This window comes from Camelus dromedarius, chromosome 33, assembly GCF_036321535.1.
Source record: "Camelus dromedarius isolate mCamDro1 chromosome 33, mCamDro1.pat, whole genome shotgun sequence".
NCBI lineage: Eukaryota > Metazoa > Chordata > Mammalia > Artiodactyla > Camelidae > Camelus > Camelus dromedarius.
The window spans coordinates 15,016,835-15,154,278 of NC_087468.1; the positions used below are offsets into that span (position 1 = coordinate 15,016,835).

At 49.2% G+C, this 137,444-nt stretch overlaps 10 protein-coding genes and 2 long non-coding RNA genes across 18 annotated transcripts; 6 read left to right on the forward strand and 6 right to left on the reverse strand.

The window, feature by feature from the left end:
• Positions 1-23,511: 23,511 nt before the first annotated feature.
• GNLY (granulysin) lies at positions 23,512-27,630 on the reverse strand. Its single transcript, XM_010997841.3, has 5 exons — positions 27,472-27,630; positions 26,435-26,538; positions 25,935-26,036; positions 25,445-25,613; positions 23,512-23,682 (listed from the first exon to the last, which is right to left on the reverse strand). The coding sequence occupies exons 1-5, from the start codon at positions 27,521-27,523 to the stop codon at positions 23,672-23,674; spliced, it is 438 nt and encodes a 145-aa protein (XP_010996143.1). The 5' UTR covers positions 27,524-27,630; the 3' UTR covers positions 23,512-23,671.
• Positions 27,631-30,852: 3,222 nt separating this feature from the next.
• Positions 30,853-39,253, forward strand: SFTPB (surfactant protein B). 4 transcript variants are annotated; one of them, XM_031441325.2, is made up of 11 exons: positions 30,853-30,938; positions 31,284-31,414; positions 31,717-31,788; positions 32,111-32,236; positions 32,794-32,934; positions 33,104-33,193; positions 35,635-35,818; positions 35,967-36,127; positions 36,966-37,046; positions 37,547-37,631; positions 38,820-39,253. In XM_031441325.2, exons 1-10 carry the CDS (start codon positions 30,872-30,874, stop codon positions 37,607-37,609), a joined length of 1,116 nt encoding a protein of 371 aa, XP_031297185.1. In that variant the 5' UTR covers positions 30,853-30,871; the 3' UTR covers positions 37,610-37,631; positions 38,820-39,253. The 4 variants fall into 4 exon arrangements, with proteins under 4 accessions (XP_031297185.1, XP_031297183.1, XP_031297186.1 ...); XM_031441323.2 differs by lacking the exon at positions 38,820-39,253 and adding an exon at positions 37,931-38,267; XM_031441326.2 differs by lacking the exon at positions 38,820-39,253 and adding an exon at positions 37,931-38,267 and having other exon boundaries at positions 35,704-35,818.
• Positions 39,254-43,265: 4,012 nt separating this feature from the next.
• USP39 (ubiquitin specific peptidase 39) lies at positions 43,266-67,820 on the reverse strand. Its single transcript, XM_010997839.3, has 13 exons — positions 67,495-67,820; positions 65,920-65,989; positions 64,559-64,653; positions 63,235-63,371; positions 61,520-61,672; positions 58,454-58,679; positions 57,110-57,187; positions 55,951-56,018; positions 55,044-55,232; positions 50,511-50,653; positions 46,408-46,543; positions 44,594-44,680; positions 43,266-43,756 (listed from the first exon to the last, which is right to left on the reverse strand). Exons 1-13 carry the CDS (start codon positions 67,760-67,762, stop codon positions 43,709-43,711), a joined length of 1,698 nt encoding a protein of 565 aa, XP_010996141.2. The 5' UTR covers positions 67,763-67,820; the 3' UTR covers positions 43,266-43,708.
• A 1,593-nt stretch (positions 67,821-69,413) lies between these two features.
• C33H2orf68 (chromosome 33 C2orf68 homolog) lies at positions 69,414-74,796 on the forward strand. Of its 2 annotated transcripts, XR_010378835.1 has the most exons (5): positions 69,414-69,576; positions 69,665-69,783; positions 70,645-70,796; positions 71,161-71,638; positions 72,427-74,796. XR_010378835.1 is itself a non-coding variant. In XM_064481948.1 (4 exons), exons 1-4 carry the CDS (start codon positions 69,470-69,472, stop codon positions 71,281-71,283), a joined length of 501 nt encoding a protein of 166 aa, XP_064338018.1. In that variant the 5' UTR covers positions 69,414-69,469; the 3' UTR covers positions 71,284-74,796. The 2 variants fall into 2 exon arrangements, 1 of the variants encoding a protein (XP_064338018.1); XM_064481948.1 differs by having other exon boundaries at positions 71,161-74,796.
• Positions 74,797-77,098: 2,302 nt separating this feature from the next.
• On the forward strand, positions 77,099-81,362 carry TMEM150A (transmembrane protein 150A). Its single transcript, XM_031441332.2, has 8 exons — positions 77,099-77,177; positions 77,704-77,884; positions 78,338-78,385; positions 78,727-78,813; positions 79,436-79,503; positions 79,835-79,962; positions 80,186-80,363; positions 80,594-81,362. Exons 2-8 carry the CDS (start codon positions 77,820-77,822, stop codon positions 80,833-80,835), a joined length of 816 nt encoding a protein of 271 aa, XP_031297192.1. The 5' UTR covers positions 77,099-77,177; positions 77,704-77,819; the 3' UTR covers positions 80,836-81,362.
• A 654-nt stretch (positions 81,363-82,016) lies between these two features.
• RNF181 (ring finger protein 181) lies at positions 82,017-83,915 on the reverse strand. Of its 2 annotated transcripts, XM_010997837.3 has the most exons (5): positions 83,763-83,915; positions 82,979-83,109; positions 82,688-82,797; positions 82,426-82,500; positions 82,017-82,154 (listed from the first exon to the last, which is right to left on the reverse strand). In XM_010997837.3, the coding sequence occupies exons 1-5, from the start codon at positions 83,846-83,848 to the stop codon at positions 82,095-82,097; spliced, it is 462 nt and encodes a 153-aa protein (XP_010996139.1). In that variant the 5' UTR covers positions 83,849-83,915; the 3' UTR covers positions 82,017-82,094. The 2 variants fall into 2 exon arrangements, with proteins under 2 accessions (XP_010996139.1, XP_031297195.1); XM_031441335.2 differs by lacking the exon at positions 82,426-82,500.
• A 2,009-nt stretch (positions 83,916-85,924) lies between these two features.
• VAMP5 (vesicle associated membrane protein 5) lies at positions 85,925-92,628 on the reverse strand. Of its 2 annotated transcripts, XM_031441339.2 has the most exons (4): positions 92,557-92,598; positions 88,597-88,726; positions 86,854-86,991; positions 85,925-86,371 (listed from the first exon to the last, which is right to left on the reverse strand). In XM_031441339.2, the coding sequence occupies exons 3-4, from the start codon at positions 86,935-86,937 to the stop codon at positions 86,162-86,164; spliced, it is 294 nt and encodes a 97-aa protein (XP_031297199.1). In that variant the 5' UTR covers positions 86,938-86,991; positions 88,597-88,726; positions 92,557-92,598; the 3' UTR covers positions 85,925-86,161. The 2 variants fall into 2 exon arrangements, with proteins under 2 accessions (XP_031297199.1, XP_031297198.1); XM_031441338.2 differs by lacking the exon at positions 88,597-88,726 and having other exon boundaries at positions 92,557-92,628.
• A 53-nt stretch (positions 92,629-92,681) lies between these two features.
• Positions 92,682-94,862, forward strand: LOC135319863 (uncharacterized). The gene is made up of 2 exons (XR_010378836.1): positions 92,682-92,932; positions 93,389-94,862. It is a non-coding gene; the product is annotated as an uncharacterized LOC135319863 (long non-coding RNA).
• VAMP8 (vesicle associated membrane protein 8) lies at positions 94,590-98,185 on the reverse strand. The gene is made up of 3 exons (XM_010997833.3): positions 98,084-98,185; positions 96,587-96,745; positions 94,590-95,049 (listed from the first exon to the last, which is right to left on the reverse strand). Exons 1-3 carry the CDS (start codon positions 98,084-98,086, stop codon positions 94,909-94,911), a joined length of 303 nt encoding a protein of 100 aa, XP_010996135.1. The 5' UTR covers positions 98,087-98,185; the 3' UTR covers positions 94,590-94,908.
• Positions 98,186-106,601: 8,416 nt separating this feature from the next.
• Positions 106,602-118,488, forward strand: GGCX (gamma-glutamyl carboxylase). The gene is made up of 15 exons (XM_010997832.3): positions 106,602-106,755; positions 107,149-107,319; positions 108,412-108,570; positions 108,892-109,057; positions 110,891-110,969; positions 111,410-111,516; positions 112,385-112,548; positions 112,864-113,129; positions 113,258-113,389; positions 113,784-113,935; positions 114,351-114,520; positions 114,711-114,841; positions 115,144-115,291; positions 115,456-115,651; positions 116,085-118,488. The coding sequence occupies exons 1-15, from the start codon at positions 106,713-106,715 to the stop codon at positions 116,275-116,277; spliced, it is 2,277 nt and encodes a 758-aa protein (XP_010996134.2). The 5' UTR covers positions 106,602-106,712; the 3' UTR covers positions 116,278-118,488.
• A 1,169-nt stretch (positions 118,489-119,657) lies between these two features.
• Positions 119,658-126,149, reverse strand: MAT2A (methionine adenosyltransferase 2A). The gene is made up of 9 exons (XM_031441330.2): positions 125,930-126,149; positions 123,855-123,932; positions 123,638-123,760; positions 123,237-123,349; positions 123,006-123,149; positions 122,641-122,859; positions 122,235-122,417; positions 121,952-122,085; positions 119,658-121,277 (listed from the first exon to the last, which is right to left on the reverse strand). Exons 1-9 carry the CDS (start codon positions 126,018-126,020, stop codon positions 121,175-121,177), a joined length of 1,188 nt encoding a protein of 395 aa, XP_031297190.1. The 5' UTR covers positions 126,021-126,149; the 3' UTR covers positions 119,658-121,174.
• A 1,841-nt stretch (positions 126,150-127,990) lies between these two features.
• LOC135319864 (uncharacterized) lies at positions 127,991-130,193 on the forward strand. The gene is made up of 2 exons (XR_010378837.1): positions 127,991-128,941; positions 129,836-130,193. It is a non-coding gene; the product is annotated as an uncharacterized LOC135319864 (long non-coding RNA).
• Positions 130,194-137,444: the final 7,251 nt, after the last annotated feature.

Genomic DNA, 137,444 nt, shown 5'->3' on the forward strand with positions numbered 1-137,444 from the left:
GGCCTGAACCCCGGAGAGCCTAACGGAAGGCCGGTTCAGACACTCCCTGCCCGCTCGGTGCTAAGCTAGGAGCTTCACCAGTCAGGGCCTGCTTCTTCCTTGGTCCAATGACAATATCTGTGGTGGTAACTTTCCCAGTGTTGTTGTGAGAAAGAGATGAGCTAACGTGTGACAATGTGCTTGACCCAAAAAAAGGTAACACAGGAATGTCATGATTTTTCATTCGGCCCCATCTCCCACTTGTTTAATTTCTAGTTCTAGAAAACTCATGGAGTGGGAATCCAGTAACGTTCTGGAGAAGACAATATAAAGGCAGAGAGACAGACCTATATTAGGTAACTCATCAAATGCTTAGGGATGAGATTATATTCTAGAACAATTCCTAACCCCAAAAGTCTACAATTTTAAATGTGTTGAGAATGGCTCTTGTCTAACCAGAATGGCTTGAGTAACTGGATTCCAGCCACTGAGCATCCTGGGTGACTAGTGCGGCCACGGCTGGCTGAGCCCCCGAGCCCTGGTGCCCTGCCCTCACCCTTGCCCTTGGCTGTGCTGAGGATGGCTGCCTGAAAGCACACCATCTGGGATTAGCCTTCCCAGGAAGAAGTCTCCTGGGAATAAAATTAAAGACTGGCAAAGCAGGGGTCCCATGTGGTTCAGGCATTCTCATGGCCACGGGCAGTACACCTGCGTCCACGGTGCCACGGGGTGGGCACGACTGAAGTCTGCTGGGCTGCAGGGGGCAGGCAGAGCTGAGACAGCATCCCCAGTGTCCCAGCCAACCCCATTCCCTGCTGGGATCATCTCAGGGGAGGACAGATCTTCAGGGACCACCCAGGTTATCAGCCAAGAATGAGTCCAGGTTGTCAAAGAGTTACTCACTCAGCCAGACCCATTTCAAACTTTTTTTGGAGGGGAGGAGGTTGGCTGCGTGGAGACTTGGAATCCCACAAGGACAGTCCCCACTGGGATAACCCTGAGAGCCTGAGTCCCTGGCTTCGGGAAGGGAGCATCTGGGCTGGCCCAAGCTCTCCTGCTGCCATCCCTGGGGATAAAGGACCGTGGCTGCCGTGGTAAACAAAGGGCAGTAGGCAAGGCTGGGTCTCTTCCCCACTCGCTTTGCTGGGTCCTGGAGCCCACTGACCTTGACAATGGACCCTGTAAAAATCTCCCACCCACCCTCTTCCACCCTCCCTCACCATCTTCCTGAGCCCTGGTTAGGTCTGCTTGTATTATCCCAACCCACACCCTGACGCAGGACTTAAGAGATGCCAGCTTCATTAGCTCTGGAACACTTGACATTCTCATAGCGTCTAATATTTTTCAACCTTTACCCTTCTAGACCAGAATTCTCAGCCTCTTTCTCTGCTTCCGCTCACAGGAAAGATAACTCCTGCAGACAGACACACTCCCTTGGGTCGCTTCTGAGCTAAACCCTTAAGATACAATTCCACCCCTCTTTCTCACTTTGTGCGGCCACCAGATCTGACACATACATGTGTTATCGCTGTTTGCACAGTGTTCCTTGGTTATTTCTGTGACAGTCTCCCCTGGGGGTAAGACCTGTTTTATGGGCTTTTTAAAAAATTTATTTAAATCCCAGTGCCCGGCTCAGCATCTAACACGCTGTCTGCAGGAAGCGTGTGTCCCCGGAGCCCTTCTCACCGGCCAAGATAGGACCTGTTTTAGAGGAAGATGGAAAAAGTGCTCTGTGAGCAGGATTGTGAAATGGTAGGGATGACGTGAGGGGCTTTCGAAACCCCAAGAAGGAGCACCCACGTGAATTACAGCCCCGGCTATTCTTGGCCACCAGTGGTTCAGGTTTTGAATCAGGACAGCTGCCCGGAGCCTGCAGTCAACCGGGGACATAGCCGCCCAGCCAGTGCGGGCCTCTGCTGCCCCCTGGTGGCCCCTCCAGGCCTCGGCTGAACAGGGTCTCCAAGGCCCTCAGCTTCTGCTCTCCGGGAAACTTCTCAACCCCAGTCCTGAAGACAGGGGTTTTTCACTGGAGCCCCCACTTCAAAGCCATCCACGCAATGCCCCTTTGCAACATGGGGCCAGGAACAGCTAGGAACAAGGCCTTGGGTGTTTCTTAATTCATGGTGTGAACTTCAGTTGCCTCCTTCACCTGTCAAAGGCTGCTTTCTCATCTGTAAAATGGGAACGATAATATGGATCCTACCTCAAGTGGGTTTTGTGCAGATTAAAGGGAATAATGCAGGAAAATCGCTCAGCGCACAGCCTGGCGCTTAGCAACGACCCAAAGCAGTAACTATTGCTATTATTATGACGAAGAGAATCTTGGTGATCCTCCTCCTCTCTCTGCCACCCTCTTTCTCCATGAGACCCTGTCTCCAGCAGTCTGTCTCCCCCAGCCCACCCCCTGGCTGCCACCACCTCCCAGTGCTGGCAAAGAATCTGCACCCAAGGGAAGAATTATGATGCCCGTGGTGACCTGAGCAGCTGCAAGACCAAGGCCTGATGACAAGTGAAATGCACCAGGCCTGGCCAGGGGCTCCTGGCTCAGCTCTGAAGTTGAACGGAACCGTCACACTCCCCTCTCCCTGGCCCACCCAGGTCTGCCTATTCAGGGAAACCAGGCCAGGTGCCAGTGTTTTGTGCCTTGGGTGGTCTGGAAGCCCCAGATTTGGCCAGTTTGGGGAGGGGGGCATGAGGTGTTCAGAAGGAGGAGTCATTGTCACCACCACCCTGGGAAGCAGAAGGGAGTCAATTGAGGAAAAGGTCCATTTTTCTGCACCACCCACCTCCCCCACTGTTTTCCTTTTTCTTTACACTTTTCCTCATTAAAGTGTCTTACTTATTGTGATGAGACAAGTAAACATGTTATGGTAGAAATTTTGGAATATACAGGAAAGTATACAGAAGAAAACCCAAAACACCCATAATGTGTTCACTCACTCAGCAGACAGTCGGCAATTCAGCAGCCACCAGATCCAGGAATGGTGTATAAGAGACCCCATCTGAACCCTCCCAGAAATCACGCCCCGGTAACGGAAGCCCATCACCCCGGGACAATCAACCACTTGTAATAGTCTGGTGTGCCTCCTTCAAGTCTTTTTCCGAAATATATCTAAATCTATGTCTAGTTATTTTAAACAACACTGAGATCATACTGTCTATCTATACTAGTACCTATCAAAAAATTCCTGCTTGAATTAACAGCTGAGTATTCCAACATGTACATATAATACAATCTAACCAGTCTCAGATTGTTATGAGCTTGTTTCCAATCCTTTTTGCAATTCTAAATAACACTATGCAAAAAATTCTTTTAGATAATTTTTCTGATCTGCTCTGTTTATCTCTTTAGGGTATTTTCCTAGGAAAGGAATCACTGGATGAAATGGAATAAACATAGAAACAAAGCAAAATCAAAGAACACTGAATTCTGATTCTAAAGTAATATATGCATTTTGAAAAATAATTGGCAAAATACAGAAGAGCGCAAAGAAGAATATAATGTTCACCTGTAATTCCATTGCCTCCAGGTAATCACTGCTAATATTCTTGAGCCATATTTTTCCAGATTTGTATCTGCTCATAAAGGTTTTTAAATCCAGTCTGATAGAATTCTTTTCTTTTTTTTTAACCTTTTTTTTGAGTTATAGTCATTTTACAATGTTGTGTCAAATTCCAGTGTAGAGCACAATTTTTCAGTTATATGTGAACATACATATATTCATTGTCACATTTTTTTTTTCGCTGTGAGACACCACAAGATCTTGTATATATTTCCCTGTGCTGTACAGTATAATCTTGTTTATCTATTCTACATATGCCTGACAAAATTCATTTTGTGGCCAGGGTAGTACGTTTTTCTGCGCACATATACATAATATATTTTCCAAAATAGGATTTTACTGTAAAGATTTTGATTCTGTATTCTAATCTTTTGATGGTTTACTGTGAGTTCCTTTCCATTTGTATAAACACACTTCTATCACATCATTTTTAATGGCTGCATGATATTCCACTATAGTTGTATACTATGATTTATTAAACTACTCCTCTATTTTTAGACATCTAGGTTACATAGATTTTGTTCTATTAGAAACCATGTTGAGATAAAAACTCTTATATGTTCCCTTTCATGCGTTTTTAAGACTTGTCCCTAAAGGCCTCTAGTTATCTGTTTCAAGGGGGATAAAAAAGCATATATACTGACTATACCATGAATACATTGTGGATATTTTATTTTTTGAAGTTTTCCTCTATTTCCTGCATTGGCTTTATTTCCCTGTGTAAGCTTGTTCATCTGCTTTTGTTTGGCTTGGTTTCCTCTCTTATTCACACAGAGCCTTTCCTCAATCATTAGCTGATCTCTGGCTATTCAGGTATAAGAGAGGGCGATATGAAAAAGTTGATTGGAAGCTTCCAGGGTACGATGCCAGGCTGAGCACACACATGCAATGTCTCTCCCTTCTGAAACCCCATCAACATTACAGCAAGGAGATTAAGGGGAGGAGGGAGGAAGAGAGAGAGAAACCAAAGGGCAGAGAAAACAGGAGAGAGGGGACCACAGTAGCCAAACTTTGGAAGCCGGACAGCAGATGGGTGAGGAGGGAGTGATTAACAGAGCACAGGAAGCGCTGATGCCCGAGATGGAGGAAAAACTACCAACCACCCCCACCCCTCTCTACCATGAAATTCTCAAGAGATCAGGAAGTGGCGGCCCCTCCAAAGAAACTCTCGGATGGAGGGCTCAGGTGTCTGAACTGAGGAGGATGAGGGGTGGCAGCTCCCTCCCCAGTCCCCCTGCAACACAGGACAGCTCCTTCCCTGGCTCCCCCGAGCCTGAAAGTGTCTTCTCTGGAAAGCGGGGAACTGAGGGTCTCCAGACTAGACCCTCAGGCCAGGGTGAGAGCTTCAGGGCGGGAACAGGTGGTTTTGCTGTGTTCTGACCGCTGCGGCTCCAGCTCTTCTTCCCTACCTCCTCAAGATCGACTTACCGAGAACTTTACCTTCAGCGGGAGATTTGAGAAGACTTCCCCAGGGAATCTGAGATGCCCACCAGGAAAGTCCTAAAGCCCTTGACACAAAGGCAAACAAACAGAACAACAACAACAACAACAATAAAAACAGCCCAGAAACAGACAATATATGTGTGTGAGGGGAGGACCATTACTAATATTAACATACTAACATCTTCAGGGACATGAGGAAAGCTACTGTCTCCATCAAAGAGGAAGAGGGTGCTTTTTTGTTTAAGAGCATTGAGAGAATTTTTTTTTTTAAGATTTTAAAGGTGAAAAAAAGATAGCAGCACTGAAAAACTCAACAGAAAGAAAAAAACAGGAAATTTCCCAGAAGTAGAACAAAAAGACAAAAAGAAAAAAAAATCAGAGAAACCAGAATGGGAAGCCCAACATCCGAATCACTCTGAGTTCCAGGAAGAGCGATCCGGAAAAAACAAAAGGAAAGGACCAATAAGAAAAGGTACCCATACATTTTATGCCCTCCTCTGTATATACGACACGTCACAATTTTAACAATTTAAAGCGAACTCAAAGTTCTGCATAGGGGAGCAGAGCTTGTCAACGCCACACTCCCCCTAAGGGTTATTCAGCGGGACTCAGCCATTTTCTCCATCAGTTTAATCATCCCGTTTGCAGGTTCTTGCCTTATCCCTGCGTCTGCTGTGCCTGGTGTCCTCTGTCCCTCTGGTTCAGTTTCTCCGGAGAAGAAACGCCTTGCTTTCTGCTGGGGGCGGGGCAGGGCTCTGCAGGATTGAATACTGACTTCTAGCCAGTCCTCTCGTGTTTAGCCTTATCCCTGCCTCTACCCACCTCTCCACGTTTACAAAACCTGGGGTGTCTGATCCCTGATCCGGTCAGAGGTTCTGTGGAGTGAATCAGCTTGCTTCTTTTAAATTGAAATATAATTGACATATAACATGGTGTAAGTTCAAGGTGAATGAAAGTTAAGGTGATGTATTTGTATATTGTAATATGATTATCTCCTGTCATCACTTCACATATCTATTATTTCTTGTTTGTGGTGGGAACCATTAGATCTAGTGTCGTAGCAACTTTGAAGTTTATAGCCCACTGTTGTTGGCTATAATCACTATTCTGTGCAGTGGAATTAATCTGGTTCTTCCTCTGAAGGCCATTGGGCTTTGCATTCCCCCATCACTGAGTTTTGTTTCGTCCGTCAACATCCCAGGTTCTGCGTTTGCTGGCATCTCTCACCTGGGTTGTCTTGGCCTGTCTTCTCTTCCGCCAGCTGCTCATCCTCCCCCAACCCCATGGCGACAGAATTCCCAGGCTCATCTCCGTACCCTCTTATTTGTCTCTCACTGTTCCCGAGGTGAGCCCATCCATTCCCGAGGTGTTAATCTGTCCCCAGTGACATCTGGCACAGGCTGAGTCAATCAGACTCACCTTCCAAGAATCTGGACAGGGGCCAGGACACCTGCCCCCTGGGTCATCCCAGGGCTCTCGGGCGCCCCAGGATCTGAAAGGGCCACAAGCTATCTGGACGCGCATGGCTCTGCATGGGAGTGCAGAGTGGCCTGAAACAAAATGCTTTTAGCAATTTTTTCCCACGGCAGAGCCCGGTTTTTAGATAAATGGCACAGCAAACATCGACTTAGACGTGTGACATTCGGGTATAACTTGGCTTAGGGAGCATCTATCATTTTTGCCACCCAGTATCAGCTCATCCTTCTGGAATTTGTACATTAATTTCCCTCTGAGATCAACCTCCTCTCCCGGGGAATTTCTGGGGTCATTGGCCCTACCCTTAGTTGGGGTGGAGGGCCGTGGGCAGCACAATCCAGGCTGGGACAATCCGAGCCCTGAATTCCCTGGTTCTGCGATCGGTTCAGGAAAAGAAAGAAGCATGACCCAATGCAAGCATCGATGCCTCTGCTGAGATTCCCAGGAAAGAAGCACACGCCCCTCCTTGCTTGCACAAAGGAAGGGGGCTGAAGCTGAGGCCACCGTCTCGCCTCCCAGGGAAAGGCCGCTTCAATGAGAGGAAGAGAATGAAGAGCAAAACTAGCTCCTGGGACATCATTCAGACCCGGGTCAGGCTGCGCTTCTCGGCTGCATTGTCTACACACGCCGTATCCACTTCCCGGCCTCCTGTTCCTAATGTCAGCCCACACGAAAGAGGCTTTTCCTTCCACCACTCGAGCAAAAGCAGCTTGTGTCAAACCCAGGGTGGCGTAAGCGCCTCTTCAGAACGCACCTCTTAGCAGCCTCTCCCTCTTTTGAAATCCCCGCCTTTTCTTGGGGCACACTCTTCTGGCTTCTCCTCTTCTGCTTCGCTGGCTGCTCATCCTCCCCCGAACCTCACAGTGATGGGCTCCCCAGGGCTCAGCCCTGCGCCCTCTTATTTGTCTGCCCCTTTTCCTGAAGTCAGCCCATCACTTCCCGAGGTGTTCTTCACTCCTTGTTTGATGACCCCCAAATTTGTATCCAGCCCAGACCTCTTTTCTGAGCTCCAGAAAATGTGCACAATTGCCACTCTTGGCACGTCCAACTCCAAATCTTTCATTCCAGCCCCCACTCAAAACTTGTTTCCCTCCTAGTGTACTCCTTAGCAAACAGGATCGCTGACCACACAGACACGTAAACCACAAACCTGGGAATTATCTAGACTCTTCCTTCTGCTCCCCGGCTCTCTGCACAGAACTCCTCGGGAAGACCTGCCACTTTTACTTCCGAAACGAGTCTTGAGTTCATTCGTCTTCGCCATCTTCACTCCCACAACCTGTGGTCATCATCCACCTGGGGACATGTAGGCTGGCGCTTTCCCACCCCGCCTGAAGTTAGCCATGCCTGTGTGACTTACTTGGCCGGGAACAAGTGAAGAGATGAGACATCTGTCACTTCTGATAGGGAATTTTGAGAGCCAGTACACTTCCCTTCCTCCTGCCATGGGGATTATGGAAATCGTGTTGAGATGGGGACCCTGTCAGCCTGAGTCCCTGAGTGACAGATACAAGCAGAGCCCCTCTGCAGACTCCCAGAAAAACTGAGAATAAATATTTGTTCTGTTAAGCCACTGAGGACAGGGCCTGTTTGTTACTGCAGCACAACCTAGCCCATCCTTTCTGATACACTAACTAATCCAAGTCACCAAACTCCTGCCTTAACCTCCTACGTCCACTCTTCTCTCCCTCCACACAGCAGTCAGAGTAACTTCTTTACAACCTGAGTCCCCATTACACACTCCTTAAAACTTTCTGGCAGCTTCCCATTGTACTTGGAAGAATATCCACACTGCTTCCTACAGCCACAGGCTCTGACCCCTGCCTGTCTCTCTGACCAGATTCTTGGTCCCCCTCGACTCCTTGCTGTCTCCAAGGCACAGAGCCCTTTCCTGCCTCAGAGCTATCGCAGACGCTGTTCCCTCTGCCTGGAACCCTTCCCCACACTGTTCACAGTTGGAGCCTTCTCATCCTTCAAGCCGCAGCCTAAATGACACCCCTTCAGGGAGGCCCCCACCGCTACACCCTGTCAGTTCATGTGCTTGTTAGCTTGCACCAAAAGTTGGAACTGCATTTGTTTTTCATAATTCTTTACTTCTTTATTCACTACGTGGTAAGCCCGATGGGGCCCTGTTGGCCCTCAATACATGTTTGTCGGCTGGAGGAATGACTGAGCAAGAAGGCATTGGGAAGGGTAATGCACAAAGCAGATGGAAAGCTGCGGTGGTGATGGGGCTAGTAAATATGACTGACCAGTTCAGCCTGCCCTGGGGGGTGGCTCCTTTCAGGCCACGGGGGCCCCAGTTCCTCTAAAGACCTGTATTCCCCTCAGGAGCTAAAGTGCCTCTGAGACACTGAGGCTTCTCCAGAGGGCCCAGCCTGGACTCTGTCCTCCTTCTCAGCTATGACAGGTCCCCCGGTGACAGCCCAGCTTGGAGCAGGTCCAGCCGGGGCCGAGGACGGGCAGCCAGTCCCCGTGGGGAGGCAGCCAGCTGCTGTCGTCACAGAGAGAGCAGCCTGGCCAGCTCCCTAGAAATAGCCCAAGGTCAAGGTGGGGTGCTTCCGTCCCCTGCAGATGGAGAAATCTGGGGAGATGCCAGTCCCGGGTTTCCTTCCATCCACTGCTGGGATCCCTGACCCTGGTCTGGAGCCCCCCAGTTTCCAGCCACCCCTCCATAGACCCCTCTGTTCATCACTGCTTTCAAAGAACCCTCAGGCCTCCAACCCACTCTCCTCCCAACACACTTCTGAGACGGAGAGGATGGGCCTTATCCCATGTCACAGACAAGGACACTGTGGCTCAGGAGGTGAAGGGTCTCTTGCATCTCACTGGGTGATCTGACTGATGCGCTGGAATGCAGATTCAGAGCCGCACCCCAGACTCAGCGTCTCATCCCAGCAGAACCTTCCTCATGCGGGATGTGCTGAACAGAGTCCACCGCCCCCGCCCTGGGGCTGACTGCATCTACGTGTCACTTGCCCTTGGGGGCCCTCTGCCTTGTGGGGAGACTCTGACCACACTCCCGGTGTTTGGAGAGCAGTGTAGCTTCTTCAGTCACCTGCTGGTCTCGCTCACTCACCAGACCTCACGGCTGTCCTGACCATGCAAACCACCGCCCTCACACCCACAAAACGCCCTTCCTCTAACAAGGAAGGCCGAGGACTTTGGTGGGGGGGGGGGTGTCCAGCCACAAGCGTCATCAGCCACTTGTATCAGAGCAGGGCTCCTGGACTCCCTTCTCTTGGAGGTTCCCGCAGGCCTGGAAGGAGTAGAGAGGCACCTCAGAGAGACCAGAAGGACAGTCTGGAGCAGATGTGGGAAGGGGAATCCCCTGAGGACCCCGGGCAGGGCCAGCAGTAGGGGACAGGGGATATTTTTTTTTTTTAAATGCAATGTTTGTTTCTAAAAAACATTCAATAGGTCCAAGTAAAAGCTGGTAGAATGTCCTGGAGGAGACAACTTTCGGAGCCTGAACGACCCACACATGTGAACACGCCAGGGTTCCATGCACAGAGGCACGGCAAGTGCACTGCACAACTCTAGGGCCCCCTTCGCACTGCGGTGATCGTGACCTTGCACACTTATTACAGTTCTCTAGCAGGTGGTGGCCAGGCCTCTGAAGGAAGGAAGGGTATCTCTTCTGATCCTCTTGGGCTAGTAGTGGGCCTTCAAACACGCACTTCTAGGAAGCTTGAAATTAACTTCCCTTCAGAAGTTAAAGTCTCTCTAGTGTAAACTTGCCTACTCTGCTCCCTTGCATGGCAGCCCTCTCTCCCTGCAGTCTGCAAAGGTGCAAATTAATTAGCATCCTTTCCTAATCACAGAGGCCCAAACTCAGGAAGACAGATTTTTTTCTCACATGCTTTGAGGGTGGTAGAGGGATGGGGGCGTGTATTCAACAGCTCTGTGCTGCCAACAGCTCCCAGAAGCCCTAGGCCAGGGGCTGGTCGAGAGCCAGAGGATCTGCTTCCAAGACGGTGCCCCGCAAAGCTGTCGGCAGGAGACCTCAGATGTCACCACTCGGCCTCTCCCTGAGCCCCCTGAGTGTCCTCAGGGACATGTCGGCTAACTTCCCCCAGAGTGAGGGACCCAAGAGATAAAGCATTTATGGTCTGGTCTCCGAAGTCACAAACCACTGGCAACTCTATACTCTATTCTCTAGAAATGAGTCACTAAGTCAGCCCACACTCAAGGGGAAGGGAATTAAGCTTCACTTTTTAAAGAGAGGAATAGAAAGGAATTCATGGACATATTTTAAAACCACCAGAATGTGAGAACAGTACAAGGATAAGTTGTCAAAGCACCTATGTTCCAATTTTACTGCTAAATGCTGAGGGACTTGGACAAATCCCTTCATCTCTCTAAATCTCTTCACCTGTAAAGTCAGAAAACTGACTTCAAAACCCACCAAGGGCTTTGTTTCTAATTAGTATGTGTCTCAATGTTCCAGCACTCCAGACCCTAGGCCTTGACCCCAGACCTCAAGCAGCTTCCCGTGGCAAGCCCGTGGCCCCAGGGTGGCCACCCCCCATTAGCACCCAAGCCAAGTTTATCAGCATCTCTGGGGTGGTACCCAGGCGTCAGGAGGCCCTGCCACTCCCCAGGGGTCCCAGTGTGCAGCCGTGGTTGCGGACGACCTCTCTCACTGCTCTGTGGGAATCCTCACAGAGGGATCTTTACAATAAATAACACTGCATATGACAAATTACTGATTTTGCCTTTTTCCTTTGATGTATGTGCACTTTGAGAGAACTTACACCGCCTAAAATGCAGGTGTTCAATGTCCAACTAATTTCTCTTGGGGTCTGATTTCGCTAAGAGACCATTTTGCTCAGAGGAACCTGGAAGACATACTTAGAGAACTTTAGAAAATGAGAGAAGTTGAGGGAAGCTTTTCAGGGCCAGGACAGAGCTTTGTATACATGCTTCCCTTGCTCAGGGCTTCGCAGGTATTGTTTCTGTGGGAAAACAGATCCAGCTTTTATCTTTTTGACTTACACCACCTTTTCCTAGAATATAACCTGCTATAAGTTTAAACAATGCCTGCCTTTCTGCATATTCGCTTGTGTATGTGCATGTGTGGGTGTGAGAAAAGTCAACATTCTCCAAGACAGGGCAGAGCCCAGCTCTGAGAACCACGCAGGGCTTGGAACCCTCTTGTGAGAGACGCTTCTGGAAGGCCGTGGGTGTGGGGCTTGGGTAGGTGCTGGGAACAGTCAGCTGGGCTCTTCAGACCCTGGACTTGGCGCCTTTCCCCACACGTGCTGCACCTCACAGCCCCTGGCCGTGTGACCAACTACCCCAAGAGCCCAGGCCTGAGGGGTTTCCTCCCCCCACCCCCACCACGGCTCTGCCTTGTAGACCCCCCTCCCCTGGAAGCCCCCTGGATGGGGGGTGAATCCTGGCCAGCCCGGGCCAATCACTTCTTTTTTTTTTTTTTTTTTTTAATATACTTTTATTGAAGTATAGTCAGTTTACACCAATCACTCTTTCTTTCTCTAAAATCCAGGGCTCAGCCCCAGGGGCCTCTGGTGGGCCGGCTTCATGTGTTGTGTCTGGAAGGTCTCGGGCCTCAGGGCTGTGGTTGCCACGGGGGATAAGGTCATTTGAGGCCGCAAGCACCAGTGGTCCAACTGGGAGACCAGGTCTGCAGATGTACAACGAAGGTGGCCAGGCAGCCCGGCTGGGGAGGGCCGAGACGGTGACCCCAAGCCCACTTCGTCCCGCAAGATGCCCAGTATGCGACCCTCAGGTCCTGTGGGACCCTTGCCTTAACTTCCTCTTTAGCTGGGCCTGCTTCACAGATCTCTGTCGTTTGCCACCAATCCATCCTGGGAGATGGGACAGTGGACAGAGTCCATTTCCCCCACAGGCCCCCTCTTGGAACTAAATCTGGGCTTCTGCTCCGACAAGATTCCTGGAGCCCTGCTTTTCCGGCTCCCTTTCAACTTCAAAGGTAAACCCCCACCCCCCAACTCCATGGGTCTGCTCCCCAAGAGTTAGAGGACAGACGGCTTCTTCCTGGGCCCAGCCATCTCGCCGTGGCCTCTGCAGCGCCCAGGGGCCTGGCCCACACCTCCAGTCCCCATAGTTCGGGCCTTGCCCCTATCGTCATCCTCCTCCCAGAAACATTTTAGAACACACTTGGGTAGAACACTCGAAAACAGAGTAAACACTGGTTTCCTCGCAAGCCCATCAGCCTTTGTTTTTCAAGACTGAAGAGTCTGCAAGGGGAGCTCCCCGCTCCCCAGGCTGCCAGCCCTGAGCCTTTGGGTGGCGTGGGGGCCGCTCAGGTCGCCTGCTGTTAGGCTTTCAGAGTGCACTTCCCTTGTTCCCTCTCAAGCCCTCCTCTGGAGGGAGAATCCAAGCCCAGTGACAGGGCAGGGCCCTCAGCACACCGAGTGGCTGAGTGGCCTTGACTCCAGCTGACTCCAAACCACCGCCCCGCCCTGCCTCCTCCTGACCGCAGCCCCAGACGGCCCCCACCCCAGGCCACATCCTCCTCGGCCAGGCCTCAACTTTGTCCCAACCCCGTTAGGGCCCAGGGACCTGCCTCTCCTCCTCTAGGATGTGGTGTGGGCCCCAGGGGAGAGCCGGAACAATGCCGGGACCCTTATCAACGGCTGATCCCATCCTGGCCGGCTCCTGGACTTCCCTTCTCAGAAATGCCAACTCTTATTTTAACACATGGCGTGTTCTCTTCTGAGTCACCTCAGCCCTAATTGTATGCGGCCAGAGCAGCGGCCATCCCTCCCTCACACCTCAGCTGAGCTCTTCCGCCAGAGCGCAGAGCAAACACCTTCCAGCCCATCCGGAACGGGCCTGGCTTCCTTCTGCCCGGTCACGAGCTCCTGGCGCCACAAAATGCAGGAGCCTGAAGAGACCCTAGAAATCACCAGATCCCACCGCTTCGTCCAGAGCTGAGTTCACCCAAGCCCGGAGAGGGCCAGGCCCGGCTCAGGGTCACACAGGAAGGTCAGGAGTCCTGGTCTAGATCTTTGCTTTCTCTGTGTATTATCTCTCAGACAACACAAGGAGGTGGGAAAAAACTGGGGGTAATTTGCAACTTTTCAGATTTGTTCTTTTTTAGGTTTGCCTCCTACACTTGCCCAAAAGGGATGCATGTCCCAGCTCAGGGGTCAGCACTAGGGCTTCACTCAGCAGGAACGTTCTCAGACACCCCAAGCATTGGGAGTGACTTTGCCCGGAAGGGGGTAGTATCAGGAACCCCCGTGAATCAGAACCTCCAAGTGTCCCGACTGTGGCAGCGAAACGGACAAAGTGCTAAGTGGCCGGATGAAGAGTTAATAATGAAAGAGTTGGTGTCACGGGGAAGCCCACATTTGCACCTGCATCTACAGCCCTGGCAACTGACAGCGGGTCCAGGACGGCCTCCCAAAGGCCCCGCCAGATCTTTAACGTCACTGAGCCCGCTCTGCTCTGAGACTCAGTGAGAAGGAGTTATGTCAAACCCAAAAGGGGTTGCGGCTCACCCCGTTAACCCGGCACTCAGCCCCGCACCCCCCCACCTTCTCACCCATCAGCACGTGGGCTCTGGAGGTGGTGTGCTGGGCTCCGATCCTGGCTCCGTCAGTCACTTGCTGTACACGCAAGAGAAAAAGACCCTGGTCAAGTCACTCAGCCACTCTGTGAAGTGTGGACGGTAACAGACCCTTCCTCCCAGGGCTGGTTTCAGAGCGAAAGACTCTGGATCACTGCCTGGCCTGCGATCGCTCAGCCATGGTTACCATCGTGATTATTATTTCAAGTGCTCGGCAGATACGATCTGCTTCCTTTAGCCCCCTTAAGTGTGTCACCCAAGGGCCAGCATTGTGAAAGCAGGAAATGTCGGTCCTGTGATCCTCTTTGGGGATGTCTGTGAAATGTAGGGACATAAGCCAGAAGCTGTGGTCAGAACATTCCAGAGCTGGCATGGAGGTCTGGTCGGTCTGGTGTGTGTTCGACAGTTCAACCAAAACCTCTAGTGAACGCTTCCGTGTGCGCTGCTCAATATGTGCCCAAATACCTTCCTTCTTTCTACTTCTGTGCTGTGAGCAACACGGGAATCAGATAGAAGCTTTCATCTAACAAATAAAGAGACTGAAGGCCAAAGAGTTTGGGCTCTGGCGGAGTGGGGAGGATGGTGAAATTTTGGGTAATCAGAAACCTGATACACTTCGTAAAGCCTTTTAAAAAGCACTTTTACCTGCGTATATTTTATTACAAGCTTGTTTTTGGATTTTTTTAACTTTTCATCTTGAAATCATTTTAGACTTAAGAAGCATTGCAAAAATAGTAGAAAAAATTTCCAAGTGCCCTTCACCTAGCTTTCCCAAACGTTAACACCTCCTATAACCACAGCAGAATCGTCAAGTCCAGGCTCCGAGCGCTGATACAACACCACTAACTTATCTCCAGACACTATTCTAGCATTGTCAGTTGCCCCACGGGGGTTCTTCCTCTGTCCCGGATCCAAGGTAGCCGCGCGCCCTGCACTGACTGGTCTTGTCTCGTCAGTCTCCTCCAGTCTGGGACCGTTCCCTCAGGCTTTGTTTTTCCTGATCACAACACTTTTGAAGAGCGGTGGCCAATTGTTTTGTAGGATGTTCCTCGCTTTGGGTGTGGCTGGTGCTGCCCCTGATTAGACTGAGGTTTTGCATTTTGGGCACGAACACCAGAGAGAGGATGCTGTGTCCTTCTCAGTGCGTGACCCCAGGAGGCAGTCCTGGTGATAGGAACTTGTATCCCTTGGATCAGTGACACCTGTTAGATTTCTCCACTGCACAATTACTCTTTCCCTTTATTCATTCATTCATTCATTTTTCTTGAAGTACTGTCAGTTACAGTGTGTCAGTTTCTGGTGTGCAGCACAATGTCTCAGTCATGCATATACATGCACATGTTCGTTTTCATATTTCTCCCTTTGTAATTAATAAGCATCTTGTGGGGAGATATCTTGACACCATGAACATAAGTCTTACTTCTCATCATATTTTGACCCGCTAATTTTAGCATTCATCGATGATTCTTGCCTGCAACAGTTATCACTGTGATGTTAGCCAAAAGGTGATTTCCTGTTTCCATCATTCCTTCTACATTTATTCATTGGAATTCTATTGTAAGGAAGAGCTTTCTCGTCTTCATTTATGTATTTCCTTATGCAGTTATTTACTTACATCAATACAGAGTCATAGATATTTGCTCTGATCTGTGAGTTATATAACCTATTACTCCCATTATTTATTTTGTTACTAAAATTGTCTCAGATTTGGCAATTGGGAGCCCCTTCAGCGTAGCTCCTATGTCCTTTTGTAATGTTCTCATCATTTCTGAGCTCTTTTTCTACCACTGCAAAATCTTCCAAGTTCATTTATATTTTCCCTGCTCTGGTCCTAGGATCAGCCATTTCTCCAAGGAGCCCTGATTTTTTTTTTTTTTAATTAGAGAATGGTACTTAGAAACCAAGATCCAGAGGCTAGTAGATCACATAGCTCACAGAAGTGTCATTATTTCTAGGCCCTCTCAGTAGGCAAAGCTAGGGGACATACGTCTGTGTGTGTGCGTGCGCACGCACACACACACACACACAACTATATCGATTTCTATTTCTATATCTAACTGTCTATGTGTATAAAACCATGAGTTCACACCAATTCCCCTGATTCCATCTCAACCCTGCAGGGTGCATTCTAACCTTCCCCCTTTCCATTTTTGTTACTTTTTTCAACAGCAAAAAAAAAAAAAAAAAAAAAAAAAAAAAAAAAACAACCCTGGTTTTCACTGTTCATAATATATTTACTTTTTTGCTTAATCGTGGAACACACCTGAAATGTTTTCAGGATTCGTGATGCATTTACTTTTAAGTTTGTGCGATTTTAGCCAAATAATGAAATGCTAACGATATGCTGTTACGGTTAAAGGTGAGGCAAGACAGCCTAATGTTTAATTGGGTGAACTCTGAATCGCATCTTCCTTCTATATGTAATAGGGATAGTAACAATATGTAGCTCACAGGACTGTGGTGAGAATAAAAGAGAATTCATGTAAAGTGCTCAGCACATAGGAAACCCTCAAAACATAGCACACATTTCATTAGATATTTACTAGGAAATAGATAAAATTTTTCTATTGGTATCTAATTGTTTTTATGAAAAGTTGATTCATAATAATACCAGTTAATATGAGGGAAGTAAGAAAGAAATTTCTCTCTTTCTAATGTGATGAAACAGTTAATTTTTCCTCCAGTAGGTGGCAGCACTTGTATCACCTAAGCCTGCTGGAGACAGGAAGCAACTTCAGGATTAATGTCCTCATATGAAATGTGAAAAATAATCCACAACTTAAAAAAAAGAAAAGATGCCCACATCTAAGGAAGTCTGGGAAGGGAATGCAAGCAAGTCTGACCAAACCCTGCCCAGGCTACAGGGCATTTGCTCCCCCAGGTGGGCACAGCTCAGGTCCCCTAGTCTCAGAACATCAACTCGGGCTGGGTGTGGGGCTGGGAGGCAAACTTGGTTTTGTTTTTTGTTTTGTTTTGTTTTGTTTTTGATAAATCACCCACAAATTCTGGGACTTAAGCTCTGAGCAGTAACACATCCATGCATCCCCTTGCCTCTGACCATCATTCACCTTGTAGAGCTCCTGGTTGAGAGCATGGTGGCCAAGACAGGGACCGTCTCCTGCTGGCCCACAGGCAGTACCCTGGAAGTCTGTTGAGTCAACACCAAAGCTGTCATATAAGTATATAGGAAAGCACATCTTAGGGGCAGGCAAGCCCCCAGAACCAGGAACCCACCGCTCCTGATTCCTGGCAGGAAGTTTTAGTCCCTTCCACCCTGAGGCATCCTGGCCACCCACTCACTCCCCTTTTCTTAATTTAGCTTGAGTCAGTTTCTGTCACTTGCCATCAATGAATCAGGCAGATACACCAGCTTATCCCAAGAAAGAAAGAATTTCTTGGAATGGAATTTCTTTCCATTTCCCCTCGATGTTTGGGATCCAAAGGCCAAGTGTGACTCTTCCACTCCTGGGGAATGAACACCCCAAGATTCTTGATCAAAAATGAAAAGAAGTGTATAAAATTTGCTAGCCCTAACTATCCACCGACCGGCAACTTCTGATCAGAACATGGAGAACCTGAGTTCACGTGACAGAGTTAGGCCGCTTGGATGAAAAAGGGAAGGGAAGGGTGGAATTTCAAGTGTTTATTTAACTCACAGGAAAAGCCTAGTGATTACCCACTCTCTATTGCATCATTTCTCAGATCTGTGCTGGGGACCTAGCAAGGTCAAGCTCACTCATCATCGGATGGAGGAAACAGTCAACATGATCGATTTCTTTGTTTTCCTGTCCCTTGCCATTGCCAGTTGCACGCAGAGCATCCTGGTCCTGCTGTTCCTGAAAGACACGTGTCCAGGTTCTTTACTATGATGGCCATTTATCCGGAGTTATAAGGGAACCCAAACCTCCACCCCTTTGAGAAAGGCTGCATTGTGTGCAGGTGCAGAGGCCAGACTGCCTGGGTTCAAATCCCAAATCTGCCAAGGCTGTGGGAGCTGGGACATACATAACATTTAATCTCTCCATGCCTCAGCCTCCACATTTGTACAACTGGCTTCAGAATCAATATGTGGGAAGGGGGGTGGAGGGTGGGAAGGGATAGACTGGGATTTCAAAATTGTAGAATAGATAAACAAGATTATACTGTATAGCACAGGGAAATATACACAAAATGTTATGAATCTCACAGAGAAAAAAAATGTGACAATGTGTATATGTCCATGAATGACGGAAAAATTGTGCTGAACACTGGAATTTGACACAACATTGTAAAATGATCATAAATCAATAAAAAAATGTTAAAAAAAAAAAAAGAATCAATATGTGGGAAGCGTTTAGAATTGCAAAGACAGTTACCCCACATCACTGTCTTCTTGACCTTGCCAAGGCATCAGGCCACCAAACAAGCAAGTAAACACTAAGCACCCAGTGAAGCTATGTGACCTGCCTTGTCTTACTTATCTGCAATTACACTTGTCTAAAGAAAACACTGAAGTGAGTTCTGCTTCTGGCCTAGCACCATGAGGTTCTCCATGGACCTGTTCCCCAGAGAAACTGGTGAAAATTATTTTTCAAAACACTCTCTAAATTCTCTGGAAATTGACCTAAGTGCATGTTGCAAATGAAAAAATAGTTATTCAAGAAAACCTACTACAACTCAGTAAGAGCTACACAGGTCTGTGGGACTTGAGCTAAGACCCGTCTCCCTGCCCCTTCCAGCTCAGGGAGATGGAAACTCCACTCCAGGCTGGTCCAGACAAGGACACAGGGCAGAAGCCTGTCTTCCCAGGAGGGACAGACATAAGCGTTTCCCATCTTGCTCCCAGCTACCCATTGCTGAGACAAAGTCCCAGTCAAAGGCAGCTAAGAGGTGAGAGCTTTTCCTGCTCAGCCCCCGCTGGTGACACTGAGGCTCTGAGTGTGGCCTGGCTGTAAGCAGCTTTTGGCAGGAAAGAGCTCTCTGCAGGAGGCCCCTTTTGTCTTGTCACTAACCTGAAACCAGGCACCCCCATGCTCCACTCATCTCCAGCCCTAGCTCACCTTGCAGATCTTTTGATCACACAATACCTTGCCTAACCTGTTGGTTCTTTCCATAGACCAAAGAAGCAGAATAAGTAGTTAACAGGTGAGCAGCTCTTTCCTGGCTCCGCTTCCATATTCTCATGAACAAACTGAACAAAGTAGCATCTAAAGAAAAGATCACAAGACTGTGTGCAGTGGAGGATGGCAGTGACTCTGACCTCCTATCTCAATGATTAACTGAGATTACGTACCCTTTTCCCTTTAAAAACTTTCATGGCTAAGCAGAATCTTCAGAGTTGGTTTTGGGGGACACTGAGTCCACCATCTGCCCAGGTTGCTGGCATTCTGATTAAAGCATCTTTTCTTTCTACACTTGCCTCTCGGATCATTGGCTTTTGAGGGGCGAGCAGCCAAACCAGAGTTCAGTGACATGACTGAAAATACTGAGACCACAATTTCCTTTTGCCCCAGTTCATGGGCAGGGAATTGCTACCAGAAGAGGCCAGACAAGAAACCTGGGGCTGATATACTCCCCCCCTCCACCAAGCACTCAGCTCCCAGAGTGGGGGTGTCACTCAGAGAGAAGCCCATCTTTGTACCCACCCCCAGCACCAGAGCCTTGGCTCAGAGATTTCCCCCACCAGGGAGAAGCAGACCCCTAAGCAGAGAGTTCCAGACCCCTTCCTAAAGAACTGACTTCGTTTGCAGCAGAGTGTGGAGAGACTGAAGCTTCACCGTGCTCTCAAAAACAGTAGAAGTTGTGGTGAAAGACGTTGATCAAGTCATTGGAGACATACGGCTAAACTGTAAGCCGGCTAATTTGCAGGAGAGAAAACAGAGAAAAAGACAGCTTTGAAGAGATCTCCCTGGGCCAGAACAAATCTCAAACACTGACCACAGGTACCATTCCTAAAAAGCTCTGATTTGGACTTCACTGTAAAGCAATTTTGCCCTGGGGCATTGTTGAAGACTATAGAGCAATCAGCCCAGAATTTGTGGAGATTCACAATTGGGTGTTGTTAGAGAAAGAGACAGTCAAAGAGAGCGTGCCAAAACCATTGTCATCACTTGAGCTGTGGGCATGCTCAAGCCTGCACCCCACTCCACCCCACCCCGAGGTGCAACATCTGGGGCTTCACACTGTGGAGGGGGGTGTGACTTCACTAAAATAATCCAGCCAGTCACTAAACAAGAAAACAAGCAAATAACAATAGTTTGCCTGGGGAGGAGAGGGGAGGAAGGAGCCAGACTTGCTACAATGTATCATCTAAGATACCCAGTTTCCAACAAAAAAATTACAAGACATAAACAAATAGGAAAGAATGACCCATACCAGGGTTGGGGTTGGGGGGGACCCAGAAAACACAAACAGCTGGTGGAAAGCAACCAGATACCATTTTTTTTATTAAATTTTTTTAATTTTTTATTTTGGAGGGAAAGCAATTAGGCTTATTTTTATTTATTTATTTATTTATTTAACGGAAGTACTGGGGATCGAATCCAGGACCACTGAACATCAGATTTTAAAATCACTTCAAAGTAGCCATTATAAATATGTTCAAAAACTAAAGAAAACCGTGATTGAAGAAAAAAAGGAAAGTGTGATGACAATGTCTCATCAAATAGCAATATTAATGCAGAGAATTATTAAAAAAAAAAAAAGACTCAAAACAGAGATTCTGGAGTTGAAAAAGACAGTAAGTGAAATGAAAAATTCACTAGACCTCAGCAGTAAATTTGAATTAGCGGAGGAAAGAATTAGCAAACTTTGAAGAGAGGTCAACAAAGCTTATGCAATCCACAGAACAAAGAGAAACTAGAATAAAGAAAAATAAACAAAGCTTTAGAGAATGGTGGGACACCAAAAATGCGCTACCATGTACATAATACAAGTACCAGAATAAGAGAGGGGGATAGCTGAAAAAATTTTTTGAAGTCAAATAGCTGAAGACTTCCCGAAATTTATTGAAAAACAATCCACACATCCAGGAAGCTCAACTTAAGATAAATACAAAGAGCTCTACAGATAGATACATTATAGTAAAAATGCTGAAAGCCAAAAAAATGGAGATCTTAAAAGCAGCAAAGCAACTCATCACTTACAGGGGAGCCCCAACGGTATTCACAGCTGACTTCTCATGAGAAACAGTAGAGACCAGACAGCAACGGGATAATGTATTCAAAGTGCTCAAAGAAAACAGCTGTCAGCCAGAAACCCTAGATCCAGGAAAACCTCTCTCAAAAATGAAGGCAAAATAAAGACATTCCCAGATAAACAAAAACTGAGAAGATTTGTTGCTAGCACACCTGCCTTGTTAAGAAATACTGAAAGGTACTCTTCAGACTGAAAGCCAAGTGACCACGGACATAAAAAACAAGTCAAGATAATTATGTGATTATAAGGTAGTATAAATGCACATCCTTTTCCTCCTTTATTCTCTTAAAAGAAATTGTATAACACAACATGGAAGTAATGTGTTCGGAGGCTAATAATGTATAGAAATGTAACGTATTTGACAACAATAGCACAGAAGAGGAAGATGGAAACAAAGCTGTGACTAAGGAAATGACTCAATGGTAACTCGAATCCACAGTAACAGACTGAGAATACCAAAAATGATGAGTGAGGAGATGAGTATACCAAAAGCTACAAATATATATATATATATATATACGTGCTCTTTTTCTTCTCTCAGATTCTTTGAAAGACATAAATTATATAAAGTAATCATTATAATAATGTATTTTTAGGTCTGTAACATTTATATGTGTAACATGTGTAACAATAATACCACAAAAGGGGTAAAAATAGAACAGAGCAATATAGGAGGGGCATTTCTAAATCTCATCAGAGTTAATCCCATATAGATCTGAAGCTGTTTCTAATGAGTTTTGATGTGCAGAGTAACCCTTAGAACAACTGCTAAGGAAATAACTCAAAGAAATGAATAGCGAAAAAGACAAGCAAAATCAAACTGCTCCCGATCAGAGGAAACTAAAGAGGCAAGCTGATCTAAGCTGGACGTGTTTGAAGGGCACAGGCCAGCTCCTGTGTAAAGTGTCAGTTTGGGTTTGTCTGCCATTTCCTCGTGATTTATGCTTTTTGGCAGGAACAACAGAAACGTGTCCCTCTCAGGCGTGACATCGCGAGGCCCATGACGTTGACTTGTCCCATGAGTAGCGACGTTAACTGGCATGACCCGTCTGCCACGTCTCTTCATTGTTGACTAATAATGGAATGTAGTAATTAACATCAATCAGCAGGTGTTTTGTGGGGACAGACTTTGTGACCACGTCTACATTTATCAGGTGGCATTCTGCTGAAGGTGACACCCTCCATTTTCCCTCATTTATTAATTTATTATTTATATGAATTCATGGATTCTAACTTACTCAGTGGGTTATAGTCTATTATCATCCTTGTCTATTTTGAGACTCAGATTGCCCCAGATTTCCCCACTGGGAGTCCCTTTCAACTGCTTTTCTGATTGAACCCCGACTGATGTACCATGGCTCCTTAGTGATGGCCAGCAGCTCTTTTCCCCTCTTCCAGCCACAATGTCTTCCCAGATTTTCCTGCCCATTCTCGGCCAAGCGATTAGGTTAGGATGGACCCCACCTCAGCCTCAGGGATGTACCTTGACTTGCCTTATGCTAGTCAGGGTATCCCAGGCCCCTGGACACAGTGATCGTTTCAAGATGAGCATCTGACCCATTCGAGTATGAAAACTGGGGAAAACTGATGGGGTTTCTGGGAAAGGAGCTTCCTTCCTGTTCCAAGGGAGCTTCTCTTCCAAGAGGCTGCCGAAGAACTCTCTTTCTCTCTCCTGATGACACACTGTCAGGATATACAGTTGGGGCCTGATGCAGCCATTTCTGCTGCCAAGAAGGAAGCTAGGCTGAGGTCAAGTTCAGCCTACACAGGTGGGAAGAACTGAGAGAATGGTAGGGAAACTGGACTGGAGCTCTGGGGACACCACTGATTTATGGAACATTCTGTGCCTCAAGCTATCTGTGGACTGGTTACTCATTTGAGCCAATAAATTACCTTTTTTATTTAAGCCAGGGTGAGCGAAGACTTCTGTTGCTTGCAACCCAAAGTATCCTAAACAATACACTCCCCAAAACAGCAAAAGAAGGCTGCCTGCTGAGAAAAGTAACAGGGTAAGTGTCTGTTCCTTATGACCAGAAGAACTCTAACCATAACCTGCTGGTCTCCCTGGCTGGTCTGGGAGTTTCCGGGGGTGTATTCATGGTGTCCCCCAGCCTCTTGGAGTGACACGTGGTAGAGTAAATATTGCACAACTGTATGTGTGAGAGCTGCTAAGGCTGCCTTGTTAACCACTAACTCCCTAGCATCTAGAACTGTGAGTGGACAGACAGCAAGCATTTATTGAATGAATCCATGAATCACCCGAGCATGCCCCTCCCCGCAAACCCACCAAAGGAAAAGAAGCTGCAGCAAAAATTGTGCATGCCACTTTATTCTCTTGAGAGGGGAAGGCGGTGGAAGCAGTTAGGTAAGAGGAACTTGAGGGTAGACTCTGGATTTAGGAAGGAAGGCGCCGGCTAAGGTTGCTGGAGTTTCTGTGCTTCTCCTCCAGTATGGGGTCAGGGGGCCCAGAGGCTCAGATGAGACCTGGTGTGGAGAGAAGAGCCAGCTGTGGGCAGGTGGGTGTGGTCTCCAGGGCCAGCGGGGATTCAGACCCACCTGTCCCTGCTGTACGTACCCAGAGTCACATCCTGGAAGCCAGTCAGGAGCCTGTGCAGGCTTTGAAGATAAAAGCCACAGGCTCCAATGACAGGAAATGGTGGGGACCTCACACTGAGGGGTGATCCCAGATCTACCAGTATCAAGTCCCAAAGCATCAGTGAGGACTGGATGAACTGCCAGAGCCCATCACGGGGCCCCTTCCAGCCCCACCTCCTCCTGCAGCCGCAGGCACAGCCTGGGCAGCCCAAGAGGATGGGGCCAGCAGGGCCCTCTCTGCCCAGCAGGGTTCCCCAGCCTGGCTCCAAGGCCCCTAGTGTCACGGAGAAGGATGTGGCCTCGGCTCCCAACCCCAGGGACCTGTGCTGGGGCTGAGGATTGGCGTGTGATCAGGACTCTGGTATCTCTTGAATATCTCAGTCTGAGGCCATTTCCTTGGTGTCAGCCTCTTTATATATGATGGTCTCATTCAATCCTCATTTTAACCTCAGAAATAAGAATTATTATCCCCTTTCACAGATGAGGGAATTGAAGCTCAGAGAAGTTATTTGCCCAAATGTCACACCGGTCACAATGGCCACCATTAAAAAGTCCACAAGTGATAAATGCTGGAGAGGGTGTGGAGAAAAGGGAGCGCTCCTACACTGCTGGTGGCAATGTAAATTGCCACAGCCACTGTGGAGAACACTATGAAGGTTCCACAAAAAAACTAGAATTACTGTATGATACAGCGGTCCCACTTCTGAGCATATATCTGGATAAAACTATAACTTGAAAAGATACATGCATCCCAGTGTTCATAGCAGGATTATTTACAACAGCCAAAGCATGGAAGCAACGTGCATGTCCATGGACAGATGAATGAAGAAAGAAGCTGCAATGTATATATACACTATGGAATATTACTCAGCCATAAAAAGAATGAAGTAATGCCATTTGCAGCAACATGGATGGACCTAGAGATTATCATACCAAGTGAAATAAGTCAGACAAAAAAAAAGACAAATATCATATGGTATCACTTATATGTGGCCTCTAAAAAAAATGACACGAATGAACTTATTTACAAACCAGAAATAGACTCACAGACATAGAAAACAAACTATGGTTACCAAAGGGGAAAGGGTGATGGGGAAGGATGTATTGGGATTTTGGGATTAACGTGTACACACTACTATATATAAAGTAGATAAACAACAAGGACCTACTGTACAGCACAAGGAACTACATTACGTATCTGGTGATAACCTATAATGGAAAAGAATATATGTGTGTGTGTGTATATATTACAATTATATATATATATATTTATATATAATTGAATCATTTTGCTTGCACTCAAAACTAACACAACATTGTAAACTAACTATACATTTTAAAGTTACTTGCCCAAGGTCACACAGCTGAGGAGAAACCGGGGCCTGATCTTAGCCTAGGACTGCCTGGAAATGGAGAAGCCTCATGCTCATAGGAGTTCTTCTTAAACGTTTCCAGCTAAAACCCACCTGCCCTGCTGCTCCACACTTTCCCAAGCTGGGAGTGCGAGGAGTGATGTGTCATTGCAAAGAAGCTTGGTGGGGCACGTGTAAGCGGCTTCTGAAGTTCTCTCTGACTTTTGTGTTTTCAAACCCTGTCCCACACGCACGGGGAGGCTGTCAGGGAATGTCCCTGCGGTCACCTCTGCACCCACCTGCCTTGGGTTTGCATTTCTTGAGGTCCACACAGATTTCCCGGGGTTTCTTCCCAGCAATGATGTCCTGGGAGATGCGGTTAAGAGCGAGCTTCGTGATCATCTTGCACAGGCCTCGCAGCCGTTTGAACTTCCGGCACACCTGGGACGCAGCCTGGGCGATGGTGTCCTGGCGTGGCAGCGCCACAGCGGGACACGGGCGTCAGGCGAGCCCTGCCCAGCTCCCCACTCCGCAGGCCCCAGCAGCTCTGGGCCCCGGGCAGGTCCAGGGATGGGCCTGCTGGGTGCGAGGAGTTGGTGCCCTGAGGCCACGGGAGCAGAGATGGGAGAGACAGAGCCAGCCCCCAGTCCCGGCCTCCGAGCTGCTCGGGCCCAGCCGCGGGTCAGCCCTCCGCAGGGCCCCTGCTCCGGCGCGGTGTGCTGGGTCCCCCGGGCTTCTGCCCACCCCACCCGCCAGCGGGCAGGAGGCTCCACAAGCCCTCGACCTCACCTGGGTGGGCTGCTGTCCCACCAGGTCCTCCACCTTCTGGATTAGCATCTGACAAGAGTGACAGATGAAGCCCAGCCCCTCTCCTCTGGGCTGCAGGTCACCCTGTCAGGAAAGGAAGCCCCCCGAGGTGGTCTCTCAGGCACCCCAACCTGGGGTGCTTTCAAGGCTGCAGGATCATCTATGAGCTTTCTGGCCCCTGCCCACCTTCCGGCTAGTTTAGGAGTGGGGCTGCTGAGAGACCCCAGAACCGCCCCCAGCCCCTTTCCCAGCCCAGCATCTGTCCCCTTCTGTTCTCTGAGCAGCCCGCTGAGGATGCCCTTGGGGAAGGCCAGCCAGACTAACATAGCCCCCACTCAACCCCCCAGCATCTCCGGCTCCCAGCCCTGCCTCCCCTCCCCCTGACCAGCAGAGATCTCCAGCCCCCGCTGCACCCTGGCGCTGCCCAGGGAGGAGAGGAAGGTGAGCGACTGTGGCGGGCGAGCAGGCAGCCAGCCAGGTACCTGGGGGTCCTGTGGGGCCAGGCCCTGGAAGAGGTGCTCTCCATCACACAGGTGGGCTGTTGCTCCATCAGAATGCTCAGGGGTCAGACCAGAAAAGGCCAGACCTGGGGAAGAAATGAGACCCGCATCTCTCCGCAGGTGGAAGGAGGGGACGATCAGTTCTTCTGGCTGGCAGACGGCCCAGGAGGTACCAGGGGCCGGGACAGGGATGGGGCCTGGGAGGAGTCCAGGAGGCCTCCTGCCCCACTCTGCCCTGGGGCTGCTCTGACCCACTGTCAGAGGAGAAAATAAACCTCTCGAGTCCAAAAGACTCTCCCAAACACCACCCTTGCACCCCCTCTCTGTTTCACTCTCTCTGTCTCTGTCTCTCTGTGTCCGTTCTCTCTCACACACACATAGACTTGGGGGGTTGGTGTAAAAGGAAGCTTCCCTCGTCTTCTTTCAAGAGATTTCCTTTTTCTCTTTCCTTCCATAAAGACTCATGTCAGATGGCCCAGCCCAGCCCTCTCTCCCTTCGAGAAGGGTCCTTACTCATAGCTAAGCCCTTGGAGCTCACAGTGAAGGCAGACCCTGGGAGAGAGGAGGTGTGTGGGGACTAGGAAGTGAGTCTGGAACGGTGAGGGGTCCCCACTGGCTGACAACCCTGTCATCACCCCAGCCAGGGTGGGCCAGAAGAAACATCAGAGCCACCAACGAGGGTGGGTGACCATCACGACACAGATGAAGAGCCAGAGGCCCAGGGAGGGAAGGGCAGGGCCCAGGCCACACAGCGTGGCAGCAGAGTTGGGACCAGAACCCAGGCCGGGACTCGCTTCCTTCCCATCGGCCATCCCTCCCCTTTGGCCAGGTCGCTGACAGGCTCGGCTGAACGCGACCCCGAGGAAAAGGCGCAGCCTCCACGAGGATGGTGAGAAGGCTGGTGAGGGGCTGGGGGACCTGGGGGGCCCAGGGTGTTCATGCTAGGGGTGCACCAGGCCCCAGAAAGCGGGGCTGGGAGCAGGAGCCGTCAGCATCATGCCCGAGGGGCACGTCCTTACCTGGGGCACCCAGGAGCACCGAGACAAGGACCAGGAGCACCCGGGAGGTCATGGTGGGGCAGCTGCCAAGGCCCCCTCAACACCCCGTTTTATGGAGGCTGGGAACCCGGCAGTTTGACCTTGCCAGGTCCTCCTCTTGCTGGCCACCTCCCCATGTCTCTGGGCTCACCACAAACACCAGCACCACTCTGCGGAGAAGTGGGGGGAGGAGTGGTACCTCAGCGCTCCCACACATCCTGTCGGCCCCCACCCCCCACCCAGAACTAGAACTTCCTAAGCTGAGCGGGGCTTTGCTGGAGGGCATCGCTGCTATGGCGCCCACCCTGCCCAGATGCAGCGACCGAAGAAGTCCCTGCCATCGTGTCAGGCATTTTTATGTTACAAACAAGAGAGAGCTTGACTCAACTTGACTCATACAAGAAAGGAAATTTTTGGTTCATGTGATTGGGAAGTCCAGAAATAGAGCAAGTAGCTGTAGGCAAAGCTGGATCCAGAGGCTCAGATCATGTCACCAGGATCTGACGTCTCTCTCTGCCTGTCCTCTGCCTTCTGGGGTGTCCTGTGCACTGCCCAGGCAGGGAGTGGGGCTCCCCAGTAGCTCTCTTGGTGGCCAGAAGAAGCCCTTCTTCCCTGAAGTCACGGAAAACATCTCACAGCAGTGAGGTTCAAACTGGGCTGCGTACCCACCCGTCAGCCCATCACTGCACCAAGTCAACGGGACACACTGACTGGTTGGCAACAGGCAGGGATGTCCCTGCAGATGGCTGAAATGAGGGAGGGACAGGCCCCCCAAAGGCTTGGCACTGACGCAGAAGGAAGGGAGTGGACGCTGGGAGGAAACATTGACAGCGGTCTCCTGCAGTCACTGAGGCAAGTTCCCGCTTATTCGTGACATAAAAATGCCCGACACATGTATTTTGGCAACCAGAAATTAATTAACACAGGTAACAGAAACGTCCCCAAAGTCAAACTTCTTTTTTTCTTTTTTTGCTACCTTCAAGAAAGCCTATGACTTCAGTTCCACCTTTGCCCTCAGGTGTTTCATTTCTGGATGGAACGTCAAAGTGCCATGTAGGGAGAGGCCCGCGTGTTAAGCTATTAACATCCTGAGCAGGACTCACCCGTCCGGACCACTCAGACCGGGAAGGATGCTTGGGCACCCACTGTGGACAAAGCGCGTCAGGACTGTTGTGTGAACACAGGCAGGAGTTAGACGGGATCCCTGCCCCCACCCCGGGCCCAGGGTTCAGTGAAAGAGATCCGGACACCTTCCACCCTAAACGGCACCCACGGGGAGGGAAACTCCGTGAATGCGAGAACATTACCAGGTTGGCTCCCCTCTGCATCTTTAGTGCCTAGAATCGTGCCTGGCACACTGCCAATTACATATTTTTTAATGGAATGAATGAATAAATAAATCCATTACTTCTTCTGGTTATTCCAATATGGGCTTAAAAATGGAATCAATGCCAGAATAATAACTTGAATTTCCTGGGTCCCTCCCTTCCAGCTACCGCAAGAATCTCAGCCCTTATAAAGTCCCCTCCACTCCCAAGTGTCTCTGGGAGTCCCTGGACACATCCTGGTGTCCACGAGGGCAGTGAGCACACCGTGGTCCCAGCTCCCACATCACTCACTGTTATCTGGTCAAAGGAATGAATGAGGGAAAGTTCTTTCTAAACTCTAAGTTTCAGTGCCCTCCCTCTCGTCTCCTCTCCCAGGGAAATTCGTTCTTTTGAAAGAAAGTAAAATGTAATAAAAGTGCTGGGAAAGACTGCCAGGAGGCCTTTCAAGGTGCCAAATGTCCAACTCCGTGTTCCTTTCCCCTGGGCACCCAGGAACATCCCATGTCCCACCTTCCCCTGGTTCAGTGGGACAATGTGACTGAGTTCTGGGCCAAGAACTGGAGGCAGAAATGTAGGTCGCTCCCGGGCCTGACTCCCAACACGCCCCTCTCAGTCTCCCACTTTTTCTCTCTGTGCCCTGCCGGCCAGGTGCAGAGGATCCGCGGGAGGACCCCCGCCCTGGGGGACAGCGGAGTAAGCAGGGGGAGGAGCCTGGGCCCCTGAGTGGCAGCGTGGACCAGAGCAGCCCCTCCCGAGGCCGGCCTACTCTGCGCTGTGATGTGAGCGAGGAGAAGGCATGGGCTGTGAGAAGGGCCTGTTCCAGCACTTGGGTACAATGAGCGGTGCCTGCGACCGCCCCCGCCACCCCCCCGGGCTCCGTCAGTCCTGAGTGTGCCCGCACCTGACTGCCCGCAGCGCCCCACCTTGGTCCCGCACTTACTCAGCTACAAGCACATCCTTCCTGTTCCCCTTCCTGGGCAGAACGCAAGTCACGGGGCCCGTCCTCGGCAGACATTTACACCCACTGTTGATTACTCCCTAGGAGGCAGCTGTGTTTGTCATACCAACGAGGGCTTGAGGCCAACAGAAACCTCCCGAGCCCCTGTGTGACCTCGAGGGAGTCACTTGGCCACCCTGAGTCCAGTGGCACTGACTCCTGCCCTGCCAGGGGTGCTGGACGCTCCCTGGAGTAGCAGCCCCTGAGCCTCCGTGGGAGAGGGCTCCCCGAGAATCAGCTAAACTGGCCACCAGGGTGGTGACAGCGAGCCAATTCCTGACTCCCTGCACTCACAGTAGCGTCTGCGCCTGGTCAGTGATGAACTTGTCCTTGGCGGTGCCCTGCCCAGCGGGGCCTGACCTGACAGCTGCAGGGAACAGTTTCTTTCTCCTGAACCACCAGCTGTGCCCCTTGTCTCAATACTTGGGGCATTTCAGTTTTTTCTTTTTTTCATACAAACAGTCTTCTGACTAATGCCAACCATGTTCTCACAGAACCCGGGGAGTCTTCTGGAGGAAAGGCCAAGGAGAAGGTGGGGACTGGCGGCCTTGGAGGGTCCCAGGTTTGCCCTCCAGTGCTTGCTCTGGGCCAAGAGCCAGGCAGGAAGCTCTTAAGAGCCTTGTTCAAGAGCGGAGGAGGGCTGAGAGGCCTGGGATAGAGACAGGAGGGGGAAACACTGTGGCTGCCCTGGCCCTTCCTCAGTTTCCCTTCCATAACCCCGAGACATGGCGGATGTGAAGGCTTAAAAGCCCCCTGGTTGGAGGGAGTCAGGAGTCCAGGTGTGTGGGAGGTAGGATTGGGGTGGGGGGAAAAGGGAGCAGGAAATGACATCAGTCAGGAGATGGGGAGGGGGGCCGGGGCTGGGGAGGTCAGGCAGGAGTGTCCTTGCTGGGAAGAGGTGGGGATCAAAGCACCTGGAGGGCCCTCCAGGGCAAAGGCAAACAGTGAGGTCAAGGCTGCTCCCACAGAGCCCTGCCCCCACACCCCAGCCCCCAGCTATAAGGGCCCCGGCCCCAGGCAGGAGCCTTGGCTGCGCAGTCCAGGCTGCTGAAGTGTCATGGCCAAGTTACACCTGCTGCCGTGGCTGCTGCTGCTGCTGCCCACACTCCGTGGTCCAGGCACTGGTGAGTCTCCCCAGCCTCTCCTCACCCCCCTCCCACCTGGGGCCACGTGCAGAGGGGGACATCACCACCGTCCCTACCACTTCCTGAGCCCTGGCTCGGTCCCAGGCATTGCCCCTGGTCTGTACATTATCCTTATTTCAAAGATGAAGAAGTTTTGACTCAGAGGGGCTCCATACCTTGTCCAAGGTCATACAGCTGGTGGGCACTAAAGCAGGCAGAACCCGGAGCTGTCTGGCTCCAGCATGTTTAACAGCCATGCATCCCACTAAAACTGGGTTTGGAGGTTGGGTGAGGTCCGGGTGCCAGGTGTGGCTCGGATTCTAAGGTTGCACTGGCCCCAAACAGCAGCTGATGGGACCACCTCATCCCCGGGCTGTGCCCAGGGCCCCGAGTTCTGGTGCCAAAGCCTGGAGCAAGCACTGCAGTGCAGAGCCCTAGGGCACTGCCTACAGGAAGTCTGGGGACACGCGGGGGCCGTGAGTACCACCCAAATGTGCACTGGGACCACAGGTCTGGGATAGAGGGTTCTGGGTAGGCTCTGAATGGGCCTGAGGGATTGGAGGCCCCATAGGGGATGGGATGGAATGGGACAGAATGTGATGGATGGGACGGGACGGGATGAAATGGGATTGGATTGGCGAGGATGGGATGGGATAGAATGGGACGGACGGAATGGATGGCATGGTGGGCAATTGCCTGTGCCTTGGAGAGCCCCCTCAGCCACCTAAACTGGAAGCACGCCCCACTCATGTGCCCACCTTGGGGCTCCCCTTCCCAGGATGACCTGTGCCAGGAATGTGAGGACATCGCCCGCATTCTCACCAAGATGGCCAAGGAGGCCATTTTCCAGGTGATGAGGCCTAGACTCTGGATGAAGCCTGGGAGTTAAGAGATGGGGGACAGAGCAGAAAGACGAGGTCAGTCCCTTCCAGGAGCCGTCTCCAGGCCAGGGGTGACACCCGGGTTTGCCTGGGGACTCCAGGCGCCCCCTGGGTGGAAGTGGGCTCTGGGAGCAAGCCCAGCAGCACAGCGCGTTCCTGGGGGCACAGCCCTGCCTGTGCCCGGCTACCTCTTAACTCCAGGGCCCTGAGAGAAGGCGGCCAGGCAGGGGCTTGGGCGGGGCGACCTCAGAGAGGTCCGGCTGATGCTCCCCTCCCCCTCCCGCCTCCCAGGACAGGATTCGGAAGTTCCTGGAGCACGAGTGTGACGTCCTCTCCCTGAAGCTGCTGGTGCCCCAGTGTCACCACATGCTGGACATCTACTTCCCACGGGTCATCGACCACCTCCAAAGCCAGATGGTGAGGCCCCGCGGGTCTCGCCTCCTCCCGGCCTCCTGCACCGCACAGCCCCCACCCTACCCTTGCCCGGAGTTGCCCGCACACACGGCACCCCAGCCCCCACACACAACCCCTCAGGTGCCCAGATCTCAGCCCCACCTACTCAGCTGTGCTCAGTGGGCCTGGCCCGCACGCTTACAAACACCCACACAGACCCCGCCTCACCCTTCACACAAACATCCACTCAGTCCCACGCTCACACTACACAGTCTCACGCAAAATACACACACACAAACACTTTCACGGACTCATCCTCCTTCATTCTCACAAACATCCTTGCTCACCCTCATTCACGCACATTCCCAGACACCTGCCCCAAAGTCCCCATGTGGCCCCATCTCTGCCTTTGGTCTCCCCCACCTCCACCACAGGGTCCCAAACCTCAGCCCCAGACCAGCCTGCTCCCCGCCATTCCAGGCCCAAAGACAGCAGCCTAGTCCCTGAGTCCTTGAGCCAGAGAGCAAGAGTAGGGTTCCCTCTCCGACCCTGAGCACCCCCTTCCCTGCATTGTGTCCCAGAACCCAAAGGCCATCTGCGAGCACTTGGGCCTGTGCAAACCCAAGAGTCCAAAGCCGGAGCTGTTGGACCCTCTGCTGGATGAGCTGGTCCTCCCCGTGCTGCCAGGGGCCCTCCAGGCGAGGCCTGGGCCCCAGACACAGGTGAGCACACGAGACAGGTGGGGACCCAGAAGGCTAAGGCCACAGCTGAGGCCCTGGGAGGGGCAGAGCCGGAAAGGGGACCAGCAGCTCCAAGCAGGGCTTAAGGCTGAGCGGGAGGAGGCTTCTCCCTCAGGAGCCCAGCCTGCCTCCCTGTCATTCTCTCCCCTAGGATCTCTCCGAGCAGCGGTTCCCCATCCCCCTCCCCTTCTGCTGGCTCTGCAGGACTCTGATCAATCGGATCCAAGCTGTGCTTCCCAAGGTGAGGCGTCCTGCGCCGCAGGGAGCTCATCAGGGCCCCCCACGGCTCCCCTCACTCCTCACACCCCCGTCAGGGGCCAGCTGGAGGAGTTGGAGGGGGGCCATTTGTGCGTTGCCCCCACCCAAGGGACCCCGGAGCTCAGGCTAGACCTGGTAGGTGCCAGACCTAGAGTTAATCCCACAGTTGTTCCCCATAGGCCAGGCCCTATGCCGGCTGTCAAAGTACAGAAGAGAATCCTTTCCTGAGTGTGCGCTGTGGTGGGAGAGATTTTTTTCAGGTAGTGATAAGTTCAGGGCAGAAAATTAAAACAGACGAGGAGAGACAGTGACACGAGAGGTTGGTTGGTCAGGAAGCATCTCAGAGAAGCTGATGGTTAAGCTGAGATCTAGAGGACAAGGACCGATGGGCAAAGGGCCTCGAGGGGCACAAGCTTAGGCAGCCGTGCGTCTGCAGTAGGCAGGCTGTGGGGAGCAGTCGGAGAAGGGAGCAGAGGGTCAGGACTGCGGGGCCGGGAGACACGTCTGGGACAAGTGAAGGAAGGCTAGATTTTCTTCTGAATCCAACAGTTGTGGAAGGGGAGGCCACGACCGGATTCACACTTTAGGAAGACCGCTCTCGCGCTGTTTGAAGAACGGATTGGGCAGATGGGGGAGATGAGTGAGGGCAAGGCGGGTACTTAGGAAATGACTGCAGAAATCACGATGGGAGAACATGGGGGTGGGGTGACATGGGGGTGGGGGCCCTGGGGACCTGTCTGGGAGGTGGGCTCTGCAGGACTTGGTGATGGACGGGACCTGGGGAGCAGGGAGGAGAGAGGAACCAGCAAAGACTGTGGACTTTGGCGGGAGCAACCGGCTCTTGGGAATGCCCCCAGCTGAGATGGGTAAACTTGAGAAGAAACAGAAAGATCAGTTCTCTCCTGGCCACGTGAAGTTTGAGATGCCTGTGCAGCAAGCAAGAAGACATGACAAGCAGGCAGCCTGATCCCCAAGCCAGGGCCGGAGACCTGAGTCTGAGAGTCATGGCTACAGAAAGACTGAAAGCCAAGGGAACAGACGGTTTCGCTGGACAAGGTGGAGAGGGGCTGGGACAAGGTGGAGGTGGGGAGGGGAAACCCAGCAAACGAGCACGAGGAGGGACCTCCATGGAGGTGGGGACACCACACGTGACGTCACGGAAGCTGAAGGAAGAAAGCGCTTCAGCAACGAGGAGGTGGTCACCTGGGCTGAAAGCTGCTGAGGGATCAAGACAAGAGATGAGCGGGGAGGAGCCAGGTGACCATGAGAGCTGATCTGGAGGAGCACTGGGCAGAAAGAGCAGCAGGGAGTGTCAGCAACCCTCCCAAAGCGGTTTTTCTGGGAAGGGGTGTGGAGATGGGTGAGGCTCTTCAATGACAGAAGCTATTTTAGCGTGTTCACATGGTGATGAGACCGACAGAAGTAATGAGGGGACAACGCAGGTGCGAGGCCCTTGTGCAGGTGGGGCGGGGGGGACCCGGGGCACAGGGAGACGGGCCAGCCTCTGACAGAGCAGGGACCCCTCACCGTCGCAGTAGCATAGTGATCCGATGCAAGCAAATGCGCACATTTGGTGAAATGTGCCATTTGGAAGGTGTCGCACCCCAGGGACGTGCAGGTCCCTCTGCCCACCTCCTACCTCGGCCTTCCTGGTGCTGAGGGACAGCGGGGTCTGCAAGCAAAAGCAGGGCCCAAGCCAGACTGTCGCATGTAGGTTCCTTTTTTTTTTAATTGAAGTATAGTTGATGTACAATATTATATGTTACAGGTGTACAATATAGTGATTCACAATATTAAAGGTTATACACCATGTAAAGTTATTATAAAATATTGGCCATGTTCCCTGTGCTGAACAACATATCCTGTAACCTATTCTAATGCATGGAGGTTCTTTACATGAATTGGCTGAGTGAGTAAGGGGGTGGCGGGCTGAGCATGCCTGCCGCCTCGCTCCTTGCCCTTCAGTTCAGAGGGTGTGTTTGGAATCAAGGGTGGGGTGGGGAGATTCTTGGCCTCCCCCGGGGGCTCCTGAAACCAGGGGCTTGCTGGCTCCCAGAGCCGCAGAATGAGCGCATCCTCCCGTGCGGAAGCACAGCACGCCCCGGGTCAGGAGGGAGAAGTCCGGGTCTGGTTCTGTCTCTGCCCCAGGCTGCCACGTGGCCTTAGCAATGCCCACCTCTCTGCAGCAATTCCAGAGTCTTTGAAGTCAGGGGTGGGTCCGTGGCCTGGCTCCTGCACCAGCTGAGTGATTCTGGGTGAGTCCCCTGGACTCCCCGATGCTCAGTGTTCTTATCTATAAACAGCATAGTAATTCTCCAAGGGAACAAGGGGAGGTCTACCTACAAAGTACCCAGCTGGTGCCGGGCACAGAGTAGGGCTTTCGAGGAAAGGTCCCACCCTGCCCTCTCTCGGCCCCCGCCCCAGGGTGTGCTGGCCACGGCTGTGGCCCAGGTGTGCCACGTGGTACCCCTGGTGGTGGGGGGCATCTGCCAGTGCCTGGCCGAGCGCTACGTCGTCATCCTGCTGAATGCGCTGCTGGACCGCATGCTGCCCCGGCTGGTCTGCGGCCTTGTCCTCCGGTGCTCCAGCGAGGATGTCATCGGCCCAAGTAAGCCCCAGCCCTTGTCTGTCACCCACTCTCATCCCTGCCCAACCCCTGGCCCTGGACGACCCGCTCGGTCTCCAGTTGCCCTGCACTGTAGCAAAGAAGGAACTGAGTACTCTGCAGAGAAGCCTTGACTGGATTTTCTCTCTAGCCCTCAACACTCTGGGGCCTCTGCCAGGAGAATGGCTACCCCAAGACTCCGAGTGCCACCTCTGCATGTTTGTGACCAGCCAGGCAGGGAACAGCAGCGAGCAGGCCGTGCCACAGGCGATGCACCAGGCCTGCCTGGGCTCCTGGCTGGACAGGCAAAAGGTGAGGCGCAGGCTGGCAGGAGGCTCAGGACTCAGGGCTGCCTGTGGTGGAGGGTCGGGCCCAGGAAAGGCTTCCAGCCAGAGACACACAGAGTGGGCCGGAGCCCTGCCCTTAAGGAGCTCAGATAGGCAAACAGGACGTGGGCCAAACAATGGTGGGACTGTAACTCAAGGCCAAACCTGCTGAAGTCAGGAGTTGTCTCTGGCCAAAGGTCATGGGCTCTAGAGGACCAGCCAGCCTCCCTCCTAAACCAAGAGTGTGGCCCGTTAGTGACCAGGAGGTGAGCAGTGCCAGGGCCGGCGGGAGCAGGAGAGAGCCTGGCCTTTTCTCCAGGGTTCCAGGTCTGTCGCAGCCCCAGACTTCCTCCTGGTGTGACTCGGTGGGGACCAACCCACCTGCCGGAGGAGAGGACTGGGCCTGAAGGCCTGGAGTGCCAGTACTCAGAGTGGGTGACAGGCCAGCTGACTCCCCTCGCAGGAGGCCGCTTTCCACACAGGGCGTCCCCGCTGCCCATCACATGTGGTCTCCAAGACCAGATGAGCTTTAGGATGGCTTCTAGAACTGAAATTTAGGGGGAGGAAGTGCAGAGGGCCAAGATTCTGCCCCTGTGCCTCCACCTCCAACGTCCTGGCTTTCCCGACAGAAACCCCCATATCCGCCCACGCTGGCTTGTGCAGTTTTACAGCCAGAGCTGCCCCGTGGGGGCTGAGGGCTGGGCCTGCATCGGTCGGGGGGAGCCCTGCAGTGATCCAGATAAGTGGGCAGGCCCGTGCAGCAAGGCAGGAGAGCCCTGCCCCCGGCCTGGGTCCCCCTCCACTCCGTCTGTCTTCTTCCTCAGTGCGAGCAGTTCGTGGAGCGGCACTCGCCCCAGCTGCAGGCCCTAGTGTCCAGGGGCTGGGACGCCCGCACCACCTGCCAGGTACGCCCACACCTCCCAGCTGGCCCCAGGGCTTTCCTCAGCTCCCAGAGCCCCCCCCGCCCTCTCCAGTCCATGGGCCTCAGAGGCCCTGCCCCCTGGGTGCAGGGCAGCCCCAGGAGTGCCAGCCCACCAGTGGGAGGTGCCCTCCCATGTTTTCCTAGAGAAAAGGCAGTCTCAGAGAAGTCAAGAAAAAATCACCAAAGAACGAAAAAGGAGGAGTATGGGAAGGAAGGGGGCAGCTTTAAGGAGTGTAATTTGATTCACATCATGGGATGGGGGGTGTACACTGAGCAGTGTGTGCTTGGTGGGGGGTTACCAGGTGGGGCCAGCATCCCACCTCTCTTTCTAAACCCAGGCCTATGGCTCAGGGAGTGGCCCGAGGGTTCTGTGAGGTCACAACAGGAGTGGCAGGTAGAGCCTTCAGGAGGAGCCTCCCGACCCTCTCAGACCTGGGAAGGGAGGATGCATGGCCTCAGGCCCCAATGCTGTCCCTGTGGCAGGCCCTGGGGGTGTGTGCGACCCTGTTCAGTCCTCTCCAGTGTGTCCTCGGCCCTGACTTCTGATGAGAACTCAAAGCCATGCCAGGTGAGTCCAGGCCCCCAATTGATGGGGGAAGAGGTAGAATGGGTCCTGCTCGCATCAGGAAGGGGGCCCACTCGGTCCCCAAAGCGGGAAGAGGAGGCCACTGCAGCTGGCTGCTCCATCCCCTGCCCCCAGGCCAAGCTCGAGGCTCCTGAGGGCTCTGGCAGCACCGCCACCAGAATGACCTCTCTCTGCCCCACTCACCCCTCTGCCCAGAATCCCTGCCACACTCAGCGCCAGGCTCAGCTCCCGGCTCCCTCGCCCGGTCCCAGCCCTCAGGGGAGCTTCCGCACCTCCTCCAGGCTTCCCCTCACAGCTCACCCTCTGGACCTGCTGATCTCCAGTATTTGATGTGTTCAGACCAAGGCCAGCCTTTCCTGAAACTCGCTGCTCCAAGACACCACCCCATCAGATGCCAGGAACTCCATCATCACCTGACCCCTCCCTCCTGAGATACCCCCTTTTCCCTCCCCCTGTCATTGGGTCAGAGTAACACCTTAGGATGGAGGGATGGGCTGGCTGCTGCTGCTGCACCAGGCGCCTTGTGGGAGGGAAGTGCCCCTGAGTACAAACTTGGTTAACTTTGCAATTCTGCCCTGAGCAAGACCCTAACTCAATAATCATTTATTTCTTCACTCATTATTTTAAAATGTAGTGAGTGCCTTTGGCCAGGCCACATTCCAGGGGCAAGGGCTGGAGCTGTGAATAAAAGTGAGCCCCCTGCCCTCCTGGAGCTGTCACCCCAGGGCTGCCTAATCCATCTGAGCAGGGAAGGGAAGGGGACCAGCCTGCTCCTGACATCCTCTGGAATCAGAAGCCCCTGTGGGAGGCGGTGGGGAATAAATGCCTGCCCCACCTCAGACCTTCACCACAGGGACCAGTTTAATGTCATCCTTCCCCAGTGATGCCAGCTGGTGGGACCTAGGGTTCAGGGTGCTGCCAGGAAGAGCTGGGCCTTCCATCCCTATTGAAACAGGGGGCTCTGGTCCCAACCCTGCCATTGCCTGGCCACGGGTCCCCAGGCCATGCTGCCCCTCTCTGGCCCCCACTCTCCTTAGTGACAAAGGGGGAGCCGGGTGAGGTCATCTTCAGGACTCTCTAGCTCTGCCGCATGACAAGGCCCCTCCTCAGGCTCCCTGCCCCTGCCCACACTAAGAAGCCCTCATCTTCCCCACATCTTTTCTTCAAAAGGCCCTGAGGCTGGTGGACCACACACCCATGGCTTGTGCACTCACTCCTGGGTCGGCCTGTCTGTCCTGTCTGTAACCACAGCCTGAAACCAGAGCCACTTCCGTCCTCTCTGGGTGTGAGTTGAGGCCAAGGCTGCATCTTCTGGAGGGGGTCTGAGGAGGGGGCTTCCGGCCCAGGGTGCCCTCACACCCCACAGAAGCCAGCTCCCAGAGCGCCCCTATGACTGGGCCTAGGGGAACTCATTGCAGGCCCACAGCCTTTCTCCAAGTCCTGGCTCCAAGAGGACAGTGGAGGAGAAGCGGGACCCTGTCTCCCCCAGATCTCCACGTGCACAAGACACTCGCTTTTACACTTATTTTGCTAACTCACAAAATCCCAAATTCGGAAGAATAAAATAATGGGAACATAAAGAACCAAAACAGAGAGACATGTGAAGTTCTTGAACGTTTTTAAAAGCCAGGAGGTCCCTGGCATGGTCAAGGGTGAACAGAGCAGTACTCAAGTGTGGTGGAACGAGATTGGGTAGAATTTCTTATCTGGAATATTCTCCTACTCAAGAGCTGTTGCGTTTTGTTAAGATGTAAAAAGGGGGTTTCTTTTTATCTTTTTGTAAGGTTGAACTCCCAACTTTCGTTTGAAATGCCAGGCGGACTGGCATTCTGCTGTGACTTACCTCCTCCAAGCTCACTTGGGACCAAGCACACTAGGAACCAGTTCCTGCGTGATGCAGTGTCTGCATTGATGCTAACAAAGTGCCATTTCCTTGTCCTAAAGAGAAAGGACACTGCCCCTGGCTCAGACAGCGGTGGTGGAAGCAAGCCACGTGGGGACCTTAAGGGGACCTTAAGCTTGCACACACAGGATGTGACAGTTCTAAGCAGTGGCCCCCAACTTCTCAGGCAACTGTACCTACTATCAACAGCTAGGGAGGGTGCAAAGGGACAAAATCATCTGTGCCAATGAAGGATACAGAGAACACAGACTCAGCCCTATGACATTCGCTTAATGAAGTTAGTGGTTGACTCCTGAGTGTCAAGTATTTCCCGAGGGCTGGGCACAAAGGGAACAGTTTCTGTCTGCCCTTTTGGAACTTAGGAGTCTAGTTGAGAGCATAGACATTAATCAGAGTCACAGAGAAAAAAAAAAAAGGGATACATCAGGTGTGGTGCATGCTATCAACTAGAGATATGCACAGTACTGAGCAGATACGAGAGGTCGGAGAGGTAAAAGCAGAGAAGGAGGTTAAAGAAGAGAGCACCCCAGGCAGGGGAAGCAGGGGGCACAAAGGAGGGGTGTCTTGTGGCTGAGCCTGGCTTTGAGGCCCAGGAGAAACATCCCGAGAGGTGAAACTAGAGGCTAAGGATTTCAGTCTTTATCCTAAGAGCCAAGGAAGGGTCTTAAGCGAGAGATCAGGGTGTAGGGGAGAGTGATATGGTTAGATTTGTGCCCTAAAAGATTACTCTGGCGGAAGTGTGAATGAACCAGGGTAGGGGGGAGACAAGGGAACGTGGGGGCGAAACTGGCAGTACCTTAGACTAAAAGGACAGTGGCAGAAGGTCTGTGAAGTCAGATGGATCTTGGAGAATGACTTCAGACATCATAAACTTAATCAGACGCTGACTCCCATCAAAGCTGTCGTCCCAGACGCAGCTTCCTTACTGGTACAGCTCAGGCTCTGGCACTCAGTATGCCTTGTTCCCAAAGCCATTTATAAAGATTGCCAGAAGTCACGTGCTTTTACCTGGCAGGGTCAACAGTATACCTTCACACTTTTGCATCAGGACGTCAGTTCTCCTACCCTCTACCCTCACATAGTCCACAGACATCTTGATCATCTTGACATTCCCCAAAGCACAACAGCAGTCCACCATACTGATGATATCATGATGACTGGATCCAACGAGCAGGAAGAACCAAGTACTTTAAATGCCTTAGTAAGACGTCAGCAAGCAAGAGGGTGGAATTTAACCCCAACACAATTCAGGGGCCTGTCACCTCAGTGAAGTTTCTGGGGGTCAATGGTCAAAAGTATATCAATGTATCCCCTCTAAGTTGCTGTACCTCCTATCACCTACCACACACACACACACACGCACACACATGCATACATACACACACAGAGGCAGTACAGTGTTTAGTAAGCTTTTTTGGAGACAACATATGCCCCATTTGAGTCTGCTGCTTTGACCTACCTTACGGTCACTAATAGTTGTACAATTACTAGTTTCATGGAGACCACCCCCCACGGACTCTCAGAATGCCTTGCCCACCATCACGACACTGTGCACAGCATTGCATCTGACCCAGGAATTCTTCACAGCCAAGCAAGCGCAGCAGCGGACTCATGCCTGTAGGATTAACTGGTCTCACCACATACACCATCATCTGGGAGCGGGCAGCCTAACTGAAAGGTGGAGCGGCTTACTGAGAACAGTTACAGTGCTGTCTGGTGCTCGTTGTATAGGATGCGGTATATGCTTTGAATCAGACCACTGTCTGGTGCTCCCTCCCCCATAGCCAATATGCATGGGTCTACAAGGCCGGTGGATGTCAGAGGGACTCCTCTATTCCTCCCAATAAACTGCTCACAGAATTTCTGCTTCCTATCCCAGCAACTTTAAGCCCTGCTGGCCTGGAGATCTTAGTTCCCGGGGGAAGAATGCTTCCATCAGAGGACACAATGGTGCCACTAAATCGAAAATGAGACTGCCACGTGGACATTTTGGGCTGCTCATGCTAGTGAACCAGCGGGGGGGGGGGGGAGTAGGGCAGGGGAACGTAGACCACTTGTCTAAGTGACTGATCCTGACTACCGAAGGGAAACCGGGTTGTTCCTGCACAACGGAGGCAAAATGGACTACGTCCAGTCACGGAGGTTAATGGAAAACTACAGCCACCCAGGAAGTGTGTGCGGGCGGTGGGGGGGGGGGGCGGGGCACAGCAGGATGAGCAAGGAGCCCCGGCCTTAGAGACTGAACATCTGGTCGCCGTCCCAGGTGCAGCATCTGGAATAGCTGAGGTTGGAGCTCCGGGCAGAGTGAACAGGGAGGTGGGGGTGGAAGAAAGAAGCGCGGGCATCGCTCACGGCGCGGGGCCCACCTGCGGGAATGAGGACTCCAAGCAGCTCTGCTCATTTCCCATTTGCTTGTTTTGTGCACATGGTAGCTCGCAGGTGCTCACCATTTTTTCTCTTCTTCCATTTTTTAGTTAACTTGTTGGAAGTTAATTTGACAACCTAATATTCAGTGTGACTGTGACTGGATTTGAGGAGCACAGAACCATCACTGGGCACTGGGCTCCTGGGGCTGCACATCTCATTTTGAGAAAGGTTTAAAACTTGTTCACTGGTAGGAAGGGCAGCTGTCTCTGTCAGGCATACACAGAGCTGTCTCCTTTGCTGCGGCTGTTGCTGCGTGGGGTTCACGGGTGTGCAGTACATGTGGCAGCCAGGTCGTCAAAGCGGTGGACTGGGCAGGTCATCAGTTTAGTGCCCCTCAGCTCCAAATTCACCCCTTTTGCCTGCTCTGTGAAAACAGATTCGAACCTTTTAGATTTTTTCTTGCCAGCTACGACTGAAGCCCTGTCAGAAGAGGGTGCTAGAGACACACCGCAGGAAGAAAGGGTTTGCTTCCTGATTCGTGTGCACTCCCTCGAAAGCAGCGTGTGCAGCCTTCTCAGCGTCAGGCTCCCGCCGTGCTCGAAGGCTCCCCGGCTCCGGGCCCCTGCAGGGCACAGCGGCCCGGCAGCTTCCGCAGGCACCGCCATCCTCCCCAGCATGTGGTAGCAGACTGAGACGCCTCCCCATAAACAGCTTTCCTTCATGCACTAGAGAGTAGATTTCCAACAGGTTCCAGCCGTGTTGTGTCCCAGCAGCAAAGGGTGGCAGCCAGAGAGGTGAGTGGCTCCTTCCTCCCACCAAAAGAACTTGCTACAGTGGAGTGACTGCCATCAGTGGCTGTATCTTCAGATTCCCCACATCCTCAGATCTGCCACAGTGCACAGGCCGAGGTCACGCTTCCTCCAGGCAGCTCCTAATCTATGACCAAGCTTGCTGAAAAACACTTTGGCCCGATTCTGCTGACAGGCAACCTTTGCTCCTGGTGCCCCACGTTCTCAGCACCGCACTGCAGTCAGCTGCTCCTCCTCCCTCCCCTCCATCCCTTCTCCCTCACACAGCCCCACGCTGCGGGCTGAAACCGCCCACCTCGAGACTTCCAGTTAAACCCAATAGTAATCGACCTTTTAGTCAGATATTTTGTTGCTCTGAGACAAAGGCACTCTAACCGACACACACGCATAGGCTGACAGGAAGAGACAAACACAAGGTCCACCAGGTGACAGACTATGGGGTAGATAGTCTGTGAAGATTAAAAAAAAAAAAAAAACAAAAAACCAGCTGCCCTCTTAGGCAGCAGCCTAAGGGAAGGATATAAAACCAGAGGCTGGTTTAAAAACGGAAATATTTAATCCACCCCAAAACACATCAGGAAATGAAGAGAACCACAGCTAACCCATCTACCTATGATGGATGAAGGGTGTTACTGGCTTCAAGCTCTTATTCCTAGTCCTGAGGCTCTGATGCTTAGAAGAAACGATCTTGTCCCTCAGACACTCCCAGCTACCCAGAAATAAATTACATACATCTGTAAAAGAGTTCTGGCTAGAAGGGAGCTGGACAGGAAGGAGAAAGGGACATCAGTTTAGAATAAACTGATCAAGGAACAGCTGGGTGACAGCAGAGCCATCCTGGGCGGATGGCTCCCCCATGCTCCAGTGTGAACCAGAGCACGTAAGACCTGGCAGCCTCAAGGGCCGTGCATCAGCCGCGCTCAGGGCTCTTATTTACTTCCTCAGCCGAAGCCCCAGGGAGCAAAGTTCCAGCGCCTCCTTCAAGCCCCCTGCTGGTTGGTTTCATCATTATCTCGCCTCTTCCAGATCTGCAAGAAATGAATACAGATGTTCAGGAGCCGACATTCAATCCACAAACACTCATCAAGCACCTAAATCTGTGCCAGGCAGCGAACGGCCTGCCACCCCACTTACACACCCGCCAAACCCTCTGAAACTAATGCAGAATCTTTCAGAAAATTCCCTTCCGCTCAATTTTCGCTTTTCCATTTACCCTTCTCTTACTTCCCATTCCAAACTCCTTTTCTAAAAAAGGACTCATAGTCAGGCCTATAACTTTAGACAAAATCACTAAGGAAAGAGCTATCTCTAGAACGAGAGTGTCTCCTTTCTTTTCCCCAAAGCTACGGCGTTTTCTCAGCCTCAGCCTTCCGTCTTTGCGGTCCTAGGGCAGTTAGGAAGAGAAGGCAGAGGTACTCTGCCCCACAAGCGCTCAATCTGATGGAGAGGACAGCTGAAGTGACACAGTCGGTGCTCCAGGAGAGACGGGCAGACAGTGCCGTGGGGCCACACGGAGTGCTGACTTTGCTTAGGGAACTGGGGGAAGCTTCAGAGACAAATCCTAGCTGGCAGCCCTGAAGGTTCTGGGCTCTTCTTCCTCGAAACCAGGCCAAAAACTGACCTGGCTTACCATAAACATAACCTCTGCTCACCCGTTAATCTCCCATGCTTCCCTGCCCTTCTCCTTCTCCCTGAAAACCACTCCTGGGCTTCCACCACCACGTCACCTGGCCCCACCGCACTCCTCAGCGCATCCTGCAAGGCACCCAACCTGATCCAACCCGACGCCCTGCCTTCGCCCGCATCGCTCCTGCCGCCGGCCCCGCACGCCATCGCCACATTCATCCCACCCATGGGCAGCCCACCTGAATGTAAGCCTCCGACAGTGTGATCATCTGGGGAAGGATGTCAGTCACCTGGAGGTCTTGTAACTCGTACCATTTGCCCGTCCCCTGCACAGAGTAAGAAGGGCTGGGTTAGGCTGCTCCCTAAAACCAAAAGGGTGTAAGAGGGACAGGATCATAACCAAAAGCTAGAAAAGTCAGAACAGCCACCAGACCATCACTCAGCAAGAGCTGCGCACCCAGTAAGAGGGTTATCACCTCTGCCAGGCATCATTCAATTTAAAGAGCCTTTAGGGTGCGGATCTCAGACTAAATTCCTGTTAAGGACTCCTTGAAGTACAACAGAGTCTCAAATACCGTACGCCCGTTAAGAAGAATTTAGAAGGATAATAACGAGGAAAAAGAGGAAGCCCTCTGCTCCTCACCTAAGACGCCTCCTCGCTGCTCAGAAGCGGCAGAGCAGACACACTCACTTAAGGAGACGGGCAGTGCCAGCTAAAAGCGTACACCCACCCCCGGCCCCAGAGAACACAGCAAGAGTCGGTCAAGAAGAAGCGCCCTCAGTGGACATTGTCCATCATACCAACCTGCTTCCTCTGGCCTGAAATCCCAGCGCTGCAAACACAGCAAAATCTACCTCAGTCCTACTTCCACACACGGGGGGGGAGAGGTCTCCGGACTACGGCAGAGACACTTCCAGGAGTCCACCTGCCTCAACCACCCCAACTCCTAAGAAATGCCAAAGACAGATGTATTCCAGACATTCCGGATATGCCCGTAGTTCAGAGGGGAAACATGACCGAAGCTCAGCACCACATGAAGGACCAGTTAAGAACACGGTGAAAGCGAGTCTCTAGGTTGAAATCCCAATTCTACTGACTTCAGATAAATCACTCACACTCTGAGCCCAGGTTCCTCATTTGAAACTAGACAGTATTAACACCCGTCTCGGAAATGTGTTTTAAGGCTACAAATGAGATGAACGTACATTAAGCACCTGGTGTACTGTGTCCAGCACACAGCAAAGTACTTGAGAGACAGCAGCTAGTTATTATTAAACCCACAGTTCCAGAAAAGTCATCAAATTAGAACCACCTGTGCTAGTAACCTGCGTGATACCAAATATATCTTAAGCACGTGTTTCATCCATTTTCAGCTTGAGGCAAGTTCACAAAATTTTTTTTAGCAATGAGGGAACCTCTACACAAACGTTCTGTAAACTTTAACTTCATACCAATCAGAGGGTCTCGTTAAAACGCAGACTCTGATTCAGGAGGGCTGGGCGGGGTCTGAGATGCTGAGTTCTGGTGAGTCTGATGTTCACGCTGCTGGTCCAGGGGTTCCAGCTGAGGTGGAAAGGCTCGAGTCTAGGACAGGGCTTCTCAGCCCTGGCTGCATACTGGGAACCCCTGGGAACTTCAAAAATCAGGACGCCTGGTTCCCACTTCCAGACAATCTAACAGAGTCTTAACTCTGACTGACATTTTGGGCCAGAAAATTCTTTGTTGCAGGGCCTGCCTGTGCATTTTAAGATACTCAGCAGCATCCTGGCCTCTACCTCAGTTGAAAACCAACAGGCACAAATTACACTGTTGTCATGTAATTGAGCTGGGGTGGCCCAGGCATCAGGAGTCTAAAATCTGCCCGCCAGGTTAGTCCAACGTGCAGCCGAAACTGCAGAGCCACTGCCTAAACCACCCACTGGCAGCTCCAGCGCCTGCAGGGTACCACAGTCAAGGACAAGGAAGGGCAAACTGAAAGAAGCTGCCCCCTGAAATGCCAAAGGAGCAACGCCTGCTTCCGCCACCACGCCACACGGCGCCAGCCCCACTCACGTGGTGCAGCACGTGGATGCGGTAGGAGCCCTCGGCCGGCTTGCCGTCGTGCACGATGTTGGCGATGAGGTCGTAGGTGGTGTTCTCGTGCACCGCCTGCACCTCCTCGGACAGGTACTCTCTCAGATCCACGTTGCTGTGCGGATGGAGATACAGTGAAGGTCAGACAAAGGCTATGAGGCTGGCCTTTGTGTAGAGGGTAACTGTGCTCCACAAGCGGACCGCAAAGCTGGGGAACCCTATCTCAGGACCTGGATCGAGGTGGGCTTGAAGAGTCACTGGAGCCCAGGTTTGTGGAAATTCACATCATTTGCCATAAAAATGAGTCAGACTGGACAGACTGACTCTGTGGGAAAAGCACACTTTAAAGGCACGCCTAGCAGTCTAAAGTGTGGGAATTTAAACAGGTTACCAAACCCAAGGCTCTTCTATGACATGAAAATGAGAGGCACCACCTCCTCTACGCTGGTAGCGGGCGTAACTGCCTCACCCCCTGGCCTGTCCGGGGACCAGCGGCATGTTAGGGGACCGGCTGGTCTCTGGCCTCAGGCTGTCGAAGGCCGATCACACGAGTATGTGGGTTGTCACTGTACAGAATCACTGTAACAATTTCCATACGGCAAACCAGGCAGACCGTGCAGATTAATCCTCTTTCGATTTTCTGGGACCTTGCTTCTTTATTTAATTGTTTTTCTTTTGGTCAAGTAAGCAGAATGGTTACAAGGAAGAGAAATCCACCCTAGGTAGCTTAAGCAGAAAAGGGAAATTTATTCAAGGTTTTCAGACCAGGAAATGCAGCTGAAACCAGGCACTGGAGCAGCAGCAAGACCCACGAAAGCAACCTGCCCTCTTTTCTGCTTTGACATCGGCTTTGTTCTTTTCCCACTTGGCGTCCACTTCTTTTTGGAACCCACCTTGGCTACCCTACAGCTTCCAAATTTCTCTACTCCGGTTGCCAAGAAAAACCACTGACTAGGTTCCTTCAATTGGGACTTAAAAACATCAAATTTATTTTTAATACCTGAACATTCATTTTTAAAACATAGAGACGCATTCTTGCTGTACCTGGGATAAGATCTACCTTTGAGTTTACTTGTTGAATTCTGTGAGTTGAAGTATAAATGTATACCAGTTACTACAAAGTACAGAGCTATGACATATGCTTCCTGTGAAGACCACGATGACAATTACTAAGAACTTCCAAATAACCAAATAGGGAAATTGACAGTTAATATAAATATTAAGAGAATGCTAACTACATTATTTTCAGGAAAAATATAACCACCTGTAGCCTATAAATATTTATAAAAACTTAAATACAAGGTAGAATAAGAGAGATTATATTCTATTTCTAATCTCTGTACAACTGTCTGAGGTGCTACCATTCATAACACGCAACACAGAAATGTCCTCTCTGGAAGGATTTACCATAAATGCTAATAGCAGTCACATCCAGCGGTCACTTCTAGATATGTATCTCCTTTTGAATTCTAAACTATGATTATATCACCTGTCCAAAAATACAAAAAGTGTTCAATGTAAACCATGTAGCAATAAACAGGCAACTTTGTTCTGACTATATTATGTAGCTTTCCGTGTGTCAGTGGTAGCTATTTATTTCTACAGACTGACAGAGTCCCATATAGATTGCAATACAGAGTCATTATTACAACGTAATTTAGATGTGAGTCCTCAGAAATCCTCATGAGCTCTAGACAGCCAAAATGCCTGCCAGCTGCTAAGAACTAACTTCTCATATTTAATAACAGCTTTAATGACAGTTGTTCAGACTTCTCTGAACGAGTCCTAGAGAAATCTTTAGAAGTATTCATGCTCGGGTCTTTATGACAGAAGTAAAACTGTTTAAGTGGCCAAAGGGAATAAGGACATGTTAAATAATTTTGTTTTAGAAAACAGTCAAGGGCGCAGTCAGTCGTCCCCCAATCAGAAGAGTCCGACCTGGAGAACACCTAATTAGCTGGAAGTGAAACTTCAAAACTATGCTCCAGAAACCCTGTCTCCAAACGAGCAGAGGGCCCCTCGTTACTGCCAGTCTGATCGAACTCTGGTAAAAAAGAAGATGTGTTACGAATAAAACACGGGAGAAGAATCAGGTATGAAAAGGGTCCCTGTCAAGAAGTGGGGACTTTGGCTGACCTGGAGTCCTATACCCTAGAAGTAATTACACTGCATGAAGCAACTAAGCGCAGGTTCCCAGAGTCGGTCACACGGCCTGATGTTCTCCAAAAGGCTGACTAGCCAAGAAGTAATCTTCTCAGCTTCTCCAAGCTTTCTGAAGGACAAACTACTGAAGTCACAGTTACCAAACGGATAATCCAAATGCAACTGGTGGCAAAGTAAGCACACTCCAGGCCCAACATAAAGGCATGGAGTAAGGAGACTTAGTGAGCGTGCCCCTTCCTGCCAGGAACAGACTGGTGACTCTGGCAATTCACAAGAGTCCAGTTCTGAGGGGAGGGTACAGCTCAAGTGGCAGAGCTCATGCTTAGCATGCACGAGGTCCTGGGTTCAATCCTCAGTCTCTCCTCTTAAAAAAAAAAAAAATCAATAAGTAAACCTAATTACCCATGCCTCAAACAAATTAAAAAAAAGAAAAAAGAGTCCAGTTCTGAAATGAAACCCTGGTACACAGACCTTCCAACCTCACTCTACGTGTCACACAAACAAGACGCTAGAGAAGAACAGGAAGTGAGAAAAGAGAAAAGAAATTCTCCTGTAACCCTAACTACAAGGTTCTCTCTCTCCTCAGCCCACACCGTCCCCAGAGTCTTGGTGATGGTGGAACCAGAAATGATAAAATGTCACACCCGGAAGGACCCCTGGGGCTCATCTACTCCAAGCCTCTCATTTAATCTACGTGAGAACATGCAGATGACCTGCCCAAGGTCGCACGGCCAGGACGGCGCAGAACTCAGACCTCTTTTATTTTAGATGCTACCTCTTAAACACTACACAGAAGTAAGAACTAGTACCATTTTCAGAGGAGAACACTGGCAGTCCTCGCTTAGGCTGGGCAACTGGAAAACGGAGGGGCTGGAAGGAGAAAGATAAGGAGATGCGCACGTGCCCTTACAGCCCCCACGGTACTTTCTAAGGTTAAAAACATCACTTGCATGTGGAGTCTTAAAAAAACGATACAAATGAACTTGTTTACAAAACAGAAATAGACTCACAGACATAGAAAACAATTGTTACCAAAGGGGGAAGTGGTGGGGGTGAGGGGAGCTAAATTAGGTGTTTGGGATGAACAGATACACACTACTGTATACAAAACAGACAAACAGCAAGGGCTGGCTGTGCAGCACAGGGAACTGTATTCAGTACCTTGTAGTGACCTATACTGGGAAAAAATATGAAAAAGAATCACTTTGCTACACACCTGCCCTGCCACCAGGCTTCTCCATGTTCTTCAGAGTGCGAAAAACCATGTCTCTTGAGAACTGAAAACCAACTATCTACCCCCAAAAGGGTCCTGCAAGAACGTTCTGCAACTCCTCCAAAAAAATACTCATAAATGTTCGTAAAAAGACAATCACATAAATTAAAAATAAGGCTATTAAAAAAGGCTAGACATCAAAATCTGTAACTTCCTCATCACTAGGGAGAAAGTCACCATGTTCCAGACTTTATCCTCTAGGGACGAAGTAAGATAGCAGGACCCCAAGGCAGCAAGACAAATCTAGAGTCGTCCCCACTGTCCACATCCAGCTCACTGCAGCGTGTAAGACGAGATGACCAGCAAAGAGATGGACAGGCTACCTGCTCAGGATTTCCTTCAAAGCCAGGAGAACCCCACCTGTCCTGTCCTACTTCTTCCGACTGTTCTTCCCTATCCTGAAAGACTGCAGTTCTCAGCAAGCCACAGGACAGAAGATGAAAGGGGAACTGCCTTCGGGTAAACACCCATCTCTGAAGACCCTAAAACATGTGCAACCTTTCAATAAAAACTCTGAACTTACATAGTGGAGGTAGGTTCCTTGCAATCTCCAACTGAGACAATCCAAAATGAAGAGTGGCACAAACATATGAAAAGAAACCCAAGCTCAACCCCCTACGAGGAAGCGAAGGAGGACGACACTCACGTAATAGGGAAGTTGACTATAGTCGGATTCTTCTCCACAAAGAAATTGTTCTTCGTGAATCTCTTAATACAAAAGATGAGATATGGAGGCAGCTTGGTGAGCTGGAAGCGCTTCAGGAAGTTCTCCTTGTAGGTCTTATATTCCTAGAGAGAGAGAAGACAATTATCAAATCAGCGCTGGAGCATTAGAGCAGGGATGTGAGTTTTACTGTTTTGGTTTGGGTTTTTTTGATGTAACTTTGCCTTACGCTTAGAATTCAGGACACCTGACCCCAGAAACCACACACAAGGCTTAGGAACAGCAGTCTGGCTGAAGCTGACTGAAGCACCTCAGCTGCGGGCTGCGTTTCAGCCAGCACGTGATCATGCTATTAAACTCCGGCCACACTAACGTGGGCATTCGTTTCTACATGGACAACAAAAATGTCAAGTGAAGATTTTTTATAGCCAAGAATTAAAAACCATGCAAGTCTCACTTAATTCAAGATCAGGAAGACCTTCCTGACTATCAGATATGCGCACCGTGGAACGGGCACTTCTGAAGCAGTGAGGGGCCCCTCATCATTGGGGTACTCCAGCAGAGGTGTCAACACCCACGTTCCTTCCTCCTCAAAGGTCCCAAGACTCGTGGGTCAAGTGCAGTCAGTCAGGCAATGCTCACTGTGGACTCACTCAGCATGTCTGAGGAGATGGCATGGTGGGGGACTGAGGACATCCTCCTCAGACCAAGAGGCGTAAAAGCTAGTGTACATAAATGTATTTTTCCTTACCACAAACACAATTTAGTACAGTAAAAATTTAGTAACTGGAGTGAAAGACTAATCATAGTCTGAGAAGAAACACCAATGAGACCATCACTCTCTAGAGTAGGGTGAGTTCTGGAGGCAACGACAGACCCCATCAGGGATCCCCAGGATTCTCATGAAAATATTTTAATTTAAAATCTGGATACAAAAAGAAAAACACCTAGGATACAGGAACTCCAAAACCACCTGGATGACGACCTCGTAAAATGCCAAGTAAGAGCTTCGCTTCCAGGGCCACAACACGGGGAGCTGCAAGGGCCGCTCCCCAACGAAACTGGTGAAAATTATTTTAAGAACCACCGTCACCACCGCCATTTAAACTCTCCACAAATGGTCGTCAGGGCAGAGAGCAAATGAAGACACATTTACTGAGGAAAACGTTTTTCTCTAATGTTCTCTTCTAAAATGAAATGTTCCCTTCTAAAATAAAATCTAATTCGGTAAGAAGAGTGAGAGTCTGCGGTATCTGAACCAAGACCTCTCCCTTCGTTAGAAGCTCCTCTCCAGACCAGTAGAGCCAGAGCACAGGGCTCCCTCTCCCCCCAGCTCCCAGAGGACCGTCTTCCTAGGAGAGGCAGGATGTCAGCCTTTCTCCTTCTGGCCCAAACTACCTGTTCCTGAAGCAAAGTTCCAGTGTGTACCCAAAACATACGAAGCAAAAACTGACAAAAACAAGAAGATAAGGACAATTCAATAACAATAGCTGGAGACTTTTTAACACCCCACTTTCAACAGTGGACAGAACAACTAGGCAGCAGATCAACATAGAAGATTTGAGCATTGTAAGTAGACCTAACCAACACATACAGAACATTCTACCACCAACCACATAATGTACATTCTTCTCAGGTGCACATGGTATGTTCTCCAGGACAGACCACACGCTAGCCCATAAAACAAACTTCAACAAATATAAAGGCATAGAAATAATACAAAGACATTCTCTGACCACAATGGAATGAAATTAGAAGTTAACAACAGAAAGAAATTTGGGAAACTCACAAATATGTGGAAATTAAACAACACACTCCTAAATAATGGGTTAAAAAAGAAATCAAAAGGGAAGTTAGGAAAGACTCTGAGATGAATAGAAATGAAGACGACATATAAAAACTCATGGGATGCAGCGAAAGCAGTGTTTAAGAGGGGAATTTATAGCCATAGATGCCTGTTGAAAAATAAGATCTCAAATCAATAACCTTCCACCATAAGACACCAGAAAAAAAGAAAAGCAAACTAAATCTAAAGCAAGCAAAAAAAAGGAAACAAAAAATATTAGAGCAGAGATTAATGAAATACAGCACAGGAAAACAGTATTTCAGAAAAATCAATGAAAGCTATTTCTGTGAAAAGACAAGCTTTTAGCTAGTTGACCAAGAAAAAAAGAGAAAAATGCTCAAATTACCAGACTCGAAATTGAAAAAGGGGACATTACTATGGACTTCACAGCAATAAAAATGATTACGAAGGACGATGATAAACAACTGTATGTTAATCTATTAGATAAGTCAGGTGAAATGGACAGATTCCTAAACAGACGCAAATCACCAAAACATAAGAAGAAACACTCTGAACAGACCTACAACAAGTAAAGAGACTGAATCGGCTACCAAAAAACTATGCACAAACAGCCCAGGTCCATATGGCATCACTGCTACTTTCTACCAAGCATTTAAAGAAGAATTAACACCAATTCTTCAAACACTTTTCCAAAATACTGAAGAGAAGGGAATACTTGCCAATTCATTTTATGAGGCCAACATTATCACGATACCAAAACCAGACAAAGACGTCACAAAGAAAGGCAACTACAGGCCAATATTTCCATGAATGTGGATGCAAAAATCCTCAACAAAATAATAGCAACCCGATTCCAACGTAAACGACAACAAAAATTACACACCATGACTAAGTATGATTTACCCGGGAATACAAAGGTGGCTTGGCATCCAAAAACCAGTTAGTGTCATGTTCCACATCATAATAATAAAAATAATAAAGCAATAAATAACAAAAACCAAAAACCAAGCAACCATCTCATTAGACACAAAAAAAGCACGGTATGTGAATTAAAGCTCAATAAAGCTGCTATTATTTTAAAAACGAAGCTCCCCTGCCACATGATGAGTAATCTGAGAGCACTGGAGAAGTAAAGGTTTTCCAGCTCTAGACATGTACCTTCATTCAGGTAAATTTCTGATCATCTAAGGGTATAAGCACTACTGGAAAAAAATGTCTTTTTGTTGATATCAAGTAACTCATCTCTGCAAGGGTGATATAAAATACCATGTTAAAAGCAAAAAAAAAAAAATTTTTTTTTTTAGGTTTTTGGGGGGGTGGTAATTAGACTTACTTTTTTTTTTAACAGAGGTACTGAGGATTGAACCTAGGACCTCCTGCATGCTAAGCATGCACCCTACCACTTGAGCTATACCCTCCCCACCAAAATTTTTTTTAAATCAAGTAAATGCCAAGAGATTTCACCGCCCACATTTGTATCTATGAACAGGTTGACATCAAGAAGCACTATTTTTAATTATCTCAGACTAGTGAAGGATAGTCAGATTTAATACCTAAATGATGTCACAGCCTTGTCACAGAGATGTGACAGAGAAACTTGAAAAAGTTTCTCAGGAGTTTATGTGAAAATGCTGGGGGGAAGAATTTCACCCTGGATATCAGTACCACATTCATATAGCAAGGTTTTTGCTGTATTCACATTGTAATAGCACTACTAACCAATTTTCAAAGTTTCATTTGTATGTAAGTTTGTTATAATTTAATATTTACTTAAAAGCTGTAGCTTATACCATCATTTCTGCTTATACTAATTTAGGTAATATTATAGTAACAATAAATTTAAATCAATACTGAGGGTCCACAAGAATCTTAATGTTACCTAACCCTGAACAAACAGTAATAATAGGGTCCATGTGCACAACTGAAAAAGTCAGATGAAAAATCTGAGTTTAGATCCCCAGCTCTGTCACTTAAAATCAATATAAAATAAAACCAAGTAAAATAAACTGATCTAGATGAGCCTTAAGGTTTTTCATCTCCACAAAATGAAATGAGCCTAAGAATCAGCTTAGACATTTTAGGAATCACTGTCACTTACCTGTGTGCATGTGTGTGCGTGCGTGTATGTACTGGGGGTGGGGGGAGAAGGGCATTTACTATCTGAAAACAAAAGAACCTCAGTTGATAAAGCGAGCAGAAAGGGTCTGAATGAGGCATCAAGCTAAAAAAAAATCCTCCTGCCATTAAAAAAAAAAATCTCCCAGTAAAGAACCAAAAAGGATTAAATTTGTCTAGGATGAAAAAAGGAATTAAACCATGAAACAGTTAACTCAGCAGATATAAAAAGAGACTTTTAACTTGATGAAGAGCGATAGTATAGAAATAATAAAAACTTTAGTTCGATTTTAGTTGCTTTTTTCCACTTTAATGTTGACGTTCCATTTTTTAAAAGGTGAGTGTTTCCTACTTTTGTGAGTTTCTACTATCCTCAACACCCATTCCTTTCTCCACACCACTCAGATGCACTGTAATTCAAGTTAAGAGGTGGGGGTGATCAGCTAAAAACAGCAGAGTCTGGTAGGCTCAGTAAGCATAGTACACTTTAAAATTAAATGTATTACATACAGGTGGCGATTTCCAAGCATAAAAAGAAAAATGTCAAGAGGAAGAAAGGGGTTATCAACAAGGTAGGTGTGCAAGTGGGCTACCTTCTCGGTGATGCCGTTGAACTTGGCCAGGATGTTGAAGAGAGGCACCTGGGGGATGATGAGCTGCTCCTTCTCGTCCTTGTAGAGCGGGGCGGTGGGGAGGTCCAGCGTCAGGTACATGAAGGTGGACTCCACCATCGTCTCCTGGTACTCGTCGTTGTGCAGCAGCTGCTCTTTTTCCTCTGCTGGCTGGAAACAATGAGCGAGAAGGAAGAGGAGGGGAAGGAGTGACACCGGAGTGGAGGACACCGCAGACGGGAAGAAACCATGTGTCCGTTACACTTATACTTACTTCATTTTATGAAGGAAGAGGGGTGCCCAAGAGCCCAGCAGTTTCACACCCAGTTGCACAACCTTAGATTAATGCAAAAACTGGGCTTCCGTCTTTAAATACCAAATTATTTTAAAAGCTTTTAGGTATCTAGAAAGCTCTTATCTGAGCTTTCTGAAAAAACACACCAGCACCACTCAGTGGCCAGACCGCTGAAATCAGTCAGCCCTTGGTACCCGGATGAGATTGGTTCCAAGACCTGCCTTGGATACCCAAGTCTGAGGATGCTCAAGTCCCAGAGGTGGCCTTCCATATCCACAGATTCTGTATCCATAGATTCAACAAACTGCTATACGTAAACATAGTGGTTTTATGTACTGATAAAAATCTGCATGTAAGTGAACCAGTCAGAGTTAAACCCATGCTGTTCGAAGGTCACCTGTGTATCCAACTATCACCTCCAAAACCTAAGCGCGCCGGTGCCACAGGAACCCATGGGAACTGCCACTTGGCAGGTGTTTTTAGGACCTCTTCCTGGAGCAAAAGGCTGAGCCAGTCATCTAAGCATCTCTTTGCCAACCCTAAATCCCCTCAAGCAATATAAATCAGTCCAAGACTCAGGTTCCAGCCACTCACCAAATCAGGATGAGGAAGCTTTTTAGTGAAGATCCTCATGGACCCCTGGAAAACATCGGTCACAATAGCTGTACAAACAGAAACCAAAATGCAAATTCTATCAGGTTGGAAAGCATTTCCAAAATACAGTCTTAACTTCTACATTTCTGAAATAAACTTCATTTTCCAGCATAAGACCCAAAGCTTTCCCTAAATACAGAAGCACCTTTGTAATACATACCACTGTGGTACCTTTATAACTACCTGTGTAAATAATTATTTTATGTCTATCTTCTCCGTAAGATACCTTCTGGCCTTTCAGCACAGGGTCAAAGAGCACAGTCCATAAGAGAAAAATTAAGTGCCTTTGAAATAAATGGTTTACAGAATCTGGAGACTGATGAATCCCCAGAAGTCACAGGTAAAATAAGAGACACCCAAGAAAGCATAACCCATAACTATGTGCCACCTGCAAAGAGAGAGTGTCCACCCTGCACTAGACATAAAGGAAAATGACAGACTGAGGGATACAGCAAAGCAGAACCAAAGCAACGAGAACAAAAGCACAACAGGGTTCTTGAATTCTGACAGGACCCAAGCTAGAGAGCGCAGACACTGTGCACAGGCCGAAGTCACATGAGGGCTCCAAAATTATTCACCTGGCTCAAGAGTCGCTAAGCTAACAGTTACTTTTGGCATTCATGAAAAATGCCTAACTACTGTTAAGCCAACGTGGACACGAAGGAACATAGGGACTCAAGGTCTGCGAATCTACAGGGAGGCCAGCCGCATCTCCCCAAGTACAGGCTCAGGGCGAAGAACTAGCTTTTAGTTTGTTTTACCCAATTACAAGCCAGGCAAACCACCCACCAAGTCCTCCCTCTGGCACCACCAACATGTCTACAACATGCTTCCCAGCCTCTCAGTTTGAAACTGTGTCAGGGTTTCTAGAGCACAACTGTATCCATTTCCACTCATTAAAAATGCCATTGGATATACCCATATTCTAACAAAGGAAACTGGAGAGGGAGCCATTCAGGAGCCAAGCTCTCCCATGTGTACAGAGATGCTGGCCTGACACAAAAAGGTAAACAAGTAAGGAGAAAAGGATGGGAAGCTGCAAAGTGTTTTTAAAAGGAAGCAAACAAAAAACTCCCTTTTACAAAATAACATGACTTACTCTTTTTTTTCTTCTTTGTGCCCCCCAGAGCTGAGTGCAGAGCATTCAAAAACCAGGACAGAAAGTCAACTCCATCCCCTGGAAAAGAAGGAAAGGTGGGACGTCAAACCTGGGAGACAGTATGATAATTCAAACTGCTGATTGGCATGACTCCACACTCCCTGTCTCCTCCTTCCTCTCCAGCCATGCCATCCTGCCCCCTGGCATCCTCTTCTACCTGGCCACTGCATCCTGCAACTCCTCAAGGTCAAGCTCTTAGTCTTCTGATCTTTACTGCCCCCAGGCTCTCTGGTCCAACCAGGACCTTTGAATATCATTCTCTATTCCAAACCCGAGTCTCATCACCCACCAAAAATCATTACTGGACTTTCCTATAAAAGCACTCCTCAGCCAGAATGCGTTTAAAACAAAAATGTGATGGCACGTCTTTGCCAAAAAAGCCTTTCCTGACTCCCCATTGTTGTCAGGGTATAATCCAAGCTCCTTACAGGGGCATATAAACCCGACAACCTGGTCCCTCCCTTCCATCCTCCACCTTAGTGCTCATCATTGAATTCAATGGTCCAGCCACATGCAGTCTTCTGTCTGTGCCAGGGACCTCCATGCTTCTATCCAGTGTCCTCTCCACCTGGAATGCCCACCCTCAACCTGTCTCCTCACTACCTAAAACTCAGGTGTCTCTTCCTTCACTGATGTCTCCCCCAGCCTACCTCCCACCTGTCTGAGGGGGGTCTTTGCTCTGTGCTCCCTCCCACAGCATACTGGGCCTCCTCAATCACCACACTTAAGACCCTGTGATCATCTTTCTACATAACTGTCTTGCCCACTAGAATGGGAGCTCCTGGAAGAGAAAATTTGTGTTTCGTATTCCTGCAGCTCTAAAACCTACTAGCACCATGAGAAATGGTGAATCACCTGAACCCGGGATGCTAGAGAATACTTTATCACATCCAGGTACTAAGAGCTACTCATGTGGCAAGAACTCACTGGGTTTGGAGGGATGAAAACAGTCAAAACAGAATATTCCAGTCTGCAACATGACAAAATGAGAAGCAAGAGTGGTAGACGCCTTTCCAACTCTAGTAAGGGCTGGTGCCTTTCCCAGCCTCCTGTTTTTTTTCCTGAGCCAAATAAGTTTACCAAGTCAGACAGACGTTCTATGTAGGTGAAATCTCTTGGGACTCTGAGCAGGCCATGCTGATGAAAGAAGAGAGAGGAACCTAACCACGCCACCCACTGGATGCTCGCTGGAGCTCCTGTCTCACTGCCAAGTGGAAGTAAATGTGCTCATCAAAGTAGTCTTGTTGCCCTCAGGTCAGAAAGCATGAATTATTCACTTCTCACCTTGCTTGGTGATCTGAAAAGTCTTCTTGCTGCAAAGGACAACAGCCTGAAGCATCTCATGGGGAGAGACATGGGCCTTGAAATTTCGAGGGTTCCAGAGCTTTCTCATTAGCTCTCCAAAGCGCTGGACCAACAGGAACATGATGTCCCCAGGGGGACGCTTGATGTTCTTGTAATTGTCTTCTTCCAGGAAGTAGTTCCGGAGAGGAGGGACATTAGACAGAGCCTGCGGGTCAGACACTACGATTAGCCCAAAGCCCCTCAGCAGGGCCCCTGGGGGCCAAGCTCATCCACCCAAAGTTCTTCTAAAACCTGTGCCTGTGGTGCCTTAAAGAATCAGAAGTAAATAAATGGGCTGCCAGAGATGCGCCCGAGAGTTCACATTAGAGGAACATCCTTTACAGTGAGTGTCACAGAAAGTCCAGTTCTGCAGACACTCTGCTGACGTAGAAAGAAATTTTAAAACAAAGGTATTCAAATCCCTATCTATTGATTTAATAGCTTCCTTTGTTTACTCTAACTAGGCCTGTGACTATGTTTGGACTCATAAGGAACTGAAGGCTAGAAATCCAAACACTCTTTCCTCATCATGCACTTGGCTGGGACAGGACTATCTGGAGGCCACAGTTCCCCCACCTCTCAACTGCACATTTAAACAATATGTGAAAATCATCTTAATAAAATCTGGTGTTTTCCCCAAATGTGGTACTGAGGGTGGTAATAAAAGCATATATAAAACTATATATAAAAATCAACGTACTTTGTTATGATAGAACTTAGTCAAAAGGTTTAAGAGAACAAAAATAAATTTTATCTCATTAAGCAAAAAGATAAAGACCAGCCATGTCAGTTCAGGAAAAAGCACATGCTCATTATCGTGAGTTATAAAACTGGAAGGAAAACCACAGAACGGACCCTTCTAAGTGCAGTCTCCCCACTGGTCCCTCCTGATGGGGTTGTGAACCCTTATCAGTGCTATGCTTACCATGAGCACAACGCTGCCAAGGGAATCCATTTAGAAAGGACAGAAGGATAGTGCTAAATACAGCGAACTCAGGGATCTCTGGGGACAACACCTCCAGACGCAGAGCGCACCCGGATAAGAGGCGATCAGGAAGGCTCCCACAAGCCCAGCTCAGCCAGGGAAACAAGGACTTCCTGCTTGGAAAGCTCCTCTCAAAAGAAGAAGAGAGTGGATAAAGTTTATCCGATTCTCAGTCACCCATGCTGCGGGGAGGCTGCTCTCTGGCTTCAGCTGTAGAACAAGCAGTAGGCGTCCTCGGAGAGCAATTATCCAGCCTCCAGACAGGGTGCTTGGTCTCAATCCCATTTTAGCAAAAATATCATCACAGAGGATTTGTTCATCTGCTTATACGTATAAGTAAGGAGAGCTCCCTACGGGGACTAAAACCCATCACAAAGCCAAGACTAACTGGCCTGACCATGTTCAAATCCTACCCATCCATCCTGTGACACTCTTCGCAGAGCCACAGGAGGCTGCAAGAGGAACAGTCGGCAAGGTCTCTCTCCGTCTAAGAATTTGACCTTTCCAGGGACCAGACACGACACCAATGGCAGACACTAAAGCTCCCAGGTTTACTTTTACAATTTTTTACCTAATTCTTTATGCGAAAATACCATAAAAAAAGTTTAAAGGCCAAACAATTAAAATGAAATATGTACTACATATGCAACAGAAAAAGGCTAATATAAACATATACATTTTTAAAGCTTAATAAAATGGACCACTAATAGAAAAATAAGCACATAAGGCCCAATAATTCATGAAAAAATATAAGAATCAACTTTAGAAGTAAATTTTTTAAAAAAAAGTTAAAATGGAGATACCTGTCAAAATGGGAAAAAAATCTTTTAAATAGTAATAGTGACAGCGCAAGATGAAAAAGGCACCCTTTTGTGTTGCTGGTGGGTTTGTAAATTGCTATAAATCCCTTACAGCATTAACAAAAGAAGTGAAGGTTAAATCAATTAAACTTTTTAAAAGGGTGATGTAATCATTAAGGATGCTGCATGAGAATACTGATTTCATAATATGCTTATAAGTTAAAGCATACACAAAGATACATATATACACTATGTTACTTTGTAGACAAAGTCTAGAAAAGAAATACAACAAAATATAACCTGTCACAAAAACTGTAAGACTATATACAGTGAGGGACACTCACTGCAATACTGTTAACAGAAAAAAAAATGTGAGACAAGTCAAATTTTATCTATCAATGGGGAATAACAAAACAAACCATAATATTGCCACACAACGGAATACGCATGTGTGCATCTGCTTTTAGAATAAAGCTCTGGCGGTCTCTACACTGTTAACTACCACACGAGAGTACTAGGGAAAGAAAATGAAGCTTTCATTTTGTACTTTCTGTATCTTCCTACCCTCACCAGTAAGTACTTGTTTATAGTTTTTTTAAATCAATTTTTTTTTTTGGTGAAATGATTTTTCTTTTTCTTTTTCTTTTATTTTCTTATTTATTTTTCTTTTAATTTTATCTTATTGAGTTATAGTCAGTTTACATTGTTGTGTCAACGGATTTTCTTACTTACGCTTACCAACATTTTCTAGTTTTTCTACAATGTGCACATATTACTCAGATAATTTTTTTTAAAAAGCAACACTTAATCACAAACAGAACAACTCTGGCTTTCTACCTTTCCGATTTTCAGGCTTAAGCACAGGCGGGACCGCTATCAGACAGTCAACACAATGAATATCTGCACCACTTTGAAAAAAAAAAAAAGCATCACCTGGCATACGTGCTTCTCACCTGGTCCTGCAGGCCTCACAAAGAGTCCAGCCCTTATTCCCTAGAAGCTCCAGAGGCTGGAACAGGCCCACCACTGGGCAGCAGCCCCTCTGAGCAGACACAGGCACATTGTGGTTGGTGCAGAACAAATACTCACGTGGAGTTCTCGGCAAGACTCTGGGTCTGAAGACCACCTGGCTGCACTCTGCCTGAAGGCAGTCATTTCTTGAAGGCCCTTCGTGGCGTTCCCGGGCTACCCGCTCCCTCACCGCTCCCATCGCCATCCTACCTGAAGGACGGCGTTGGCGTAGTCGTTGGCCTTTATGTTGTTCAGGCCCACGATGCCTGGCAGGTAAGTGGTGCCATCATACGCCCGGGACAACTTGGCCTGCTTGTCCAAGTTAGCAATCTGCTGCTTCGTGAAAGTGGGCTTCAGCACATACTGCAAAGCAAAAGAGAACTCCAGGTTGCCTCAGGCTGTCTGCAGAGCCCACCAGGTTTGCCCGGCACAGTGATTTCTTTTTTGTTTGTTTGTCTTTATTTATTTATTTTTCCGGGGGGGGGGGGGTTAGGTTTGTTTATTTATTTATTTTTAATGGAGGTACCGGGGATTTTACCCAGGATCTCGTGCATGTTAAGCAGGCACTCTGACACTGAGCTATACCCTGCCACTCCCAGAACAGCAATTTCTGCCAAAAAAAAAACCAAAAAACACTTTGGTCATGAATGTCTCACGACCCGCCCAAAGGGCTCCCAATAGTAGGTACAGGACAGAGGTAATATGGAATAGGCCACCCCACATTGCTTACCTAGAAGGCCATCTCTCTATCTAAACCAAAATCACTGAATCCCAGGCCCTTCCCCAGACCTCAGGTCTGGCCACCCCCATGACAAACAATGGACAGAAGCTGCAGGACCCCCAAGTCCAGGGGCAACAGGAGTCTGAGTCCCGGGGGGTACCTCACACAAAGCAGCACATGGGTGAAGGAGTGCCGCCTCCCCTCCCCTCCCCTCCCCTGTCTGTGCAGGGCTGAGATCTCATGACGCCCTGCAGCTGGAAAGGCAGGATCAGAACCTCCCCAGTCCAAGAGCTAAGAGGGTCATCATGTCACAGGCTGGGTAGAGGTCATCACTAACTCAATCTGAAAGCTTGAATTCAAGGGGGAGGGTACAGCTCAGTGGTAGAGTGCATGCTTAGCCCACACGCGGTCCTGGGCTCAATCCTTGTCCCTACAAATAAACAAGCAAACAAACAAACAAATCAATCTAATTTACATCCCCCCACAAATGTTTTAAAAACCTTTACAAAAAAAAAAAAGCTTGAATTAATTTCAGTTATTCCCTCTGTAAATACTGTCCATAACCATAATCATTTTAATCTCAATTTTCATAGGCCTGTAAAACTTAAGAAAGTGGCATAAGTAGTGTTTCAAACACTCTGTGAACAGCCAGCTTTCCTTAGTAAACAGAGTATTCAACTCTATTAACGGCACAGCGACTTGTTGAACAGGAAAAATTAATAATTCCAACAGTAATCAAAGCCCAAGAGGATATTTCCACACTCCCCACTTAAGTACAGGGACTCCTGGCGCAGGTCACAAACCAGAGCCCACGGATGGGACCTGCTGACCATTCTGGGCACATCACCCAAAAGTAGGCGGGAGCTGGTATACATCTTGGGATCCACTGTCCTACATGAGGCCCAATTCACATCCCTGCTCCGAAGTGTGGAAGGGTAACTTATTTCACAAAAATGCTTCCACTCCAATTGAAAAGTAGTCATATTTCCTCAGTCCTAACTAAAAGCAGACATGATAAGTAGGCTGCAGACCACGAGCCACAGTTATGAATCGTGACCCCCTCACTCAGTTTCCCAAAGGGAAAGGAGCCTCTCAGTGCCCCAGGAACTGAGACTCTTCCCTGACCTGCGTGGGGCAGAGCCTCAGGAGCCCTGGGGCAGCTCCCAGGAGAACTAGTTGCAAACCAACCCTCTTGGACACACACCGTGATATCCTCCAGCGAGGAGTCAATGATCTCATAGTTGTCTGGGAGGCAGTAAAACTTGAGGGTGTGGAGGTTGAGGAAGACATGGTGACTAAACTGGACACTGTGAATGTAGGCATGAGACTTCAAACCGCGGCCTGGAGGGAGAGACGAAAGGCTGTAAGAGAAGGGCGGACTCTGGACGCGCACAGATCAGGTGTGATTTTCCTTTCATTATTCTCTACTGGACCATGTTAATATCAGCAAAAAACAAATTACTACACCATCCGTAAAGTCAGCCTCCCACATGACCTCCTCTCATCACAAAAGTTAGCAAAAAAGAAGAGACCATTGTTTTCTTCCCCAGATGGCATAAGACAGGGGAACTGATTTCGTACACATGAGTATGAAAAATATCTGAGTGCTTATGGATGTCTGTATGTGTGTGTATATACAGACAGACCTAGCTTCACATACCATCAGGAATTAGGGATATCTATGAACGTACTACATATGGTACACACACGTACAGACATACAGATTTGCACATACGCACATGTACCTATCCCATGACAGTCCCTCATCACTTAGTCCTGATCTTCCAACTGCCCACATTCAGGATAATCCTGCTCCTACGTACCTTTGTTCATGTTGCCACTCTCTCCTAGAATATCTCACCCTTAACCTCTTCAAACTCTGTACATCCCGTCAGTACAAGTTCCACTGCCAACCACTCCGTGAACTCAACACAAACACTCCAGCTCACGTTTGACCTCTGCATATTTCAGCTCCTATTGTCCTTATTTATACTCAGTGCCACACGGTCTAGCAATAATCTTTGTGATCTTAAGAGAGTTTGCTGATTGTTTTATGTGTTACTCTTGACTATTTACAAGATCCTTGTAAGAGCAAAGAATGTAGCTTACATTTCTTTTGTATTCTCCACTACACTGTGCACGTATCATCTTCTTGATCTGAATGAACTGAAATGATTAATTTCCAGAAAAGAACAGAATGTAAAAGTGCTTAGACAAAAGGATTCTCAGAAAAAGACGTCAGTATAGAAAATATCAGAAATTCAAAAGCCCAGAGCCTTTGAGATTTCCTACACAGTCTTTCACATGGCTACTTCCCTCTCTCTTTCCTATGGATTCAGGTTCAGAGCAAACAGAGAACCTCCTGCGGATTTTCTAAGGGTATTCCAATTTCCCAGGATCAAAGGTATGGATTATTAAACACGACTCCTAACAGTAGCTTACTTTCTTTAACAACAACAGATCTCTGAGGCAGACCTGTAGCTAGCGCTGAAAACTGAGCAAGTTTGTAATGCAAAACATTTATTTACCCTGAAAGTACTTGCCACACACCAGACAGGCATATGCATTGATATGTGAGAGGGAGATGGAACACAGTTTCTCAAAGTCAAAGTCCAGCACACTCCTAAAAGAAGCAAAACAAAACAAGCAATTAATAGGGACGGACGCCTAGGCGAGCACCCGGGTGAAGCAGCATTGGCTGTGTTCCGCAGTGTCACGTAGTATCCCTTAGCGAATGACTCCGATGCCATATGTAAACTGTGGAGAACCTTAACGATTCCTCACCTACACATTTCATATAGCACCCCCACCACCAAGTCCCAAAGGATGGCAAAGGTATCTCCATCAATGACCCTCTTTCTTTTTAGTATTTACAATCACTTGAGAATCTTCCATCACCTTCTCTGGAGGAAAAGCCACAAGTAAGACTCAAATAACAGGGACCCAAGAGCATTCCAGGTTAAAGGACTGGGGGTGGAAGGACACAAAAAGAAAAATGTGTATTTGTCTGTAAAAATAAGTGGGAAGCCTGAAGAATTTTAGGGGAATACTTGCAAACAGATCTGTCTATTTAAGTGCGAAGTAACTGAGAACTGGGCGGGTATAGTGATTAAAATAGAAAACTTAACCTCCACTGAATCCACAGGTTGCAAAGGGATTCCTTCTCCAATATTAACTCTAATTAATTAATAAGGTTCTACGAAAGCTGAACTGTTCATTAAAGGGGCCACTAGCTACACATGGCTATTGATGTTTGTTTATTTGTTTTGAAATTTTATTTTTTTAATTGAAGTATAGTCAGTTTATAATGTTGTGTCAATTTGCTATTGGTGTTTAAATGCAAAGTAATTGAAATCAAATAAAATTTAAAATTCAGTTCCTCAAGCTACATTTCAAGTGCTCAGTAGTCACTAGTAGCTTGTGTCTCCGACAAAGGGCAGCCTTAAGGAGCAATTCCACTGTTGCAAAAAAGTCTATCAGACAGTGCTACCCTAGGGCATGAGTGAAAAATTAACCCGAGATACATCTGGGATCATCTGGAAGAGGTAACCACCTCTGTTAGGACATATTTTTGACTGTTTCTTCTCTGCTGAATCCCAGGCATCTAGAACGGTACCTAGCACATAGCTGGTGCTCAGTAAATAAATACATTTGCTCTTGTCTTTGACACCACGTATCCCTTTATTCTCTCATACAAGTTCAAAATGAGCTGAACACTCTTTCTGCATATGCGCACCCTAAAGAAACATAGCAAGAAGCACCATTTCCTGGGCAGAAAGCTTTTAAAGAGAGAAAGTTTTTGAATAGATTGTTTACCATACGATCCAAAGAACTTTCTTAACAGATTCCACTGTTCTTTTGCTGCCCTCGGCACCCCTGTGCTACTGACCTGTTAATGGTATCCAGGTACGGGCAGTGGCGGCTCCTCCGGTCCTCAGAATCCACGCGTCCATTCTTTGCTGAAAGGAAAATCATCCAAAGCTATGAAAATGGGAAACTCATTCTCAGCGTCAGCTACCAGTACAAACATTTCTGATCAGAAACAGGAAAATCTAACCAGGATGAGCTCATGTGCAAGTAGCCTGACAACACCCCAAAAAAGCCCATTAATGGAACAAGCTGCAAACTGAGAGCATATACTTGAAACATATATAATCAACAAAGGAATTGCTTATAGGTTACATAAAGAAATCCGGTGAAGAGATTTAAAATAAGACAACCCAACGGAAAACAAGGAAGACAGCCCACAAACGTATGAAAAGATGCTCGACCTCATCAATAATCAAGAAAATGCAAATTTCCTTGCACAACGATACAGCACTTCACACCTACTAGAGAGGAAAAAATAAAATCAGGAAACTCCAAGAGTTGGCAAACATGTGGAGCAACAAGAATGCCCATGTACTGCTGCTGGGAATGCAAACTGTTACAATCTCTTAAAAGCAGTACTGCAAGATCAAAGCTGAAAATACATAGACCTTTTGACCCAGCAATCTCTCTTCTACTTATATACCCTAGAGAAATTTTGCACACATGCACCAGGAATGCTTTACTAAAAAATATCTGCAGCAGCAATATTTGAAAGAGACCAAGTTGAAAACAACCCAAATGCCTATCACATGTAAAATGGAGAAATATATTTTGGTATATCATCAATAGAACATTATGTTGCCATGAACATCTACTCAGATGAACCTCAAAAATACGGCTGGGAAAAAAAAAAGGGGGCAAATCAGAATACTACACATAGTATGATTCTATTTATATCAAAGACAAAATAAAACAGTTCTACTTTGGGATGCATATATGAGATAAAACCACAAATAATAAAAGTAGAAGTGACTAGAAAAAATTCAGAACAGTGAATACCTAAGCAAGGAAGGCAGATACAAGTCGGAAGGGGCCTACGGGAGCTTCTAAGGCATTGTTTAAGTACCACTTCTTAAGCTGAACAGCGTCAGGAAGCAATTCTCCATAGGTCTCTTGTGTTCTGTACGTATTATGACCACAGGCACCAACTGCCTCCAGACAACCTTGTCAAGGATGCTTGTAGAGTTAACGGCCTTGGAAGACAGAGAGGGTATCTCCCTACAGAGCAAAGGGGAGGCAAGCTCACAAACCATTATAGAAGATTCAGGTTCTCTAAGCTCAAAGTTCCGGTCCTGTAAGGCCACCCACTGCGTCGGGGGTTCTCTTCCAGTTGCACTGTGGGAACTGACTCAAGGAATTGGCAACAATGCTGTATTCTGGCTACTGTTATTGCTGAAATCAACTATCTCAAGAAAAGCTACTGTTGTTATTACTGTTCTTAGAGATACGATAGCTACGATTATTCCTAAGACTAGTACAGTTCTCACTGCAACGCAGTCGAGTCGCGTCGCTTGTGGAGTGGGACCACCCCGCGGTGAGAGGTTGGAAAGAGAAAAAGAACGCGAGAGTAGAGCCCGCGCCCGGCCCCGCGCACCTCGCACCTCCCGCTCAGGCTCCGAGTCCTCGTCGGCCTCGCGCTCCCGCTTCACCCGCACCGCCGGGACCACGGGTGCCGGGGCCTCGCGCGCGCTCGCCGGCTCGACCTCCCGCTTCACGCGCACCGGGCTGCCCCGGGAGCTCGGCGCCTCAGTCTCCCGCTCCCGATCTCGCTCCCGCTTGACGCGAGCCGAGCTGCCCCGCGATTCGGACTCGCGCTTCCCACGGGTGGAACCACGAGACTCCCGCTTGGACCGGCCGGACATCGCCGCTACCGGCCGAGCAGCCAGGCGCAGACTCCAGGTACGACCGAGCGCGCAGCAAGCAGCCAATCAGGAGCGGCGCAGTTATGGCGCCCAAGGCTCTCTACGAGTCGCCGATGGGGACAAATCACGCAGCAGCGAACTGGGCAGTATTGCGCCTCTTGCGGTTTCTTTGCGGCTGCGTGAGCACCAAAGACGGATAGGCGGGCCTACTGCCTCTTTACCCAAATTTCCAGCTAACGAAAGCAGGAACCGTTTACTGACTGGAGAATTGCTGAATAAAAGAAGCTGTCATTGGGCCCCAGGTTTCTTCAAGATATTTTGTGCCCTGAAACCAGAATTGAGGGTCATCTCCACAGTCTCCGCGCTTCGGAGACTGACGCCCCTGCACAGATCTCGGCGACATCCCCAAATCATCCCTTTCGTGGAACAACCCGGCGGCTGTAATTCCACATTTAGAGGACTGTTCTTGGTATCACAGGAAAATGCAAACGACAGGCAAAGGGAGACCAGTGACGCTAATAAAGCTCAAGCTTCAGGGCCTGTAACTTTCAGGACCCTTTCCTCGACTCTGAACTACTTTGTACAGTTCTGCTGAGATGTGGTTGCCGTCCAATATAGTGCACGTTGAAGTGTGCTGTTTGCTAAATACTGATGGAAGTATGTATGCACTACGAAACCATCATCACGATCAAGATTATGAACCTAACCACCATTCACCAAGTGTTCTGCTCTAACCATTGATCTGCTTTCATTGATCGCTACAGATCAGTGTCACTTTCTAGAGTTGTATATAAACGGAAGCACACAGCAAGTCCCCTTTCTTTGCCTGGCCTCTTTCACTCGGCGTATTTGTTTTGAGATTCATCCACGTTGCTGAGTATACAACAACTCGTTGCTTTTGATGCTCAGCGGTATTCTAGCGGATGCACCAGTCTGTCCCTGTTCTAAACACAAACTGCTAGTTTTATCTTTTCTTTTTTAAAGAGATTTTAAAAATGGCACACGCTCAGGACCCCTGAAAAACCTGGGTCCTCCCACAGGGAGAGTTAGGACATCGGTCCGACGGGCGCCGAGGTGAACTGGGTGGCGAGACGCGCGCAGAGCTCCAGCGCTGGGCGGGCTGGAAGGGGCGTCCCCGCCACCTGGGGCGCGGGGTCCGGGGGCGGGCCGGGGCGCCGCTCTGTGCCCTGCGCAGGCACTCGCCTCCTCATCACCTCTTTGAAGGTGGGTGATCTCAATGCTCCCACTTACAAATGAGTAAACTGAGGCACAGCGGCGCTCAGGACTCAGCCAAGGTCACGCAGCTATTGATGGAAGTTTCACGGCAGCCCATCACAGGAAACAGGACGGGAAAGCTCCGCACCGAAGGCTGAGCGGTGTGATGGGTGCTTTGTGGTTTTCTGAACTTTCGGATGTATCTAGTCCTGGTTTCCTATTGGTGTGTCACAAAGGAAAAGCCCTCCGGGAGAGTGCGAGTCGCGCACGGCGCAACCCCACTCGCAGCCCCCTGCCCGCGCCGGGAACCCCGCGCGCGCGGACGCTCGGCCCGGCCGGCCCTTCCCCGGCCGACGTCAGGGCGCGGGGCCGGAAGTCGAGCGCGGGGCGGTGCCGAGCGCTCTCGGCGGGAGAAGCGCCGTTGCAGCCGTTGAGGCGGCGGCGGCGGCGGCGGCGGCGGCGGCGGCGGCGGCTCCGCACCCAGGGCTCCAGATGGAAGGGGCGCCAGGTCCCGGGCCGGGCCTCTGCTGCAAGCCCGGCGGGCGGCTCGACATGAGCCACGGCTTCCTGCACCACATCCGACGGAACCAGCTCGCTCGGTACCGCCCCGCCCCGCGCCGCTGCCGCCACCCCCGGCCCGGCCCGGCCCGGCCCGACCGCCCCTGACTCCCGCTCGGCTCCCCGCAGGGACGACTACGACAAGAAGGTGAAGCAGGCGGCCAAGGAGAAGGCGAGGAGGCGGCACACGCCCGCGCCGACGCGGCCGCGAAAGCCCGACCGGCAGGTGTACCTGCCGCGCCACCGAGGTGAGGCCGCCCGCCCCGCCTGCCTCCTCGAGCCCCCGCGCTCCTCTGGCCCCAGGCCCTCTGCCTCGACGCACTCCTCTTTTCTATATGGAAAGAAACCCTTCTTATCCCCCAAGGCTCAGTTCATCTGGTCCCTTCCCGCAACATCCGCCTCGAGGCTCCCCATCGCCGCCCAGTTGATTCTCCCCGCAAAACAGGGAGGGTTCAAGTTAGGCATCGCTATTGCTGGACATACCTGGGAGTCTGCAAGAAGTGGTCTGCTGGTTTGCCCCACCATACTTTATTTTCGTATTCTCACCACCTAACAGAAGAAAAAGTTTGGCACAGCACTAGGCAAACAAGACATAATTGTGGATTGAGGCCCAAACCCAGTTAATAGCCTTTTCCCCCAGCTTCCCTGCGACCCAGAGATTACAGTAGTTAAGATAGGAGACTAAATTTGTTGAGACTCCCTTAAAGCGTTGTTAGACGTTATGCACGTTAATTCATTTACTTTCCAGAGGACTCCATAGCAAGGGAACTGTTTCACAGTCAGAAGAACAGGTACAGAGAGGTTTAGTAACTCATCTGAGATCTCTGAGAAGTAAATGGCAGAGCCTGGATTTGAACCGAGGGAGAGTGCTATCTGCCTCACCACTGTCTTCCAATGCTGTAGACAAATGTGTGTTGTGTGCCTACTGCGTGATAGGACTGTGCTGGTCCAGGGGCAGGACTCCTGATGGGCGGCACATTTCACACACACACATTCTGGGTGTGTAAGAAGATTGGGGCTTTCTTTACAGTGTGTGTTCCTGTATCATCTCTGGGCAGGGGCTCCAGCAGCCTTCCCCGCTTCCCTGTCACTCTGGTTCATCCTTCCAGATGGCTCTGTCCACCCAAGCAACCCAGACTGTGAGGAGTCCGGTGAAAGCAGCAGTAGTGGCGGCTCTGAGCCAGAGCCTCCTGGCCATCAGCTCTTCTGCTTAGAATTCGAGGCAGACAGCGGAGACATCACGTCAGTTATCGTGTATCAGGTACGCCTGGTGGAAACAGCTCAGCCTGAAGGTCCTGGGCTGTGGTGGAAATCACTGCCAGACCCCGAGCCACTGTTTTCCTCAGGGCCGGTGGGAAGTGTCTGCTCCACATGGGAGCACAGACTGCTGGGCGATGCTTTTGAGCACCACTTGCTCCTGTGACACAGTGATTCTCATCAGGCACCAGGGAGGGCTCATGGCCCCAGTTAAGAGTCACTATTACAGGGGACACCTGGGAAATGACAGGCACTGGCAAGAAGTTGTGAGTCAGACGGAGTTCTGTGAGAGTGTTGTCTAGGGACAGGGCTGGTCGCCTTTCCAGAACAGGCCCGGCCCTGAGCTTCCTGACTCTTCCTCCACGTAGGATGATGACCCAGGAAAGGTGAGTGAGGAGGTATCAGCACACACGCCTCTGGATCCACCCATGCGAGAGGCCCTCAAGTTGCGCATCCAGGAGGAGATTGCAAAGCGCCAGAGCCGACACTGACCAGGCTGGACTCGCTGCCCAGGGAGCTGGCCCCTAGTTCGGAGGTGCCAGGACCAGTCTGGGCTGATCTTGAGACCCACCCACCCCCACCGAAAGCTGCCACGGTCACAGGAAAAGGGCATTGCAGGAACCATACCTGGCCACGTCCCTTGTAGCCATTCTTTCTTTTGTGTTGGCCTACTTGACCAGACTAATATTCTGGAATTTTTTGAGCTTTCTGTTTGGTTGGCTTGATGTTCTGGAAGCCAAGACTCCAGAGAGAGCTGCGGTTCATGAAGCCTTCTGCCAACGTGCTGCTTTCTTACAGAGATCCCATGCCTCAGGACACCTGGCCGCCGCTGCTCCGCCCAGCTCTGTGAGCTGTGTTCGTTATAATTCCTTTCTTCCACGCTTCTGCTCACTTCCGTCTGTGCTTTCCTAGATCTTCTTTTTAGCTGTTTCTTCTTGTCTTTCCCTCATCTTTTTGTCTCCAAATCCATCAGTTCTACCCCATCCCCACCTCCCAACGTGACTATGCACCTACAGCTGCTCAGGACTTTGGACGTGGGGGGCTCCGGAGGGTCTACCTTTCTGACAAGCACTCCCAGTGTTTCTGCTACCAATCAAGTGGGAGAGCATCTTCTTTGAGGCCCACTTGCAATCATGGCTCCCTCCCCTTCCACAGCTTTTGCAGGTTTCTCTCACACCCCACTGCTCCACAGGGTCTAGATAAGGGGACTTAGAAAGATGATCCTGGAACTAAACTGCAAGGATTTCTTGCAACAAAACCTGCCTTGGCTAGACTGTAGAGTTCCAGCTTCCAGAGTTGTCCCTAGCTCTGAACAGACCACCTTTTGCTCAGGCTAAAAGGGAATTACCAACACAAGTTTGAAACTGCGTTTCCAAATGTGGTAACAGTCTTGAGCGTACATGCAAAGGGAAATTCAATATTAGCAATAATTGCCTGTTTGGAACCCTAGTCGGGGGGGGGGGGTGTGCAGAACATCACCCCAGAGGAAGTGAAACAAGATTCTGTCACTTGCCCTTCCCCTCCTCTGTGCTTTCTCCTTTCCCACCTCTCAAGAGTATATAAACTCTTAAGAGACCCTGAGGATCTCAGGAATATCACTGCTGTCACCTAAGTGAACATTTTTCCTAATGCAGGGTTAGGCTAAAGGCTGAAGTCCGTAAGAAGTCCTGTGCACTGCAGTTCCAAGCCACTTCCGTTTTCCAGCAAATGGGCCTGACCCCAGTGACTTGAAGTCTGGGGTTTAAGTGAGCCTGTGAGCACTGAGACTTCAGGCCAAAGTCCCCCTGCGCCAGAGGTTTCTTCACATCAGGGTCTCAAGATCAGTGTGGCTGGTCATTCAGAGCAGCTTTGCTCTTTAAGGACACTCGAGGGCGCTTTTGGTTTGTGCCCTACACCCCTGAAAATCTACCAGCTCAGAAATGGGGCAAGGCAGCTACTTTAAGTACATCATGAAAATGCAGCAGGTCACAGCTTGCTGGGAAGGTGAGTGAGATGGATAAGTTAGAGGGGCCTGGTTGTGAAGGCACCCAGGGACTGGAGTGCTTCTGACCCACAGAGCCGGCCCAAGGTTAAATGCCTTAAACCTGCCAGTCCTGGGCTCAGTCCTACTTTCAAAGGAAAAAGTCTGCCCTCAGTCAGCCAGGCTGGAAGTGCCTTTTGACTTACACGGTTAACTAACTATGCTCCGGAGCCTCCTGGGTCGAGGAGATGATGCCATGCTCTGTCCCCAGTCTCTCTGCAGCTCAGAGGACCAATCACTTTAGTCTTCCAGCTCTTCAGCTGATCTTCTGACTTGGAGATAGGGTTTCCCTGGAACCTTCAGTTACTGAGCCTAGAAATACTTTTTGGATTCATCATCTCACAGCTGGATGGCCTGGTTCTGGATTTCTTAAGAGAACTTAGAAACAAGACCAGAAGAGGAGGCAGGGGGCATGGCCCCTGAAATTTTAGCCCCCATCCCTGTTTTGTGAGAAGTGGGTACCTATCCTATCCTGTGTGTTTGTCACGTCGTCCTCACTCACAGGTAAGAGCCTGATGGGAACATCTTGCTTGTAAACTTTTTCTTGAGGGACTTGGCTTATCAAGTGCATATAAAGTACTTCCCACTCAAGAAAGCATTCTAATTCTTAGCTAATTTAAGCCACATGACTATAGAGCACTAAGCCTGGTACTTAAGTGAGACATTGTCCTTCCAAGCGGGCCTCTTGGTGGTGTGATTGCTGTTGCTCCAGGCGTGTCTGAAATGCTTCTCTAGTGATGGCCCTCAGCCTGCTGACAGCCTTATTGCTCAGACTCATTGCTTCTGCCACACCTCATCCCAGTCCAAGATGGTCCCTTCCAGTTTATTTGCCAGCCTTGCCTCCCAATGTCTTTTAGCTCTTTTTAAAAATCAGCTTTTTGCCATCAAGGAGCATGTTCCAGAGCATTTCTGAGAGGCCCTAGAGATGCCCCAAAGAGAATGTGCTATTTGGTGCAGTGGCAACAGTGTTAGACTGGCTGGAGCCTTCCAGCAGGCTGCTTCCGAATCAACACTCATTTGACTAGATGTGTTCCCAGCTGCTGGGGAAAAAGAAAGTCTGGTAGCCTGACAGGCACATCTCATGTTCACCCAAAATGCAGCGTTCGTCCCTTACTGAGGGTAAGCCTTGGGTTTTAAGGCTTTGTGTTTCCTGGGCCGCAGTGGGAGATGTTACAAATAGAAGAAAGTTGGGATTTGCAGGGGCTTTGGCCTGTGTGAGAGTCAACACTAAAGCTTGAGTTCCAGCCAGTTGGCAAGCATGGAAGTCTTTGAAGAATGTAATGCAAGAAGGGAAAAGAAGAATGTAAAGCTTTTTGTCCTGAGTGAGTAGGAGGCCAGCTCGTATCACCAACATGGTCAATAACAAATGCCTCTCCCTGTGGACAAGCCTCTGCATGGCCCACTTTGAGGGGCACTGCCATCTAGAGATCAGCCCGTGGAGCTGGAAGAAACCCTCTGGGATGGCAAGCATCCAGCCTGCTGTGCATTTGGCAGGGTCCGTGGATGGTAGGGTCGGGATCCCCAGCTGGTTCACAAATGTCAGTGAGGCCTTTGCAGATAGAAGAATAAGGACAAACTGCTTTGCTACCTCTGAGCCTTCTTTGGGGAGAATCACCGTGGAATGTTGACAGTTGTCTGAAACGTTTTAAGCTCCCTTGTTGAATTCCTGTCCTGTCCCTGCGGAATCAAATGACCAAGAAGCCATAGGCACCCGCCCCAAATTTCCCCAGCAGCTGGAGTGATGCCAGAAGGGAAAAGAGTGAATGGCTCCTCTACCTTCTTGGAGCCACCCGAATGCGAGGCCGGTTGCACTAGTTGTGTTGTGTTAAATGTATAAAAAGCCATACATTCTTCTGTTTTCTCATTTCCAATGTTCTGTGTGGATGAATAAAGTGAATTGTGCGAATTATTTGAAAATCCTGGAAGGAAGGTACTTTTCAAATACAGTATTGTTTTTAACCAATAAACATACTATTTTTGCCAAGAGTTGTGAAATCACTTGTGTACATAGGGAACTGAAGGTTACATGCCCTGAAGCCACTCAGCACCACAGAATCAGCACTTGGAATCTTGTTTCTAGTTCTGCCTATTTTAAGAACTGTCCTGGTGGGAGCATAACAACTAGACTCATGTGGCATTAGAGCTGGAAGGGAATTTTAAAGACACTTGGTCCAACTTCTCACCTGATAATGCAATTCCTCCCAACCAGTGACCCATAAAGGGCCTAAAATCATCCTATTTTAGGGACTACTCAGACGGCCATATTAAGCCAAAATCTGCCTCCTTGTCAAGGCTCTGGAGTGCTGGTCTTGCCCACCATTTGGTGAAAGGACAGCCAGTTTAGAACCTGAGTGGTCCGCTCAGGCCCTCCCCATGATGATGGTTGGAGAGGAGTGGAAACCCAGCTCAGTGGGGTATAGTAAGTGTTGATTAAGAATCGCAAAGCTTCTAATGAAGGAGGAAATGCTGAGAGTTCACAGCATCATCGGGCAGATGAGAAAAATGTGCCTACTCCAGTGGGAACACACCTGGGCAGGAAAGTGGTGCTTCTCTATAAATTAAAAAAAAAGGCACTCCTTTGTCCTGGGGCGCAGAGTATGGCCAGCAGGGGGTGGACTGGATTTTTATACCCAGCTGGACCTTCAGCTGGGTATTCTTGTACAGCGACCACTGCACAACCATACTTCTTAATCCTGTTTTAAGTACTTGTCCTGACGCAGTTTGGAAAAGGGCTTTCCAACAGTTTTCCTGTTTCCATTTTTACCTCCCACTAGGTCCAAAAGTGTTTCTCCTTCCTCAAGCCATTGTCCAGTTTATCTGCTCCCATTTCCCCCACAGGACAAGGCCCTGTTTCTCCGTATTATCTATCTCACCAATGCTGCCAAACTCAAGCTCCTCTGCTCCTGGCAGCCTGGGCCCATGCTTCCTTCATGTCAAGGTCTTTCAGCCCCAGTGTTGTCTCACAAGGACTCCAACAGATGCCGGGCTGCCGGTTAGAATGCCAGGCACACTTCTGGTGTGTGTAAGAAGTATTGCTTTTAATCCAGAGTGTCCAGGAGGGCACCTTTGGTCAATTAAGCGTGGACGAAGAATGTCGCCTGCCATATCAGTAAATAAAGGACATTGTGGCCCTCAAGCCAGCAGCCACCCCCCACTGTGCACCCTGAGGGGATCCAGATGGAGAAAAGCAGGTTACTGGCCCTAGATTGTTAAGGCGCTTATCAGAGGAATGACTTCAGTGAGTCCAGACTCGAACCTTCCCTTACCTTGAAAAGTGCTAAATTTATTATCTTGTCTGGCTTTCTTTAGTTGACAGTCATCTTTCAGTGTTCAGACTATCTGGTTTTTGATGTAAAAACTCCTATATCCTGGCTCCTCCCATACCTCTTCTGAACAATCTCAAAGCTGTCTGAAAGGCTGCCTCCAAGACTTGAGTCCTCAGAAAGTCTGCAGAATAAAACGTAATTCTCAACTCTTAGGCTGTTCATTTTTTTCAGTTGACATTAGTTTTGGTAAGCCATTGGGTACTTTATCACCACACTGCCCTGTTTGCTTTTTCCCAAACTGCTCCAGGTCTCCCGCCTTCCTCTCCTGTCTCTTGCCTACCAACACCTGGCCATGTGTGTCTACTTGGAATGGATATTGTTTCAAGTAATTGCTCAGCAGTCAGGAAACATGTTTTGGACACTGACTTCTGGACAGTACTCTGTGTACTTGTACCTTTGAAAATAAAAAGTATCTGATCAAAGTAGCCCTCCTCCAGAGTTTGCTGAGCCGAGGGAAGCAGAAGCCAAATCCAGGGCGCTTGAATTTCTTAAGGAACAGCCAAGGCTTTGTGCTTGCCTCTCTGCAGACCCGCCTCGCCTTGAACAGAGGCAGGCACGGGCGCCACAGAGAGGTAGGCTCCCTGAAGTCTCTCTGTCGGCCAGTCCAGGCTGCAAAATGTGCCCAGGGGTTCAGGGAGGCTCCCTCCAGCCACATGCACGATGACACTCACATGGGCAGCTGGAAGGCGGTGCCCGCAGGAGCAGGGCAAGCGGGCATCCTAGCCTTCTGGCGTCTCGGGTCGGCGCCTCCGCTCCGGTCCCACGCCCCCGCCCCCCGGACCCCCGAAGTCCAAGCGCCGCCCACCTGTGCGGCGTGAGGCGGGCGCGGGGGCTCGGGAATTGTAGTCTCCGGCTGGGCGCGGGCGCCGGGGCCGGGCCGGCGCGGACTCCACGTCCCGGCGGGCGGCGCGGCGCGGCCCGGGGCGCCGGGGGCGGGGCCGCTCGGCCCTTTAAACCATTCAGGGCCGCTCCGAGGGCCGCAGCCGGGACGGCGCCACGCGGGGGTTGAGCAGGGCGCGGTGGCGGGGCGCTCGGGGAGGTGCGTACTGGGCCCCTTCCTCTCCCAGGACCTCCAGGGATCACCTGCGGGCACGGGACCCCGGGTCCAGCGGACTCGCAGGGCGTGGGCTCCGGGCGCCCACGCGGGCGGGGGCCGGGCTGGGCTTCCCACGTGAACCCGCCCCTTCCCCGCGGCGCCGGTGGTCAGGTGGCTGCGGGCGGGCAGCCGCGCCTCCACCGGGCCCCGGACCCCCTTCCCATGCTTCCCTTGGCGTGGCCCCCTGGACTGTCCTGACGCCAGCCTCTCCCAGCCCAGAACCCTCAGGCGAGGGAGTAGGACTCTCCAAATCTTAGGGCCCCGCGGCATCTGAACATCTGGGTGGAGCGCGGAGGCCCCCCCGGTAGGTGCCGAAGAGTGTCCACGTTTCGGCGTGGGCGCAGCCCCAAGTGTGGGCGCTCAGAGCCGCAGCGGGAGCCCTAAATCTGGCGTTGATCATCTTCCTCTCCCCCGCAGCGGCTTTGGCCAGTCAGTAGACCCTGGACTTTGACCTGTCTCTCTCCACCAGGCCCGGGCAGCTGATGGTTTTGGCCAAGTATCCTGAGGTAGCTGGGCTAACCTCCTCCTCCCCACCTACCTCTTGTCCTCCTCCCCACACCACCACCACCCTGGCTTCCCTTCCTCATGACCGCCTGGATCCTCCTTCCTGTCAGCCTGTCAGCATTCTCCATCACTGGCCTATGGACTGTGTAAGTAAAGAGGGGGAGGGGGAAGGTAACTAGGGGACAAAATGGACCCAGCCTGAGGAGGGACGAGGCCCAGCCAGGACCCAACAGGAGCCTCATGGCACACACAAAGTCCCTTGTCCTGTTGCAGGCTCCCAGGTGGTACCCAGGGTCACTCTGGCTGCCTCCAAAGCCTGGCCTAGTGCCTGGGCACACAGCCCCTTGGGACAAGCTGGCACCACTCCTGTCCAGCAGGGTGGCCCTGATGGACAGACTTTTAGCCAAGGCAACTTCCAGAGGTCTTGTGGTTTGGGGCCATGCAGTGGGTTTTAGTGTAGTGTCAAGCTGCAGGGCCAACCCCAGCTTGAGTCCCCAGCAAAGACAATAAGGCTGATTCAGGGCAGAACCAAAGGAGAAGAGTCAGCGGGGGCAGGCTGGGTGCATCATGGGGGCCAGGTGACAGTTGTGCTCCCGCAGGTATGCCATGGCCGTGATGAACCACCACGTGTGCCCCGTGGAGAACTGGTATGGCGCACTCTGCAGACAGCTTCACTCTAAAGCTCCCTTCATCTCTGTTTCCTCTTGGGCCGGGGCTGCCTCGAGCCAGATGGAGACACTGGGCCTCACTGCTCTTCTCTGACATTGGCAGCGCCTGCCCCTCCCCAGGCATGGCTTCGTGCCCACCTACCTGCTTCTCACCATCGTTCACCCCTTTGGCTTCTGTCTCAGGCGGGCCCTGGGAAGTGGCCTGTTCTGCCCCTGCCGAGGGAGGTCTGGGAGGGTGGTCTCCGAGCAGCCTGAGGCTACAGGCCAAGGGCCTGGGGGAACGCCTTCCCCCCTAGTCTACTCTCTGTCCTGCCTGTCAGGTCCTACAACGAATCCTGCTCTCCTGACCCCCCTGAGCCAGGGGGCCCCAAGACCTGCTGCACCCTGGATGATGTCCCCCTCATCAGGTAAGGCCTAGAAACCAGGCAGGTCAGGGAGACACAAGGCCCTCAAGCAAAGGCCTGTCCCTGAGTCACAGGAATAATAATTCTCTCAAGAGCACTTAATTACAATACTACTTCCCAATTACTATGTGCCGGACATTGTGCTGAATGCTTTACATGCATAAGGCCATTTAATCCTCCCAGCATTGAGGCAGCTGTTGTTTCACCATTTTATAGGCAGGGAAACTGAGACCGAGCTATGTTGTCCATCCAGGTCACTAAGCTGTAAGTGGAGGCACCTGGATTTAAGTTCAGGCTCCTCTGATTGCCCTGCCCAGGTTCTGGCTTAAGGAAAGCCAGACTAGCTGCAGGCCTTGCCAGTCTCAGGGAGTCCAAGGAGTCTCGAGGTCTGCTGAGCCATCCTGGGCATTCCCTAACCCGATACACACGAGCTCTGCCTTGAGGGGGATGGGTGCGGCCAGCCTAGGGCCAAGTGTTTGTGAGGGACACTGGCCTTTCTCACACATCAGTGGCTTGCCTGCTGGGGAACAGGCGCAGATAAGGCACAGGAGAGCAGGTGGGCCAGAACGGGGGCCTTCCAGTGCTCCGGCCCCTGCCTCACTCTGTCCTCGCCCCCTCCTCTCAGCAAGTGCGGCACATACCCTCCAGAGAGCTGCCTCTTCAGCCTCATTGGCAACATGGGTGCTTTCATGGGTGAGTTGTGCTCTCAGCACCCCTCCCCCCCAGCCCAGTCCAGCCCACTGTCACACCCAGTCCCCAGAAAGGCCCAGGAAGCCCTGGCCTCGCCCAGCCCACCCCACTAAGCGCTAAGGCTAGACTGGCCACTTCTCTCCTGTTCCTCGAAGGCCAAAGGCTGGCTCCCACACGGCCACCCTGCTGCCCCAAGCCTGAGGAAGCCCAGTTCCCCGCCTGCCCTTCTGTTCCCTTCCGGCCCTCAGTGTATCTGGGGGAAAGCTGGCGGGCTAGCCCGGCCGGGTCAGGGCCAGAGGAAGTTGCCAGCCCCACCTGTGCTCTCCTCCCCCAGTGGCCCTGATCTGCCTCCTGCGCTATGGGCAGCTCCTGGAGCAGAATCGTCATTCCTGGGTTAACACCACGACGCTCATCACAGGCTGCACCAACGCCGCGGGCCTTGTGGTAGTCAGCAACTTTCAGGTGTGCCCCGCCTGGCTGCCTCTTGAACTCCCCCTAACAGGGCTGGGCTGTCTGCAGGGGCCCTCCGTTTCCTGAGGGTTGACTCGTGGCAGGAGCAGCCCCTCAAGGTTGGAGTGGGGACGGGAGGGCCTGGGAGGGAAAGATGGGAGAAGAGGGGAGGACAGGTGGTGTGAAGGGGGTGGGGAGTAGGGCTGCTTCACAGATCAGCCCCGTCTGGGCCCAGGTGGATCACGCTAAGTCTCTGCACTACGTGGGAACTGGCGTGGCCTTCACCGCCGGCCTGCTCTTTGTCTGCCTGCACTGTGCCCTCTCCTACCATGGGGCCACTGCCCCCCAGGACCTGGCTGTGGCCTACCTGCGGATCCTGCTGGCAGCTATCGCCTTTGTCACTCTGATCCTCAGTATCCTTCCAGGACAGGGCAGCCAGGAACAACTCCTGTAGCCCAGGGCCCCTCCCACCCAAGATGAGGGGGTGGAGGGCGGTCACCCCTGCCCAGTGTGGTCTTCTGCTTCCCCTCCCGGTAGGCGAGGCCTGGTCCTATGCCCCAGCCTAGTCATATACCTGGGGAGCAGAAAGGCTGTCCCCAGGCTCCTGCACATCCTACTGAACGTTTCCTTAGCCTCATCCCAGATGGTGTCTTCTTCATCCACGAGAGCTCCCAGCTGCAGCACGGGGCAGCCCTGTGTGAGTGGGTGTATGTCATCGACCTCCTCATTTTCTACGGTACCTTCAGCTACGAGTTCGGGGCAGTCTCCTCAGAGACACTGGTGGCTGCGCTGCAGCCTGCCCCCGGCCGGGCCTGCAAGTCCTCCGGGAGCAGCAGCGCCTCCACGCACCTCAACTGTGCCCCTGAGAGCGTCGCCATGATCTGAGGTCTGGGGAGGATGGCTGGTCCGGCCTCCACAGCTCCCCGACCCTGTCGCTCCTTTGCATTTATTTTGTACCAAAAAACAATCCTGAGAAAGTATTCTGTTGGGACGCAGGCTTCCTCGCTCCTGGAGGAGTGGCCATCCCACACCCACCTGTGCCATAGAGGAGCGGGCCCTGGCACTGCCCGAGCACAGCCCGCTCCCCACACCACAGTGTTGTTTTTACGTTTTAAGGTCACGTATCCTCATTCACCCAGCCAGCCCTTCAGGTGCCTTCTACTCCCCAGTGCCAAAGCCAGACCACTGGGGTTTCCTGCTGCAGGAATTGGGGGCTGGGAACAGCAAGAGAGAGAAAGTCGGGGGGCAGGGGTAAGCACTCTTAGTCGGTGGAAAGGCCCATTTTTGGGTCCACTGAGCTGCCCTGGGATTCTTCGCTCTGCCCCCTTTCTTTAGGGCAAATAACACAGCAGAACCACGTGGGTATTTTAGTATTTTTTTTTTTATATCTATTAAAAGAATTCTAATTTGCATGTTTGTAGTCTGTTCTGGAGAGTTGGAGAGGACCTGATCCAGGACGGCTCTCTCTAGGCAAAGGATGTGAAGAAGTCCCTGCCCCGCCAGGGAGGTCCTGAGTGCCCGCTGCTGTTTCTGAGCAGGGACGCCAAGTGCTGTCCAAATCCGCCTCAAGGGCTTGAAGCCCTTTCTGGGCCTTTAAATAGTGCAGAGCTGACCTGACCGTTTCACACTTCCTACCCTGCTCAGAGTCTGCTTTGACGTTTGACTCCATAGCAGGGGATATGAGGAAGGACCTGCAAGTCCCTTCTGACTTCAAATGTTAGAAGTGATTTTTTGCAGCGAAGTTAAAGAAAGCTCCTGGGATTCTAAGGTTGACTAAAGATTGCAGGGGGAGGGAGATGTTGACTAGTTTTTCTTTACCATCTTTAAGCAACTACTGAATGCCAGGCCCTAACACATTTTACTTGCCAACCACAGACACGTGGGCCTAGGCCCTGGCTGGTCCAGTGGCCGGGTTCTTGACCTGGGCTCTACTGCCCTCAGGCTTGGCAGGCAGGGATCCGCAGCCTGGTACTTTCTGCAGTTCAGGACCACCTTCCCCAAGAGCGGTCGACAGAGTGGAGGGTACAGAGCCCCTGCCCAGGCCTGTGAGCAATGCAGCCGCAGGATGGGTAAAGAAACCTTTAATGAGATTTGAGGCACAAGAGGAAGATGCTGTGGGGGATGGATGCTCAGCCCCATCCACCTCATGTGTACATGGCTCCATGGAGGTTCTCCAGTCGGTGCTTCTGCTGCTGCTTGCGAGCCTGAAGGAAAGAAAGTGTGCTGGGCATGGGCCATACCTGAAGGCCTGTGGGTCAAGGGGTAGAGTAGCCATCGTGAGGCTGGCTTTCACTGTTTTCAGGCCCCTAACATCTTCATTGCCAAGGCTCTGGCTCCTCAGCAAAGTCACTGGGAAGGCGGCCAGAGTCAGGGACCGTGAGGCCTACTCAGGCCTGCTGAGGTGGGGAACGAGAGCACTAAGGATAAGAACTCAGGGAGCCCCATTACCACCCCCTCCACTTACCCAGCCCCTACCTTATCTCGTCTGTGTTCCTCATAAGTGTCATCATCAGTGGGTAGCTCATGGCGGCACAGGGGGCAGGAGTTTGTCTAAGAAAAGCAGTGCAGTGTACCAGCCCTGGTCTGGTCTTCATGAGCTAATATCCGTCCCCGGCTCCCAACTCCCACCCCTACTCCTCTCCTGTCTCTGATTCTCCCAGTAGACCATACACAGAAAGAGTCTAGAAAACTGGGCCCAGGGCAGGGGGAGGGCTGGGAGAAAGGACGCAGTCAGTACCTTGCTCAGCCAGGGCAGAATGCAGTTGGAATGGAAGAGGTGATGGCAAGGCATCTCAATGGCAGTCTCCTCCTCCTCAAATTCCAAAAGACACACGGGGCACTTGAGCTCTTTAGGAGGGAGTGCTGATCAGGAGAGTTGCTATAGGCCCTACCTCCCAGCTCCCGCTCCTGAAGGATACTCCTGCCCCAACCTGGCCTGGAAAACTGAGAGGCCACACCATAGTCTGGCTCCAGATGATGTGGGTCTGGCAGACTTGCCCCAAACAGTGGAAAGAATTAGTGTTCTCACCAGCCTGAGAGCCCCTGATGACTGTCCTGGGGAGGTTCTCAACTGCAGTCTTGGCAGCAGGTGGAGGCAAGTGGTGATCCCAGTCTACTACCAACCCCAAGTCTTCAAAGTCCATCCTGTTAAAAAGTGACCTGGGAAGAAGGATGCCAGCTCAGGACCAAAAAAAAAAAAACAAAAACAAAAACAAACTTTCTCTCTGCCCCCACAATCCACTAGGCTTAACTAACAGATAAATACTCTGCCCAACTAGCAGTACTAATAGCTACCCCCTCGTAGTGCTCAGTAGACAAAAAGCACAGTGGGAAATGGCTTACAGCTGCTATCCGGCAACCGCAAGCACGCAGGCTGTTTATACCCATTCTACACAGGAGGCAGCAGCTCAGAGGAGGAGTTACTTAGGCCACGGAGGAATGACCTAGTAAAGCCAGATTCCAAGTGGCTGTGTGGCTTCCGTGCTTGGTGTTCCTAATGTACCTACTCACACCCACACGGCCTCTACCCCGCCCCCATGACCCGCCTACTCCTGTACTTCCTAGAGTCCACTGCCCTACCGTCCCGATTCCCCTTACTCTCCACCTTCAGTCTTTCCCAGCATCCCCTTGGCCGAGGCTGCTCACGGATGATCCAAATTATCGACTTCCCCCCGAATCTTACCGCCGGAGTAACTCCAGATTATTCATCCGTCCTCCCCAGGATCCGCTACCCCAGATAATCCGCCTTCTGCAGCCAGCCTCAGCCCAGAAACCTGTTGCCTGGGCCCTACCTCCCAGCCCCGCGCACTCACCTTGCGAGCTCCAGCAGCATGTTAGTTCGGGCATCCTGCTGTTGGTCCAACGGCTCGCAGTCGTGTTCATCGAAGTAGGACGCCATGGCAGCGGAGCAGTCTGACACAGCCCTCGGACTCCGCTGGACTGCGGCCTCGCGGGGCTGGCCAATAAACTGGCGAGGTGAGGGAGGACGACCAATCAGAGCATCCAAGAGGCGGGCACAGTAGCCACCGAAAGCGGAAGTATTAATTTTCTCACCTCTGATTGGCTAGAAAAGTCAGGTGACAAAAGGCTGAAGCCAATGGCAGGAGCCGGGGCTAGTCAGACAACATTCGCCTCGGAGTCCCAGCTTGGGGTAAATTCCTGGGAGGGACTTGTAGATCGCGTCCCTAGAGCCCTGAAATGCCAAGTGTCCGGGCTTTAGGGGGTCTTCGATCTGCTCTGCGGCTCAAGAGGGTCTCGGCAGTGCGGATGCTAGCGGCCTCTTAGAAAGAGGGAGGCGCTGGCCCAGGGCTCAAGAGTTCTGCGAGCCTAGGGAAGCCTGGAGTCAGGGCGCTTCCCGCTGCTCTAACCCGTCCCCGCCGGGCACTTCTGCACCCGCTGCGCTCTAGTTGATTCAGGACTTGTCGCTTGACTTCTCCATGACCCCCGCAAAACAAACAAAAATTTCCTGCTCGTTTCTTCTGTGTTAGGCACGATAATAAAGGGTGGGGCAACCTCCTCAACCGAGAGGAGGACGATCCCTGCAGGGAAATCGGGGGGCTTACCAGCCCTCTGAACTATCTGTGTGACCTTTAGCCCATTGCTCAACCTCTCCCCTAGCTTCTGTACAACTAGTGGCTTGAATTAAATAAGTGGTTTGCATCCCTCGCCACCCATAATCTCCCGGAGCGAGAAGAAGGCGGGATTGTAGCTTTAGGGAAAAAAAAACAAAAACCACGTCTGATACTTACCCTCAAAGATTTTGATTTAACTGATCTAGGCCTGCCTGGGCATGGTATTTTTATAAGTTCTGCAGGTGATTCTCTGGTGTGAGGCAAGGTTGAGAACCACTACATTAAATGATTTGGATGACAGCTACCATTTATTTGGCATCTAGAACTATAACATTGATATATATTTTACGTATGGTGTAATTAATCCCCACAATTGTCCTGGGAGCTAAGTATCACTATCCCTTTTTAACATATGTAAACCCCAAGTACCGGAAGTGGCTTGCCTGAATTCACAGGGCCTGTCAGTGGTGTTGCAGACCAAAGTGCAGGGCTGTGCTTTCCTCCATCTTTCCCAGGAAAGGCAGGTAACAATGAGCCTAGCGGAAGTAGCCGGCTCTGTGCAGGTACAGTTGCGTACAAATTAAGGGTTTGTTCTTGTTTCTCTGCCAGTAACCCTCACTCCACCTCACAAGGAGCTGCTTCTGTTACACACTTGACCCTGAATTCCCCTTCCCACCCATACTTGAGTTTGAGATGTTAAATAGCCCAGGAAGTGGCTGCCCTGCTTCCCAGGTCTTGGTAGGGCCTTTCCTTTTTCCATGGCCTTTTTCATTACCCAGTGATCTTTCCTGGCACCCTGAAGGCACTATCTGCTTGATTGTATGTGATTCTAGAGCTCTGAAAAGCCCAAATTCTTTCCTACAGGGCAAACTCCAGGCCATCCTTTGTGACTCTGCATTATAGCACCGTGGAAGGAAGCCGTCTGCACGCACTGCCCCATCCCCCACCCACAACCTACAATCTGGTGTAAAGTTTGAGGAAGAATGTGGGCGGAGAGATTGGAGAAGAGGTGCTTAAGGGTCAAAGGTCTCTCTGAGGGTGAGAGCCTTGTAATATAAACATTTTGGAAGTGTTTTCCTCTTTGTCATCCCATCTGGAGTCCCACTGGTCCTCTGAACATCCCAAGACATCAGAAAAGTAATAGATTTCATTCTCAGGGGAACATTCTCAGAGGCACTGGTTGAAGGGTTTGGTTGGGGGGCTGTTGTGTCTTTACACCTGCACTCTGGAAGGATCTGTCTGTGTAGGGTTGGATCAAGTCAGGAAGGGAGAGGAAGGGGCCACCTCCCAGGACTGGAGTCCTTTGGGACTTTCTAAGTAGCCCCAGGAGTGCAGGCAGAGCAAGATGAACCAACTTGGAAACCTTCAAACACACACACGCATACACATGCACACACACCAGCTTTTAACCAAACAGCAGCTTTTACTAAGCTCCAGATGGGGCTGGTCTGGCATGGCCGGTGTAGCAAGCTGCCCTCAAGGGCCAGTCTGTGGTGTGATAGGAGATAACAAAGGTGCACAAATTGGGGCTGCCTTTCTGGGCCCACTGCGGTGGCTCAGATGGGAGCAAATGCCAGGGTTTTCTGAAGACCAAAACCAGCCAGTGTGGGCATTGGGCCTTTTTTTCAGGCCCAGCTGGGTCAGTCCCCAGGCCCTGAGGAAGCACCTGCGCCCTGGGCCTGTGAGGCACCACTGTTCTTGCTGCTCAGTGAGAGAAAGACGGCCAGCAGCACGATCAGTATAATGACCAGGCTGCCGCCCACGATCGCCCCCAAGTAGATCCGGCAACGGATGTTCTCCCAGCGCTTCTTCCGGGCCATAGTCTTGGTTGTCTTGCTGAAGGCTGAGCTCTGTGGACACCCCCAGACATAAGGTGTGAGTTGGGTGTTTCCCCAGAGCCCCGAACCAGCCCCTTCCAGCCCTGCCCTGGCAAGGCCTAGTCTCCTCCCGCAGCCTCCCCATCCTGTCTGCTCCCTTCCTCCACACAGCCTTCCCTGGGATCCCCCAGCCTGACTCCTGGTCTCAGACACTGGTGTAGCCCCTGACTCGCACTCCTACGGGCTCACACACCATCCCGCTTCTCCCTACTGTTAACAGTGCTAGTCTTCAGCCTTTAGGAAGATCCACAGCTTCAAACCAAGGCCTTCTTACTGCATAAGGCCTACCTACCTGTTGCATAGCTAGGTTGGGGGGTGCCTCAAGAAACCCCACACTGGCCCTTGGGTGAGCCTCAGGCCCCCAAGTGGCCTGGAGACCCTAAGCACAGCCTGAGAGCTCCCTCTGAGGGCCCCTCCTAGTCTCTCCCCCAACCCTGCTTCCCCAGGCCTCATACCATATCTAGGAGTTGGTCTGAACGTTTTTCCAGCTCCGCCAGCTTCCCGTCACGCTCCAGGACCTTGCCGAAGTTGTTGAGCATGATTTCTGTCACCTCATCTGCCTGCCGCTGGCACTGCTCCAGCTCTTTCCCTGCCTGTGCACCAAGCCCAAGGTCAGGGTTACACAAGACCCCCATTTGGCCCTCATCTGGTCCTGAGACCTAGAGACCCCCTTGCCCCCACAGCGTGTGTATGTGTGTGTGTACACACGTGTAGTATCTGAGTAAGGGGAACAGCATCTTTCATGGAAGGGTCTGATATGTGCAGAGTGAAGGGCCAGCCTGCCAGGGGGTGTGGCTCACCTTGGGCTCCTCCCCTTACCTATCACAGCAGGTCCTAGATCAGCCTTGACCTCCAGCATTTCAGCTTCCTCTAAGGTGGCCCCAGATGGGACCTTCCAAAGCAGACACTTTGCTCACCTGCTCTAGGTTGGCCTTGACTCAAGGCACACCTGCCCTATGGCTTCCCACTGGCCTAAGGAGGCAGCAAAGAACAGAGAGCCAAGCTACTTGGCCAGAGGCAGACAGGCAGGAGCTCCACCCCACAGAGCTAGAGAGGTAATTTTGGACCACCACACGTTACAGCCTCTGCCTCACCCCACAGACACAAACTGAGATCAGATCTCCCTCCCCGCCCTCCCCAGGATTCTGACTGGTCAGGCCAGTTCTGCCTCCTGGCCTGACCCTGCTCCCACATCAGTGCTCAAAGCTGATTCTCCATCTGCCTGAGAACCTCAGCCTTCCTGGTCCCTGGCCTCCAGCTTTCCGGCTGGCCAAGATCTTCTCTGGGTTCCACCTCACACAGAGGAGACCTACTCTGATTTCCCAGCCTCATCTGACAAAAGAACCCAGCTCATTTCAGAGGACTGGGATGGGAGATGCAGGATCCAAGCAGGGAGACTGAGGGGACAGGAGGAAGAAGAAAGCAGGGGTCCCAAGCAAGAAAGGAACTGGGCTTTGGATGCAGGCAACCGGGAGACTCAGGGCAGGGGGCCCTAGTAAGAGCTTGAAGTCCAGGGACATGTCAGAGAGATGAACACCAGCGGATTAACAAACCACAGCTACTCCCTCTGCCCAGCCTAGTCCCCCACAGCCCAGCCCTCCTCTCATCTCCTCCCCACAGAACACGGGCCAAGCTCCTTTTCCTGCCAGACTATATTGCCCATTGTCTGCAGTAGACATTTTGGCACTTGACTGAATTCCACTTAAAACCAGAGAAAGGGAAGGGATCTGGTGGTCACAGAGCGCCACCTCCTACTCAGGCAAGAATCCTCATTGAGGATTTGTGCAGCTGCCTTGCACACAACCTTCAAGCATTCTCAGTATATGAGTCTGACCTCCCCAACTGGACCACAGGCTCCCAGCAGGAGGGCAGAGGCCAGTGCCTGGGGGCCCAACATCGTGCTGACCACTGCAGGAACTCAGTGAGTGGGCCAGCTGCATTACAGCATATCCAAATGCAACTGTTACTCTCAAGTTTGTTATCCCAGGGTGTTTATCTAGCCCAGCAGGAATTTGGAGGGGCAGGCATCTGAAACCCAAGTAGGCCAATATTTACCCATGAACTAGAAAAGCAACCTGCTTTGAGAAGGGGGGTAGCAAACCACGACGGAGGGGCACACTCACAGGCTGGGGCAAGCAGTACCAGGGGAACAAGGAGGAAGAATGAAGAAAGCAGGGAAGCCGTATACTCATCTCTACCTTTTCCTGAGTCAACCGTCATCACTACTATCATGGCTGCTATATTCCTCAACAAGTCTTCATTATTTGGAGTCTCTCACATTCAAACAGTCCAAGCCCTCCTCACATTCAAATAGTCCAACACAAAAACCTGGGAATGGACCAAGAGTCAAAAATGAGAATCACTGCTAGAGGCCGGTGGGATGCTGGACATTATTTTTTCTTCTCTGAACCCTACAGCTGTTGTTATCTTATTCTCCAACACGGGGTGGTGTTGGGTCACATTCTTCAAGAGACCTGGCTGTGCCTCCTGCTGCAAGCTGCAGCCTCCTTCCCTCACTGCGAAGCCAGGCCTGTCCAGAGCCAAGATGGTCCCACGCCTAAAAGAACACAGAGGCCTCCAGGTTCAAGTCTCTGGCCCTCCTTGGCCCCACTCAACCAGAGGAAAAAGGACACCGTATGCACTGGTCACTGCTGGCACAGTGATTGAGATAGAGAACTGCGTGGTGGGGAAGGAGGTAAGTGGCCAGAGGGCAAGACCACGCCACCTCCTGCCACACAGAACTCGGCAGAGTGCCTGGCACACAGTGGACGTGCGGAAAATATTTTCTGAATGAACTGTGCCTGTTCTTAAAAGGATCACTATAGGCCTGGGGAAAGACATATGTGATACAGTCAGAGAAAAGAGTTTATAGCGTGAGATACAAACAGTGAGTGTCGGAGCTGCCCACAGAGAGGGGATTCCTGAGATGGGGGATGAGGGGGGAGCTCGGACACTCGTGCCACAGAGAGACAGAGACATACTCGGGACAGTGACAGTCTGGCAGAGGGTAAGGATGGAAGGGGCAGGACGGGAATTGAGAAAGCAGTAAAAGCCAAGAAGAGGAAGCTTATGTGGAGGGAAGGATGGACCCAGAGCTAGCGTAGGTTTCTGAGCCTGGAGGGACTTCAGGAGAATTTCTCTGCTGGTAGTAAAAGAGAATGGAGGTGAGAAAACTCAAGAAGAGAGGCCACCAGAAGGCATGGAGGTGAGAAAACTCAAGAAGAGAGGCCACCAGAAGGCACAGAAAAGTGCCATCGGCAAGGGTCTGAGGTGTCCCGCAGGCTAGCGGGGAGCGGGAGCGAGGGCAAGAGGAAGGGAGGGTGAAAGAGGCACTTCCGGGGTTTGGGGGGGTGTGGAGGCAGCACTGCTGGCAAAGGGTGTTAGTTACAGGAAACGGACAGACCGTTACCTGTATGCAGAATACCCCTCTTTGATTCTCAAATCCCCCCTTAGGGTTTTCCAAGCCAAATAAGTTGCTTTCTCTGAAAACAAAGCTCTCAAAAACCTCCCTTACCAAAACTCTCCTGTCTCCCCTCTTTCTTGTTTAGTGCTTACAAAACTCTTATCCAGCTGTCACTGTTGTGTCTTCACTTGGACCTGGGCAGCGACCTGGTGTGTCAGCTTCTTCCTGGGTCAGCACTTGCCTGACCTCAGAGCCTAAAAGCAAGGCTCTGTGCTGCAGCTCCAGCATCCTTCAAATCCTGCAGTGACTGAAGACCGGGATGTGAACTTTCTGACCCTCCACTTCCTCATCTATAAAGTGGGGACAATGATATCTCCCATAACATTAGCTAAGGCGTGTGATCTATTATAAATAAAGGGCTTAGCACAATTCCTGACACATACTAAATGCTCAGTAAATAATAGCTATTATTATTATTGCTGTAGCCCAAGTTACCCTAGCATTCTTTGTAGCTGTCAGATCTCAGGAACTACACAATACTTGTGGTCAATAAAACTGCTTATATATTTTTACAAAATACATAGCCAAGCAAGCTCTTCCTTACTGCAAGTTTGTGCACTTAATTGTTTCTAACCTAAATATAGAACTTGACATGGGCCTTTGATAACTCATATCCAGTTTATTTCCATCAGGCGCTGCAGGCTGTTGAGAAGGTTTCACATCTTGACCGTGATGACAGCTGCCATTCAATGGGCACGTACTCTTGAGCTAAGCACTCTGCGGCTAGCTGTTTGTTCACTTTATCTCATTTAAGCCTCACAACAATCCATTGAGGAAAGTGCTGTTATTCCAGTTCTATTAAGAAATTGAAGCCCAGAGGGGTTAAATCACCCATCCAAGGTCACAGAGCCTGTAAGTAGATCTGGGAACTGAACCGACTTAGACTTCAAGGATCACATTCTTAACCCCGGTGCTAAACTAGATGTAGGTAAAGGAGATCAAATGCTTTGGCTGGCTGGCTGAAGACTCACCAGACCTTTTGATGTTGCCAACTCAACTTGTGTGCATACAAGGGAGTCCCCTGGCTCAAAACCCAAATTCTTTGGACAGTGCATGAGAGAGGACCATCTACAAGATGAATGAATTCAAGTCATTACCCATTCAATTTCTATCTTTCCCATCACTAGTTTATTCCTACTCTACCCCCCATACTAGTCACCAGGTCTAGCACAAAGGAAATGCCCAAGAAATACTTGTTAATTGAATGAGTCAGAGAAGAGGAGAAAAGAAAGAAAAGGAATAAGGACCAGGTACACCTGAAACATTGTAAATCAACTACACTTCAATTAAATAAATAAATGTAATAATAATAATTTAAAAAAAAAGATGGACCAGGTAGGGAAGGTGGATGGAAAGAAGGAAGGGGCAGTGCTGGGGGTGGACAAAGGGGCAGGAGTGAGAGAAAGAACAAAGGGAGGGGGCTAGGAGATGGGTAGAAGAGAGAAATCAATGTATGCTTCCCAGGCTCTGATCCACTATTTGTCTCAGATGAACCTGTGAGAGTCCCAGAGTTTTCCAGTACCACTCGCCCCCAAATTACCCTGACCTCTGCCTTCATTTCAAGAGTTTCCACTTCTGGCCAAGTGCTAAGGTCCAGCTGGCTGTCCACCCTACCCCTGCCTGATCCCTTGCTCTGCACACTGGGAAGTGGGCTCTGGGCTCAGTCCCATTCTGCGGGCCTCCCTCAGTTTCCTGGCATGGCCTTAGAGCTCAGTGCTACCTTCCTGCCCCGCTTCCTCTTCCTGCCTCCAGTTCCCTGGAGATGAGGCCATCCAGGCATCTCGACCCTCAGCCAGGACACATCCATCACACCTCTCTGCTGGCTTTTCCGTGGCAGAATCTTAAAGCACCAAGCCTGCTTCTGCCGGGCCCAACTTCCCACGAGTTCCAGGGGAGGGGCACCACCTGTTCCTGACACCTTTGCCTTGGAGATGGCAAGTGGAGACAGAGGCCAGAGTCTACAGCAGGAGTGGACGAATGACTCACTCAAGAATCTGTCCCTTGGTAGGGGTTAGAAGGGAGTCAGGCCATGCCCCTGTCTGATAACTTCAGTGGAACTTTCTAAGTAAACATCTTCCTTTCTCTCTCCCTAGAGGAGTCTGCCCCCCACCACCCTGCCACCAGGCTGGTATATCCTCTACCGTGCCCTCTGCTCAGGTTTCCAACTCCTGGGCCAGACTTGGCTCCTCACGGCTCCAAGAAGGGCTGGAAAGGTCATCGTTTTACCCACCACTTCTCAGGAGCAGGCTTTCTGAGCTCCAGGCGGGTCTCTGCCATTGTGTCTCCTTTAACCTCCCAAGGACTCAGCAAGGCCGGTATTGCTGACCCCACTTCACGATGCGGAAAAGGAGGCTCAGGGAGGCTAAGTGACTTGCCCGGGGTCACAGAGCGGGTAAGTGGCCACCAGCAGGATCTCGGCCCGGAGTCTAACTCCAAAGCCAGTGCTGGTAATCACCGGACTCCCGCAAGTGCGAAGCCGGAGTCCCGCTCACTCGGCGCGGGGCCGCCGGGACCGGCGCACGCCGCACTTTCCCTGCCCGGGTGCGTGGGGAGTGGAGGGTCCCGCGCGGTCCCGCTCCCCGCCGCCGTCCCCTCCGGAGGACGCCCCCACCCTTGGACTTCGGACTCCCGCCTCGCACCCCCACGGCCGTCCTCTGCCCTCTGCCCCCCGCCCCGCCCCGCCCCGGGCCCTCACCATCGCCGCTGCCGCCTCCTCGCCCGCTCCGGCTCCTCTGCCCGCGAGCGGCTGCAGTGCCAGGGACCCGGGAGGAAGCGGAGGGCGGGGCGGGGCCGGCCCGGCGGGGGCGGGGGGCGCGCTCCCCTGAGCAGCGACCAAGACAGGCAAATCGAAAGCGGCCGGCGACGGCGACCGTGACGGATCCGGCTTCGGTGCCTCTCCGCGGGCCGCCGCGCAAGTCTCCGGCCGACTCCCCAGCCTCGTGAAGTGGGGGCTCCGCTCCGGCAGCATAGGCCCAGGTCTGCGTCTCAGGACCCCAGTCTATGAAATGGGCATAGTGGAGCGGGCTCTGAAGCCGGGCTTAGGTCCTCTCTGGAGCTGCCTCCAACATCAGGTAGATCGGGTTTACCTGGGGAGGTGTCATTTATTCATTCAACAAACACCTGTAGGAGCACGATTGCCCCGCCTTTGTTAGGCGCTGGAAATGCAGTGAACAGCTAGGCAGGGTCTTTGCTAACTTGGTGAGTGCATCTCACGCACAACCAAAAACCAATTCCCCCAAAGTTTTGAAACTAAATAAAGCTTATTCACAATAAATATTATGAATGCACTACTTCCCCTGGATTGTACATTTTAAAAATGGTCAATTGTATGTTTTGTGACTTTCACCTCAGTTAAAAGAGAAAATAGACCCTCATGGAGAAGGTACTAGTTCTAGCTTTCTCTTTCACTTTGCGGGCAACTGCAGCCCTGCCCTGATATGACCCTGTTCCTCAGTGAGGGGATGAGGGAGGCTGGTGTGTCTACCTTCTGACCAGAGCCCTTATGAGCTGAATTTATCCATCCTCAGCCTCCCCTTTCACTGCTGGAGAGAAGCCACCAGCCACCTGTTCGCCAGCTCACCCCATGCCACCCCCAACATCTCAAATGCGACCTACCTCTTGAGGAAGGGGGTTGAAGGCATCCGTCTCCAGGATTGATCTTCTGTGAGCACAGACCCCACCCCACCCCCACGCCCCGATGGTCTAGGTCGCAGTTACCCCAGTTGCTTGGACCTCAAGTCCAGGAGTGGGCTGAGGAGAGAGAGGATGGACATGTTGTGACAAAAACTGCTCCGAGGGTCTCTTCTGTGCTTTCCTCCGTTCCCAGTTTTCTGAGCATGATTCTAGAAACTGACTTATCAGTACTAGTCCCAAATCCTGTCTCCCAACCCTGTCCCTTCCTCTTCCCTCCCCCAAACAGGTTGTTTTCAGTTCTGGAAAGCCTATGGGGGAAATAGGGACAGAGATGACAAGAACCCTTCCCCCCAACCAAGGCATCCTGGGCACTGGAAAGAGTGACAATCATGGTGGAACCTGGTAGGGAGGAGGGAGGCCCAAAGACAGAGAGGTCCATTGTCCATGGAGGGGAAGGAAGGCCATAGGCCCCATCCTGTGACACTGACTATGCCCAGCCACGGGACACGGGTGGGAGATGCTAGCCCCCTTTGGACAGCTGAGACCCAGAGGCCCTGCTGAGTTCCGGATGGACAGGGCAGACAAAAGACAAACAGAACTTGCAGAACCACAAGAGAAGGAAAAGCAGTTCAGTTTCTCTACCACCCCACTGCCCTCTTGCTGGCTCTAGGCTACAACAGGGCCACAGAAGAGAGAGAGCAATGATGCGAGAATCCGGAGGCCCTTAACCAGATTCCTAAATGCTTCATGTCTCGGGTCACACCTCCAGCGGAAAAGTAATAAAGAAAATGGCAAGATCCAGAGAGGACACTTTGGAGTCTTCCACGTCACCCTAATGAAAATGCTGGGAAGGTTTTGAATTTTCCATACGCCAAGACCTCCAGAAAATTTCTGTTCTTTAGACCAGGACAATGATGGAACAAGGGGAGATAAAGAAAGACAGGGAGTGTCCATCTTTCTTCTCCAAACATATGCTCTCCACCTCTCCAACGCTCTTGGGCCTCCAATGGGAGAATCCTGGCCAGAGGGTGTCCTCTGGGATAAAAGAAATAGAAGGGTCAAAGGCCAAATGGAAAGGGACAAAGTATCTCACACTCACAGGAACACTAAGAGGTCTTTATTGCCCACCAGCCACCATCAGTTCCATCAGTTTCCCAGCCACATGCTGGGCCCTCTGGGTCTCTCCAGCCACTCTGAGGACCCCCGAAACACATCCACAGTCCAGCTCTCTCCTTCCGGGGATCGAGGTGCTCCCTAGGGTAGACAGTGTGGAGGAAGGACCTCAGAGTGAGGGACAGGAAGACCAAACAACATTTCCTGCGGAGAAGGACAGGAGAGAGGGTCCCCTTTTGGCACCCACTATGAAAAGTTGCCCTGAAAAGGAGGGCAGGGTGGGAGGGGTCCCCTAAGTTACTTAAGGGATGGCACCCGTGGCAAAGAGCACGATGAAGAGGACGATGATAAAAACGATCACGCAGATGAGGACGATCATCTTCACATTCTTCCACCAGAACTTCCGAGCCACTTTCTGCGATGTGGTCTTGAAGTGCTCGGACTGTTGGGGATAAGGAAGAGTGACCCAGTGCCTCCTCCCACTGGAACAAGAGTACAAACAGAGAGACCCACCACCTGCCATCCATCTAAATGGTTAAGGGCTGAGTTGAGGTCACAGACTGCTAAATAAAACAATCTGGTGGCCACGTTCAAAGTTAGAATTCTTGGGCTCTCCTTGGCCCCCTGCCTGCCCCCTGCCTGCCCCCTTCTATCTCTCTCTCTCTTTTTTCCTTTTAATGGAGGCACTGGGGATTGAACTCAGTACCTCATGGATGCTAAGTATGTGCTCTACCACTGAGCTATTCCCACCCCCTGCCTGTTCTCTTCTTACCCCTGCTCTGTCATGCAAACTGAGGGCCCTTTTACACATGCTCACTCCCAGTGTCATGACACTGGCAGCACAACCTGCCCTGGGGAGTGCGGACACCAAGGCTGAGGGGTGTAGACTTCAGGTGGACATATCTCCCTGGTTCCATGACTTCTGGCCTCTTGAGGACAGCTGAAGCTGGAGGAAGGGCCAGGGCAGTACAGGGGTTGGAATTGAGGGCAACTGCTCTTCCTTTCCCAACTTGAGTTGCAGAAATTAAGTTTCCCTGGGCCATGCTTCCCCAGACTAGACTGTGGAAAGAAACATGGAGTCCCAGGGAGTCAGAGGAGTTGTACTCAAGATTATACCCAGGACTCTGAAAAGCTACGGGCCAGTCGCTCCCTATGGGCATGGAACCTTAGGCTCCAGCCTTTGCTGAACTTCAGAGTTACTTCCTCCCTGAGCAGCTGGCTTTGGCCTCTGGCTGGAGAGAGAGAATGAGACCTAGCAAGTTGTGTGGGAGATATTATTCTAGCCTTCAGCTAGCAGAGGACCCTGCGATCAAAGACTTTTACTGCTCTTCCCAGCTTCTTTTGAAAGCTGACTCAGCAGGACTCTTTCCATCTCCTGCCTAATATATCCTAGGGAAGGCCAAAGGCCCTAAGAGGATTTTTCTGGAGACAATATGTTTGCTCTGGGGAGGCCAAATGATTGTCAAAGACAGTCAGTTTCAAAGGGAAAGTCGGTTTCATAGGAGAGAAGCCTTCGGAAGGCACAGGCTGACTGAACCATCGACCTCCGAAAATGCCTCCAGGGTCCACCCGGCACCCCCAGCCCCAGCCCTCGAACCCATTCCCTGGACCCCAGTACCAGTCAGTGGAGTAGAGCAGGGGGTAGGATATAGCTCGGTGGTAGAGCACGTGCTTAACATGCACAAGGTTCTGGGTTCGATTCCCCGTACCTCCATTAAAATAAATAAATAAATAAATAAGCAAACAAACAAACTAACTAACTAATTAACTGCCCCCACCAAAAAATTAAATTAAATTAAATTAAATTAAATTAAATTAAATTAAAAAAGAAAAGAAGTAGGGGTTCATCTCACATCAATTCCCAACACAAGTGAAAAGGCAGACTTCCCTCAGGTTCTTTTTGTTGCCAAGCCCCAAGCCCCTAGTAATCCTCCTCCCCCGTCTTCCTCTGGCTCCCAGGGGGCTCCCCATCATCTCACTGTGGCTTCCAGATCCTCTGTCTTGTTGCGGAGATGGTCCAAGTTTTCTCCCCGGGCCAGGATCCGCTCCACGTTCTGGGTCATAATATTCTTGACTCCCTCCACTTCGCTCCGCAGGTTCCGCACACGGTCATCTCCTCCACCGCCACTGGCCTCCTCCTGAGCGGGCACACAGGGGTTAATCAGGCCAAGTGATGGAGGAACTGAGACTTGGCCCAGCCTCCTGAGGCCAGAGGAGGGGGAGGCCTAAGGTGGACTTTAGCTTTTTGTTATGCTTGAACTGTTTACAAAGAGAGGGTTTTCATGTAGTTCTCATGTAATCAAAAAAACGAATGTATTTTTAAGACCCAGATGGTGAGAGCCCGATGTCAGGGGACAGACCAGATCGAACTTTGTAGGTTTTCAGGGAGCCTGACAAGGACAAGAAGCACGCCATCAAATCCCACTCCACTGCTTCCTCACTCCTCAGAGGGGGTTGGAGGAGACATCTGAGCTGGATCTCTCCTGATGCCCAGACCCACCCCTATTTACCAATTCTCAGACTCCACAGGGTCCTCATTAAAAATGCCCATGCCAGCCACTGACCACCCTCACCTAGCCATATCCTCCCTCTCTCCAGGACAGCAGCTGGAGAGCTGTTCCGCGGGCCTCCTGGGCAACCTGACTGCTGAGACCCAGAAGGATGGCAGCCAGCCAGGCTCCAGGTCCCTCACGAGGCCCCACGAGACCAAGCCATTGGGCCACAAACTTCTGCTTTCCTCACCATTTAGCGCCACAAGCAAGCACCACGCCATTGCCTGCATAAGCAAGTATAAAATACAGAAAGCAGCCTGGACTTTGCAGGAAATGGAGCGCAAGTCCCCCCTGGCTGATGCCTCATCCCCAGGCTTCATGATAAGGTTTTTGAACAAGGAAGGAAAAAAACTATTAAGCTCCTCCCTCCCTGACCCACTAGACTACCAGATACAGGCCAGGGGTGTGGGTCCGAAGTCAATTATCACAGAGAACCAACTTCTGGCTCTTTTACATAGCCCCGGCTCTTTTCCTCTTGCTCATGGAGAGGGGTGAATTCCTTGGACTTGGTGGAGAGACAAATTCTTTGGGTTTCTGTACCGGGATAAAGTGAAAGGCAGAGGGGGGTTTCTGCCGCGGGGCTGGAATCTGCGTTGGGAACAGCAGAGGCGCTGCCCAGGAATGTTACAACACCCGCGGGCCGGCCGGCGGGAGGAGGAGATGATTCAGGATCCCCGACCCCAACCGAAGCCCCGCTCCAGGCCAGCACCGGGGTCAGGGGAGGGAGGGAGCAGAGGCGCAGGAACACCCGCCCGGGGCAGCTCAGGGCTATTTGCAGCCAAGCTGTCAAAGAAGAGGGGCCACGGTCAGCGCCGGCCCAGCCCTCGGACTTCACCGCCAACTTTCGTTTCCTGACCCCCAGCACCCCCAGCCCCGTCTGGCTGGTCTTGAAGTCAGCCCCTCCCGAGCTCCCAGCTCTCTCACCATGTCTCCGAGCGGCCCGGGCCTGTCGGCAGCAGAACTCGCTTGGTCGGCTTCCTCCCGGGCGGCCGTCGGCTCACTTCCTGCTCCAGCCTCCCGCCCGCCCCCCGCCCGCCCCCCGCCCGCCGCGCGCCCCGGGCCGCTCCGGCCACACCTCGCGCAGGTTCCCCAGGTAGGCGGGCGCCCGCCGCTGCCCTCCCCGTCTCCTCCGCACCCGGGGCTGAGGCTTAAAGCAACTGGGCCACCCGGCGCCCAATTTCTTCCTCCTTTTAGGAACAAGAAAAGAAAGATCCAGCAGCCGTCCTAGGCTTCCTGAGTTAGAAAGGGCAGCTGTGTCCTGTTTTTCCGTCCTGAATGTCTGACCCCCAGTTCTTAGAGACTGGAGTCAACCAGAAGCACCCTGCCAGACCTTGTTCACAGAGAAACAGAAGGCAGACATATGCACATTTCTTACTGGACAACCCTTGTTGCCATGTCTGTTTTAGGGCGGAGAGAAGAAATCACTAAAACCCCGAAGTCTGGAATGCTGTGACCCTGGGCTCTTGGTGTCAGAAAGCTGAGGACCCTGAGTGAACCTCTTCACCTGTCTGGGTTTTGCAGGTGCCAATGCTGACCTCCGGGGGTCGTGATGAGGACCAAAAGGGGAGCGCATGTCATACACCTAGCCCAGTGCCTGGGATGGAGGGCTGCCCCCTGCTCAGGTCAGGAAGTAATGGCTCATCTACTCTCCTTTGCTTCCAGAGTTCAACAACCATGCACATCCCTTTAGGGGCCACCCCACGGGCTGGTGACCCCACAGAAAGAGTCAGGTGATTGCCCTATGGACCGGAGAAGGGGCCCAGGGCAAAGGATTTTTCCACCAATCTGGCTCCAGGCCAGAGAAAATCCACTCTTCCCAGATGGTGTTTATCAAGACAGAAGAACAATAACAGGGGCGTGCAAAAAGGAACAAACATCCCAGAGGAAGTAACAGTTCCAAGGGGGAAATGTCAGCTTCTCTGACAAATGCTTTTTTAAAGGTTCTAGTAAATTTTCGACCTCTACAGCGTTGTGAGACACTCTAGTGTCATTTATTATGAAATCTGATTCCCAGTAAGATGAGATTATTACTGTCTTCTGCAGATCTGAATTTTGGTGGACAGCAGCAGCCTGCTTTCCCAGAGAATGTGGCTGCCCACTCCTTACCATCCTTAGAAAAGCTACTGTGTAGCCAAACGGAGGTAGGTTGGAATTTGTGATCTATCCTTGCGCCGTCCAGTAGAGTAGCCACTGACCACAGGTGGTTCTTGAACACCTGAGATGTGGCTGGTCTGAACTGAGATGTGATATAAAAGTAAAAAACTCGCCGGATTTCAAAGACTTATTGTGAAAGAAAGAATGTAGACATTTCCTTAGTAATTTTATATACTGATGACATGTCGAAATAATGTTTGGGATATACTGAGTTAAATTTTTAAAACAGTGATAAAATCAATTTCACCTGTTTCTTTTCTCTTTTAATTTGTCTAACAGAAAAATTTTTTTAATTTTATGTTTTATTGAAGTGTAGTTGATTGACAACGTTTAGAAAATTTTGAATTATCTTGACACAACGTTGTAAGTTGACTATAACTCAATAAATAAAAAAAAGAAAAATTTGAATTACCAATGTGATTCAAATTGTATTTCTAGTAGACACGCAGATCTATACCTTAATATTTATATGACCTTGGACAGATTTATGTAACATCCCTAAGCCTCAGTCATCTCATTGTCTGTCCTTGGCACTTAAAAAACCCTCAGGAAATGGTGGCTTTTGCGATCACTATTATAAAGAATTCCAGGTACTGAGTGAATTGGTGGGTAGGGAAACATGAGAGGTACCAAGAAACAAAAGGCCAGAGTAGGATGTTTGAGGAGAGCAGGAAGAAGTGGCAGAGGATTCCCAGGGTGGGGAGGAGAGTTACGACACTTGAGGAGTCACTGGGGTCTGCTACGCCACTGCAAGGTTTTGACATACATTGGTGTCCCTGAGGGAGCGGACCCTTGGCCTAGACCCAGCAACCATCAGGGAGATTCCAAAGTGCCTACAGTTGGGCCTGCAACCAGATCATCTCATCTTCACCATATAGAATGGCTGCAGGCTTGGCCTCACCTGTACGAACATTACAATGTTCGCCTTTGTAGAAGACCACCTTGCTAACAGCCTCGCAAGGTGAGAGATTCAGTAAGGCACCAAATGATGTGCTGTGAGCAGAAATAGTGCTGTGGGCAGGGAACAAGAAGGGAACAAAAGTCACTGATTCCTTTACAGTCAAGGAAAGCTCTATCCCAGAAGTGGGATGCCAATCACTTTGTAAGGAAAAGCTGCTAGGTGGTGGGAGCTGCAGCCAAAGAAGCAACCGCTTTGTGATGAAGCGTGTTCTCCATCCCTGCGTGATCAGAAGATCTGGGCATCAGATCTACTGCTCCCTGGCTGTGGAGTCTCAGGCAAGCCGCTTCCCTTGGGAAGCCTCTGTTTCCTCATCTGCAAAATGGGAATAAGAATGAAAGCTGCTTTGCGGGGTTATTAGTAGGATTAAATGCTACGGGTGTACATTTCTACATTTCTGCTAAAGCACTTTACAAATGAAAAAGGAGACTCATAGAACAAATCGAATGAGGAAATAGGAGAAGAGGAATATGATCAGCCTGCAAAGCCACCAGGCAAACTTTAGGGCACATCGGCATGTATCCCAGTCTTATTTATAACCTAAGTGCGAAAAGGCTACTTGTACCTCTCAGGGAAAAGGCTAGAGAACAAGGAAGAAGCAGATTCAGGAGACTCAAATGGAATTGCTCCCTGAAGGATCATAAAGCTCTCACCACTGCTAAGATCTCTTTTGTCTCCAAACCCCCCTTGATAGACTGTCACGCCACTGGCCACCCCATCTGTGACACCATCACCCACATCTCTCTCAGTGTGCATCCTTCCTTTCTGACTGTGCCCTTGGAACTTGCATGTTCTGCCCTTAGCCATCTTCTGATTCCCATCTCTCTCCTAGAGCAGTAGTTCTCTATGGGGTTGGTTTTGTCCTCCAGGGGACATTTGACAATGTCTGGAAATATTTTTGATTGACACAACTGGAGGGGAAGGGTGTGCTACTGGAATCTAGTGGGTAGAGGCCAGGGATGCTAAATTTCCCACAATGCAAAGGACAGCCTCTGCCCTCCCCTACCTGCCAATGACAAAGAATACACAAATCCAAATGTCAACAGTGCCAAGGTTGAGAAACCCTGGTCTCCCTAGGGAAGTGCAATCAATGCCTTTACAGTTTCAACAGCCATTTATGGACAATCCCCCAATCTGTACCTCTCTCTCCATTGCCATTACTGCCTCTTCAGTGCCCTGGACAGTCCACAGACACATCCCACAGCCAAACCAAACCCTTTATCATTTTCCTATGTTCCTCCTCCTGGATAGCAGTTCCATTCTGCCAGTTTCCCAAGTTAGGAACCCCAAAGCGATCCTAAATAGACGACGGAGCATCACTAAGTCTTGGTGGTGTCTTTCAAATCCACCTCCCTCCTTTCCACACCAGCTCCTGCTTCCTAGGTAATGCCAGCGCGATCCCTTCTCTGGACATTTCCATCCACCTCCAAACTGACCTTTCTTTTCCCATCCATTTCTTGTGAGGCTGCTTGTTATCTTCCCCAAACATCGAGTATGTTCCACACTGCCCTCAGGGTAAAGTCCAAACTCCTTAGCTTGACATTCCAAGATTCTTCTCAACCTGCATTTTGAAGCCTACCTTTCATGAGACTTACCCCCTAGCCCTTCAGTTATACTAAATTACACGCCCTTCCGCAAACACACCATCCCCTTTTATATCTTTGCTTAAGTAGACTTGTCTCATGATGAGTGAATATCCTGCTTCATTCATCACTGCCTGTGGAAAGTCTATTTGTTTTTAAGACATTGCTTCCATGAAGCCTTCCAGATTTCCCCACTGAAGTTAACTTCTTCCTCTTCTGATCACCATCACACTGTGTCTTTTATAGAACCTATAATATGCTTTGCCATTAACTGCATACACATTTGACTTCCCTGAGACTCTAAGTTCTGTAAAGGCAGGGGCTGTGTCTTTACTTTGGTACCCCTCATAGAAAAGAATATATATCCTGCACACAGTAGGCACTCACTAAATGTTTGGGGTATTGGACTGAGAGATCTGAAAGAGGGCTTCTTTCTCTATAGTGCAGACAGAAAGAAAATTGTATTAGAAAAGACCCATGAAGAAATACCTTTTGTAAATTTTGGACTATTTTATGTAGAAATGAATGCTAAATGCCATGAGTCTCTTTATGTTGGTCCAAAAAGGATAAACTGGAAACTAACCCCTTGAACAGAAACAAGTTAAAAGCATGGGACGAAGAGGTGCGAAGCTAGCATAGCTCTTTCAGTAGCTGATTTCTTACTCAGAATGTTCTGTTCACCCACAACTATTAAGAACTTTTGATTTCTCTCTCTCCTCTAAAAGTTGTACTCGTTCTTTAAAGCCCATGTTTTCAAAAAATTTCCTGATTTCTCCAGTGTAATTCATTTCTTCCTCATAGCACTTTGAACCTTACTTAATCCTTTTAACTTCCTATATTCTATTATTATTCTATTATTTCTATATTCTTTTTATTATTATACTTCTACAGGACAGAGGCCATGACTTACTCATTTGTTTCCTCCTCTGTAACTTGTTCAATTCTTGGCACATAATAGACCATAAACGCTGAACTTGATAGAATTGTCTAATTTTAAGTGCTGCTGGAAGAGTAGGCCAGAATTCCCAACCCACCCTGAATTCACTTGGACTGGGATTTGACAGTGGATTAGAGGTCTACACCCTAAACAGGTTTGTGGCTTCCAAAGTGACTTGGCCCAACTTGACCTAGAAGTGAGCCAGACCCTCACCCTCAGGAACTCTGTTAGCCCAGTGATTCCACTTGCCAAACATACCTGTGCCCGATAATCGAACTCTTGCCACTACAGTACAGATGTTTTTACTGCTTCGTGTGAAGAAATGGGATATATGCACACAGCCCTTCTGCATACCCACGTGCGATGGCTGATCACAGTTGTTTTAAGAAAAACCACTTGTGCAATTAAACTGTAAGTTCAACCAACCTTTGTTTTTCAATCAATAGACTTTATTTATTTATTTTTAGTAATACAGTCAGTTCCCATACACCACTTCATGCTCTCCCAGTTCTCCTATTACTAACATCTTGCTTTTTTTTTTTTTTGGATTTCAACCAATTTAATATGTATGCATTTTTGTATATAATTCTATAAAATTTCATCACATGTATAGATTTGTATAACAACCATCACATTAAGGATACGGAATTTTCCCATCACCCACCCCAAATCTCACTAACATCTTGCGTTAGTGTGGCACATTTGTTACAATTGATGGGCTAATATTATTAACAAAGTTCATAGTTTATTTTAGGGTTCACTCTTTATATTATAGATTCTATGGGTTTTGACAAGTATATGACATGAATTCACCATGACATTACTACAGTATCGTACAGAACAATTTCACTTCTCTAAAAAAATTCCTGTGCTCCTCCTATTCATCCTTTCCTTCCTTCCCCCAGTCCCTGGCAACTACCAATCTTGTTGCTATCTCCATAGTTTTGCCTTTTCCAGGATATCACGCAGTTTGGATCACACAGCCATTTCAGACTGCTTTCTTCCACTTAGCAATATGCACTTAAGTTTCCTCCATGTCTTTTTGCGGCTTGATAGCACATTTCATTTGATCACTGAATATTCCATAGTATGGATATGCCGGTTTGCTTTATCCATTCACCTACTGAAGGGCATCTTGGTTGCTTCCAAGTATGGGCAATTATGAATACTACTGCTGTATATTCACGTGCAGGTTTTGTGCAGACAGAAGTTTTCAATTCATTTGGGTAAATACTATGGAGCACTATAGCTGGATCATACAATTAGAGTACATTTAGCTTTGTAAGAAACTGCCAAGCTGCCTTCCAAAATGGCTGTACCATTTTGCATTCCCACCAGCAACAAAGCAGAGTTTCTGTTGCTCCACATCCTTGCCAGCATGTTGTCAGTGCCATGGATTTCAACCATTCTAACAGGTATCTCGTTGTTTTAATTTGCACCCCCCCCAACACAAATAAGATGTCAAGCATCTTAGTTTAGTTTTTTTTTTCTAAAAGAAGTACTATTTTACCTGAAAGGACATTGGACAAACTGTGGTTATTCAAACTGGTGCATTTGGCAGGTATTTTCTCAAAAATAAAAGTTGCTGGTTCGTTCAAGGAAAACAATAGACAGTATTTGTTGCCAATGATAAAATTTGAGCTTTCAAGTGAAAATTAGAATTTTAGAAAACTTGTATCTGCCACTGGCAGCTTCCCGACATTTAAGAGACTCTGCATTTAGAAGAGCTGCATAACTCAGTGAACCAGTGTTTTCCAAATAACCATATGTATGATTTTACAAAATCATGTGTGAGTAAATGGGCCATTCAAAGCGCAAGATATACCAATGATTTTAATGTAATAAAGCATAAAGTTCATTGATATGATTTCTGATTCCACATCTGACTAACCTTTAAAAAAATGAGCACTTGTAAATTTAGGTGTAATATCAAAGAATATCCATAGTTATCTAAATAGACCATAAAAGTGCTTTTTCCAACTAAGTATCTGAGAGGCCGGATTTCCTTCATATACTTCAATCAGTACCACCTCACAACAGATAGAATGCAGAAGCAGGGATGAGAATCTAACTTTCTTCAAGTAAGCCAGACATTAGAAAGATCTGCATGTGAAACAATACTCCTCATTTAATTTCCTGTGTGCAAAATATACTTTTTTCATAAAAATGTTATGTAAATGTGTAATGTGTTTATTACTTTTTTTTCTTTTGAGTCAACACATATTTTAAACATTTCTGTACATTTCCAATACAGTAAATATGGAAAAATATAACCCGTATAAATAAAAACTCTTTGGGTTCTCAATAAAGTGTGTAGCAGTTATGAGACTGAAAAATATGAGAACTGCTGCTCTAAGATGCCTTCCTCTGATCCTGCTGGCCAATCCCACTGCAGAGAATTAGATGTTACAACTCTGTTCCAGATTTCACCTCTCTGGCTGTGGAGAAAAGGGAACCCTCCTCCACTGATGGTGGGAATGCAGTTTGGTGCAGCCACTGTGGAAAACACTATGGAGATTCCTCAAAAGACTAGGAATAGACTTACCATATGACCCAGGAATCCTGCTCCTGGGCATATATCCAGAAGGACCCCTACTTCAGGATGACACTTGCACCCCAATGTTCATAGCAGGATTATTTACAATAGCCAAGACATGGAAACAGCCTAAATGTCCATCAACAGATGACTGGATAAAGAAGATGTGGTATATTTATACAATGGAATACTATTCAGCCATAAAACCCGACAACAATAACGCCATTTGCAGCAACATGGATGTCCCTGGAGAATGTCATTCTAAATGAAGTAAGCCAGAAAGAAAAAGAAAAATACCATATGAGATAGCTCATATGTGGAATCTAAAAAAAAAAACCCATAAATACAAAACAGAAACAAACTCATAGACATAGAATACAAACTTGTGATTGACAAGGGGGAGGGGGGTGGGAAGGAATAGACTGGGAGTTCAAAATTTGTAGATACTGACTGGCATATGTAGAATAGATAAACAAAATTATTCAGTACAGCACAGGGAAATGTATACAAGATCTTGTGGTGGCTCACAGCGAAAAAAATGTGACAATGAATATACATATGTTCACGTATAACTGAAAAATTGTGCTCTACACTGGAATTTGACACAACATTGTAAAATGACTATAACTCAATAAAAAAGTTTTTGTTTTTGTTTTTGTTTTTATAAAAAAAGACTTCACCTCTCAAAGAATTTCCCTGATGGACTACTCTACTCACTGCCCCTGTTCTGCATCCCCTCTGCAGTTACGTTGTTCCGGTTTCCCCTGCAGCTGTCAAACCTCTGGTTCTTGGCAGGTACTGGAAGAATGAATAAAGGAACTCGCACACTCTCTCTGGGCCAGTGCAACCCTTCCAGGTGCGTCCTCAACTCGGCGCTCAACCTTTCTGGGAAGTCTGACATCTGCGCCCGCACTGCTCACTGCAAGGAGCACCGCAGGGACACAACAACCTGGAGAGGCCTAATGGGGCCGAGGAGGGGCCCAGGGAAGTCGCAGGCACTCCAAGTCTTCTTAGGTTGAAAGCGCGGAGAGGCCTCGGGACGCCTCAGCGGAGAAACGGGTCTTTCCACAGAAGACCTGCAGGTCCGGTGGAATCTTCATTCCTCCCGTGTCACCCGGTTAGGCGGGGCTCGGCCACGCCCCTTCGCAACCGCCCCGCCCCACTCCGCCCCAAGGCCCCTTGCTCCGCCCTCTGCCGCCAAGCAGGGTGTCTGCGGCGGCCAACTAGGGCCCTTCACGACAATCCCGGCGCTTTCCGGCCGGCCGCGCGGGTGCTGATGTGTCGGGGAGGCGGGGCTCAGCGAGGCTGCCCTCGCGACGCCCGCTGCCCTCGCGACGCCCCCTGCTCCGACGCTGCTGCTTTGGCCGACCTACCTCCCCGGGGCCATGGCGGCGTCTGCTCGGTCCGCGCGGGTCCCGCCTGTCTCAGGTAGGCTCAGAGCCCCGCCTTGTGGCGGATAGAGAGGGGCGCGGGTTTCAGAGGGGTGAGGGCGGGAGGACTGCCGTGTGGGACTTGGAGAAGGGGGCTCTGTTGGAATGGGGCTTGTGGAAAGATTTTCGTTTTTGGCTTCGGGGTGATGATGACATTTGAGGGCGCTTTGCGGTGGGAGGACTGTAGTCTGAGACAGGTGTTGGGGACATTGCGGGGGGTCCTGGAGGAGGGGCTGCACTGCAGGGATGTTTCGGGTAGTCAGAGTTAGGTGGGAGAACCCAGGTAGACAGAAGCCCTGGGAGGGATTTCTGTGATTTGAGGAGGAGCCTGTTTTAAAGCATCTCCATTCCCATACGCGTACACACAACTTTTTCCATTGATTGGTTGCAGATAAAGTACAGAAAGACAAGGCTGGACAGACCTCAGGGTCCCGTCAGGGCAGCCGAATGGGGAAACTCTTGGGTTTTGAGTGGACAGATGTGTCCAGCTGGGGGAGGCTGGTGACCCTGCTGAACAGGCCAACGGATCCTGCAAGCCTGGCAGTCTTCCGTTTTCTCTTTGGTAAGTCCAGTTTCTGGGAGGGGCCAGCGTGGTTGGGGTGGGAGAATAACAATTGTCCCTTGTCCATTTCTTGGTTACTTACTTGCTTAGTGGACTTACCTTCCTTTTCCTAAGAGCTGAAGTTACTGATATCCTGAAAGAGGTCTTTGTGAAGTTTAGGATCAAACCCAGTTTTGTCTCCTCTGATTAGGGTTTGAAGGCCAGAAATGCTTTGATTTGAGGCTATAGGAAATACAGAGGCAGAGGGACAGGAACCTATTTTACTGGTGGCATGAAGTTGCTCAGTAGCTATGCTAAGGACTAGATTTCAGAGAAACGGCAGGAGTGACAGGGCAGACATTTTGTCTGGGACACCCTCATCCAGGGCTTCCTAACTCACAGGGCACTGCTTGTATGTTTGGAATGGGTTACGGATATGCTGAGATATTGCTCCCCTTAACCCAGTGGTTCTCAACTGGGGGCAGTTTTGCTCTTTGGGGGACATTTGGCAACTTCTGTAGACATTTTTATTGGTCACAGCTTGAGGGGGAGAGGGAATAGGTGGCTACTGGCATCTACACAAAAGCCAAGGATGCTGCTGAATGATCTATGAACCACAGGATAGCCCTCACAGCAAATAATTAACCAGTCCAAACTCTGAATAGTCCTGGGGTTGAGAAATCCTGCCTTAACCGGAGCTGTCTTCTTGACCTGAGTAGCCCCTTCTGTTTACCCCAGAGTGCTGGCCAAATACTGCTGTGCTGGGAAATGAAAAATTTTGAGAAGCATCACCCAGTAGGACAGACCTTTATAAATACGACTATGAAAATCTGAACAGCTTTTATAACACTTTGTATACTTCTCTCATTTAATCTTCTCTGAAACCCTGTAAAACAGTATGAGCCCCTTTCACAAATGGAGAACTGTCAGATCACACAGCCAGCATGATGCTTAAGCACAGAGCTGGCGCTCAGTAATTATTGTTGAATGAATTCTTTCCAGGGTTAGGAAAGAAGTCTGACCCTGGAGCTGGGTGGGCTCGACTGTATTCCAGAGTGTTCCATGGCTCCCTTTGCTGAGGCCCATCGGCTCCCTCCCCCTCTGCCTTCTCAGGGCTGCTGATGGTCCTGGACATTCCCCAGGAGCGGGGACTCAGCTCCCTGGACCGAAGATACCTGGACGGGCTGGACGTGTGCCGCTTCCCCTTGCTGGATGCCCTGCAGCCACTGCCTCTTGACTGGATGTATCTTGTCTACACCATCATGTTTCTGGGTGAGGGAATCTGTAGCAGAGGTGGGAGTATTGACTGGGCTACCTAAAACCCAGAAATACAGAGCATGCTGGTATAATGCCCAAGGTCATGGGTCTCTTATTTCACTTCTTCCGGGACATAATTTCATCCTGCTGGCCTGTGTGTCATCTGAGCTGTGACCGCATAACTCTTTTTAAAAATATTAAAATAACACTTAATTTATTTTTACCTGGTTATAAAATGTCTTGATGACTTTTCTTAATCCCCCTCACAGCCTGTCCCAGGGGAGATGGGCCTGTGGTGACTCTTTGACCTCTTAATCCTCTCCCCACGAATCCCAGGGGCACTGGGCGTGATGCTGGGCCTGTGCTACCGGATAAGCTGTGTGTTATTCCTGCTGCCATACTGGTATGTGTTTCTCCTGGACAAGACGTCATGGAACAACCACTCCTATTTGTATGGTTTGTTGGCCTTCCAGCTGACGTTCTTGGATGCAAACCACTACTGGTATGAGTCTAGGGGAAAAGAGGGAGGGGTTGGCTGCATCAGGATGGTTACCAGAGATGGGGCCCAGTGAGGTCCTAGGATTTGTCCCAGCAAGTGTATTTTCAACCATGCTTTGCAAAGTGTGGTTACAGGTAACATTTTGATTTGGGTGGATTTGGGAGGGAGAAGGGTCAGTGAGGTTGGGGCACTTGGGATGACAAAAAGCAAAATGGCTCCATTCCCACCCCTTCAGTCTTTCCCTGTCTCCCCAGGTGCCTTGATCTGTCCACTTCCTGTAATCCTCTTAGAGAGAAGAAGAGAAAACTAAAGCCAGACATAACTGTTTTCAGATACTTCAAGGGTGGTCATGTGGAAGAGGGAGCAGACTTTCTCTGTGTGAGCCCAGAGGGGCAGAGTTAGAGCCAAGAGTAGAAGTTACTGTGAGGGAGTCATGTCAGAAAGAGAGGGCCCGCCAGGGCTGCTCAGCTGTGCGGTCCTGGGAGGAGGTAACCCTCCCCCGCCTCTGGCTTAGGAGACCATCTCTCAGGGCAGGTGGAGAAGGGATTTGGAGACAGGGTGGTAGGACAGATGACCTTTAAGGAGTCTTCTCATTCTTAAGTGAAAAGCAAGTATGATCTGTTAGTAAGGTGGGCATGGGGGGAAATACGTCAAACATCGGATTTGTTAGTGATTTATCAGTCATTAATTAAATTTCATTCATCAGTACACACATGCAGATTCCCCTTTTGTAAACCTGTACATTCATTCAGAGTGGCCAGCTCTGATCATAAAGAATCAAGAGGCCGTTTTGACAGAGTACTCCTGAAAAGTTTCATTTTTATGACTTTTTCACAGTTTGAAAAAAGACCCGTCACTTACTGAAGGCTTTCCACATACCAGGCACTATACTAAACACTTGATTTTTCCACATTATAACCCTGTGGGGTCCATAGTGCTGTTCCCATTTTATAGATGAAGAAACTAAGGCTTAGAGAAGTAAAGGATTTGCCTCAGGTCATGTAGCAGGTAAGAGGCACAAGCGAGAACGCAGATCCCCATGACTGCAGACCCCAGCGCTCTTGGCCACAAGCGTAAGCTGCCCCTTTCAGCTTCTCTGCTCCTTGTCTTCTTGAAAACCCGCTTTGCTTCTGCCTCCCCAGAATACATCTGATCTCAGTAGCCTGGTTTTACCAGTCCTCACCCTGGATAAGCTGTTAGCAGGCACCCTCTGGTACTAGAACCTGGCGTCCAGGTCTATGAAATGTCAGCTTCTCTGGGATGTTGAAACTTTTTAAAAAATGCTCTCTCTATATTTTCATACACCTTTAGCTTTTTGGATGTTCCCTCAGATTCATTCTTTTTCACATTCAGTCATATTCTAGCATTGTAGTCTTTTTCCTGATTTGTTTCATTAGGGCAAACTAATTTGCTTACCAGCGCATGGTAAACACTGAACTTTTTGTTGTTAGAACTCACTAGTAATATTTCTGTTATGACTTAAAATAATCATTGTCGCAGCATGCTCATATAGTCCTAAAGGGCCTCAGAGTAGTCCAGAGGACCAGAGAGGAGATGGGAGATGTCCTGGGGAAGAGATTCTTTCATTCATTCATTCATTCATTCATTCATTCATTCATTCACTCATTTATTCATTCATTTTTGGTAGGGGGAGGTAATTAGGTTTAATTATTTATTTCTTCTTAGGGGAGGTGCTGGGGATTGAACCCAGAGCCCCACACAAGCTAAACCACTTGAGCTATACCCTCCGCCTGAGAGATTGTTACATTTCAGCAACAAGGTGGAAATGGGTCTGGACTCAGCGGCTCTCCTCAATCCTCCTCTCCATCGCTGCAGGTCTGTGGACGGCCTGCTGAGTGCGCGGAAGCGGAATGCCCACGTGCCCCTTTGGAACTATGCTGTGCTGCGGGGCCAGGTACAGGGTTTTCGGGAAGAGGGAGGTGTCCTCACCAGCCACGGTCAGCACGGCCGTCCCACGACCGGACTGCACTCTGCTCTGCCCCTCGGATCTTCTCTTTCCAGCGAGGCTGGCTCTTCCCTTGTTTCCAATCCCCTCGCCTCTGGGTTCTCTCACCTTGTCAGAGCAAGAATAGAGCTTTGTTCCTGCTAGATTAGAATCCTCATGAGAGAAAGAGTAACATCTATGCTTCGTGATTTTCCTTGGTGCCTAATATTGTGCCTGGCATTGGTAGGAAGTCACAAAATACTTGTCGGGTGAGTGACCTCTGAGATGAGCGAATAGAGGAGTGGATCTGATCTTCTTTGGGCCTTGAATGGAGCTCAGAACTTACTCGTGTCTGTAGAGAGCAAGGTCTGACTTTGCCTGAGCATTCGTTTTGCATTTTGTTTTTGCAGATCTTCATTGTGTACTTCGTTGCGGGTGTGAAAAAGCTGGATGCAGACTGGGTCGAAGGCTACTCCATGGAGTCTCTGTCCCGGCACTGGCTCTTCAGTCCCTTCAAGTGAGCAGCAGAGCAGAGGCCTCTGCAGCCGGGGTGCAGAGCGGGTGGTGCCCCCCGCAGGCCTACGGTAGTGGCGGCTGTTTCCACTTGGCCTGAACTTTGCACGTGCTTCCCTCTGCCTGCTCATCTTCCTGTTCAGCAGAAGGCAGGGTCAGTGATATCAAAAGATCTAGGCCTAGGTGCCCCCCGCCCAGGAGACTCAGTGTGGGCAGAAACCGAGGGAAAACAAATAAAGGAAAGGAAAGCACCGGAACTAGGTGGTTTGGTGAGTGAGTCAGTGCCCCCAGCAGTTGCCGTGTCTCTGGTGTCTCTGTCCTTGGGTTGCCTCCCCGGCCTCTAGTCAGGATCCCCCACCGCCGGCATGATGAGAAGGTGGACAGTCAGCCCTGACAAAACCATGGTTACCAGCTCTTTACAAAACAGACTGGAGCTTCTCCTCCCTGACTTCTCTCTTCCTCCCATTTCTTCCTGCCTCTGGTTTTACCTTGTTCTTTTTCCTCTTCTGCTGTTTCCCAGGTCCTGAAGTTTAACGTCATTATTGTGTTAGTCAAACGTTCCCCTTTTGAAGTTTCACGTCACATATGACCTCCACAAAGAATCTGTCCTCCACATCCCACACTCTTCTCAACCCAGTTTTGCCCTGGAGATCCACTCTTACTTATTACATAGGGTCTGTTGAAAAAAATTAGACACCCAGAGTGTACGGAAACGAACAGGGGTTGGAAAACTCTGCCCAAGGATGTCTTTGTGCAGAGTCCTTCTGTCCACCTGCTGGGGTGGACCCTCCGGCAGGGCCAGGGTAGAGAGGTCCCTGGGAGTGCTGGGTTCTCCAGTGCCAGCGCCTGACCTCCGCCGCTGGCTTCCGCAGACTCGTGCTGTCCGAGGAGATGACCAGCCTGCTGGTGGTGCACTGGTGCGGGCTGCTGCTCGACCTCTCAGCTGGTTTCCTGCTCTTCTTTGACGCCTCGAGGTCCGTCGGCCTGCTCTTCGTGTCCTACTTCCACTGTATGAATTCCCAGCTCTTCAGCATCGGTCAGTCCCGTGGTCTGGCAGGAAGTGGGAAACCCCGGGTTTGCAGAGGCGCGTGTGGGCATGGGAGGTGGTGACGGGCGCCCGAGCTGAACCGTGCCAGGCGCGGTCTCTGGGAGACAGAGACAAGCGGGGAGGAGATGGCTGGGGCTTCCAGGCTCAGCTGGCACGCTGTGTAGCTCCTCTCTAGGTGAAGACTGCTTTCATCACCAGCGGAGTGTCTGGGGGTGGGGGTGCCCCGGGGGAAGCGGGTTGAGGGCATTAACACGTTTCCCCAGCCAGACTCCTGAAGTGCCGATTTTCTCCTTGCCTTCCTAGGTATGTTCCCCTACGTCATGCTGGCCAGCAGCCCTCTCTTCTGCTCTCCCGAGTGGCCCCGGAAGCTGGTCGCTCACTGCCCGAAAAGGCTGCAAGGACTGCTGCCCCTCAGGGCTGCCCCTCAGCCCAGTGCCTCCTGCGTGTACAAGAGGGGCCGTGCCAAGGGCGGCCAGAAGCCGGGGCTGCGCCACCGGCTGGGCGCGGCCTTCACCCTGCTCTACCTCCTGGAGCAGCTCTTCCTGCCTTATTCCCACTTCCTCACCCAGGTGTGTTTGTGGGCTGGGGACGGAGGTGACAGCGCTGGGGAGAGAATGGGCTGGTCTTGTAGACCTTGTCTTGGTAGAGGATGGGCGTGTGGACCGCCGAGCTGATTCCCGCGGTGCTGCCCCCTCAGGGCTATAACAACTGGACCAACGGGCTGTACGGCTACTCCTGGGACATGATGGTGCACTCGCGCTCCCACCAGCACGTGAAGGTCACCTACCGCGATGGCCGCACCGGCGAGCTGGGCTACCTTAACCCTGGGGTGAGATGTCTGGTGCTGACAACCTGCTGGTCTTCAGAGCCTCCGTTGAGCTTTGGGGTCTGGTTTGGTCCTAAACACAGTCATAAAATAACAAATTTGGGTCCACTCGTTCCACACGGCTCCAGCCAAAGGACACTTCTTTTGTTGGGGGGTGAAATGGGGCAATGTCAGTCACTTTACTGAACTGAGATTAGATTTGGGAAAGGTAAGTACCACTAGCCCAAAGATGAAAAATTCTTCCAGAAAGACAAAGTTGTCTTGTTGTCTTTTTTTTTTTTGCCTTTTCTGGTCAAAACTGGCCGCAGGCAGGGATCTCTCTGTGCCGTTGGCAGTGCATGACCTGCCCGGGAGCTTGATGACAACGAGGTGGGACTGACGTGGGGGTTTGGGGCAGGTATTCACACAGAGCCGGCGATGGAAGGATCATGCCGACATGCTGAAGCAATATGCCACTTGCCTGAGCCGCCTGCTTCCCAAGTACAATGTCACTGAGCCCCAGATCTACTTTGATATTTGGGTCTCCATCAATGACCGCTTCCAGCAGAGGTGGGCAAGGGGAGCGGAGAAGGGGGAGAATGAAGTCCAGCTCTTTTTGCCGAGATGAATAGCCCATGCTCCCCAGTGTTGTCTTGCTTGAAAGGCTGTTCTCTGGTGCATGTCCTTGTTGACCCGGTTGTGGGCATAGCTGATTGCTTCCAGCAGGGGGCACCATCATCCCGAAGAAAAGGTAACTCACTTATCTCAGAAGCTGTTAACACAACTCTCCTCAGGTTGCCACTAACCCCACTTCTTCCCAGTGCTCCAGAATCTCTTTCCCCTTCTCTCTCTGTCCCAAACTGGCAATGATATGCTGCCACAGGCCATTTCTTCTTTCTGGAAAGCCCTGTGATGATGAACAGAACCAGAAATTCTGGTGTGAAGGTGGTTGTGGCCTCCTTAGAACATAGTTTCCTTTCCTAAGGATTTTTGACCCTCGCGTGGACATCGTGCAGGCTGCCTGGTCCCCCTTCCGGCGCACACCTTGGCTGCAGCCACTGTTGATGGACTTGTCTCCCTGGAGGACCAAGTTACAGGAAATCAAGAGCAGCCTGGACAACCACACAGAAGTGGTCTTCATCGCAGATTTCCCTGGTATGGAGGAGAGCAGGGAGGCTTTGCTGTCGCTCCTCCTGGCTTCCTTGGCCAGGGACCTGTGATGGAGGGGGAGGGGCCGCTCCTGCAGGGAGGAATGTCTGTGAAACCTGAGTGGGTGGTGGCGGTGAGGGTGTGGGAGTGAGCCACTCTCCCACGGGGTGGGATGAGAAGCTGTTGCCCCTGGCAGGGCTGCACCTGGAGAACTTCGTGAGCGAAGACCTGGGCAACACAAGCATCCAGCTGCTGCAGGGGGAGGTGACTGTGGAGCTGGTGTCGGAACAGAGGAACCAGACTCTTCAGGAGGGAGAGAAGATGCAGGTATTCTGCCTGAATTCATAATGGTATGAAAGCTGAGATGAGTGGAGTTGATTTATCATAGACTCAGAATGCTGTAACATTACATTAATGCAGCTGCAGCGCGGGCTTAAAAAGCAAGGGCCTCGTGGCTGCAGATAGCCTCATTCAGGATCCTAGAGCTCAGTTCCTTTGGACTCAAAACCACAGGAACAAAGATGTCTGGGCATGTGTGCGGCAGGGGGCGGGGTGGGCGAGGTAGCGCAGGGAGCTCACGGCTGCAGGGAAGGCCGAGGATGCAGCGTACCCGCCTTCCCCCTTGGCAGTTGCCTGCGGGCGAGTACCATAAGGTGCACACGACGTCGTCCCGCCCTTCCTGCTACATGTACATGTATGTCAACACCACAGAGCTTGCGCTGGAGCAAGACTTGGCGTATCTGCAAGAATTAAAGGAGAAAGTGGAGAATGGAAGTGGTGAGTTTATGAAGATTTGGGCTGCGGTGGCCCCCTTGACAAGCAGTCAGGGTTGTGACTGAGGATTCAAGAAGGAACTTGAAGCGTCTAACTGATGAAAAGGGAGCTGCAGGAGAGAGAACGCTCTCTCTCGGTGATTCCTCTTTTTGTCCTCTTTCGGGTAGAAACAGGGCCTCTACCTCCAGAGCTGCAGCCTCTGCTGGAAGGGGAAGTAAAAGGGGGCCCCGAGCCGACACCTCTGGTTCAGACCTTTCTTAGACGCCAGCAAAAGCTCCAGGAGATTGAACGCCGGCGAAATGCCCCTTTCCACGAGCGACTCGTGCGCTTCTGGCTGCGAAAGCTCTATGTGTTTCGCCGCAGGTCAGTTTTACCCACAGCTGTACTTGTTGCCATCAGACGTCTGCAAGCTGGGTAACTTTCCTCTGGTGAGGGTAACGGTGGGGACTCTTTCCCAGGAAAGGACTGTCCAGTGCTAAGTCCCTTTCCCCCTCCCCATTCTCCTCTCCGGGACCGAATGGAAGAGTAAATGTCATGTCTGGTGGCCGGCTGCCTTGTTCCGCCTCAGCTCATCTCCAGCCTCCCGTGGGTTATTCCTACCCCGCCCTGGAGTCCTCTGCCAGACTGTAGAAGGAGCGAGATGCTTCTCCAGCTGGGATGGAGGGAGGGGCCAGCGGGGGGAGGCTCTCAGTTATGCCTGGGTGAGGGGTGGGGCCAGGTGCCCCGCTGGCTTTGGCAGGGATTCCCGTGTGTTGAAGCAGGCGTTTGGACTGGGAGGCTTTTCCCTCTTTTTCAGCTTCCTGATGACTTGTATTTCACTTCGAAATCTGGCACTGGGCCGCCCTTCCCTGGAGCAGCTGGCCCAGGAGGTGACTTATGCAAACTTGCGACCCTTTGAGCCCGTTGGAGAGTCGAGTCCTTCAAACATGGATTCTGCAAGTCCTGATCCTCCTGAGCCACATTCTGACCCCATCCACTCAGAGTTCTGAGGGAGGCCGGACACTGGGAACAGACGTGGGGGCAGCCAGTCACAGGACCATTATCTGTGCAGTGGACATTTTAAAAAAATCACTTAAGACTTCTTTTAAAATATTTTTTCCTATCCATAGCTCTGTTAAATTCAGAGATGATAGATTAGAGAAACCAAGGAAGTAAAGCAAAGATAAGATTTATGAATCCAAGATTGAGGGGCTTGGGAAGGGGGTTAAAAAACAATGTGAGAATATCTTTCTAGGCTAAAGGGGATAAGAATCAGGTAACGTGACTGGCTCCGTGGGGAAAGAGATTTAATGTACGTGATGAAAATAATAGCTGGCTGTTCTCGAGTGCTTGCCGTTTGCTAGGTAGGCCCTGTGTGAAGCACTGTGCCTGTGTCATTACATTTGGTCCTTGATGGCCATTAGCCCTGTTTTACAGTTGGGGAAACTGAGGCTGAGACGTAACATAATTTGCTCAAAGACATATACCTCATAAGGGATGGACTGATGGTTTGAATCTCAAGTCTGTTTGACTTAAGGTCCTGCACACTGCCTCTCATAATTTTTAGAATCACTGACAATAATTCTGAAATGATGTAGCTTAAAGCTTGTCTACTTAATTGTAAGTATTAGGGTGGTGATCGGGCTTTAAATGCGTGTGGAGTAATTTTCTCTTCACTGCAATTCTGCTTCCTTCTCTGTTCCTGCTATCTATGCAGCCACTAAGTTCATTAGCAGTTATGAGAGTATTTAGAATAGCACAGAGTTAAACTCAACGGAAATGTAGATGGTTGGTAGTAGTATTGCTCTAAAACTAAGCTCAGTGTTTAGTATTAGTCTAGCCTTTAGTAAGCAGGCGGTGTAAAGATGTAACCAAACTCTTTGTGAGAGATTAGGGAATGTTTACAGCCACTTTCTAGGTTTGGATGTACGAGGTTTGGATATGATTCAGGAAGATCCTCAATTCTGTGAAAATTCAAAGGCCTGGCACTGGAGCTAGGAAGTAAGAATACATAGAATAATTAGAAAAACAAAAAACAAAACAAAAAAAACAAGACCTAGGCTCCTGCTCTGTGACCTCACGGCCCTGAGGCAGCAGGGACTGGCAGTCCCTATACTTTTGATAAAGGACTGTTTTCAGTTTTCTCTTCCCATGCCACCTCCCCCCTCTGTCCCCAGCACTCCTTCCTTCTCCCCCCATCTGAGTTCTCTCCTAGGCCGTTGCCTGTTCCCTGTACACACTTGGGATGGTTATGTCCACTCCATGGTTTCCAGTGATGCTGCTGCTCAGGCTCCCTTCCTGTGCCCTGGGCCTGTGCATTATCTAGCTCCACCTGGATGTCCCTCGGGGCTTTCACTGCCCTAAACAGAACTGTCATTCATACCTAACTCAGACCTGCTTCTCCTGTATTAGCCGGATGGCAACTTTTTTTTCCCACTAAGCCAGCTGACTCATCCATCAGCCTTCTTTCTTCCCTTTTTCTCACATTTCTTAGAATTTCAAGTCCCATCAGTTCTACCTCTTACTTCTTGGATCTATTGATTTCATCTCTACTGCCTCTGTGTTCTTCCAGTCTTTATACTGGAGCCATTAGGGGTAGACAGAGCAGAGCGGGGCTGCTATGCAGTTGTGTAGCTTGGGACTGAATGAGGACACCTCCCTGAGGCCAGGTGGGGCCTGGCAGTAGGTCCCTCTGATTCATACAAGGCATCTTGTGGGTCAGCGGCTGCTGTGCTCCAGGAGGCATCTTGCTAACCGTGTGTGGGAACTGCTTCTCAGTCCCTTTGCAGATCTCTCAGTGACACACAGTGAGCCTTAGCACTGTGTCCTTTGCCAGTAGGGTCAGTTACTTTGTTCCCCTTACACCCTCCCGCCCTTTTTTTTACTTGGTAATAAAGGTAGCTTTTCACTTTGAGAGGGGACTCCTGGTTTCCGTTTAGTATAGGCCAAGACGCTGCTTCCCTGTTAGTGTGCCGCCCGACACTCGGTCAGTGGAGTTGGGGTGGGATGCTCATCTCAGTGCTGGTAAGAAAAGCTGTTTAATGGAGTAAACCTGGGTTATTCAGATTTCAGTACTCAGGCCCTGGTATCAGTGCCCTTTTAGCCAGGCGGCTTTTGCATCCTGCCCCCAGCATTCGGATCTTTGGTCATCTTGGAACTTTATAGAAAAGCAAGGACAAATGTATCTTTCAACCTAAACATAATTACACTCCTTTAACACACTTCATGCTTTTTGATTTTCTGCTGTGATCACCTCCAACCCCTGCCACCTCATGCCTTTGGTTCTGCTGTTCTCCTTGGGGTGGTTAATCCAGTGTCTTTTCCCACCCCCCTACTGCCCCTGCCACTTAGGGAGAGGCTAGGGCAGAAGACAAGCCACCTGTCACTGTTTGAGGGCTGGATCAACCCAGCAAACACTGAACGGAGACCTCTGGTGCGACTCCAGCTCACAGGCACTTGCTCATTCTCATCTCCCTCATTTAGCCAACATGGTCACTTACCTTCAGGCCACAAGTGCACTCGCATTTAAAAGCTTTTTGAAACTTAAGCTGGAGCTTTTCAATGTCATGCAGAATTCAAGTCCTCATTTCAGAGCAAGTCAGAAGTTAATCATTGATACTCCTGATGTAGTTTTGCCTTCCCTTCCAACGTAACTTTTGAGCCTCCAGGCAGACAGGAGTAATCAAGCATTCTTTGTTCCTCACATTTGAAGTTTATCCACTTGACTTCATCATACATGTTGATATGAACATGTGCCAAGAGGCTCCTAGGCTCAAGGGTGGTCCAAGCTTTACAGCTGAACTTTCTACATAAACTGTCACAGATTTAGAATAAGCCTTTTAAGAACTTACAGCCTAACTGTGGCTTTATGTTTAAATTTCACTTTAGTTCATTTATTTTAGATTATAAAGATATATTGGAAACTGGTCCCTCACCACTGCTGAACTGTAAAAATGTGTCCTGAACATAATACAACTTGCAGTCTTTAACACCTGTTTATATAAAGGAATTGGAACTAGGTATTAAACTGTTTACATTTTCAAAAAGATGAAAATTGGTGTAAACTTTCAAGAATGAACATTATCACACAACTCACATTAGTGGTTTTTATGCCCTTAATTTTAGATAATTTAAGACATTGCTGACAGCATAGAAGTGGCTACTGCAATGAGACATGAATTTTGTCCACTGCATTGGCCAAAAAAGGCTGAGATCCAGTCTTGAACTTTCTTCCCAGTGTTAGGGATGTGATTTACAAACCTTCTCAGTGCCTGCAGTCAGGGGTTGAAGCCATTTCTTTGAACCACAGATGGGATTACAGTTACTCAGGGTTAAAAAGTGTGTTTGATTCATTCAAACCAAAACATTTGAAAATAATAATGGACACAGGTTAAGGTAGAACCTAGCATTTTATTTAGATCTTCATTAAACTGTTGGAATTGAGAACCAGACATACGTAATAAACCTCCAAAAATAGATCCTGAAAGGCACTTTCTGCTTAGGGCAAGCAGTCATGGAATAAGCATGTAAACAAGCTGGCTTCTCTGTACCACACCAGCCAAGTCAGCTTTCTCCATGGCCAGCCGCACCAGCTCTGCCCTCCCTTCTGTTAACACCAGCCAGACCCCCTGTAGGTCTAACCCAAGGTTTTTCTGTAGGACACCTTGGCCTACCTGGGAATGCTGGAAACATGTTAAAGGAATCATGGTGTTGAAGAAAAAAAAAAAAATCTTTTAAAAGCTGCCATCTGAGGTGATGGCTTCTCTGTACTTACGCCATACCCCAGAATACAATAAATAAGCGATTAGAAAATGTTCAAGTATGAAGGGATTTCCTCCTCCCCGCCAAAAGCACTGCTCTCTGAAGGAAGCTGGTTTCTCTGTAGCTACACCAGCTGTTCAGAAAGCTCATTGGACCTGGTTTTGAAAACAAAACAAAGTTAAAACCTTGGGAGGAGTTATTGTGCAGTGTGGAGTACTCAGTCTTTCTTATAAAGAAAAAAAAAAGTTATCTGGTACCAAAGTGTGCAACCTACAGACCCTCAGGTACTGCCCTGTGACTTCTCTGTATCACATCACAAGGGTGCCAAGTGCCTGTTTTTCTAGAGCTAGGAGTTGGTGGTTTGGCTAGTGCTGAAACCATGCATAGGATTGGTTTACTAAATAAAAACCTTATTACGTACGTCCTCCAAAAGACAGCTGAAAAGTGGAGAGATTTTGATTTGGTGCTGTTTAAAGATGGCAATTAAGAGCATAAGCACCAGGGAGATGGTTTAATGGTAACTGCCTTTTTTTTTTCTTATGTCAGGCTAGAGCTCCAATTGGAACTTGCGTTACATGCAAGAGTGATTGGATAGGGAACGCTCCCTGACAAAGAGCTACATAATTAGAAATGGATCAAGTTATAGGGAGGATAAGGGAAGGCTTCACATTCATAATAGAGCTCAAGACATTACAAATTCATGCTGACAGGGCTGTGGCATTGCCAGACAAGAGGCTATAATGGAACTACAAGTACTTTACGTGCACATTACAAGGACATTTTCAGCATTTGGTGGGAAACTCAATGCAATTAGGATTTTAGAAGGTTGGGTTGATAGGGCACAAAGGTTCAATTTCAAAGCATTATTTACTACAGTGTTGTTGGTTTGTTTCTAGGCAGTTACATGGATCACCTATGCTCACTAAATTCATTATAATGGTGAACAAAACACCTAGGGACAGAATAGCAAGCCCAACTTACAGTCCCCCACACAAGCTAAAATTCATGTCATTGACTAGAGTGACTGCAACTGATCAGGAGCTGAAAGAGGACAGGAAAATTTAGGAAGAAGGGCCCTTTCCCTCAGAGCTTGAAGGCTTCTCTGTAGCCTACGCCAACAAGTCTGGGGAAAAAAGGCTAACACTTTCAATATTTAAGCTTTTTGGGCACTTCCCATGGGAAGCTGTCCCTACCAAAGTGGCCATAGGCTGCAGTCCTCTGATAAATTGGCTTCTTCAGATCCAGATCCCTGGAATATACAAGTCCGTAACTTAATATGTAGCATTCAATTAAAATAAAGCAAAACAATCAGCAAGACTCATTTTCAAGACTCCTGGCAAATGAGTTCAGTTCTCTGGGGTGTGCTAGGAAAGAAGTTTGTGGCAAAAGTGTTTGTTACTTCCCTGGTGTCCAAACTCCTTGCACAGTCCTTATTAGTAACTATAGTTCTTGTTTTTCCGTCCCTGGCTCAACAAATATGAAAACTTGTCATTATTCTGAGAAATTCCAAGTGTCAAAAGCTCATCTAAGATCATGGAATACTTACCGAGGTCCCATGCCCACACCCTACTATGGTTATTTTCTTTATAACAGCCATGAACATTCCATTTATTTGTACTAATTTCTGTTAAGTAAACATTCCTTAGGTAACACGAACAAAGCCTCGTATCAAATGTGGAGGACTTTCTAGGGTAGTCAGTCTAAGTTGTGGAGCACTGTAATTTTAGATTTTTCCTAGTAATTTAAGCCTTTAATGAAGGCAATTGAAAAGATGACATCAACACGTTCTAGGAATTAAAATATTTCCCCACTTGAGTCTTCTTTCACACCTTGACCCTCAGATTTGGACACATCGAAATACACAGACATACACACCCACACCCTCAATATTTTTTCACTAGCAATAGGCTTTACCATCTTTACCTGACAATGACCCCAGGGCGGAGGTCAAAGTTCTTCTTCACAATCTCTAATAGCTCTCTCTCACTCTTCTGAGAGGTGCCATAATGGAAAATGGAGATAGACAATGGATGAGATACTCCAATAGCATAAGAGACCTAAAAGAATTTAAATGTCATAAAAGTCAGTGATCAAAAAACCCACGTACAAGTGTAATACACTGGTATAAAAAAAGACCACAGATAATTTACCAAATGCCCCCCTTATATGCCTTTTAATCATCCCAGTTGTATAAAAGAGTATATACCTGAACAAGAACCCTTCTGCACAGACCTCCTTTAACAAGGGATTTTGCCACCCAACGAGCGGCATAAGCAGCTGAACGGTCCACCTTGGTATAATCCTTTCCTGAAAAGGCACCTCCTCCATGAGCTCCCCAACCGCCGTAAGTGTCCACAATGATTTTCCGGCCAGTCAAACCAGCATCACCCTGAAATTACAGGATTTAAGTCACTTTACGCCTAACCCTTTCCAGTGGTTCTAGATCAGGCTTGTTAAATGCTTATTCAGTATCACTCAGGAAATTTCCTCAGAAGATTCACATGTAGACTTCAAAAACAACCTAGAAAAAAGGTGAAAGTAGCCAAATTTTTGCAAGTAACCATGACAGAAGATCAAAAAAAGCAAGCTGAATCAACACTGTAAGGCCTTACCTGAGGCCCACCAATAACAAATCTGCCACTTGGCTGTAGATGATAGATTGTATCCTCATCAAGATATTTTGCAGGTACCACAGCTTTGATGACTTTCTCCTTTAGGGCATCCCTCATCTCATCAAGACAAACTTCTTCATCATGCTGAACAGATATAACAATTGTGTGGACTCTGATGGGAAGCACAGCACCTCGATCCTGCATATACTGCACAGTCACCTTGAAAGCAAAGCAGATCAGACCATCAAGACCATCAGTCTACCAAACAAGACAAATGCTATTCTTTAACTTTAATCAAACAACTTTACTGATGTTCTGTGCCAACTCAACGTGTGTAATCTAATTTTATGATGATTTCCACTCACTTGAGTTTTAGAATCCGGGCGTAACCAAGGCAAAGTGCCATTTCGGCGTAGCTCAGCCAATTTGGCATTGAGCTTGTGTGCTAAGACAATGGTTAAAGGCATACATTCCTCAGTTTCATCAGTGGCATACCCAAACATCAAACCCTAGAAAAAGAAAAGTCACCAATGTGATAAATCCATGCTTCAGAATTTAATGTTAGAAGTAATGCAAAGAAATGTCTACCAAGATACCTGGTCTCCTGCACCAATGTCTTCCTCATTCCGGTCAAGATGAACACCTTGAGCAATATCTGGTGACTGCTGCTCCAAAGCTACTAGCACATTACAAGTCTTGTAGTCAAACCCTATAAACAAAGCAATGTCTTGTTTAAAAAAAAAAAAAAAAAAAGAAGGAGGCTATAGCAATACTTAGTATTTACAACAATTATCTACAATTGTAAATACTGCTGAAGAAATCAGATACCTAAAACTTAGTACTTTTGGACACCAGAACAGCACTGGGACAAAAAGACAGTAAAAGTATACAAGTGGCATTAAAGATTCCTGGGAACATTCTAGAAAATAGAGCTAGAGAAGACTGAAGAAAAGGTCTGAAAAAATGAGATTAGAAAAGCCAACTCATTAAAACACACCTTTGGAAGAATCATCATATCCAATGTGTTTAATGGTTTCACGAACCACTTTCTGGTAGTCAACAGCAGCTCTGGATGTGATTTCTCCAGCAAGAAGGATCATTCCAGTTTTAGCAACAGTTTCTATAAAAGAGAGGTTCACACTCAAACATCACTTTTACAAAGTCATTTTAACGTTACTTTTTCATCAGCTGAGAAAGCAGTGTTCTGAACCTACCACAAGCCACTTTGGCGTCAGGGTCCTGCTGAAGGTGGGCATCAAGGACAGCATCACTGATCTGGTCACAAATCTTATCTGGAAAAAAAATTCCTTACTCAATTTCTTTAACTTACTGTTAGTGTGTCATGCTCCTTCCTTTTAACTACAGCTGTAAAGATCTTTGTGAGAGCTTTCTTTTAAAAATTGCGGCAAAACTTACAGAACATAAAGTTTACCAATTTAACCCGTTCAAGTGTTCATTTTCAGTGGCATTCTTCTACCTGCTGTCTACGGAAAGCACTGCTTTTACAGAAACCACTTGCCTGAAGAACAAATGCTGGACACAGTGCTACATGTTACCTACACCTGAGTCTTAGTATAGCTGCACAAGATCACCAATCCAGAAAAGCCAGCAAAACACTCAGCATGTTTAATACATTTAAACTCTTTGCAACATAATGCACTTTGCATCTTACAAGGACTTCAGTTCCACCTTTAAGGTATGTTTATCTTCCATCCAAAAGCAAAGCAAGGAGTATTATTTTTCAAGAACAATTGTAATTACATTTTATCCCCAAAGTTTAAAGTTTGTATTATAAATCTAACCAGCCAGAGAGGTGAATTGTTTATCTTATCAATTTCTCTCTGACCCTAAGAAGCACCAGTTAGGGCAATAAGAAATACTGTCATTTACAGAAGTGCCTCCTAAAGAGTTAGATGAAAGCAAGGACACTTTGTGAACAAATCATTTCATCTTAAGAGGAGACAAGGAAACAAGAACGGAACAGTGTGGGAAATCCCCAAACGCAGGCTGAATCCTTGATGTTCTTCCCCCCACTGCACTGCCTTCTATTAAAAATTAGGAGCGGGAACAGTAATAAACTCCCAAACATCACTTTCCTAAATTTTCTATAACCATCCAAAAAAATTAAAGTGAAATGTGTGCTACAGTCAAGTCAGAGGCCAAAGACTTAATCTAACGCAAACGCTGGGACTTAAATGAAATTAATAGAAGGCGGGTCTAATACGTATGATAACGTCTCAGTACTGAGGGGAAAAGTCACCACACCACACTTGACCTTCACTCAGCAGATCTTGGGGTTTGTCCTCACCATACCACGAGGTTGCTCGTGGGATTTCATCATAGGCACAGAAGACTTACTAGAGAAATGGATCCTTAACCCATCAGACTAGGTATCTGTCACCGTGGTCATCCTAAGAAAGGGCTGGAACACTCCAGTAAAATAACGATCTTTTACTAGGTGAGTTTTCCAGGCTGAGATCGAAAGCTCCTTCCAACAGCTTCACTCGTGCGCGTGTAAACTGATCTCCATCATGGCGGACGAGTGGACAAAGCCCGGAGGACAAGTGAAGTAAAACCTTGCCTGAGGGTCAGCCCCGCAGACTTTAAAAGGAGACCCAACGCAATGGCAGCTTACACTTAATTCACGCTTCCTGTCCTCCTCACGCGCGGTCCAAATAAGGCAGGCCTCCTCCGACGCGCGCTATATTTAGTTGGAGGCTGTCACCTTGACGCAAGGCCATAACCGCCTAAGGGCACGTCATAGTCTTCAGTGGAGCGTGGACCAGAGGGAGGGAATTAACGGGAAGAGGGGACCCCCTCCGAGGCCCGGGCCCCTGGCCCAGCTCCGCAAACCCGGGTCACCCGCCGGCTCCCTCGCCGAGGCCACATGCGGCAAACACGTGGTTGCGGCTGCAATGCGGGGCGCGCGCTCCCGCGGGCCGGCCGCGAGCACGCGGGGCCGGCCGCCCACTCGAGGCGGCTCGGCCCGCAGGGCGGGGAGGCGGAAACCGTGCCCTCCCCGGGTAGAGCACGAGCGGCCGCGGCCCCCGCCCTTCTCGTTTTCTGGAATCTTCCGCATGCCGGGGCGCGCGGCCGGATGGGAGGGGAGGAGTGAGGGGAGCGGCGGCCACGCGCTCGGCACCGGCGGCGCCACGAGGAGGGCGCGCGGCCGCGCTCTCCCCACCGCCCGCCGGGGGAGGGTCACCGGCGTGCGCACCGCGGCCGGCGGCTCCGGCTGGCCAGGCCCGGCGCCCCGCCCCTCGCTTCGCTCCATGCCCCGTCACCTCACCTGGGTGGCCTTCCCCCACAGACTCGGAGGTGAAGAGGAACGTGCCCTCCTCAATGAACGCGTCGTGGAAGCCGTTGAGCTGCCCGTTCATGGCGGTGGCGGTGAGTGAGAGTAGCGCTGAGGAGAAAAGGGAGCGGCAAGAAGACGACTGCGAAGTGCGCGAGCAGAACGCGACGTTCTACTCAGCTCGGGCGGGCGGCGCGCAGCGAACGAGGCGGCGGGTGGCGCGGCCCAGTATTTATATACGGCGCCCGCGCGCGCCCGGCCCGGGCCCCGCCCCTCGGCGCCGCGCGCCAATGCGCCACTCGCGCGGGGGCGGGGGGTGGGGAAGGGGCGGTGCGCCGAGGGGAGCTCGGGCCGAACCACTCTGCCAGGCAGGTGGGGAGCGGAGGTGACGCGCCCCTTCTGTGACTATTTCGCCATATTAAGCACTTCTAACAAGGCGTAAGGGGAAATGCGAATATATAGAGTCGTTCTACCCTTCCATGTTCGATGAGGGAGGAAAAGCGACAAGGACTTGGTGGGACTGCTCCCCTGTGCTGTGACATGGTACCTCCCCTCCGACCGTTGGCCGGGTTCTCTGGCCGCGAGGTCGCGTCCCCCAGCGGCGGCGGCGGGAATCGGCGGGGGTTTTGTCCTCCGGCTCATCCCGAGGGTCTTTCCTGCCGCCCCGCCTTTGGGTGCTCGAGTGACAGGGAGCCAGTGGCCCATAGCCACGTGAAAGTGGCCATCTTGGCTGGTCAGCGGACGTTCCTTCGCACGGCCTTGTGCATCCCCGCCCTGCGCGCTGCTGGCGGCGGGCGATCCTGCGGGGGGCCGTCTAGTTCCTAGCAATTTCTTGGTTAATGGTTCTGTGGGGAAAATGGCCGAGAAGCAGAATAAGGAGCGTTCTGTCATCGATTTCAACGATTGCCGTCCTCTTCTCTCCCCCAGCGCTAAAGTTTCCGAGAGAGGCCCTTACCCTTTGCTGACCCTACGGTGGAGGCCGCACTCGGCCCCTCCAACTCCAGCCTTTTCTCTGCCCGAAAAAGGAGGCTGCTCACAAGGCTGACTTTGCATTTGCTGACTTTCCTATCTTAGAGGGGAAAAAAAGTCGACGTTTAGAGTGTCATTTCAATCTTCTGTTCAAAAGACTGTTGAATATTTTGGAGTGTGTGTGTGGGGGGTGCCTGTGTCGCCCATGTGATTCAGCAGATCTCTTGACAAGGTGCAATGCTCCGTTTCCTGAAGCTTTCACTTTAAAATGTCCACCTGCGTTTGTGCCAGTTTTGCCCATTAAAGGAATTATAGGGAAAGAAGGGAAAAGAACAAAACCAAACTTGGGCCAACGAGGATTTAGTGAGTCGGGAACCGATTTTATGGAGTCCGGGTTTGGAAGGAGCCCACAAGTGGCAGGTGGGCGGTTGACCCTTCCTCCCGCACTGGGGCAGCGAGCTTGGTGCAGGGCTGGTTGGAGGGCGCGGAGAGGGGCGGGGGGTTACAGCCGCGGTGGCCCCAAGCTCAGGAAAACCGGGTTTAATGATGTTATTAGGAAACGGCCTGCTCCTAGGATAGGATGCTCATTATCCCGGGATAATGAATGAGACCCCCTTGGCAGCCGCTTCCAGCTGCTAACTGCTCAGAGAATTAGGTAAATTCAGAAGAACCGTCCTCTCCGCGGCAGGCGGGAGGCGAGGTGGGTTTCCGATGGGCAAACAATAGAAGCATTTGGGCTGTTCTAGGGGGTTTAAACAAAGAACGTAAAGAAAGGGCTTATCTCTGGACTTCATGGCCACATCCATAGTCCCTCAAAGCAGGGAGCAAGAAAAGGCTAAATTACAAAAGAGACAGTATATATGTTATTTTTATTTGTTTCTATTTTTCAAACTAACTTCATGGAAAAAAATAACTGTAAGACTTTCATAATTCCTCGTTTGTCTGTTTCAGAGTATTTCACCTTTTTTTTTAAAAAAAGCAGAATGCCAATTTGTTAACTTACAATGAGTAATAAAATTCCCAACTGGAACAAATTGCATGTGTAGGCTGGTCAGTGCTTTATCTTCCAGCAGAAAAATCTATACAGGAAGCCAGACTATAATTAGAAAGTTATTTGATTAATATGGAGTCAGAACAAGAGGATTAAATTCAATGATTAGGTCATTAAACCCTGTACCCCTATGCTACCAGCTCCACAGAGGGGCTGTTCCTGCCAAGGAGATTAGAATCAGCTGTTCCGGCTTGCTTACCTACTCGTTTTTGTTCTTAGCGTGTAATTTAATGGTTAAGAGTAGAGGTTTTGGAGTCAAGCCTCTGCCACGAATCGTGTTGCGCAAACAGCTTACCCTCTACACCTCAGGGTTCTCAGGCTGTAAAATTGGGATAATAATGGTACGATTACAGAATTGCATCAAGGATGCAACAAAATGATGCAAGTAAAGTCTTTAGCACAGTATATAGCACATAATAGTTAGCTGTAAAAAAAAAATTAATAACCCTTCAGTGGCGGCCAATCCTGTAAGGACCAAGACCCAAATCCCTAGGAACCCTTAAAGGCCTCAGTGTGATTTGGCTGCTACTTCTTCAGCCTCATCTTGTGCCACATTCTTCTTTCTGTCTTCTACTTTGGTTTTCTTTTAACAGTTAAACTGATTGATTGATTACTCTCAAAACAAAGCAGAGCTCATTTTCATTGACTTACATTTTTCACATTGTCCCTTCCTCCCATTTCTGTCAAGCAGACCCAGGATTGGTGCTATGACAGTCCTGGTCTCTGCCCACCGGGAGCTCTAAATGAGGGGAGATGCCTGGCTAATTCCTCCTCATCCTTCCTGCTCCAGCTCAGCTGCCACTTCCTGGATGAAGCCTTCAGCTGCCTCCTTCCGGATGAAATCTTCACCTACACAGATTTCTCACAGGGTCCTGTGTTTTCCTACATGGCACTCAGTGCTGTTTGAAATTACATACAGATCTGGTGATTATATGATGCATGTCTCAACTCCCAGTGAGATCTGTAAGCTCCATGACAATAAGAAGGTGATCTTTTTTGCTCAAGCTTTGTTGCTGAGAGCTTGACACATAGAAGTTACTTAAGATTGAGGAGAGGGAGAGAGAAGAGTGGGAGAAAGGGAAGGAGAAAAAAGGAAAGAGGAGATAAATACAACGGATGGCACAAAGAAGTGGGGAAATGAGGGACCCCTGGGGACCATGTAAAATCAATGAAAAGAGCTACTGCCTTGTTTTAGTCTCAAGCATTATAATTAATAACATAGAGAGCTCTTTACTCGCGAGGAAGCTCATTGCCATCCTGTTCTGAAAGGAATGAGATTTCTGATTCCACACATTAGTGCCCTAAGGTTAAAATACACTAGGAGGAGTTTTTGATTTATTTCATATATAACATGAATGAGATGTGTGGAATGTGAAACGTTGCATAGCACATAGAAAAAAATCTAATCGCTGCCTAAAGGCTGCAGATCTCAACCCAAAGAATGTGGCCATAGTTCCATGAAAGAGGCAAGGTTAGGATTCGATAAACAGGTGTTTGCGACTCAGACAGCGAGTGTGACGACTCCAGGTCTTACCAGTCTGCCAGTCAAGAGAGAGTTCTAGTGAGAGAAGGCATTTGTAGTACAAGAAGCTGTTGATTTGGCAGGAGAGCAGAGGGAGATGACACTCGGAAAAGCAATAGGGAAGGCGTGGAGATGCTGAGACGAGAGCTCCTAGGCTTTCGAGACTACCTTCTATGTGATGACGGGCCAAGAAGAAAGAAGTCTAGGTCAAGTGTTTCCAAAATCGTGCCAGTTCTTTGGGGCCAAAGCTCAGACAGGGCCTCAGAAACAAGCTAGCTCTGGTGGGATCTGAAACAAGTACTGTGTGAATCCTCTCAGTTTTTGGCTTCTTGTAATTTTTGTCTGTTTTTCTCTCCAGATGATCAAATCCTCAACGATCCCAGTAGATAGGGCTGGAAGAGTGCATGGGGTACAATGAAGACGACGCCGAAGGAGATAATAATGTAACGATGACAACGTCTGTAATTTACTGTGACGGGCACTGTTCTAATGTCCGTGCCTCACAACGGTTTTCGTAAGGCGGATACTGTTTCTCTTCCTGTTCTGCACATGAAGGAACTAACGTGTAACGCGTCCAAGTCACACATCAAAACAGGAGTGGAACCGGGACTTGAGCCTGGCTCTGGGTTCTAAAATCATGCTTCTCGTTACAAGTCAAAGGATAGATGCCTCACCCTCCCCAAGGTAATTAACAATAAAATTTGGTTTGTATCTTTCCATACCTTTTTCTATGAACACACGCACACACAGACACACACAGACCCACACTTTACCTGAAACGTGGATTTTCCTCTTAACAATTTTCACGGCCGTTTCTCCAGAACACTATGTAGAGATAGAAATCATTCTATTTTTTTCTCTTTTTAAAAGATTGTAGTAAAAAAAAACCCATAATATTTACCATGTTAACCATTTTAAAGTATACAGGTCAGTGGCATTAAGAATTTTCACATTGTTCTGCAAAATCATTCTTTTTCATAACAGTTAAAGTATACTATAGTGTGGCTCCACCATGCAATTTATTCAGCTGTTGCCTTGCTGGTTGACATTCAAGTTGTTTCTCATTTTTGCTTCCACGGGACTCTGATGAACATCTTTGTACACACACTGTTGTAAAGTGATGGTTTTGTTTTGTTTTGTTTTTTTTTTTGCTTTTTGTATGTGTGTGTGTGTGTAGGGGGGAGGAGGTAGTTAGGTTTATTTATTTATTTTTAGAGGAGGTACTGGGGATGGAACCCAGGACCCTGTGCATGCTAAGCATGTGCTCTACCACTTGAGTTCTACCCTCCCCCCATGAAGTGATGTTTTGATTTTTGTGGAAAAGATGTCTCAAAGTGGGCTTGCTGAGACAAAGGATACGTACATATTTACATGTTAGTAGTAACAGCCAGATTACTTTCCAAATGGCTGTCAAAACTCACATGCATACCAGTGGGGTCTGAGAATATCTAGAAGCCACAAAGGAAAAGATCGATAGGCTTAACTACAGAGAAATGAAAAGTTACCGTACACGTAAAAACCTCAGACAAACAATAGAAGAAAACGTTTACAACACATATGATGGACAAAGGGTTAGTACCAATTGACAGGAAAATGACCAAGAGCCCATGAAAACTAGGAAAAAGAGTGTAAGTGAGTAATTCATCAAAGAGGAGATGGAAACATATGAAAAGCTGCTCAACCTGATTAATAGGGAAATGAATTAATTCATTTGTGTAATGAGTTTTGGGGAAAACCAGACGCGTGGAGGAGGAGAGGGTAGAAGGAAGTAGCTAAGTAACAGGCTGCTCTGTCTCTAGCCCCCTCACCCCTCCATCCCGTTAGTTTGGCCTCTATTGGAGCTTTCTTGATTCCTATGATAGATCATTATGTGGTTTTTGTTTGCTGTTTTGGGGGGGCATTTAACTCAGAAGGAATTAAAACACAACAAAAAGTTGCTCTTAAAATAAAAAGAAGGGAGGGTATAGCTCAAATGGTAGAGCACATGCTCGACATACACAAGGTCCTGGGTTCAATCCCCAGCACCTCCTCTAAAAATAAATAAATAAACAAACCTAATTACTCCCCGACCAATTACTCTAATAAAATTCCTCTCCTAATTATTTACTAATTTATATAAATAAGTTTACTCAGAGTGCTTATACCTATAAAAATGAAAAATAGAATGAGATCAGTAATGAACCCTGTCTCTTTCTAGCAATGGATTTTAAATGAATATATATACACACATGTATGTTTGTATATTTTTCCTTTTTTGATTGATAATTATAAAAAACTATAAATAGTTGTTATTTTGATCACTTGTATACTGATTATTATATTAATAAGTCAAGCCAAAGGAAATTTTGCTAGCTCTTAGAGACTTGTGGTTATAATAAACACTTTCAAATTTATATTTGAATTTATATGCATATCTTGGTACAGAATAGGGGATAGGGTGATCAATAAAAGACTTTCAAGATAAAATATATTACATTAGTATAAAATTCTATTGGGGAAATAGATTGACATTCACAGAGAAAAGGGAATAATGCAAATTTTTGCACTATTAAAGAAGAATTTGTTCATGTATTTAAGATTTTTATTCATTATTATTTTTTGTTCATGTATTTTTAGGATGAATGATTGTGGGTCTTAACTCTCTATGGTATTTAGATTCCATTGGATGTATTTAAGAGTGATGGTTATTATAATTTAAATGCCAATATTTACAATACAATGAAAGTTACAACCTTTCAACCATACTTAATGATGAAAAAATTTAGGTATCTACTTTAAAATGTGCTCGTAGCCTATAATTTTTAAAAGTTATTTTTGGAGTTAAAAAAATGTGAAGAACACCTACCTAGACCCACTTGAAAGGAAAAGATACTCTAAGAATTCAACCTCAAATGGTTAGAAATAGATTTCTCTGAGTTATGCAAAAGTAATTGTAAAAGCAGAAACTTCATGTGAGCTGGGTCCAAGTGGCATGTGAAATATCAAAAATGTGATCGCTCTTCTGTCCAAAATAGTGTGTCGGTGCTACTAATCAGATATTTTACAGGATTTCTCCAACCTTGGCAGCACTGACATTTTGTGCTGGGCAATTCTTTGTTGGAGGGAGCTAGTCTGCACACTGTAGGACCTGGAGCAGCATCCCTGGCCTCCACCCACTGGGTGCAGTAGCATCGCCTCCGCCAAGTTGTAACAACTGCAAATGTGCTCCCCGCGTGTGGCCGTGACTGTATGTATCTGTCTGTGCGGCGCCTCACCTTTACTCTAGGGGTAAGACATTCGGGTGAATGCCACGACCTGCTCTCCTGGCAGGTGGCCCTGGACTTGGACGGGAAGTGGTAGGACAAGTACCTGATCAATAAAATTGCTCAAAACCTGCAAATTCCCTACCTGTGGTCCAGAGTTGCAGGGAAATGCCAGCTCCCTGTGGCTCGATGGTTCATAACCTTTTTTTTTTTTTTGGTCTGAAGAAAGCTGGTGGTCTCTCTCAAAAAATATGGACCATATACACTCACACACGTAATTCTATATATAATTTCTGAAGCTCAACCATATACGACAAGTTAAGAATGCTTTCTAGTACTTCTCATAAATTTAAATTCACATTCCCTAGTACCCTGCAGTCCTGCCTCTAGCAATCTATTCTAAAGAAATATTAGCATTTGATATGTAAATATGTTGTATGTGTTTATATCAGCATTGTTTGTAATAGCAAAAATATGGAAAAAGCTTAAAGGAATACTAGCAGGGAAATTGAAAAAAATCATTGATTAATTACTTGATTAATTCACAATGGAATACTATGTAGCTATTAAAAAGAAGGAGGTAGAATTATATGGACAGATTGAAAGTAGGTCCGTGATATTCTTTGGTATAAAAAAATTTTTGAAACAATATGGGGTACCATCTTCTTTCTGTAAAAATGATTCTGTATGTGTAAGTACAAATATATACATATTAGATTTATATATAATATTTTTGGATTCATAGTATAAATTCTGGGAGTCTAAGCACCAAACTTTACAGCGGCTACTTCTGTGGGATGAGACTTATGCTCTTTCTGTATTTACTCTTGTGTTATTTGAAAGTGTAAAAATTTGCAAGAATTATTTCGGTAAGTTAAAAAAGAAAGATTAATAGCCACAGCCAAAGTGAGTTACTGCTACAGCGTGGAGTGTGGCAGGTAACCGGGCTTCAGGCTCGTGGGCCCCCCAAGGTAGAGTAAGCATTTTCGGTGGCACAGCTCCCGTGGGAAGCTCCCAGATAACCAGATGGCCTGCCTGTGGTGCCAGCGCCACTGCAGAGCCCTCTGTGAAAAGGGCAGCCACCCCCTTGCTCCTTAATTGATTCTTTGAAGTCATTTGTCCCCAGGGAGACCACTGAATTTTTAAATTTCTAAATATGTAAACTTTACAAAGTAGACTCTCTCTTATTCTCTCTCTCTCCCCTCCTCCTTCTTTCTCTCACACACTCACACACAGCCCTCCCCACCCTGGGTACTTCCCACAGTCCCAGCCTAAGTTACAGTATTCTGAGATCCTCTATTTCAGTGATACTGCCCTAGGCATTCCTTTGGATTGAGAACTGAGATTTTTACATGGAGATTGGACTACCTTCATGGTGTCTGGACTCTGGCTGGACCTTTTGAGAACCATCTTGCAGAACTGCCCCATGGGTAGCCTTCCAGGCGTGGCCTGGTGTATCCAGACTCTGCCCTCTCCTTGGACTCTTGCCCATGCCAGGCCCACCGCTGCCACCAATGACGCTGCCGGGCTCTGGCCCTCTCCCCTTGGCCTCCTGCCATGCTTCCATCCTGAAGTTCTTCAGACACACTTGGGAGCAAAAGTGGGGGGATGGGTGTTGAAGACTCTTGTGTAACACTCAGCTTTTGCTCTTGTTCTAAGCAACCAAATCCCCAGAGACAATTTCCAATGGTAAGTGGACCCCATGTAGGTTTTCCTGTTGGGAACCAAACAGTGAATACAGATATTCCTTCCTCTTTACAGTTCTTTTTAAGCTTATTTAAAATAGATATATATAGATAGATAGGTAATAAAGCACATTAAAGAAATTTTGGAGGAATAGGATTGAAAGGCCAGAAATAAACCTAAACACCTATGGTCAACTGATTTTTAACAAAGGTGCTGAGACTATTCAATGGGAGAAAGAATAGTCCTTTCAACAAATGGTGCTGGACAATTGGACAGCTACATGCAAAAGAATGAAAATGGGCTCCTATCTGACACCATGTACAAAAATTAACTCAAAATACATCAAAGGTCTATATGTAAGAGCTAAAACTACACAACTCCTCAAAGAAAACATAGGAGTCAATCTTTGTGGTCTTGGGCTAAACAATGGTTTCTTAGCTATGGCACCAAAAACACAAGCAACCAAAGTAAAAATAGATAAATCAGACTTCATCAAAATTAAAAACTTTTCTGCATTAAAGGAGGCTATCAACAAAGTGAAAAGACAGTCCACAGAGTGGGAGAAAATAATTACAAATCAAATATCTGACAAGGGTCTTGTATCCAGGATATGTAAAGAACTCTTACAACTCAACAATAAAAAGACAAGAAATCTAATTTTTAAGTGAGTGAAGGATTTGAATAGGCATTTCTCCAAAGAAGATCATAAATATCCAATAAGCATATGAAAAGCTGGTCAACTTCATTAGTCATTAGAGAAATGCAAATCAAAACAGTGGGATACCACTTTATGCCCACTAGCTTGGCCATAATAAAAGAGACGGATAATAACAAGTGTTGACAAGGATGTGGAGAAATTGGAACACTCACATATTGCTGGTGAAAATGTAAAATGATGCAGCTGCTATGGAAAACAGTTTGGTAGTTTCACAAAAAGTTAAACATACAGTGACAATGTGACCCAGCAACTCCACTCCTAGGTATATACCCAAGAAAGTTGAAACATATGTTCACACAAAAACATGTACATAAATGTTCATAGCAGTTTTTTTGTAATAGCCAAAAGGTATAAACAAACCAAATGTCTATCCATAATAAACAAAATGTGGTATATCCATACAATGAAATATTATTTGGCCATAAGAAGGAGTGAAATACTGACACTTGCTACAACATGGACAAATATTGAAAATATTTTATTAAGTGAAAGAAGCCAGTCACGAAGGACCACATATTATGATTCTATTTGTATGAAATGTTTAGAATAGGCAAATCTATTTGAGAGTCAAAAAGTAGATTAATGGTGGCCAGGGGCTGAGAAGAAAAAAAAATGGAGGGTGATTGCTAATAGATAACAGAGTTTCTTTTTGGGGTGATGGTTGCACAAGACATAGTAAGTCGTCAGCTGTTTGGGCCAAGCATTAGTGGACAGAAAGCTCCAGAAGTAGACCCTTACTTAAACTTTCAGGGACCACTCAAACTTCTTTGATTGGTTGAGGCTCCTACTTGGACAAAGGTGAAATTCATAAAGTTCTATCAATCTATTAACTTTCCTGGGAGCCTAGGCAGTGGTTCACACACCCAGACTCATAAACTAACCACCAAACAGGCAGAGGATATGAACAATCTATAAGAAACACAAATAGCTAATAGACATGTAATAGACATGTATTCAACCTCATTAATAGTTAAAGAAATGCGTTGCAAAACAATGAGATTCCATTTGTCATCCGTCAGGTTGGCAAAAAAAGTTTGGAAATGTCCAGCGTTCACAAGATTATGGGGAAATAGGCACTCTCATGCACTGTTTCTGGGAGTGTAAACAAATTTGTCTCTTCTGGAGGGCAATTTAGCAATGTCTGTCAACATTCTGAATGCCTGTTCTCAGTGACTTAGCAATTCTACTGCTAGAAATTTGCCCTAGGGATATCCTGGCAACATTATGCCAAAATCATGTAAAGGATGTTTACTGCAACATTGTTGGCAATAACAAAAAACTGGAAAGCACCAGACATCCATCAGCAGGCAACCAGTTAAATACATCCACATAATGGAAAAGTTTCCAATCATTAAAACATGAGGTAGAACTATATGTACTGACATGGAAAGATCTTCTAAATTTATCTCGTTAAAAACAAAAACAAAAACAAAAACAAACAAACAAACAAACAAACAAACAAACCAGTGTGCATAGCACTATGATCTCATTTGTGTTAAATTAAAAAAAATAGATATACAGGTATATGCAGACTTTTTTTCCAGGAAGGGTAATAAGAAGTGGAGGTAACTTTTGGAGAGTGGCACTGGGAGTTGGAGGAAGGAAAAGATAACTTTTGCCATTTGTTTGATGCTTTTCTATACTTTTTGATTTTTTTAATACCATGTGAATGTAAGACTTTTAAAAAATAAGTATTTTAAAAACAGGCAAGGAATGTGAAATGATAAAGAAATAGAAGAGCGATCTCTTAGACAGGAGTTTATCGTTTGTCCTGACACAGGGCAGTCTTGTTTTAGCTACGTTAATAAAAGCATTGTGACTGATCATTTGGGTTTTAGGAAGACCACCAGGGCAGCAGGCTGGAGGATGGAGGAGAGATGTGAGACTAGGGTCAGAAGGTTTTTGCAACAGAGTGGGGCTTAAATTGAGAAGGGGATGGTGGGGATGGAGAGACTGCCCCACAGGGAAGAGCTATTAAAAAGGGAAGCTGACAGCCTTGAAGCCTAATTGGACAAGGAGGATGAGGGGGCCCAGGCATCCGCCTTGGACAGCTGAGTGGATGATGCTGCTGCCCAAGGAGACACTCAGAAGGAACGAGAGGGTTAGAGACTGGGAAGAGGGTGGGGAAGAAAGGAGTGAGTTTAATTTTGGACATGTTGATTTGAGGAACGTGTTGAACTTGATCTCGTTGAGTAGACACGTGGGTTTGGAGCTCAGATAATTCAAGCTGGAGATGGAACATCAGCTCGGGGAGGGGTAGTTGAAACTAAGTATAAGGACCTTGTGTAGACTGAAACAAAGGCCAGGTTCAAGGTGGGACT

What these genes read in the sequence shown, in the direction of transcription:
- GNLY (XM_010997841.3), bottom strand. Translation starts at nt 27,523, where the DNA reads ATGACCTCCCGGGTGCTCCTGGTCCTTGTCTCGGTGCTCCTGGGTGCC. An exon ending in TGGCCCCACAGGACCCCCAG is followed by an intron (nt 26,037 to 26,434) that starts GTACCTGGCTGG and finishes CTTTCCTGACAG; the next exon opens with GGTGACCTGCAGCCCAGAGG. An exon ending in TGGGACAGCAGCCCACCCAG is followed by an intron (nt 25,614 to 25,934) that starts GTGAGGTCGAGG and finishes CTGCCACGCCAG; the next exon opens with GACACCATCGCCCAGGCTGC.
- SFTPB (XM_031441325.2), top strand. Translation starts at nt 30,872, where the DNA reads ATGGCCAAGTTACACCTGCTGCCGTGGCTGCTGCTGCTGCTGCCCACA. An exon ending in ACTCCGTGGTCCAGGCACTG is followed by an intron (nt 30,939 to 31,283) that starts GTGAGTCTCCCC and finishes GGCCCCAAACAG; the next exon opens with CAGCTGATGGGACCACCTCA. An exon ending in CGAGGATGTCATCGGCCCAA is followed by an intron (nt 35,819 to 35,966) that starts GTAAGCCCCAGC and finishes TTTTCTCTCTAG; the next exon opens with CCCTCAACACTCTGGGGCCT.
- USP39 (XM_010997839.3), bottom strand. Translation starts at nt 67,762, where the DNA reads ATGTCCGGCCGGTCCAAGCGGGAGTCTCGTGGTTCCACCCGTGGGAAG. An exon ending in TACCTGGATACCATTAACAG is followed by an intron (nt 64,654 to 65,919) that starts GTCAGTAGCACA and finishes TGCTTCTTTTAG; the next exon opens with GAGTGTGCTGGACTTTGACT. An exon ending in CACAAAGAAGAAAAAAAAGA is followed by an intron (nt 56,019 to 57,109) that starts GTAAGTCATGTT and finishes CTGTTTGTACAG; the next exon opens with CTATTGTGACCGATGTTTTC.
- C33H2orf68 (XM_064481948.1), top strand. Translation starts at nt 69,470, where the DNA reads ATGGAAGGGGCGCCAGGTCCCGGGCCGGGCCTCTGCTGCAAGCCCGGC. An exon ending in CGACGGAACCAGCTCGCTCG is followed by an intron (nt 69,577 to 69,664) that starts GTACCGCCCCGC and finishes GGCTCCCCGCAG; the next exon opens with GGACGACTACGACAAGAAGG. An exon ending in CGTCAGTTATCGTGTATCAG is followed by an intron (nt 70,797 to 71,160) that starts GTACGCCTGGTG and finishes TCCTCCACGTAG; the next exon opens with GATGATGACCCAGGAAAGGT.
- TMEM150A (XM_031441332.2), top strand. Translation starts at nt 77,820, where the DNA reads ATGACCGCCTGGATCCTCCTTCCTGTCAGCCTGTCAGCATTCTCCATC. An exon ending in ATCACTGGCCTATGGACTGT is followed by an intron (nt 77,885 to 78,337) that starts GTAAGTAAAGAG and finishes GTGCTCCCGCAG; the next exon opens with GTATGCCATGGCCGTGATGA. An exon ending in CTTTGTCACTCTGATCCTCA is followed by an intron (nt 80,364 to 80,593) that starts GTATCCTTCCAG and finishes GCCTCATCCCAG; the next exon opens with ATGGTGTCTTCTTCATCCAC.
- RNF181 (XM_010997837.3), bottom strand. Translation starts at nt 83,848, where the DNA reads ATGGCGTCCTACTTCGATGAACACGACTGCGAGCCGTTGGACCAACAG. An exon ending in ATGCTGCTGGAGCTCGCAAG is followed by an intron (nt 83,110 to 83,762) that starts GTGAGTGCGCGG and finishes CCTTCTTCCCAG; the next exon opens with GTCACTTTTTAACAGGATGG. An exon ending in CATCAGGGGCTCTCAGGCTG is followed by an intron (nt 82,798 to 82,978) that starts GTGAGAACACTA and finishes TCCCTCCTAAAG; the next exon opens with AGCTCAAGTGCCCCGTGTGT.
- VAMP5 (XM_031441338.2), bottom strand. An exon ending in CAGACCAACTCCTAGATATG is followed by an intron (nt 86,372 to 86,853) that starts GTATGAGGCCTG and finishes GGGTGTCCACAG; the next exon opens with AGCTCAGCCTTCAGCAAGAC.
- VAMP8 (XM_010997833.3), bottom strand. An exon ending in CAGAGGATCTGGAAGCCACA is followed by an intron (nt 95,050 to 96,586) that starts GTGAGATGATGG and finishes TATCCCCAACAG; the next exon opens with TCCGAGCACTTCAAGACCAC.
- GGCX (XM_010997832.3), top strand. Translation starts at nt 106,713, where the DNA reads ATGGCGGCGTCTGCTCGGTCCGCGCGGGTCCCGCCTGTCTCAG. An exon ending in TGGGCTACCTTAACCCTGGG is followed by an intron (nt 113,390 to 113,783) that starts GTGAGATGTCTG and finishes GGTTTGGGGCAG; the next exon opens with GTATTCACACAGAGCCGGCG. An exon ending in GAAAGTGGAGAATGGAAGTG is followed by an intron (nt 115,292 to 115,455) that starts GTGAGTTTATGA and finishes TCTTTCGGGTAG; the next exon opens with AAACAGGGCCTCTACCTCCA.
- MAT2A (XM_031441330.2), bottom strand. Translation starts at nt 126,020, where the DNA reads ATGAACGGGCAGCTCAACGGCTTCCACGACGCGTTCATTGAGGAGGGC. An exon ending in TGACGCCAAAGTGGCTTGTG is followed by an intron (nt 123,761 to 123,854) that starts GTAGGTTCAGAA and finishes TCTCTTTTATAG; the next exon opens with AAACTGTTGCTAAAACTGGA. An exon ending in ATATGATGATTCTTCCAAAG is followed by an intron (nt 123,350 to 123,637) that starts GTGTGTTTTAAT and finishes CTTTGTTTATAG; the next exon opens with GGTTTGACTACAAGACTTGT.